The sequence below is a fragment of the Schistocerca cancellata genome, chromosome 5 (genome assembly GCF_023864275.1).
Source record: "Schistocerca cancellata isolate TAMUIC-IGC-003103 chromosome 5, iqSchCanc2.1, whole genome shotgun sequence".
Classification (NCBI taxonomy): domain Eukaryota; kingdom Metazoa; phylum Arthropoda; class Insecta; order Orthoptera; family Acrididae; genus Schistocerca; species Schistocerca cancellata.
Window position 1 is genome coordinate 370,152,416 of NC_064630.1, and position 144,179 is coordinate 370,296,594.

Sequence of the window (144,179 nt, forward strand, 5' to 3'; positions counted from 1 at the left end):
GGTCTCCGAGAATGTTCCTTATCCACAATTGGATGTGCTCTGCACTGAATTCCCTCTCATTGTTTCTTCTGGTAGGGAAAAGTGAAGAATTTCGAAGCTCAAATTTTGCTGCAACCTATGACACAGCCTCAATTTTTTCACCCTCATCAGTTCTGCTGGCACTCTGGGATCAGGCCAGGGATGAATTAGACAGGTTGCAGTGACTGGATGTGATAATACATATATCATCAAGTCAGTGGGCTAGTCCTCCGGTTCTCATTAAGAAATCATATGACAAACTCAGACTTTGCTGGGACATCAAGATCACAGTGAATGCTCAAGCCGATGTGGACATGTACACTGAGGAACTATATGCAAAGCTGGTGGGTGGACATTTATTCTCCTTAACTGACCTTGACGAGGGGTACTTACAGTTCCCATTACACAAATGTTCACAGAAGATATTAGTGATTTATACACCACATGATTTAAAAAATATAAGCTGTTGGCCTTTGGTGTCTCCAGTGGTAGTTTCCCAGAGATTCCTGGAACAGCTGCTTCACAACGTGCTGGGTGGCATTAACTACTTAGATAACATTGTCATCAAGGGAAGATCCACCTAGTAACATTAGAGGACCTGAAGTCACTCTTTTCATTTTGCAGGAGGCAGAATTAAACTCCAGCCTCAGCAAATGTGAATTTTCTCAGCACTCAGTGGAATATTTAGGCCATATCCTTTCCCACAAAGGTATATTACCAACACAGAAACACATCGAACCAATTGCATCCATACCTCATTTGGCAATCCCCAAGCAGCTCCAGGCCTTTCTGGGAAAAATTGCATATTATGGAAAACTGATTCCAGTGGCATCTCTAACAGCTGATCCATTACATGACTTGTGTATGAAGGAAGTGGTTTTCACATGGTTGGCTGCACATGAAACAGTGTTCCGGGAGCTCAAACACTGTCTACTCTCAGCATCTTGTTTAGCAATGTTCCAACCAAGGAAGCAGATACTCATTGCGACGGACGCATCGGACCATGCTGGGGCCATCCCTGTTCACTAAGATGCTGATGGTTCAGAGCATCCCATCGCTTATGATTCAAAAATCCTCACATTTACACTGTTGAAATATTCTCAAATTGACAAAGAAACACTAGCAATTATATTCGCTTTGAGGAAATTTCATATCTTTCTCTTTGGCCCAAAGTTTCATCTGGTAACAGACCATAAGCCACTGATCTTCGTTGTCCAACTCAACGTACTGCTGTCATCAGCTCCATTGTTGGGCATTGATCCTCTCAAGATATACCTATGAAATCCTTTTCAGAGACACATCCTAACACACAAATGCACTTTTCTGCTTACTCATGGGGTCTGCAAGTTTGACCAAGAGGAAATTCTTTGCTTCTTCTTGGACAACGAGGAGCAACAAGCTGTGAACAATTTTCCCACTACAGGAAACTGCATCGCCACCACCATGGACATGGACGCAGTTCTCAAGCAAGTTCACACTCTCATCTTGAGGGGGTGGCCAGAGCGATTGGCCAGGCAAAAATCTACTCCTCTCTGGCATTACTATGGGCTTTGACACTGTTTGCTTCTAGTTGATATTGTGAGCCTTTTAACCCCAGGCCACACTGCATCACATGTTGTGATTCCACCAGCCTTATGTCAACAGATCCTACAGCTGCTGCGTCAGGGGCATTGGGGTACTTCCATGACCAAGCTACTCATACAGCACCAAACTTATTGGCTAAGAAATAAAGAGCCTTGTCTGTCACTGCAACAGAAGTGCAAAACAGCAGGCAGCCCCATGTTGGGTTTTCGCCTTGGCCAACACCCAACAAATCTTGGGAGCACATGCAACTCGATTTTACAGGCCTGTTTCTGAATATGATGTCTGTCATTGTCATTGACATTTTTTTCAGGCTCACATGTATTGTTAACTGTTGTACAACCATAACAGAATACATCATGACAGCACTGTCGAAGATTTTAGCCGTCAAGGGACTGCCACAGTCACTAGTGACAGACAACGGTCCACAATTTAGAGTGGAGGTCTTTGAAAATTTCTGTGCCAAGAATAAAGTGAAGCACATCTGTTTCCCTCATTTCCAACCCCAGCTGAACGGAGAGGCTGAGAGGATCACCTCTCAAACAGCAAATGAAGAAGTACATCCAAGGTGCTTCCAAGCAAGACCCTTGACTTTTTTTTTTAAGTTCATATTGAGCAACACTGTTTGGCAGGAAGAGCCTGTTGGAGCTCTTACATGAATGTCAACCACATTCACTCGTGTTTATACTTCTGCCTGCACCCAGCCCCCCATTCCTCCAACCTCTCTGAAGTTCCAGTCTGGCATGCAGGTGTGGGCCTGGGAGTTCGGCCAACAGGCATGGTGGTTCCCAGGCACCTTTCATCAGCAATGGGGGTGATGAGTTTTTACACCTTATACCAGAGACTGGCCCATTGCCTAACACCAGAACCAGCTCCAGTTATGCAGCACTGCATCCCAGTCTTTTTCTCCCCAGTCCTTCCACTGCACCTCATTTTCTTCTCCTTCGGCAGAAGATCTCATCCTCAAGCCCAATTCACACATCCTCAAGTTCCCGCCCTCCTCTATTTCAACTGTTAGTTGTTCCAGGCAGCCATAGCCACAGGGGTGAGTCTCGTCACACTGCCAGCTTCCCTGCCCTGGAGCAGACCAACTCGTTGCCTTGAGATATTGCAGCTGGGGATGTCACTAGAGGGTGCACCAATGGAGCAGCCACCACTTTGGAGCCAGGCATGGTCATGATGCTGCCTTCAATGTCCGCCGTCTCATCCTGTTCCCACCACTGCCCACCCACTGCAGCCACCACCAGCCCGGCCACTTTCGACCTTATCTAATTCCATACTCTGCAAGCCACCTGACGATGTGTAGTGGAGGGTACCTTGAGTACCTCTATTGGTTCTCCCTTCTATTCCAGTCTCGTATTGTTCGTGGAAAGAAAGACTGTCGGTATGCCTCTATGTGGGCTCTAATCTCTCTGATTTTACCCTCATGGTCTCTTCACGAGATATACGTAGGAGGGAGCAATATACTTGCTTGACTCCTCGGTGAAGGTATGTTCTCGAAACTTCAACAAAAGCCTGTACCGAGCTACTGAGAGTCTCTCTTGCAGAGTCTTCCACTGGAGTTTATCTATCATCTTCGTAAAGCTTTCGCAATTACTAAATGATCCTCTAACGAAGCGCGCTGCTCTCCGTTGGATCTTCTCTAACTCTTCTATCAACCCTATCTGGTATGGAGCCCACATCGGTGAGCAGTATTCAAGTAGTGAGCGAACAAGTGTACTGTAACCTATTTCCTTTGTTTTCAGACTACATTTCCTTAGGATTCTTCCAATGAATCTCAGTCTGGCATCTGCTTTACCGACGATCAACATTATATGATCATTTTATTTTAAATCACTCCTAATGTGTACTCCCAGATAATTTATGGTATTAACTGCTTCCAGTTGCTGACCTGCTATATTGTAGCTAAATTATAAAGGATCTTTCTTTCTATGTATTCGAAGAACATTACACTTGTTTACATTGAGATTTGATTGCCATTCCCTGCACCATGCGTCAATTCGTTGCAGATCCTCCTGCATTTCAGTACAATTTTCTATTGTTACAGCCTCTCAATATACTACAGCATCATCCACAAAAAGCCTCAGTGAACTTCCAATGTTATCGATAAGGTCGTTTATATATATTGTGAACAGCAAAGGACCTATGACACTCCCCTGCGGCACACCTGAAATCACTCTTACTTTGGAAGACTTCTCTCCATTGAGAGTGACATGCTGTGTTCTGTTATCTAGGAACTCTTCAATCCATTCACACAATTGGTCTGATAGTCAATATGCTCTTACTTTGTTCATTACACAACTGTCAGGAACTGTATCAAACGTCTTGCGGAAGTCAAGAAACACGGCATCTATCTGGGAATCCATGTCTATGGCCCCCTGAGTCTCACGGACGAATAGTGTGAGCTGGGTTATGTCCAAATGCCTGGAGACTGGGGACTCCTGGAGCCTGAGCCAACAGGGCACAGAGTGGGGAAAGGGGGGGGGGGGGGTTCTGCAGAAGAGAGAGAGATCACACACATTGTTCTATGTGTGGTGCAGGGCTGCGCCCAGCAATGTCATCAACCTGCCCCATTACAACCCTCCAGGAGGGCAGGTGTGTGGTAAAACCACAATTACCACTACCTTTTGCTGTCCACCTCACTCCAGATCTGTATGCTGTGCTGGTCACATCAGTAACTGACTATTATTTATTATTCAATGCACTGAGCTAAGGCAAACTACCCATGCATGTGAGGATCGACACCAGAAGCTCCACCGTCGGCCTCCACAGTAAGTCTACAACACCAGCTGCATGCACAGATTCAAAACTATCACCACAGACATCAGTGATGTCTACACTTGTTTATATCTAGGCTGATGCAAGCCTCTCAGCCTCAGTCTATGCCATACTGTCAGCTGTTACTTATCATTCAGCCCTCAACATGTGGACATTGTTACATTAATACCTTGCATTGCCTTTGAGCGGTTTCATACTACTGCATGTTGTGCCATACATTGGTATACAACATGAACAGCAAGCAAGGGATCCAACATGCTTCCCTGTATTAACCGCAGCAGTTGCGTGTACCACAATTGCACTGTGTGCACATGCAGAAGAGCAGCGGGGGAAAAACAGGAAATGTACCTGGGTGAAGCTGTGGGTTTTACGACGACACAATAAAAGCATTCAACAAAACTTGTTACGTGAGCTTATAGTGGAGGACGACAAGTCGTACATCAATTACTTAAGAATGGATGAGCATACATTTCTGTATGTGCTCAGTGAATTGTATCCTCATATCACAAAGCACAATACTCACTTAAAAACTGCTATATCTGCAGAAGACAAGCTCACTGTAACACTCAGATTCCTTGCTATAGGAGAGAGTTGGGTTAGGTTAGGTCAGGGCTCCAATCTTTTTGTACTCAGGGTGCCTCACGTTGTAAAGCACCTCATAAGCTTCATACGTCTCAATTTTCTAGTTGTTGATACACACCAATTGTATTTACTGGCAATGTTTATAAAAACACTACAGATGACAGAATGCTACAGCGATGCTAGCGCTCCATGTGGTAACATGTCACATTCCAGTGAACAGAAGACAAGTGACTTCTTTGATCAAATCTACGGCGAGGCCCTAGATTTGATCAAATATTTGATGACGTTTGACAAAGTTCCCTATTACACTATCAAAGTTCTTTGACAAAGGTATTGGACAAAGAAATTTGATAGTGTAATACCGGCTTACCTAACAAGAAATCCTCAGTCCAGTCATGAATTCTGCCTGATACCCCTTATGACTGTACTGCTGATAATAAGCATAGGTGTAGTACTGAGTTAAATGAGTTTCGGAAATTGAGACATACTGCATCTCCTTGATTGCCATGACCCACAGCTTTCTGGATGTCTTCAGAGGAAAGTGCAAATTGGGGTTCACAACACATATGTTTACAAATGCTGGCTGGCAGGGAGAAGCTCATTCTGTTCAAGATATCTCATTACATTTGAGCTTAGAATGTTGTTGTTTGTTGTGGTCTTCAGTCCTGAGACTGGTTTGATGCAGCTCTCCATGCTACTCTATCCTGTGCAAGCTTCTTCATCTCCCAGTATCTACTGCAACCTACATCCTTCTGAATCTGCTTAGTGTATTCATCTCTTGGTCTCCCTCTACGATTTTTACCCTCCACACTGCCCTCCAATGCTAAATTTGTGATCCCTTGATGCCTCAAAACATGTCCTACCAACCGATCCCTTCTTCTAGTCAAGTTGTGCCACAAACTTCTCTTCTCCCCAATCCTATTCAATACCTCCTCATTAGTTACGTGATCTACCCACCTTATCTTCAGCATTCTTCTATAGCACAACATTTCGAAAGCTTCTATTCTCTTCTTGTCCAAACTAGTTATCGTCCATGTTTCACTTCCATACATGGCTACACTCCATACAAATACTTTCAGAAACGACTTCCTGACACTTAAATCTATACTCGATGTTAACAAATTCCTCTTCTTGAGAAACGCTTTCCTTGCCATTGCCAGTCTACATTTTATATCCTCTCTACTTCGACCATCATCGGTTATTTTACTCCCTAAATAGCAAAACTCCTTTACTACTTTAAGTGTCTCATTTCCTAATCTAATTCCCTCAGCATCACCCGACTTAATTTGACTACATTCCATTATCCTCGTTTTGCTTTTGTTGATGTTCATCTTATATCCTCCTTTCAAGACACTGTCCATTCCGTTCAACTGCTCTTCCAAGTCCTTTGCTGTCTCTGACAGAATTACAATGTCATCGGCGAACCTCAAAGTTTTTACTTCTTCTCCATGAATTTTAATACCTACTCTGAATTTTTCTTTTGTTTCCTTTACTGCTTGCTCAATATACAGATTGAATAACATCGGGGAGAGGCTACAACCCTGTCTTACTCCTTTCCCAACCACTGCTTCCCTTTCATGCCCCTCGACTCTTATAACTGCCATCTGGTTTCTGTACAAACTGTAAATAGCCTTTCGCTCCCTGTATTTTACCCCTGCCACCTTCAGAATTTGAAAGAGAGTATTCCAGTTAACATTGTCAAAAGCTTTCTCTAAGTCTACAAATGCTAGAAACGTAGGTTTGCCTTTTCTTAATCTTTCTTCTAAAAAAAGTCGTAAGGTCAGTATTGCCTCACGTGTTCCAACATTTCTACGGAATCCAAACTGATCTTCCCCGAGGTCGGCTTCTACCAGTTTTTCCATTCGTCTGTAAAGAATTCGCGTTAGTATTTTGCAGCTGTGACTTATTAAACTGATAGTTCGGTAATTTTCACATCTGTCAACACCTGCTTTCTTTGGGATTGGAATTATTATATTCTTCTTGAAGTCTGAGGGTATTTCGCCTGTCTCATACATCGTGCTCACCAGATGGTAGAGTTTTATCATGACTGGGTCTCCCGCGGCCATCAGCAGTTCACATGGAATGTTGTCTACTCCCGGGGCCTTGTTTCGACTCAGGTCTTTCAGTGCTCTGTCAAACTCTTCACGCAGTATCTTATCTCCCATTTCGTCTTCATCTACATCCTCTTCCATTTCCATAATATTGTTCTCAAGTACATCGCCCTTGTATAAACCCTCTATATACTCCTTCCACCTTTCTGCCTTCCCTTCTTTGCTTAGAACTGGGTTGCCATCTGAGCTCTTGATATTCATACAAGTGGTTCTCTTCTCTCCAAACGTCTCTTTAATTTTCCTGTAGGCAGTATCTATCTTACCCCTAGTGAGACAAGCCTCTACATCCTTACATTTGTCCTCTAGCCATCCCTGCTTAGCCATTTTGCACTTCCTGTCGATATCATTTTTGAGACGTTTGTATTCCTTTTTGCCTGCTTCATTTACTGCATTTTTATATTTTCTCATTTCATCAATTAAATTCAATATTTATTCTGTTACCCATGGATTTCTATTAGCCCTCATCTTTTTACCTACTTGAGCCTCTGCTGCCTTCACTACTTCATCCCTCAGAGCTACCCATTCTTCTTCTACTGTATTTCTTTCCCCCATTCCTGTCAATTGTTCCCTTATGCTCTCCCTGAAACTCTCTACAACCTCTGGTTCTTTCAGTTTATCCAGGTCCCATCTCCTTAAATTCCCACCTTTTTGCAGTTTCTTCAGTTTCAATCTGCAGTTCATAACCAATAGATTGTGGTCAGAATCCACATCTGCCCCAGGAAATGTCTTACAATTTAAAACCTGGTTCCTAAATCTCTGTCTTACCATTATATAATCTATCTGATACCTTTTAGTATCTCCAGGATTCTTCCAGGTATACAACCTTCTTTTATGATTATTGAACCAAGTGTTGGCTATGATTAAGTTATGCTCTGTGCAAAATTCTACAAGGCGGCTTCCTCTTTCATTCCTTCCCCCCAATCCATATTCACCTACTATGTTTCCTTCTCTCCCTTTTCCTACTGACGAATTCGTCACCCATGACTATTAAATTTTCGTCTCCTTTCACTACCTGAATAATTTCTTTTATCTCGTCATACATTTCATCTATTTCTTCATCATCTGCAGAGGTAGTTGGCATATAAACTTGTACTACTGTAGTAGGCATGGGCTTTGTGTCTATCTTGGCCACAATAATGCGTTCACTATGCTGTTTGTAGTAGCTAACCCGCACTCCTACTTTTTTATTCATTATTAAACCTACTCCTGCATTACCCCTATTTGATTTTGTATTTATAACCCTGTAATCACCTGACCAACAGTCTTGTTCCTCCTGCCACCGAACTTCACTAATTCCCACTATATCCAACTTTAACCTATCCATTTCCCTTTTTAAATTTTCTAACCTACCTGCCCGATTAAGGGATCTGACATTCCACGCTCCGATCCGTAGAACGCCAGTTTTCTTTCTCCTGATAACGACGTCCTCCTGAGTAGTCCCCGCCCGGAGATCCGAATGGGGAACTATTTTACCTCCGGAATATTTTACCCAAGAGGATGCCATCACCATTTAATCAGACAGTAGAGCTGCATGTCCTAGGGAAAAATTACGGCTGTAGTTTCCCCTTGATTTCAGCCGTTCACAGTACCAGCACAGCAAGGCCGTTTTGGTTAATGTTACAAGGCCAGATCAGTCAATCATCCAGACTGTTGCCCCTGCAACTACTGAAAAGGCTGCTGCCCCTCTTCAGGAACCACATGTTTGTCTGGCCTCTCAACAGATACCCCTCCATTGTGGTTGCACCTACGGTACGGCCATCTGTATCGCTGAGGCACGCAAGCCTCCCCACCAGCGGCAAGGTCCATGGTTCGTGGGGCGTAAAGTTAAAATTTTCGGTCGAGGTAAGATTTGAACCAAGGACCTCTCGTTCCGCAGCTGTTCACGCTAACCACGGGACCACAACACTTAGAATATGTTCCATAATTCTACAACAAATGGATGTCAAATTAAGAAATGGATGTCAAATTCGACAGTAGCGTTAATCCACAATAAAAGCAGACAATATACACTCCTATTAAAAGAGAGAACTAACATGACACGATATGTTACTTATTTACAGTAACTGTAAATCAAGAACTCTGATTTATTGCACAAAAAATTATGCAAAACACTTGTTATTTATAAAAATCTTTGAAAGCATCCAAAACTTCTCAAAAATATACCTTTTTCATGTAAATACATAATGAAATGTGGGAACAATTAGTTGTGGCCAAAGTTTCTGAAAAGCCCAGTTAAGTTTCTCTATGATGATATAATTCTGTATACTACATAATTCTCTGTAAAGCACAGGTTACGTTTACAACTGATGATTAAGTACTACACAATATAATACAACACCCACACTACTTTTGATAAAATCAGTACAAAGAATGTGTTTAAACTTTATGACAAGTCTTTATACCTAAGCTTTTGAAATGAATTTATGTGATGCACATGGTTTTACTCGAAGCCAAAGGAAATGCCATTTCCCTTCACACCCCCAACCTTCCCATCACCTCCAATAACCAGCCACAGAAGAGTGTCCCTTTCATCACCCAGTACCACCCCTGACTGGAACAACTGAACCACATCCTTCACCAGGGCTTTGATTACCTAATCATCATGCCCTGAAATAAGGGACATCCTACACACTATACTTCCCACACCTCCTAAAGTGGTGCTCTATCACCCACCCAACCTCCACAACACCCTAGTTCATCCCTATGCCACTCCCAATCCCAACCCCTTGTCACAAGGATCATGTCTCTGTGGAGGACCCCAATCTTTGCGAAGTTGTTTATATTGATATAGCTACCAACCAGCTGTCTACCAGGACGAAGAACAGCCACTGCCACACTGTGACCAAGACCAAAGTAGACCACTTTGTGGCACAGCATGCAGCTGAACATAAACACTGGATTCAATGGCTGCTTCACTACCTGAGCTATCTGGATCCTTCCCTCCGCCACCAGCTTTTTCTGAACTGAGCAGATGGGAGTTATCCTTACAGCACATTCTCTGTTCCTGTAATTATCCAGGCCTCAACCTATGGTAACATACCATCCCCGCACCCTCCACCCAACAGTTTCCACCCCCTCTGTCCTATCACTTCCTCCCCATTCTCATCTCGCAACCTGTTTATTTGCAGCACTCTGGTAATGCATCCGCCTGTCTTTCTGTGCTCCTCTCCTTTTTTCCCCACCTCCCTGCCCCCCAATCTCCTGACGCTGCAACTGTTGCCAGTATAGTCCGACACTCCACCAGATAGCGTTCGTCTCTCTACACCTATACACTACTATCCCTTTCCTTTCTCCTTCCCCATCTTCTCCAGATTGCTGCTTGCATCCCACGTGATGTTGCATTCCGGCCCGAGTTGCTGGAGTTGGCCCATCTGTGTGTGTGTGTGTGTGTTTTACTGACGAAGGCTGTGGCTGAAAGCTATGTTTGAGTCTCTCTTAATTGTGTGTGTCTGCAACTTGACGTGTCTTCTTTACGGTAAGTAGCAATCTGTCTTTTCCTACAATGTTGATATTCCTACCTGGAGTTTCCATTGTTTGATTTAGATATTAAATAGGCTATACAGTTAATTCAGTTATCTGATTATTCTGAAGTCTCAAGAGATACATTTAAAAGTACTGTGGAATAATATAAACGATGGTCACAACATTTAGGCATACGATTAATACAGCCCATGTACTAAAGTTTTATTTAAAATAAGAAAAGTAATTGAATTCATCTTTTTATTTCACTAATTGTGTAACTCATTTGAAGTTATATAATTCCAGTAATCAAAGAAATAAAAAAGTTAACAGAGCTTTAAAAAATAAAAAAATAAAAACACCTTTTACGGAAAATTGATATTTTTCTGCTCAGCTTCATAACAAATTATTTTCCTCGTAGCAATTGATACACTATTAGTTTTTGTTCTATATGTAATTATGGGATATGCAGAATGCCAGGTTAGCATATATACTGCAAGCTAATCAATGAGGTCACTGGCAACATTGATTACACACACCAGCGATGGAAAAATGTTTTTGCTGAAAATCTTATTCTTATGTTTTTTAGGGTGGGAAATCCAAATATGATACTTAAAAAACTGTATCACCCACCATTTCTTCACATTTTACAGTTAAATTTATTAAATTAAGCAATTTTTTAAAGAATTTAACAGCTTTTATAAGTTAAAATAATTTAAAAAGGAGGTGTAATGAATGTAGATGACATTGGTAGCACTTGTGAAAAACATTAGCTGGCAAAAAAAGGTCTATTCTATTTTTGTGTTAATAGATGGCGTTTTGTTTACTGTCAATCTAACCTCACTTTCCCATTTCCTGTACATGTGCTCAGTACAATGTCTAATTGTGGTTGTAAAAACTCTGCTGACAGTTTTTGTTATATTTGTAGTGAATTTGTGATTAAAAAACATCAAAGAAACTTTACAGACTTTGTGAAAGAGGTTTATCTATCATACTTTGAATCTAAACTTGGTGATTAAGATAAATCTTGGGCACCGCATGAGGTATGTTATGTTTGTGTGTGTTGAAGATCTGAGAAAATTGTCCAAAAAGGAGAAAAAAAGCCTTTAGATTTGCTGTTCCTGTGATATGGAGGGAGCCAAGAAATCATTCCGATGATTGCTAATTTTGCAGTGTTGATACTACTCATATTTCGAAAAACAACAGGGTATTAAGCTACCCTAACCTTCCGTCCACCAGCCAACTAGTAGGGCATGGTGTAGATTTGCCAGTTCCTGACTCACCAGATGATTTAAATTCTATTGCAACAGAAGTATTTTCTGATGTACAATGTGATTTAGATGAACCAGATGATGATGAATTCCACTGTAATACACAAAGTGTAGAGCCCAAACTGTTTACTCAGACCGAGCTTAACGATTTGGTTAGGGATCTGGGCTTACCAAAAGAAATAGCTGAATTTCTTGGCTCTAGATTAAAAGAAAAGAACTTATCAGCAGTTGGAACCAGCATATACATGTATAGAAAGAGAGAGCAGCAATTTTCCAAGTTTTTCCAACAAGAAGGTGATTTAGTGTACTGCTCAGACATTCCCAGTCTGATGAATGAGTTTGGTAGTGAATACAAAAAGGAAGACTGGAGGCTGTTTATTGATTCATCCAAAACTAGTTTAAAGGCTGTTTTATTACCAATGGTAACATGTAATTCAATTCAATTCAATTCAATTCAATTTATTAGCGTCCTTGTGGTACATCATCTATAACTGTTGGACTTTTGTTCATATGAAAGAAAGCTATAAAAACCTAAAAATAGTGCTCAATGAAATAGGCTATTCTGCTCATGGTTGGATGATATGTGGCAATCTAAAAGTAATATGCTTACTCCTTGGTCAGCAAGGTGGTTTTACCAAATTTCCATGTTTCTTGTGTGAATGGGATAGTAGGGCTAGGGATCAACACTGGTGCGGAAAGAACTGGCCTGTGGAGTCTTCAAAACCTTTAGAGACAAACATTCTACACAAAAACCTTGTAGATCCAAAAAATGTACTCCTACCACCTCTTCATATAAAGTTAGGCCTAATGAAACAGTTTGTAAAGGCTTTGCCTAAAGATGGACCATGTATTAAGTATCTCTGCCAAAAGTTTCCACATCTTTCAGAAGCTAAACTAAAAGAAGGTGTCTCTGTTGGATCAGACATTAGAAAATTGATGTTAACTTTGAATTCACAATGACCTTAAATGACAAAGAAGCATGGGTACCATTCAAGCAAGTTGTTACAAAGTTTTTAGGACATGAAAAAGACCCAGACTGTTGGTCACTTCACCGAGAAGTTCAACAAGCGACTCTTCATAGAAAAAGCTACACAAGAAGCTTCAAGAAAAAGAGAAAGAAAATACTAACCAATTCCAGCTGACAAGTGAAACCTCTATTAAAACATATCATTGTTTTAAGTAGCTAACTGTATACATGGTGGTCCATTGATCGTGACTGGCCAAATATCTCACGAAATAAGCGTCACACGAAAAAACTACAAAGAACGATGGGGCTATGGTTGGCCCGCTAGATGGCGCTACCAAAGGTCAAACGGATATCAACTGCGTTTTTTTTTTTTTTAATAGGAACCCCCATTTTTTATTACATATTTGTGTAGTATGTAAAGAAATATGAATGTTTTAGTTGGACCACTTTTTTCGCTTTGTGATAGATGGCACTGTAATAGTCACAAACGTATGGCTCACAATTTTAGATGAACAGTTGGTAACAGGTAGGTTCATTAAATTAAAATACAGAACGTAGGTACATCTGAATATTTTATTTCGGTTGTTCCCATGTGACACATGTATCTTTGTGAACTTATCATTTCTGAGAACGCATGCTGTTACAGCGTGATTACCTGTATATACCATACTAATGCAATAAATGCTCAAAATGATGTCTGTCAACCTCAATGCATTTGGCAATATGTGTAACGACATTCCTCTCAACAGCGAGTAATTCGCCACCCGTAATGTTCGCACATGCATTGACAATGCGCTGATGTATGTTGTCAGGCATTGTCGGTGGATCACAATAGCAAACATCCTTCAACTTTCCCCACAGAAAGAAATCCGGGGACGTCAGATCCGGTGAATGTGCGAGCCATGGTATGGTGCTTCGACGACCAATCCACCTGTCATGAAATATGCTATTCAATACTGCTTCAACCGCACGCAAGCTATGAGCTGGACATCCATCATGTTGGAAGTACATCGCCATCCTGTCATGCAGTGAAATATCTTGTAGTAACATCAGTAGAACATTACATAGGAAATCAGCATACATTGCACCATTTAGATTGCCATCGATAAAATGGGGGCCAATTATCCTTCCTTCCATAATGCCGCACCATACATTAACCCACTAAGGTTGCTGATGTTCCACTTGTCGCAGTCATCGTGGATTTTCTGTTGCCCAATAGTGCATATTATGCCGGTTTATGTTACCGCTGTTGGTGAATGATGCTTTGTCGCTAAATAGAACGCATGCAAAAAATCTGTCATCGTCCCGTAATTTCTCTTGTGTCCAGTGGCAGAACTGTACACGACATTCAAAGTCATTGTCATGCAATTCCTGGTGCATAGAAATATAGTACGGGTGCAGTCAATGTTTATGTAGCATTCTCAAGACCGACATTTTTGAGATTCCCAATTCTTGCGCAATTTGCCTGCTACTGATGTGCGGATTAGCCGTGACAGCAGTTAAAACACCTACTTGGTTGACATTTTACATGTGGCCGAACATTACCGGTTTTCTTAAATAATGTAACTATTCAGTGAATGGTCAGGACACTTGGATGATGTCGTCCAGGATACCGAGCAGCATACATAGCACACGCCCATTGGGCATTTTGATCACAATAGCCATACATTAACACAATATTGACCTTTTCCGCAATTGGTAAACGGTCCATTTTAACATGGGTAATCTATAAATAATTTAGACAAGAAAAGAATAGAAGCTTTCGAAATGTGGTGCTACAGAAGAATGCTGAAGATTAGATGGGTAGATCACATAACTAATGAGGAAGTATTGAATAGGATTGGGGAGAAGAGAGGCTTGTGGCACAACTTGACCAGAAGAAGGGATCGGTTGGTAGGACATGTTCTGAGGCATCAAGGGATCACCAATTTAGTATTGGAGGGCAGCGTGGAGGGTAAAAATCGTAGGGGGAGACCAAGAGATGAATACACTAAGCAGATTCAGAAGGATGTAGGTTGCAGTAGGTACTGGGAGATGAAGAAGCTTGCACAGGATAGAGTAGCATGGAGAGCTGCATCAAACCAGTCTCAGGACTGAAGACCACAACAACAACAATCTATCACGAAGCAAATACCGTCCACACTGGTGGAATGTTACGTGATACCATGTACTTATACGTTTGTGCTATTACAGCGCCATCTATCACAAAGCGATAAAAGTTGTCCAACTAAAACATTCATATTTCTTTACGTACTACACGAATATGTAATAAAAAAAGGGGGTTCCTATATAAAAACACGCAGTTGATATCCGTTTGATCTATGGCAGCGCCATCTAGCGGGCCAACCATAGCGCCATTTGGTTTCCCCCTTCAAACTAGACGAGTTTCGTTCTTTGTAGTTTTTTCATTTGATGCTTATTTCATGAGATATTTGGCCTGGTCACTATCAATGGACCACCCTGCATACAAACCACGCTTATGTTGTAACAAAGAATTCCATTAATTTCTCTGTTTACTATATAGCATAGGATTTTTATACTATATAAGCATGTTGGGTGATGTAAAAAAAAAAAAACTAAGGCTAGATTTGGATTCAGCTCATAAAAATCTATAAAGATCGAAGGAAAAAAAGTTTTTCAAAAAAAAATTTTGTTGGCCTGCTTTTGGGAAAGCACATTACAAATATCTGAAGTCAAAGATCATATTTTACTATTTTCTGCAGGAACAAATGGAATAAATTGAGCTATATGACAAGGGAGTGGTAGAGAAAGGAGGGGTGCCAGGATATAATGAGATTCAATGAAATAAAATTCCTACTAAATTTTAACATTTCATTTTATTTAGTTTCCATTTATGTTTGTTGCTATGGCTCTGAATATTTAAGAGGGAATGTAGCAGACTTGGCTTTAGTGGTGTGCACAGCTTGCTTATGCGTATTTGTATTTAATGTTCATAATAAACCACTACAACACATTTCTAAAGAGCGCACAAAATACGTATACATTAATATATTCATCAGTATTATTACAGGCAAGCTAATTAGGTACATGATTGCTGCTTTTGTTATTAAAGCTATGACAAGTTGGCTGGCAAGAAATGTACATGGTCAGAAAGTTTCTGAAGCAAGTCTAATACAAACATCCAATTAATTACAATACTACTTCTACAGTTCAATCTGATCAATGATTTTGATATAGCAACACAGTTATTGCATCCTAATTTTCCCTGTAATTTGACAACATAATATACAATTCTATTATTCGAGTGCTAAAAATAATTTATCTTGTAGAAGCTATTATAGCTACCTTTGTCACTGTTTAAACAACTGTTTGGTATCAGTTTATGTCAGGTACAGAATAATTATGTAAAACATGCATGGAACTACAGTGATCAAACTGGAATGATTTTTTTCTGCCTTCTTATTTAGCTTCACTAAGAATCAGAAGCACCATCTGAAATCAGGAAGAGGAAAATTTAATTTAACAGAACTATATAGTAGTAATGGAAAGAACAATGACGGAACCATATATTAAAGTGTAGGACTTAATACAGTGGTAATATTCCCCCCAAAAGTTTCTCCATTTTTGTTACAGTATTAACCTTTATCCAACTGCCTTCTCTATACATTCTACCCTTCTTATACTAATAAAACATTTTTGTCTTCCAATGATTTTATCAGATGATAAATATTACACCATCCCGCAAGCAGTGTGCAATCCAACACATTGGTACAAAATTCTTGCTTTCACTGCATAGGATAATGCTAAATATTTATTTAGTGTATTTTATCCTTGATATTCCCGATACCTTAACAATTTATAAGACATTTTCATAATATTAACAATAATGCAGAGATAGATAAGTTAAAAAATTTTTTTGGCTGCCTGGCTTTGGACAGCTGTAAATCTACATCTGTACTTCACAAGCCACTGTAGTTATATCCCATCCTAACTCATTTGTGAACAGTGTGTAAGAATAACTGTGTATGCGTCTCTGTATGGTAAATATATTCCAATGCGTAGTTTTCTCACATACAAGTAATAACTTTTACCAACAAAGCAATATGTGTAGAAATGAGAAACAACTGATTTGTTTCCACAAATACTAAACTCCCTCTTTAAAAACAACTCACTGACCAATGAAACTGTTCCTTCAACTTCAGTAGAGGAATATTTTCTCAAAGTTCCTCATCTTGGCAGTATCTTTTATAAGAAAACTAGCTTTTAGTCCACTTGGTTCAACTTTTTACATGTGAAAATGGAACAAGTACTTTTTACATTTATAATACAGTAGGCATTTCACTGCATTTCTTCATCTGCACTGTCATTCCTCCCTTTCTTATTTTGTTTATCACAAGAGTTTGGTTTTATCAGTCAACCACAATATTACTGCATGTGGGAATGAGGGTGCATCAGTTGGTTTATTGTGACTTTTTTATAGTGATATTTCATGAGGATATGCTGAACCACTTGATGGTGTATGCACAGTGTTATGGAGTTTCCTTACTCACACTGTACTTGTTTACTCTAAGGTTGACGCATATTTCTGATAAAGGCTGAAGAGGACAAGTGCAATAATATCGTGGGTGGGTAATAAATGAAAAGTCACGAAGTTCTGAAAGCAATGTTTATCTCAAACTTAATCCAAAAACAAATGAGCTCATTGTGTTTGTAAAATGTTCTTTGAAGGTTCAACCACATCTTTGGTCTACTTCCATTTCCAATTATTCATTTCTCATGAAGTACATTTCTAATACTTGGCATTTCATTTGATATAAGGAGAAGGGTGTTCACCCTGTGGCATATTTGACACTGAACCTCGAACACCGGAAAACTCAATTTGTTCTACAACAGACGTTCTCATAATCTTCCTCTGTCTCCCTGGGCAGTGGGGATATATAGGGTGTCTCACTTATACATGGCCCTGTATAAGTGTTATAAAAATCTTAATAAAAGAGGATATGAAACCAAATTTGTAGATGTTATAACTTTATGTTTTACAAATGCAGGAACATTACAAGAGATGCTGGAACTGATCATCTATGCTGCCCGCCCCCTCGCCCCATCCCCTTTATAGATAGTTAAACATGGTGCTACAGCTTCATGAATGTTACTATTGGAGAGTTGTATTTCATGGTGGATGTTCTCATGTAACTTGTCAGTGAGGCAGCATCTGTTAAATGTGGCAACAATGAAGTTCCATGAAGCTGACCCGAACTTATCGGAAGAAAGTGTGGCTGAGATAAAGACTTGATTATTGGTGTCACCCACAAAATCTCTTTGTGGTTTATTGTAGGAATCTGGAACTATCACCTAGAATATGTCACAGTGCTGCTAAGACAGCAGGCCTGTATCCCTACATATTTACAGTTGTTTATGAACTAATACAGACTGATCATGATAAATGCCTAACATACTGCCATTTGTTTCGCGATTTGTCACTGAAAGACCAGGAATACTGCAGTCATCATGGTATGGTGATGAAGTGTAGTTTCACTTGTCAGGATACTTGAATTCTCAGGGGTAGTGACAACCAGGCATTAAGCTATTGAGGAACACCTTTATTCACAGAAGATGCCCGTCTTCTGTGCATTACCACAGCAACGCAATGTTGGGTCAGTTTTTTTTTTTACACTACTGTCACCAGTGGAGTATACAAAGTACTGTTTCCTGAATTCGTGAACCAGCTGGATGACAAAAAACTGACACTCGGCTGGCACCAATAAGATGGGACAATAGGTCATGCATCTAAAGTGAGTAAGACTTTGGTGGAATCATTTTACGCAGACAGAGTAATTTCCAAAAGTTTATGGCTCCCAGGGTCATCTGACATGATGTCCGCTGATTTTTTTCTCTGGGCTCACCTTACGAGACAGGCGAAATACCCTCAGAATTCAAGAAGAATGTAATAATTCCAATTCCAAAGAAAGGTGTGAAAATTACCTAGCTATTAGTTTAATAAATCATGGTTGCAAAATACTAAACTGAATTCTTTACAGAAGAATGGAATAACTGGTAGAAACACAGAAGAATGGAAAAACTGGTGCAAACTGATCTCTTGGAAGATCAGTTTGAATTTTGAGAAATGTAGGAACATGCACAGCAATACTGACTCTACAACTTACCTTAGAAGATACGTTAAGGAAAGGCAAACCTATGTTTCTAGCATTTGTAGACCTACAGAAAGCTTTTGACAATGCGGACTCTGTTTGGAATTGTGAAGACAGCAGGAATAAAATATAGGGAATGAAAGGTTATTTACAACTTTTACAGAAACCAGATGGCAATTGAGGGGCCATGAAACAGAAGCAGTGGCCGAGAAGGGAGTGAGACAGCGTTGTAGCCTATCCCCAATTTTATTCAATCTGTACACTGAGCAAGCAGTAAAGGTAAAAAAAGAAAAATTTGGAGTAGGAATTAAAGTCCTGGAAGAAGAAATAAAAACTATGAGGTTTGCCGACAATAATGTCAGAGAAATCAAAGGACGTCAAAGTGCAGTTGAATGGAATGGACAGTGTCTTGAAAGGAGGATGTAAGATTCACAGAAAAAAAAAGGATAATGGAATGTAGTCAAATTAAATCAGATGATGCTGAGGAAATTAGATTAAGAAAGGAGACACTGTAATACTTTAAGTAGTAGATGAGTTTTGCTATTTGGATAGCAAAGTAACTGATAAACGCTGAAGTATCAAAAGGATCTGGATGCCTAGCTGAAAATGACTTACAAGTTCGTGGCGTCCTCCATCAGAAATGATGGAATTCAATATTGTGTTGGCCCACCCTTAATCTTGATGGCAGCTTCCACTCTGTTCAGTCAGGTTCTGGAAGATCTGGCATGAAATCGGCATTCCAAAACACCCAAAAGGTGTTCTATACGATTCAGGTCAGGGGCCTGTGCAGACCAGTCTATTAAAGGGATGTTATTGTCGTTTAACTACTCTGCCACAGGCCATGCATTATGAACAGGTGCTCAATCGCATTGAAAGTTGCAATCGTCATCCCTGAATTGCTCTTCAACAGTGGGAAGCAAGAAGGTGCTTAAAACATCAATATAGGCCTATGGTGTGATGGTGCCACACAAAACAACAAGGGGTGCAAGCCTCCTCCATGAAAAACACAACCACACAACAACAACACTGCCTCTGAATTTAATGTTGGCACTACAGCCTCTGAATTTTACTGTTGGCACTACATGTGCTGGGAGATGTTCACTGGGGCATTCACCATACCTACACCATACCATCAGATCACCACATTGTGTACCGTGATTCGTCACTCCACACAACGTTTTTCCACTGTTCAATCGTCCAATATTTATGCTCCTTACAACAAGCGAGACACGGTTTGGCATTTACCGATGCGATGTGTGGCTTATGAGCAGCCTCTTGAGCATGAAATCCAAGTTTCCTCACCTCCCACTTAACTGTCACAGGATTTGCAGTGGATCCTGATGCAGTCTGGAATTCCTGTGTGATGGTCTGGATAGATGTCTGCCTATTACACATTACGACCCCCTTCAACTGTCGGTGGTCTCTGTGAGTCAACAGACAAGGTCAGCCTGTACGCTTTTGTGCTGTATGTGTCCCTTCACGTTTCCACTTCACTATATAATCGGAAACAGTGGACCTAGTAATGTTTAGGAGTGTGGAAATCTTGCGTAGAGATGTATGACACAAGTGACACCCAATCACCTGACCACGTTTGAAGTCCACGAGTTCCTCAGAGCATACCATTCTCCTCTCTCATGATGTCTAATGACTACCAAGGTCGCTGATATGGAGTACCTGGCAGTAGATGGCTGCACAATGCACCTAATATGAAAAACTTATGTTTTTGACGGTGTCCAGATACTTTTGATCATGTAGTGTATAAAATGCAGGGCAATGGCAAGCAAAGCACTTCTGAAGAAGAGAAATTTGTTAACACTGAATATAGACATAAGTATTAAGAAGGCTTTTCTGAAGGTATTTTCCAGGAGTGTAGCCACATGTGGAAGTGAAGCTTGGATGGTAAACAGTTTAAACAAGAAGAGGATAGAAGCTTTTGAAATGTGGTGCTACAGATGAATGCCGGAGATTAGATGGGTCGATCACATAACTAATGAGGTGGTACTGAATAGAATTGGGGAGATAAAAAACTTGTGGCACAGCCGGACTGAAAGAAGGGATTGGTTGATAGGACACATCTGAGGCATCAAGGGATCACTGATTTAGTGCTGGAGGGAAGTGTGTGGGGTAAAAATCTGCTTACTGAAGACAGTATTCATATTCAGAAGGATGTAGATTGCAGTAGTTATCTGCAGATGAAGAGGCTTGCACAGGATAGGACAGCATACAGAGCTGCATCAAACCGGTCTTTGGACTGAAGACCACAACACCACTTTTAGAGATAATGTGTACAAGAACAAACCACACACCATCAATGAGTTACATGAGAAAATGCCTCATGAAATACAATAGTCTGGTGGTGACAATCACGAACTTGTAGTGCCTGCTATGTTGAACATTGTATACAGGTGAGGGGAGGCCACTTCAAGCATATCTTATAATGTACCTTCATTTCTCAAAAATAAAGGTACATCATGGACAAATTTGGTTTAATATCTTGTTTTATTAAGATTATTATACAGTTTACCTGGAACCCCTTATGAATGGGACACCCCGTATTACCTCAACAGTATTTTCATACAAATATTTACACAACTAATATCACAAGTGCAACGTGTTAATGAATGTAAGCGTATGGTAGCAAAAAATATTTTCATGCCTCTGCTCCTGTATAATCAGTTCACAGTGGAGAAGTCATCTGAAAACATAAAAGCAGAACTGTGATGAATTTTAACCCACTGACCAATGACTTCATGCTGTCTCAGGCAGGTCGATTTGTTCAGAAAGTTTTATTCTGAATTAACTCGTGTGTGTGTGTGTGTGTGTGTGTGTGTGTGTGTGTGTGTGTGTGTGGTGTGCATGTACACTTTTTTCATTTCTTGCAATGCACTGATCATTATTTTGTCTGCAGTTCATTTTAGTGCCATATACAGCATATAGATGTCTGTATCACTTTCTGAGCAATTTACAAAGCTCTCGTTTGCTACTGACTAGATGGGCCTGTTTTGATTGTACCATTACTTCATTTGCTGAAGTGGTGGAAAACATGTTGGCATTGCAAGTGTGTGACTGTCATACCTGGCCTGTTCCCTGCTACAAATGAGTGTTGTGACTGTGTTCCTGTGTGCAGCTAAGAGGTGGACAGTGAAGTAAGTTGGGACAGTGAATCTGATGTCTTGCTTCTTAGTCTGGCAGTAATTTGTCATTGTACAGTGAAACTGAGAATGATTCCAAGAATGAGTTAACTTTAGAATGTGTCAGAATATGGTATGATGTTGATCTTCACCTCTGTGATTTCCATCCACTGTCATTGCTCACATCAATGTAACCTGTGATGGAAATGTCTTGAGCATATTTGAACGCTTTTTTATAACACTTTCTTGAATGTGATCACTAGACAAGACTTTTGGTGTGCAAGTGGTTATGTTTTTCTCCCTTTGTCATAATCAAGAACTGCATATATTTTTGCAACAGGATATTTCAGTGTGTGCACAAAATAGGAATTGGAACATACCAGCCAAAGAGAGTGTCTGTTTCATGTTCCGGTTAAAGTTCCATCTGCCAAATACCTTAATGATTTCTTGGGTCACATGTATGGTTTCTATACCTTTGTTTATTATGATTAAATAGTTATCAATGATATTTTCTAAAATATGGATCATGTGTTGGCAACAAAACTTAGGATGGGTATCTGGAGCATATGTAATAATCTTATTGGTTGAAAGTAGTCAATCAGAAACAACATGATGTTTATGATGCCTTTGGTGGAGAAAATGCCAAACCTTGAAGAAACAAACACATGTGGCACCCCTACTGGAATAAGCATGAACTTGAAGAGCTTGTCATTGTTGCAGAGAGATGCAAATTTACAAAACAAAATATTTATGATTCGCCTCCAGTCCAACAACTTTACGCTTACAAAGATCCTCATCTGCTGTATTAACTAACTTTATTCCAAATGGAACAGATTTCATATTACAGATTTTTGTAGGCAATTGCCTATAGCTGTTAACTAATTTGGAAAAAAGTTACTTTTGCCATCAACTGTAACATTTTATGTTTATTCTCTACCAGTTTCGGTTGTTACAATCACCTTCATGAAGAAAAACATTATGATCAATGGGTCAACCAAACAATTCCGTCATATAAGGACCATACAAATGCAGAACACACATAATTGCCATATTAATCTGTCTTAACACACTCCATATAAACATGCTGTGCCTCGGCAGTGAAACTGCACTACTGTAATTGTGCATAGGAGCAGTGTTTTTATATGGACTGTCTTAAGCCAGACTATTATGACAGTTATATATGCTCTATATTTGTATGGTTCATATATTACAGAAATGTATGGTTGATCCATTGATGTTCAAGGTTTTTCTCCTTGAAGATTGTTGTAACACTCAAAAGGGTAGAGAATAAACAAAAACTTGTACAGCTGATAGGAAAAATATGCTTTTTCCAGATTTCATATGGTCCAGAAATTACAAAATTAGGAAGCACTTTAGTCATAATTCTAATACTGTCTTTATTACATTACACATATTTTTCAGTGGTTATTGGCATTAAAAATGATATGTTAATGAAAATGATAATTGTGTCTTAACTATTAAATTTTTTTCAGGGGTTAACTTTCATAAGTTGGAAAATATGAGAAGACTGAATGCGAGGATTGAGAAAATAGGAGCAACTGTAAACACTACCATATTGTAGTTATTTAAAATGTCATGACAGACAAATGGAAACTATCCTTACAAAGTCAATGAACAAAATTTCAAGAACTGGCTTCAAATGATGGATTTAGGAATATGAAACAACTCTCTACATATTGCTTCCACAGGAGGAGGAAATCAGATTAATTACAGAACACACAGAGGCAGTTAAACAACCATTTTTCCCATGATCAGTATGTGAATGGAACTGAAAGAAGCCCTAATAATTAGTAAAATAAGAAGTACAGTACACTCTGCCATGCTTTTCTCAGCAGTTTGCAGAGTTTGGACACAGATCTAGGTTTTCAGTCCTATGGTTGCCTCAATGACTGGCAAAGTAGCATGAAATCATAAACACAGATGGGAGTGCAAAAAAACTATCATGACAGCTTGATCTGCAGTGTAGCCCTAGGCTTATGTTACGGTGGATGCAATAGTCTGATTGTGAACTGGCAAAGCCAACCAATGTTATAGTGAAAAACCTTCCTGTGGTGACAGATTGCTCTATAGCATAGCCTAGGTTAGGTTTGAATGGAACAGTTTGGTTGTGAGATGGTGAAGCCAATGAATGTAAAAGCAAAAAACCTCTTTTTGGTGACAGACTGAGTTGTAGCATAGCCTGAGGTATAGATTAGGTTGGAATGCAACAGTGGCTAGAAATTGGTGACTGGAGATTGAGGACAGACTGTGTTGGTCTCTTCTCCTGCACCCAGTTCATAACATTAGTTCTTGGCCTCTGCCATAACTATTTTAAAATGTGCTAAATTGTAAGAGTATAGTAGAACTTGCTATTGTACACATATACACTATGTGTATCAAAAGTATCCAGACACCCTCAAAAACATATGTTTTTCTTGTTAGGTGCATTGTGCTGCCATCTACTGCCAGGTTCTCTATATCAGCGGCCTCAGTAGTCATTAGACATCATGAGAGAGCAGAATGGGGTGCTCTGCAGAACTCACAGACCTCGAATGTGGTCAGGTGATTTGGTGTCACTTGTGTCATACGTCTGTATGCGAGATTTCCACACTCCTAAACATCCCTAGGTCCACTGTTTCTGATATGATAGTGAAGTGAAAATGTCAAGGGACATGTACAACACAAAAGCGTACAGGCTGACCTCATTTTTTGTTGACTGGCACAATAGTGCCGGAAGTTGAAGGGGGTCGTAATGTGTAATAGGCAGACCATCAGATAGGGATTCCAAACTGCATCCGGATCCACTGCAAGTACTATGACAGTTAGGTGGGAGGTGAGAAAACTTGGATTTCATGGTTGAGCAGCTGCTCATCAGCCACACATCATGCCAGTAAATGCCAAACGATGCCTCGTTTGGTGTAAGGAGTGTAAACATTGGATGACTGAGCAGTGGAAAAATGTTGTGTGGAGTGACAAATCACAGTATGCAGTGTGACAATCCGGATGCAGGATGTGGGTATGGAAAATGCCCAGTGAACGTCATCTCCAAGCGTGTGTAGTGCCAACAGTAAAATTCAGAGATGCTGGAATTATGGTGTGGTGTGGTCATGTTTTTCATGGAGGGGGCTTGCACCACTTGTTGTTTCACATGGCCCTATCACAGTACAGGCCTACAATGATGTTTTAAGCACCTTCTTGCTTCCCACTGTTGAAGAGAATTTCGGGGATGGCGATTGCACCTTTCAACATGATCGATTTCATAATCGTATCAGATAGGGTTGATAGAAGAGATAGAGAAGATCCAACGGAGAGCGGCGCGCTTCGTTACAGGATCATTTAGTAATCGCAAAAGCGTTACGGAGATGATAGATAAACTCCAGTGGAAGACTCTGCAGGAGAGACGCTCAGTAGCTCGGTACGGGCTTTTGTCAAAGTTTCGAGAACATACCTTCACCGAAGAGTCAAGCAGTATATTGCTCCCTCCTACGTATATCTCGCGAAGAGACCATGAGGATAAAATCAGAGAGATTAGAGCCCACACAGAGGCATACCGACAATCCTTCTTTCCACGAACAATACGAGACTGGAATAGAAGGGAGAACCGATAGAGGTACTGAAGGTACCCTCCGCCACACACCGTCAGGTGGCTTGCGGAGTATGGATGTAGGGAAAAAAAAAAAATTGCACAGCCTGTGGCAGAATGGTTACACAACTATAATATCCTTGTAATGAACTGACCTGCACAGAGTCCTGACCTGGATCCTATTGAACACCTTTGGGAATTTTGGAATGCCAACTTCGTGCCGGTCCTCAAAGAATGGTATCGATACCTCTCCTCAGTGCAGCATTCTGTGAAGAATGGGTTGCCATTCCCCAAGAAACCTTCAAGCACCTGACTGAGCAGAGTAGTAGCTATCATCAAGGCTAAGGGTGGGCCAACACCATATTGAATTCCAGCATTATCGCTGAAGGGCACCACGAACTTGTAAGTCATTTTCAGCAAGATGTCCGAATACTTCTGATCACATAGTGTATCTACACATTTTGTATAGAGTGATGTTAATGGAAAAACAACTGACTGAAATTGTAGCAATTTGTGCTACTGTAGTTTACCAGCTTTGTATATTATTTATTTGATAAATAATCATATAAATCCATGATTTATAAAAGTAAATGAATTCCTTAGGTAGTTGGAAGACATGCACAATGCTGCAAACCAAGAAGTTTACAAAAATAAACTGATGACTTTAGAAACAGTGTCCAAATCCATGCAAATTATAAAAATGTATATCTTTATGTATGTTCTGCATCTCCTCCTAAACTACTGGACCAATTTCAACCAAACTTGATATACATAAACGTTATTATTGGGCAACAGGACCTGAGGGGGTAAAAAGTGTCTGCATATCATAGTTCAGTAGATATGATGTCATAAATAATGGGATGCATGAAAAACTGCACATTGTGCATGACATTTAAGTTTTTATTATTTAATTATTAAATTACGGCAAGCATAACAATGTTTACCAAAGAATTTGTTATACAAGAGACTGTAGCTATCTAAAAAGGGCAACAATTGTATGTCAAAAAACACAAACACTGCCTTAAAGAAAAGATTGACACACTGCAAAAGCAGTTGGCATGGCTATTAGGAAACAAGAACAATGCCCAGGCACAGTACAGGAGACAATGGTGGACCAAAACAGAATGACCCAATATGTTCATATCATTGGCATTTTGGTGAGAGGGCTAAGCGATATATGTCATCATGTATATACCGAAATGGCTTCACTGGTTGGCAATAGGCACGGCGGGCTGCAAAAACCAGCAAGAGAGCCTTATATAGAGAGGCGAGGGACACAACGAGGTGAGTTATCTAACGGGCTTATACCAACACCATCACAAAGTCAAATAGTTACTACCTCACTGATTCTGTCTGGATCAGATGTGAGCACAATGTCAGTCGGTGAATATAGAGATGCAGCTGCAACCTCACCATATGCCTAAGAGCAGCAATTAATTTACAAATATTGATGTACAGAAGTAATGAAGTGGAGATAGACATACGGTTTTGTAAGATTATACATGGCAGTTTGTGCTCACTAAGGTGGCAGAGCACATATTGGGAGCAGACTTTCTTAATCAGAAGAGGACTGAGATCAGTTTCAGCACTGCTTGTATCAGGAGGGGTGGAGAAGTCATCACAGGTTTCCTAGACCGAAACACTATAAATACCATGCCTACAAACACTGTTAGGTGGTGCGGAAGGATAGTAGTATACAAGGAATGTCACATGAAATGGTGTATGTGGGTCGTTCAATAAGTAATACCCAACATTTTTTTTCTCAGAACATGTTTATTGTTAAGAGTCAGAATTTGGTGACAATATACATCAACATGTCTTGTCCATGTCCTATTTTTCTATGCAGTCTCCAACACGTTCTATGGCCCTACGCCAACATTGTGGAAGAGCATGTATTCCCTGCTGGTAAAAGCTCTTGTCCTGGGTGCACCAATTTGTGCCAGTAACATGCATGACTGACACTCTCGTCTTCCCTGTAGAGAATCTTTAAGCAGCCCTACGAGATGGAAATTTGAGGGTGCCAGGGTGGATGAGGCAATGATGTCCTACCCAATTTGGTGATATGCTCCCGAGTTCTCAGACATTTGTGTTCATGCATTATCATGTTGGAGCAAGATTTCTGCTGGATTCTTGTCCAATCCAACATGTCGGAAACGGTTCCTGAGTTTATTCAGAGTCTTCACGCATGCCTCTGAATTGATGGTTGACCCTCTTGGCATCACATCCATGAAAATGACACCATCACAATCCCAAAAGGCTGTCACCATGACTTTTCCAGCAGAGGGAGTTGTCTTGAATTTCTTCTTTTGTGGTGAATGAGAATGGTACCACTCCATGGACTGGCTTTTTGTTTTTGGCACAGAGTGGTGTACCCAGCTTTTGTCCCCCGTAATGATCCGTGACAGAAAGGCCTCTCTGTCGGTCTCAAAACGCTCCAACAATTCATATGAAATGGCCTTTCTTTGAATCTTGTGGTCCACTGTGAGCATTCGTGGAACCCTTCATGAGCATCTCTTTGAATCTCCAAGAGTCTTGATCATTGCAGACGCACTTCCAATGCTGACCGACAACTGTAGAGCCAATTGTCAAGTTGTGATGCACCAGTCAGCATGAATAATGGCATCCACATGATCCAGAATGCCTGGAGCAGTGGCTGTGACAGGACATCCCAAGTGTGGATAATCACAGAGCTCTGCTTCTGCATTTCATGAGGCTGTAACTTTCTTTACCCATCGCCCAACTGTACTCTTATCAACTGCAGCATCGCCATACACTGCACACAAATGTTTACGGATATTCACCATGGTTTCTTTTTCTGCACACAAGAATTCAATAACTGCATGCTGCCTGTAACGTGAGTCATATGTAGATGCCATTTTGACACTGCACTATGGCCCTGCCATCTGCCAGAGTGGTTCAAAACTTCACTGGCGCACAGAACATACATCAGATGTGAAGTACCAACAAGGACGTTTGTCTACGTATATTAATGACTTTTTTTTTTTAAAAAAATGTGGGGCATTACTTATTGAATGACCCTTGTATTATATTAGGCCCACACTGGGGCAACCCGTCTCACAGTGGTCGAGAAGGTTAGTGCTTCAGCATTTTGTGTTGGTAAAGGCAGTGTGTCACAAAAAGCTGTGAATGGGCATGATATGAAGATCTGATAGCCTGTGGGTGTCACAGTTACATCTTGTTAGAAAGAAAGATGGCACATGGAGGTCCTGCACAGTTACCAAGCATTAAATGCCCGCAAGAGCACAGACTGCTACCCAGTACCAAATATCGAGGACTTTACTAATGTACTGACAGGAATAACTATTTTCAGTGTGATTGACTGCAAAAGGGCATAAAAGTGGATACCATAGCAGAATATGACATACCAAAGACCACAGTAATAACACCATTGCGATTGTTGGAATATTTACGAATGCTGTTCAGGTTGAAAAATACAGTGTAGATGGGAGGTGGTAGGAGACTGGAAAGATAAGGCATGGGAGATTTGTTTTTTGTACACGGATGGGAGGATAATTATGGTCAGTGAAGGCTTCAGTGAGACCCTCAGTATATTTAGAGAAGGACTGCTCGTCACTGCAGATGTGACATCCACGAGTGGCTAGGCTGTACAGAAAGGACTTCTTGGTATGGAATGGGTGGCAACTGTCGAAGTGGAGGTATTGCTGGTGGTTAGTAGGTTTGATATAGATGGAGGTACTGATGTAGTCATCTCTGAGGTGGAAGTCAACATCTAGGAAGGTGGCTTGTTGGGTTGAATAGGACCAGGTAAAGCAAATGGGGGAGAAGTTGTTGAGGTTCTGGAGGAATGTGAATAAGGTGTCCTCACCTTCAATCCAGATAGCAAACATGTCATCAATGAATCTGAACCAGGTGAGGGGTTTAGGATTCTGGGTTTTTAGGAAGGATTCCTCTAGATGGCCCATACATCCCCCTACCACCACCTACTCCAGTCCGGTCACTAACATCACCTATCCCATGAAAGGCAGGGCTACCTGTGAAACCAGTCATGTGACTTAAAAGCTAAGCTGCAACCACTGTGTTGCATTCTATGTAGGCATGACAACCAACAAGCTGTCTGTCCACATGAATGGCCACTGACAAACTGTGGCCAAAAAACAAGTGGACCACCCTGTTGCTGAACACGCTGCCAAACATGATACCCCTCATCTCAATGACTGCTTCACAGCCTGTGCCATATGGATCCTTCCCACAACACCAGCTTTTCTGAATTGTGCAAGTGGGAACTTTCCCTGCAATACATCCTATGTTCCCGTAACAAAAAAAAAAAAAAAAAAATGGTTCAAATGGCTCTGAGCACTATGGGACTTAACATCTATGGTCATCAGTCCCCTAGAACTTAGAACTACTTAAACCTAACTTTAAACCTAACTAACCTGAGGACAGCACACAACACCCGGCCATCACGTCCCGTAACCCTCCTGGCCTCAACCTTCATTAGTCGCTGTCCTCACCCATCCAGCCCCCTCCCTGTTCCTATTCCAGCACTACACAGCCATCATTTCACCACCACATCCAGTCTTTTAATTTATTTTTATTTCTATTTCTCTCCTTTCCGCTACTTACCCCCCCCCCCCCCCTCCCTGCACCGTCTCTCCTGCCCTCCATCTAAATTGCAAGACTTCACTCTCCACCACTCCTACCATATTATCCCTCCCCCTCTGCATCCCAGCCTCCTCCTCACACCCACCCAGTTGCCACTCCCATCATGCATTGGTGCTGCTGCTCACAGTGTAGTTTCAGCTCTCTGAGGCTGCAGATGTGTGTGCAAGTTGCGTTTGCATATGTGTGTGTGTGTGTGTGTGTGTGTGTGTCTACTGCTAACAAAGGCCTTAATGACCGAAAGCTATGAGTGTGTGAATCTTTTTATTGTGACCATCACGGCTCAGCATCTCCGCTATATGGTGAGTTGCAACTTTCCTTCACTGGTATTGTTACATTCCATCCTGGATTTTCCATTGTTTGATTCTTGTCCATGAAGTATCATTTTTCTCATCACCACCACCACCATAGTCATTCTTTAAATCTAAACAAAAATGTGTAGCCACACAATGCATTAAGATATAACTACTAACCTATGTCTTTACATCTTTGCAGTTCTTTCAATACAAATTCTCGAAGCTCAGAATAGGCCTTCTCCAGTATATCATTGACAATTATAATATCAAAATTGCCCGGCGTTTCACCTGAAAAATATTTTTAAATAAATATTAAATTCAGTTAAGTGCTAACTGCAAAATGTAGCTGCACATTGTAACTTAATCAGTGAGTTATGTGAATATACATATATTAGAACAACTTCCGCATTCCATGATTCTTAATGCAGACAAGAATCATCCATAGTGTTCGATCAAAATTACACCAATCAGAACAAAATTAATAATTTCTTAAAATACAATTATCTTGAACTATGAACTAATGTAGCAATAAACTGAACATTCTAAAAGTAGTTTCCAAAAAATGTAAATGTCAAAAACAGCAAAGTTGTAAGACCCAATTTTCTAAATTAATTATTGACTAAATTTGGGTTCCACAAACCCATTTTCAAATCATCCAAACAGATAAAATGGTATATCTCATAATACCATGTAAACCATGTTCATATAGAACATACACTTATACTGGTCAAATTTTTCAATGAACATTGGCTGGAAAAAGGTCTGCCAACTTGGCAGGTAGTACTATTGCATATGTTCATGTCTTTTTCCGCACATGTGCAGGTTTGTCCTGCCAATTTCATTAAAAAAATTTGACTTTGATGTAAGTGTATGTACAATCTTAACAAGGTTTGCATGCTATTACGGAATGTACCGTGTTGTATGCTTAGATTATTTAAAAATGGGTTCTGGGAAACTGAAACTAGTCATCTATTAAATAAAAAAAAAAAATAAATCTTGCAACTTTGGCTGTTCTCTACATCAAACTGGTTAACACAAGTTGCTATCCCATTATTAACCCAGCATACTGCAAATCCATCAAGGTGAAACAGTTCTGATTCTGTTTAAATCACACATATGTAGAGGGTGTAAAGAAACAACATGGTCAATTGGTAATATTTTCAGCAGGATGGTAGACTGATCACTTCCGAAGTAGTAATCCAATCTGACACATACTTTCATTGTATTGGTTTTGGTGTCTTAATATGAAGTTATGCAGCCTGTTAGCTACTAGTGTAAAATAACAGGACTTTAACTTTGCTGTGAATGTGCTACAGACAACAACAGGCTACAGTTCATAATTAAATGGTTAGTTTGTGTTGTGTATTTCAGCAGCAGTGTTGTTGATAGCATTATGAAATTACCACTATATAGGGATTGGAAAAAATTATGGAAATACTGTAAGAAATGCGTGCTTAAACATAAATGCAGTTGCTAGCCAAGCCTGCATGTTCTGCTGTTATATATGACCATGCGCAGCAGCTGTACAATGTCTCCAATAAGTTGCAAGAGTCAGTCATCATCAGAAGAGTGTTCTGTGTAGTTGGAGTGCATTATGTCAGAGCTAAGAGGATTCAGATGTGGTCAAATTATTGGGGCTTGTATGTGGGTGCTCCTGTAACCAAGCTAGTCAAAGTGTTTGGTGTTTCAAGAGACACCAATTGACGATTTAAATAGCATACAGGGAAAGTGGAAAAACATCATCTGTTAAGTCACAATGTGGACTAAAGTGCGTGTTGTGTGATCACTGATCGCTGAAGAGGATCATGATGAAAAATAAGGGGATGACAACTGCAAAAATCACTGCATAACTGAATGTTCCACTTACAAACCCTGTCTACATCTAAGCAATACGAAGGGAGGTCCAAAAGCAGGAAACTGCAGGTGCAGGGCGAGCCGGAATTTCCAAACCACTCATCAGTGACATAAATGCCTGTAATGGGAAAATGTGGTGTGGAAGCTATAAAATTTGGCCTGTGGATCAATGCAGGAATGTCATTTGGTTGGATGAGTCTTGTTTAACACTGTTTCTTACTTCTGGCCAAGATTATGTCCCAAGAGGAAAATATGGCGGGTGTTTGGTGACGATTTGGGCAGCCATATTGTGGCATTCCATAGACCCCATGGTTACTCTGCAAGGTCAAATTACTGCCAAGAATTGTGTGACAGTATTGGCTCATCAGGTCCATCCCATTGTACAACATTTATTGCCCAATGGACATACTGTATTTCAAGATGATAGGACTCCTGTTCACACAGCCTGCATTGTCCAGGACTGGTTTTGCATGCACGAGGAAGAACTGTTGCATCTCCCTTGGCCACCAGTTCCCAGATCTAAATATTTCTGAGCCTTTTGGTCTACTTTGGAGATAAGAGTACATGATCACTATCCACCACCATCATTATCATTATCTGAACTTGCCACTATTTTGCAGGAAGAATGGTATAAGATTCCCTTGAAACCATACAGGACCAGTATTTATCCCTTCTCAGATGACAGCCAGCTGTTTTGAATACAAACAGATTTGCTAAATCTTATTAGGCAATGTAATGTGTCGTGCATGTGGTGTTTCCACATTTTTGTTCACCCCCTCTATAAATACTGAAATGACTGATATGCTGCTTGCATATGGCAAAGTCGATGCAACAGCTGAGCTGAAATTGCACAACTGTATGGCTTGCCAACAAATGTACTCTGCATTCTTTAGTGTTGCAGCCACTGAGAGAAGACTAAGAAAAACTGAAAAGTCGCAACAAGTAAGTTCTGAATTTTCCACAGCTATATAAGTACAGTAAATATCTTCTTTCTCTCATCTTTCTTCTTCAACTTATGCACTGACAGACATCCTTGGGTTGTTACTTTTCATTTTGTACATCATATAAAAATACTTTCACTCTCTTTACTTTAGGAAAAACAAAGCAGTTCAAATTTCAAAACAATAACATCAACAATTATGAATGAGACATGGACTACTATAGTACCATATTCCAGTTCCGTAGCAGCAATGGTCAAGCGTCTCTGCAAGCTCTCCTCACTTTCAGTCCCTCGACCTCTTAGACGTTCTTCAAGTGTGCTCAAAGAAGGTGGTTTTATGAAGACATATAAAGGTTTTAAACTTGTTTGTTTTATTTGTTTCACACCTTGTATCTCTATATCAAGCACACATATCTTACCACTCTGGCTCACTTTTTCAACAGCTGCTTTGCTGCAAAACGAATAAACACATGTTATCAAATGCAATACGAGGGACAAACATCCATTCTGTGGTGAATACATTTAAAGTCAACTACACATTAAACACACATTCACATAAGTATAATCAATACAAGGTGTAAAGGCAACAACACACCATACAACTGAGGCACATAAACAAGATTGAAAATGTGATGTTTAAAGCTTTCCTGGCGTACTGATTGTTCCATAAAAACACGGGAGAACTGCCGGATATCAGTAACTTCCTGCCATGATATTTCGGCGCAGAGTTTTCTGGCCATCTTCAGGTGAATGCCATTGTAGTAGTACTGGCGAGTACACGCTGAGCTCTGCTATTTAAAGCCTTCTGAGGTGAGATTACGCATGCGCTGCTCAGCGTCGCGTTCATAACAGCTCCATGCGCTGCGCCTCGCGCCCTCCACTGTGAAAGCCTGGCGTATCGGTGTCAGGTCGATTTCCATATTTATGCAGATAACTACGTCGACTACGAAGTTTCTCTATAACAGGATTCCAAGCAGAGTTCAGCTGATAACCGCTATCTCGATTGATGAGAGTCTAGTTGTCAGACAATGTTATTTCCACAGATTCATTGATAATCGAGCTACAAAAGTTTGATGTATGGGCCAAAATTTTTGTGTCGTCGTAATTCATGGAATAGTCTGTGGAAATACAATGTTCGGCGATTGCGGACTTGGCGGATTGGAGAAGGCGAGTATGCCGTTGGTGTTCCACAATGCATTCCTGCACAGTTCGTGTTGTTTGCCCTATATATGATTTGCCACATTCACACGGAATTTTGTAAACACCTGGTTTACGCAGGCCCAGGTCGTCTTTAACGGATCCCACCAGTGATGAAATTTTGGAAGGAGGGCGAAAGATGACTCTCAATTGATACTTTCTCAATATTCTGCCTATCTGTGAAGAAATATTCCCAATAAATGGTAGATAAACAGTCGACCTGAAGGCCTCTTCCTCTTCCTTGTTCCGTCGTTTGTAGGTTTTCATCACTCTGTTCACTTGCCTAGGTGAAAAGCCATTCTTCAAAAATACTTTTTGCAGGTGTTCCAGTTCCGCTTGAAGACTGTCGGCGTCAGAGATAGTATGGGCACGGTGGACCAAGGTTTTGAGAACGCCCATTGTTTGTGCTGGATGGTGGCAACTAGTAGCTTGTAGATACAGGTCTGTATGAGTGGGCTTTCTGTACACCGAGTAACCAAGTGTGCCGTCACTCGTCCGTCGCACCAAGACGTCTAAAAATGGCAGACAACCATCTCTCTCTATCTCCATGGTAAACTTTATGTTTTCATGTATGGAGTTCATGTGACGTAAAAATTCTTGGAGACGGTCCAGACCATGAGGCCACACTATAAAAGTGTCGTCAACGTACCGCCAAAATACTGTCGGTTTAAAAGTGGCAGAGTCGAGTGCTATCTCCTCAAAATCCTCCATAAAAAGATTGGCCACCAGGGGAGACAAAGGACTCACAATTGGACGTAATGGCACATTTTCCTTGTGGATCTTGTGAGTAACATTGGAGCAGCCACCTACGACCTAGCAAAATTCTTGGCATCTTTGCTCAAACCAATGATAGGCAAGTGTGCACATCACATAAAGAATTCTGGTGATTTTATCAGTCGACTTCAGTCACTACAACTGCAAAGCAGTGATTTATTGGTCAGTTTTCATGTGGTTTCACTGTTCACAAAGGTGCCTCTGGTGGACTCACTACACCTCATTGACAATATGTTTGGTGCAGACATTACAGCGTTGTTTGAGCACACTCTTTCCTCTACATATTTTATATTTAACAACGAATCTTACGAACAATCTGATGGTGTCGCCATGGGGAGTCCTTAGTCTCCCCTGGTGGCCAATCTTTTCATGGAGGATTTTGAGGAGAGAGCACTCGACTCTGCCACTTTTAAACTGAGAGTATTTTGGCGGTACGTTGACAACACTTTTATAGTGTGGCCTCATGGTCTGGACCGTCTCCAAGAATTTTTATGTCACATGAACTCCATACATGAAAACATAAAGTTTACCATGGAGATAGAGAGAGATGGTTGTCTGCCATTTTTAGACATCTTGGTGCGACGGAAGAGTGACGGCACACTTGGTCACTCGGTGTACAGAAAGCCCACTCATACAGACCTGTATCTACAAGCTACTAGTTGCCACCATCCAGCACAAACAATGGGCGTTCTCAAAACCTTGGTCCACCGTGCCCATACTATCTCTGACGCCGACAGTCTTCAAGCGGAACTGGAACACCTGCAAAAAGTATTTTTGAAGAATGGCTTTTCACCTAGGCAAGTGAACAGAGTGATGAAAACCTACAAACGATGGAACAAGGAAGAGGAAGAGGCCTTCAGGTCGACTGTTTATCTACCATTTATTGGGAATATTTCTTCACAGATAGGCAGAATATTGAGAAAGTATCAAGTGAGAGTCATCTTTCGCCCTCCTTCCAAAATTTCATCACTGGTGGGATCCGTTAAAGACGACCTGGGCCTGCGTAAACCAGGTGTTTACAAAATTCCGTGTGAACGCGGCAAATCATATATAGGACAAACAACACGAACCGTGCAGGAACGCATTGTGGAACACCAATGGCATACTAGCCTTCTCCAATCCATCAAGTCCGCAATCGCCGAACATTGTATTTTCACAGACCATTCCATGAATTACAACGACACAAAAATTTTGGCCCATACATCAAACTTTTGGAGCTTGATTATCAATGAATCTGTGGGAATAACATTGTCTGACAATGAGACTCTCATCAATCGAGATAGCGGTTATCAGCTGAACTCTGCTTGGAATCCTGTTATAGAGAAACTTCGTAGTCGATGTAGTTATCTGCATAAATATGGAAACCGACCTGACACTGATACGCCAGGCTTTCACAGTGGAGGGCGCGAGGCACAGCGCACTGAGCCGTTATGAACGTGTTGCTGAGCAGCGCATGCGCAATCTCACCTCAGAAGGCTTTAAATAGCGGAGCTCAGCACGTACTCGCCAGTACTACTACAGTGGCATTCACCTGAAGATGGCCAGAAGACTCTGCGCCAAAATATCGTGGCAGGAAGTTACTGATATCCGGCAGTTCTCCCGTGTTTTTATGGAACAAGATTGAAAATGTTTCTAAACTTTCAGACAGTTTTCTTTTTCAAATCTAACTAATGCAGAAGAAACACACACGCACATGCCCCCCCCCCCCCCCGCTCTCTCTCTCTCGTGTGTATGTGTGGAGTGGAGGGGGGCACATGCATGTACACACAGTAAATAGTACAAGTTTCCATCAGCCTCACAAAGCCCTTTGTTAGAACTTCAAGTTTAACACATATATTTCAGAACGACACAACAACACATATAAGTCACAGAGTAAGTTGACAAGTAAGACATGTGTACACATTAGCATTCGAATGAGCACTGAGTCCCAGTCTAGCGGCCGCTGCTCGGCTGGCCGCTTAGGTGGCGCAGCTGCTGCATGGCTGGCAGACAGCGCCGTACGTAGAGGACGCGCGTAATTGCTCGGCGGCACTTTGAATGATCGGCGAGTCACAACACTTTTCCCCCCTTTGAAATTTTTGCACTGGTCTTGATGGAGGTGTCCTGGAGATGGCTAACGTCCATAGGCGTTGTTTGACTCGCTGTAAAGTCTCGAGGAGGAGGCTTCCCGTATGGATGGAAGTGTCCCCGATGATAACGGGTCGAGATGACAGGAGACGTAGGGGTCGAATCTGCTGGGGCCCCATGCACCAATCTGCCTGTTGCGGAAAGTCCAGTTGATATGACAGGAGACATGGGCGATGTGTCGGCGTCCGTTGGAGGAGGAGGTGAGTAGCTTTGCTCTGACAGAGGATGGTCCACCGGTTCCTGCAGGGGCACGTCTCCTGGTGGCATCCGTTCTGGTGCTGGCATTGCGATGACGGTGAGAGGGCTGCGTTGTGAGTATTGAGAGATGCCAAGATCCCGAGCGTCAGGTAGAGCCAAAGGTGGTGTGGTGGCATTCGGAACAGGCGTTGCTGGCACCCGAGGCTGAAGCTGGTCCGAATGACGCACTGCAACACCCGTGTCCATCTGGATTTCATACAGGCGTCTGCCACGGTGTCTTAAGATGTGGCCCGGGCTCCATTTTGGCTGCCTGCCATATCCCCGTACCCAGACGAGGTCGTCAGCGGTGAACCGGCCAAGTGAAGGCACCCACGGCCGTGAGGTGGGAGGCCGCAGAAGATGAAGTAGCGTGCGGGGCTGTAGGCCATGTAAGAGCTCAGCCGGGCTGTGGTCGCCCATGGGGATGAAACGGTAAGATACCAGAAACTGGAGAAGCGCATCATCAGCAGCAGAAGAAGTCAGAAGTTTCCGCATCTGAGCCTTAAATGTGCGGACCAGTCGTTCAGCCTCACCGTTGGATTGTGGATGGGACGGCTGGGCCGTGACATGCGTAATGCCGTGACAAGCATAAAAATCTGCAAATTCGGAAGAGGCAAATTGCAGACCATTATCAGTAACAAGAGTAGAGGGGAGGCCTTCCAAAGAAAAAATGCGGGCGAGAGCACTGGTGGTTGCCGCGGTGGTAGGTGACGTGCAACGGACAATGAAAGGAAAGTTAGAGTAGGCGTCAATTACGAGGATCCAATAAGTACCTAAAAAGGGTCCCACAAAGTCAGCATGAATGTGCTCCCAGGGCTTCTCAGGCGAAGGCCACGGTGACAAAGAGGACTTCGGAGCAGCGGCCTGTGATGCACAAGGGCTGCAGGCAGCGACCATGTGTGCTATTTCAGAGTCGATGTCAGGCCAGTACACATGACGGCGCGCCAGAGATTTTGTGTGAGACACACCCCAGTGCCCTTGGTGAAGGAGGCGCAAGACCGAAGCACACAAAGACGCAGGTACCACAACACGCGGCGAAGCATTGTCAGTGGAGAGGAGGATAACACCATCCCTAGCCGTGAGGCGGTAGCGCAAAGTGTAGTAGTTTCGCAACGGATCAGAAGTCTTAGCGGATGGGCGATCTGGCCAACCCTTCTGAATACAGCATAAAACCCGGGAGAGGGTAGGGTCAGAACCCGTAGCAGCCGCCAGCCTGTCTCCAGTGATGGGGAACCCGTCCACAACCCATTGCTCGGCAACATCCAGGTGGAAACACAAAAGTTCATCCCTATTGAATGCCTGATCAGGACCCATGGGAAGGCGAGACAGAGCATCAGCATTCACATGTTGAGCCATTGGCCGGAAATGAATCTCATAATTGAAACGGGACAAGTAAAGAGCCCAACGCTGGAGGCGGTGTGCAGCCTTGTCGGGAAGTGACGTTGATTGAAGAAACAAGGAAACAAGTGGTTTGTGATCTGTAACAAGATGGAATTTTGAGCCATAGAGAAAAACACCAAACTTATGAAGAGCATAAATGATGGCCAAAGCTTCTTTCTCAATTTGAGAATACTTTTGTTGGGCATCCGTGAGCGTTTTGGAGGCATAAGCAATGGGTTGTTCTGAACCGTCAGAAAAACGGTGCGCAAGGACTGCACCGACCCCGTATTGAGAGGTGTCTGTGGCAAGAACAAGATGTTGGCCAGGTCGATAAGTTGCCAGGCACGGGGCCTGTTTCAGCATAGTCTTCAACTTCTGGAAAGCCACTTCACATGACTCGGACCAGTGAAAAGGCACGTTTTTATGCAACAGGCGATGCAACGGCTGAGCCACCGAAGCCGCAGACAGTAAAAACTTGTGATAGTATGGTATTTTCCCCAAGAAGGCCTGCAGTTCCTTAACAGCTTAACAGACGTAGGGCGAGGAAGGGCATCGATCGCAGTGACAGTTTGTTGAAGCGGACGAATACCATCCCGAGAGAGTTGAAACACCAAGTACGTGATAGATGCCTGAAAAAATTGTGATTTCTGAAGATTACACTTAAGACCGGCAGTCTGTAAGACATGAAAAAGTGCACGGAGATTTTGAAGGTGTTCTTCAGTGGTGGAGCCAGTGACAACAATGTCGTCCATGTAATTGATACACCCAGGGACAGGGAGCAATAATTGTTCCAAGAATCGCTGAAAGAGAGCAGGGGCGCTAGCAACCCCGAATGGAAAGCGTTGATATTGATAGAGACCGAAAGGCGTGTTAAGGACCAGAAACTGCCGGGAAGCAGCGTCGAGAGGAAGTTGATGATAAGCTTCTGACAGGTCAATTTTAGAAAAATACTGGCCTCCAGCAAGTTTAGTGAACAGTTCTTCAGGACGGGGCATAGGGTAAGTGTCGATGAGACATTGAGCATTTACAGTGGCTTTGAAATCGCCACAGAGGCGAATATCACCATTTGGCTTAGCAACTACAACGACAGGAGAGGACCACTCACTGGAAGTGACAGGAAGCAAGACCCCTGAAGCATTGAGACGATCCAACTCCCGTTTTACCCGATCACGAAGGGCCACAGGAATGGGCCGAGCCCTAAAAAACTTAGGCCGAGCAGTGGGTTTGAGCGTGATATGAGCTTCAAAGTCGTTTGCACGGCCTAACCCAGGAGAAAAAAGGGACGAAAATGTCGTCAACAAGGAATCCAGTTGAGCATAAGGAATAGCATCAGAGACAATATTGACAGAGTCATCTATGGAGAACCCAAAAACGCGAAAGGCATCGAAACCAAAAAGATTTTCTGCGGTGCTCTGGTCGACCACAAATACGGGAACAGTGTGAACGACGGATTTGTAAGATACCTCAGCATTAAACTGTCCCAAGAGAGAAATCTTCTGTTTATTGTACGTCCATAATTGCCGAGTGACAGGGGACAGGAGTGGAGAACCCAGCTGAAGATATGTCTGAGAATTAATTATAGTGGCAGCAGAACCAGTATCTACATCTACATCTACATTTATACTCCGCAAGCCACCCAACGGTGTGTGGCGGAGGGAACTTTACGTCCCACTGTCATTACCTCCCTTTCCTGTTCCACTCGCGTATGGTTCGCGGGAAGAACGACTGTCTGAAAGCCTCTGTGCGCGCTCTAATCTCTCTAATTTTACATTCGTGATCTCCTCGGGAGGTATAAGTAGGGGGAAGCAATATATTCGATACCTCATCCAAAAACGCACCCTCTCGAAACCTGGCGAGCAAGCTACACTGCGATGCAGAGCGCCTCTCTTGCAGAGTCTGCCACTTGAGTTTGTTAAATATCTCCGTAATGCTATCACGGTTACCAAATAACCCTGTGACGAAACGCGCCGCTCTTCTTTGGATCTTCTCTATCTCCTCCGTCAACCCGACCTGGTACGGATCCCACACTGATGAGCAATACTCAAGTATAGGTCGAACGAGTGTTTTGTAAGCCACCTCCTTTGTTGATGGACTACATTTTCTAAGGACTCTCCCAATGAATCTCAACCTGGTACCCGCCTTACCAACAATTAATTTTATATGATCATTCCACTACAAATCGTTCCGCACGCATACTCCCAGATATTTTACAGAAGTAACTGCTACCAGTGTTTGTTCCGCTATCATATAATCATACAATAAAGGATCCTTCTTTCTATGTATTCGCAATACATTACATTTGTCTATGTTAAGGGTCAGTTGCCACTCCCTGCACCAAGTGCCTATTCGCTGCAGATCTTCCTGCATTTCGCTACAATTTTCTAATGCTGCAACTTCTCTGTATACTACAGCATCATCCGCGAAAAGCCGCATGGAACTTCCGACACTATCTACTAGGTCATTTATATATATTGTGAAAAGCAATGGTTCCATAACACTCCCCTGTGGCACGCCAGAGGTTACTTTAATGTCTGTAGACGTCTCTCCGTTGATAACAACATGCTGTGTTCTGTCTGCTAAAAACTCTTCAATCCAGCCACACAGCTGGTCTGATATTCCGTAGGCTCTTACTTTGTTTATCAGGCGACAGTGCGGAACTGTATCGAACGCCTTCCAGAAGTCAAGAAAAATAGCATCTACCTGGGAGCCTGTATCTAATATTTTCTGGGTCTCATGAACAAATAAAGCGAGTTGGGTCTCACACGATCGCTGTTTCCGGAATCCATGTTGATTCCTACATAGTAGATTCTGAGTTTCCAAAAACGACATGATACTCAAGCAAAACACATGTTCTAAAATTCTGCAACAGATCGACGTCAGAGATATAGGTCTATAGTTTTGCGCATCTGCTCGACGACCCTTCTTGAAGACTGGGACTACCTGTGCTCTTTTCCAATCATTTGGAACCTTCTGTTCCTCTAGAGACTTGCGGTACACGGCTGTTAGAAGGGGGGCAAGTTCTTTCGCGTATTCTGTGTAGAATCGAATTGGTATCCCGTCAGGTCCAGTGGACTTTCCACTTGCATGCGAACATCTCAACCAAGGATTTGGACAGTGAGGAATAACTTCCCTGAAAGGGAAGAAGTGCAATTGACAGACAACACAGAATCAGAATCAGCGTCATGTTTGTAGTGTTGGCAGAAGAGCCAACACCGTGTTGCTAGAGGAGGCCGAAATGCACGCTATAAGCTCACGCAGGATGGCGTGAGGTCTGGAACAGTTAAAGGAGATGAGTCTACTAAATAAAGTACGTAGTTGATGTAATACTTAACTTTAATCCATAATTGGTGTACATCGGTCTGATGGTTCATGCTGCATTAGCTACATAGCAAAGGATAAATGGCACCTTGCTAGGTCGTAGCAAATGACGTAGCTGAAGGCTATGCTAACTATCGTCTCGGCAAATGAGAGCGTATTTGTCAGTGTAGCTTCGCTAGCAAGTCTGCTGTACAACTGGGGCGAGTGCTAGGACGTCGCTCTAGACCTGCCGTGTGGTGGTGCTCTGTCTGCAATCACTGACAGTGGCGCCACGCAGGTCCGACGTATACTATCGGACCGCGACCGATTTAAAGGCTACCACCTAGCAAGTGTGGTGTCTGGCGGTGACACCACAATGTTCATGATCATCATGTATGCGGTCGGATTTGCAAACGGAAGACACATGACCTTTCTTTTTGCAGTTGTGACACACAATCCAACGTTGGGGACAATCCTCGCGTGAATGTTTCGTAAAACACTGCGGACATGAAGGAAGTTGCTGGGGGTTTTGCTGCAGTTTCTTAGCGGGTTGTTTACGGCTAAGCCGAGGCAGCGCGTGGGAGTGCACTGCAGCCACGTCGGCCGGCGGGGACGCGCCGCACGCGTCGTCAACAGCGCACAGAGGTTGTATTTCCCCAACATCATCCCACGCCTCTATTTGCGCCCCAGCGGCGCGAGAAATTTCAAAAGACTGCGCAATGGAGAGAACTTCATCTAGAGTCGGATTCGCCAACTGAAGGGCACGTTGCCGAACTTCTTTGTCGGGCACCGACCGGATAATAGCATCCTGTACCATGGAATCGGCATAGGATTCTTTGTGAACATCAGTAACAAATTGACACTTTCGACTGAGGCTGTGAAGTTCAGCAGCCCAAGCACAATAGGATTGATTTGGTTGTTTCTGACAATGATAAAAGGCAACATGAGAGGCTACCACATGCATTTGCTTTTGAAAATAGACAGACAGAAGTGAGCACATTTCAGCAAAGGACAAAGACGCAGGATCCTTCAAAGGAGCCAATTGCGACAACAACCGATACATTTGAGGTGAAATCCAGGAAAGGAACAGAGACTTACATGGTTGTTCATCCGTGACATGAAATGCCAAGAAGTGCTGTCGAAGACGTTTTTCATAATCAGACCAGTCTTCCGCCGTCTCGTCATAAGGAGGAAAAGGAGGTATAGCCAACGACGAGAAACGCCCCGCATTTGACGCCACGATGAAATCGCGAATCGCCGCTGTTAGAAGCGTTTGCTGTTCAAGGAGATTTTGCAATAGTTGCCCGACAGTAGCCATGGAACCCTGTGAGTCAATGGTGAAAAGGAAAAATCCACTACCTCATCGCCAATTGTTAGAACTTCAAGTTTAACAGATATATTTCGGAACGACACAACAACACATATAAGTCACAGAGTAAGTTGACAAGTAAGACATGTGTACACGTTAGCATTCGAATGAGCACTGAGTCCCACTCTAGCGGCCGCTGCTCGGCTGGCCGCTTAGGTGGCGCAGCTGCTGCATGGCTGGCAGACAGCGCCGCACGTAGAGGATGCGCAGCGGCACTTTGAATGATCGGTGAGTCACAACACCCTTAATTAGCTTTATAATTTGCTGGCACTTTATACAATGATGTGACTCAAACTGCTTTCCTTATTGTCAAACTGTGACAGAGCTGCAACTTGCCAGCAACTTCTTTAGTGAGGTAACAAATGATCAATCAACCACTGAAATTCTTTTAAGTTTAATGTCTATTTATTCAGTAATATTCTCCAACCTCTTTTGCACATTTCCAGTGGAGCGCACCACTTAAAATTTTCCAGTTTCATCAATACTCATTTTGGATGGTCACATTTATGAAGGTATATGATCACAGCTTTCATGGTGCATCACATTTAACCATACACTATAACATTCTTGTGACCTCTGAATAATTCTGAGAATCCACCATTCAGCACTACACACAGAAAAATAAGAGAAACATTTACATTACTGATCACTTCTTTTACAGTAATGGCAGCACAGTGTGGTGCATTCAATGTCTATCAATAAACCATTTCTAAGTGATCTTTCAGTGTTAACAGTTATTCAACGTGTTTAGCGTTCCTATTCAAAGGCCGCGAGAAGATTAATGCCATCATTGTTAAGTAACAGAGTCTACAAATAAACATTTGTGCTTCTCAAATCTTGAATCTTGTCAAGAAGTCCTTGCTAGCACAAACTTTTTTACTTCTTTAAAAAGTAATTATCAATGTCCAAATACACAATTTGTTCTTTCTTTAAGCATGCAGTGGCTAATCTAAAATTCTTTTCATGTTTATGTGCTCCTTGAATCTACAGTATTTTCTTTTCCTTGAGAAGTAAATCTACTAACTTAAAATGTACATCTTGCACATCCAAAACATTTATTTTTCTTGTGTGGACAGTTGGGAGGAAGAGGATCTGTGGGGCCATATCAATTTGAAAAAGTTTAGAGAGTGTGATAAACTAGAAGGACATAAAATGTAATTTATCTGAGTTCAAATGGCACAATTTTGGCACATGTTTTAAGCAGAAGTCTGTGTATTCAGAAAGGGGAAATTGGTGTCTCTGCCGCATTTGGGCAATGAAAGAATTCAATGGAAACAAAATTTGTATCAAAGCCAGGATTCAAACCTGGGCCTCCTGCTCACAATGCAGCTTAATTAACCATTTACGCCACCTTTGCACAGTGGTTAGACACAACTGCACAAACTACAAGCATCCCTCTAGCCTCAATCCAAATTCCCATTTGCTGAACACTACCAAAGAAGTATTCCCTAGCCCATTTTTTTTCTTTTTGATCATCGTATCATGCGAAGTACCACACTATGTTGGGCGAAGAGTGCTCAGTGCTCTCTTCACGAATGACCATGTTACCCTTCATGACACATATAGTGGTGTCTCTTCTTTTGGACATGTCCTGAAGATCAGACACCATTTCTGTTTTTGATCCCATGGCTGTAAATACAGAATCTTTGGAAAGGAGAAGTTCTTACCTCTGCTGCATTTAGGCAACGAAAGAATTCACTGGCAACAAATGACAATTTGTACCAAGGCCAGGATACAAATCTGGGTCTCCTGCTAACTAAGCAGGTGTCTTAACCATCCACACCACCTTGACATTTGTCACCAATGAATTCTTTCATTGCCCAAATGCAGCAGAGATTGGAATTTCTGCTTTCTGAACATATTCTATGTCCAGTCATGGGATCAAACATAGAAATGATATCTGCTCTTTCGCACATGTCCAAAAGAACAGGCACCAATCATGTAGTACCACATTTCTTATTTTAAGGAAACAGGAAGAGAGCATGACTGCAAATCAGAAGATTTTAACTGTTCAACTTATTAGAGAATTTCTATATACGGGTCACTGTTTTATTCGCAACCATGTCACAGCTTGTGTTATTAGAGAATAACACAATTTTCTCAACTTGTCCTTCTGATTACCATTTTGTAAATGGCTTTACCTCCCCCATGAACCATGGACCTTGCCGTTGGTGGGGAGGCTTGCGTGCCTCACCGATAAAGATGGCCGTACCGTAGGTGCATCCACAATGGATTAGATTAGATTACATTAGATTTACTTTCATTCCAATTGATCCGTAGTGAGGAGGTCCTCCAGGATGTGGAACATGTCAGAAAAACAACAATACATGACAAATATTTACAACTAAAACAAATAAGCTAATGTACCATTCCACAGGTCCCAAGTGGAATGATTGTCATTTTTTAATGAACACTAAGAGTCATTTTACAAATACTAATGCACTGAATTTAAAATAAAAAAGTTTTTTATTTATTTATAAGGTAATAAACATGTAATACAACTACTGTAATACTTATTTACAATGAACACATTACTGCACTGAAATGGTGCAGAAGTTATGTTGTACTTATATACAAATCAGTTGGTTTTACTAAGAAATTCATCAATGGAGTAGAAGGAGTTGGCCACCAATAAATCCTTTAGGCTTCTCTTAAACTGAATTTCATTGGTTGTTAAGCTTTTTATGGCTGATGGCAAGTTATTGAAAATGTGTGTTCCTGAATAATGCACACCTTTTTGTACAAGACTAAGTGACTTTAAATCCTTGTGAAGATTATTCTTATTTCTAGTATTGATTCCATGAATTGAGCTGTTGGTTTGAAAAAGTGATATATTTTTAATGACAAATTTCATTAAGGAATAAATATATTGGGAAGCTGTAGTTAGTATCCCTAGTTCCCTAAACAGGCTTCTGCAGGATGTTCTTGAGTTCACACCACATATAATTCTTACTGCTCGTTTTTGTGCCCGGAAAACTTTAGTTTGGCTTGATGAATTACCCCAAAAAATAATCCCATATGACATTATGGGATGAAAGTAAGCATAGTATGACAGGTTTTTCATTTTTATATCCCCTATGTCTGACAAAATTCGCACTGCAAACAGAGATTTGTTAAGACGCTTCAGCAGTTCTGTGGTGTGCTCCTCCCAGTTGAATTTATTATCAAGCTGTAATCCCAAGAATTTAACTCTGTCCACTGTTGAGAGGCCAGACAAACGTGTGGTTCCTGAAGAGGGGCAGCAGCCTTTTCAGTACTTGCAGGGGCAACAGTCTGGATGACTGACTGATCTGGCCTTGTAACACTAACCAAAACGGCCTTGCTGTGCTGGTACTGTGAACGTCTGAAAGCAAGGGGAAACTACGGCCGTAATTTTTCCCGAGGGCATGCAGCTTTACTGTATGGTTAAATGATGATGGCGTCCTCTTGGGTAAAATATTCTGGAGGTAAAATAGTCCCCCATTCGGATCTCTGAGTGGGGACTACTCAAGAGGACGTCATTATCAGGAAACAGAAAACTGGCGTTCTACGGGTCGGAGCGTGGAATTTCAGATCCCTTAATCGGGCATGTAGGTTAGAAAATTTAAAAAGGGAAATGGATAGGTTAAAGTTGGATATAGTGGGAATTAGTGAAGTTCGGTGGCAGGAGGAACAAGACTTTTGGTCAGGTGAACACAGGGTTATAAATACAAAATCAAATAGGGGTAATGCAGGAGTAAGTTTAATAATGAATAAAAAAAATAGGAGTGCGGGTAAGCTACTACAACGCATTATTGTGGCCAAGATAGATACGAAGCCCACGCCTACTACAGTAGTACAAGTTTATATGCCAACTAGCTCAGCAGATGATGAATAAATTGATGAAATGTATGATGGGATAAAATAAATAATTCAGGTTGTGAAGGGAGATGAAAATTTAATAGTCATGGGTGACTGGAATTCGAGAATAGGAAAAGGGAGAGAAGGAAACATAATAGGTGAATATGGACTGGGGCTAAGAAATGAAAGAGGAAGCCACCTGGTAGAGTTTTGCACAGAGCATAACTTAATCATAGCTAACACTTGATTCAAGAATCATGAAAGAAGGTTGTATACATGGAAAAATCCTGGAGATACTAGAAGGTATCAGATAGATTATATAATGGTAAGACAGAGATTTAGGAACCATGTTTTAAATTGTAAGACATTTCCAGCAGCAGATGTGGACTTTGACCACAATTTATTGGTTATGAACTGTAGGTTAAAACTGAAGAAACTGCAAAAAGGTGGGAATTTAAGGAGATGGTACCTGGATAAACTGACTAAACCAGAGGTTGTACAGGGTTTCAGGGAGAGCATAAGGGAACAATTGACAGGAATGGGGGAAAGAAGTACAGTAGAAGAAGAATGGTTAGCTCTGAGGGATGAAGCAGTGAAGGCAGCAGAGGATCAAGTAGGTAAAAAGACGAGGGCTAGTAGAAATCCTTGGATAACAGAAGGAATACTGAATTTAACTGATGAAACGAAAAAATATAAAAATGCAGTAAATGAAGCAGGCAAAAAGGAATACAAACCTCTCAAAAACGAGATCAACAGACAGTGCAAAATGGCTAAGCAGGGATGGCTAGAGGACAAATGTAAGGGTGTGGAGGCTTATCTCACTAGGGGTAAGATAGATACTGCCTACAGGAAAATTAGAGAGACCTTTGCAGAAAAGAGAACCACTTGTATGAATATCAAGAGCTCACATGGAAACCCAGTTCTAAGCAAAGAAGGGAAAGCAGAAAGGTGGAAGGAGTATATAGAGGGTCTATACAAGGGAGATGTACTTGAGGACAGAAATGGAAGAGGATGTAGATGAAGATGAAATAGGAGATATGATACTGCGTGAAGAATTTGACAGAGCACTGAAAGACCTGAGTCGAAACAAGACCCCGGGAGTAGACAACATTCCATTAGAACTACTGACGGCCTTGGGAGAGCCAGTCCTGACAAAACTCTACCATCTGGTGAGCAAGATGTGTGAGACAGACAAAATACCCTCAGACTTCATGAAGAATATAATAATTCCAATCCCAAAGAAAGCAGGTGGTGATAGGTGTGAAAATTACCGAACTATCAGTTTAATAAGTCACAGCTGCAAAATACTAACATGAATTCTTTACAGACGAATTGAAAAACTGGTACAAGCTGACCTCGGGGAAGATCAGTTTGGATTCTGTAGAAATATTGGAATACGTGAGGCAATACTGACCCTACGACTTATCTTAGAAGCTAGGTTAAGGAAAGGCAGACCTATGTTTCCAGCATTTGTAGACTTAGAGAAAGCTTTTGACAACGTTGACTGGAATACTCTCTTTCAAATTCTAAAGGTGGCAGGGGTAAAACAGAGGGAGCGAAAGGCTATTTACAATTTGTACAGAAACCAGATGGCAGTTATAAGAGTCGAGGGGCATGAAAGGGAAGCAGCGGTTGGGAAGGGAGTGAGACAGGGTTGTAGCCTATCCCCGATGTTATTCAATCTGTATATTGAGCAAGCAGTAAAGGAAACAAAAGTAAAGTTCGGAGTAGGTATTAAAGTCCATGGAGAAGAAATAAAAACGTTGAGGTTTGCCGATGACATTGTAATTCTGTCAGAGACTGCAAAGGACTTGGAAGAGCAGTTGAACGGAATGGACAGTGTCTTGAAAGGAGGATATAAGATGAACATCAACAAAAGCAAAACGAGGATAATGGAATGTAGTCGAATTAAGTCGGGTGATGCTGAGGGAATTAGATTAGGAAATGAGACACTTGAAGTAGTAAATGAGTTTTGCTATTTGGGGAGCAAAATAACTGATGATGGTCAACATAGAGAAGATAAAAAATGTAGACTGGCAATGGCAAGGAAAGCGTTTATGAAGAAGTGAAATTTGTTAACATCGAGTATAGATTTAAGTGTCAGGAAGTCGTTTCTGAAAGTATTTGTATGGAGTGTAGCCATGTATGGAAGTGAAACATGGACGATAAATAGTTTGGACAAGAAGAGAATAGAATCTTTCGAAATGTGGTGCTACAGAAGAATGCTGAAGATTAGATGGGTAGATCACATAACTAATGATGAAGTATTGAATAGAATTGGGGAGAAGAGGAGTTTGTGGCACAGCTTGACAAAAAGAAGTGACCGGTTAGTAGGACATGTTCTGAGGCATCAAGGGATCACAAATTTAGCATTGGAGGGCAGCGTGGAGGGTAAAAATCATAGAGGGAGACCAAGAGATCAATACACTGTCTCAGATTCAGAAGGATGTAGGTTGCAGTAAGTACTGGGAGATGAAGAAGCTTGCACAGGATAGGGTAGCATGGAGAGCTGCATCAAACCAGTTTCAGGACTGAAGACCACAACAACAACAAATGGCTTTTATAGGCAGACAAAGAAAACTGGAATCTGTTTGTGTGTGTGTGTGTTTTTTTTTTTTTTTTTTATTAAGCATGGTTTGATCCTAACAACAATACCTTCCAGATAGTAAAGAATAACGTGTTGTGAAATATCTTAACTTCTTGTTGGTGCAAGAAAGAGAAAACACATCAGACTTATATAAGATTTCAGACTAGATATCCTAATCAAACTTCACTGATTTTATTTTATTTGTGTACACTAGTAATGTTAGAAATATTGGATGACTGTTGGCTGGCAGAGACTAGACTGCTGAAATATAAAATGCTGTTCAGCATTCAGTACTGAACTATTTATTATTTGTAAAAAAGGAATGTCTTTTAATTTATTTCTTGATTTCTCTAAACATGCTGTACCTTGTTCCATACAGATTATGGTTGTATTCTGCAGACTCAAGAAACTCTCCATTGTTGATTGCAGCTTTCATTGCCTCTTTTGTTGTAAAGTTATAGTGTACACCATCCACTTCCCCACTACGAGGACTTCGTGTTGTGTGAGACACAGAAAAACCAAACTTATCTGGAAATTCATCAAATAGCTTCTTCAATAGAGTTGATTTTCCACATCCAGATGGGCCACATATCACCATGGCCTTTGGATTTTCTTTCACCATTGTGTTATAAACTGTAACAAAGAAAGGACATCTTATAATGTCTCAGCATCAGATATACTGTTTTGTATTGTAGACAGAAGACCATAACAATCAAATAAATATTCATGAGAGCAATGGTTTACATACCTAATTGCTTCGTAAATGAGATCTTGTTTTGCAAAAAATTTAAGCATATTTTTGAAAGGTTGACAAATACAACTGACATTCTTGTTTTTTAAAGAAGTGGTGCACTTTAGTTTATTAAAGCTTGACCCATACCGATGGTATACCACTAAAAAATTTATGATGAGAATACCAAGGCATCCTCTTCAGTGAGATCCCTTTAATCAAATACATACTTTTCAAAACATATCAAGTAACCAAAACATTCTCATTGACATTCCATATATATAACATTCTGTAATATAAAAAGTATGGACCTGTTTAAAGCATTTGGAAAGTGATGATGCAAATGGCAGAGGTAAGTGTTAGTTTAGTTACGTGAACATATCTGAAAGTGCACGAGTGTCATGACAAAAGCAATCATATACAGCCCTGTATACAGCAGAATACTAAATGTGATTTATAAATGGCAGCAATTTTAACGAAAAAGATGGTTTAGATAAAATAGGGGGACAAAAGGAATTACAGGGCAGGCACAGACAGACATCACCAACAGTAAAAGCAATGCAAACACCATAAAAACAGTGAGGGGGCAAGGATTAGTAAATTCACAATGTTCTTCAGAATAGTTGATACTGTAATACTTAGTGGGAAATATATACGAAACTCAGTTATATATTTATATAGGAAACTCAAACATGTCAGCTACATAGTCGTGTTATGCAGGACATTTAACTTTAGCATCTTGAACATACATAGCTTTTCGCGTGCCAAGAATTAAAATTTTGATCAATATAAGAGTATTATTCCTGGAATGAAATGAAAAAGATAACTATTATTATAAAGGGCACTCAAAATAAAATGAGATAAATAATAATAATGTCGTGTGACTAGGGTCTCCCGTCAGGTAGGCGGATTGCCTGGTGCAAGTCTTCCTAGTTGACGCCACTTCGGCCGAGATGAAGGCCACATAAACTATACTACTTTTTATTTTTCTCACACACAGGTTATACCACTGTTAACAGTTTATCAACAGTTGGTTGGTTAATTTGCAACAGACTGCTATATTATTCTTCTCCAGAAGACACCAGGACTATGCCTGTAAAGTAACTGTTTTGACAAAAGAGAGGTAACTAGATTAAGTCACTTGGCAAGATTATTATTATTATTATCTCTATATAACAAAATGGAAAAATTGGGTGAAATCAACAAGAAGAGGAAAACCAAACAACTGCAGGACACCAAGTGTGAGACTGTAGTCCGTACATGGAAACTGAGACCAGTTGTAGATTTGTCTCCAGATTTTTTTTTTATTGTCTTTCTGTGTCAGAGAAATGTCAAAAGGAAAATAAGCAATGGAAACTCCAGGTTGGAATATCAACAATATAAGGAAAAGGATAGATTGCTACTCACCATAAACATGACATGTTGAGTTGCAGAAAAGCACAATGGCATAACTGTTACACATTTAGTTTCATCCACAGCCTTCTCCAGAAAAGAAAACACACAAACATTCATTCACACAAGCAAGCACACATGACAGCCATCTCCGGCGGCTTGGATCCGAATGCAACTGTCACACTGAATGACAGCAGTAACCTGAAGAGTGTGGGGAAGGGGAAGGATAGCAGGGTACAGTTGGGGGGAGAGAAGAGTGCTGTCTCACAGTGCGTGCAGGGACTAGATGGAGGGAAGACACGATTACAAGGTACAGCATTGGGAGGCTGAGGGTTTGGGTAGTGGGGAAAGGGGGAGGAGGGAGCCAAAAAGGAGAGGAACAGGGAAGTGGAAAGACAGATGGGTGCACTGTCATAGGATGGCACACAATCGGGTTAAGTGAATGTGAACAGAGAGGAGACTATAGCAGAGAGGAGACAGAAACTTTTGGATGGATGGTGTGGGGACAATAGGTTACTGTATTTTGAGGCCAGGATATTTTCAGAAGTGGAGAATATGTTGAAAGAATAACTCCCGTCTGTACAGTTCTGAAAAGCTGGTGGTGGAGGGGAGGGTCCAGATGGCCTGGGTTGTGAAGCAGCCATTGAAATCAAGTATATTATGTCCAGCTGCATGTTGTGCCACACAGTGGTCTACTTTACCCTTGGTCACAGTTTGGCGGTGGCCAGTTATCCTGGTGGACAGCTGGTTGGTAGTCATACCAATATAAAAAGCTGTGCAATGAGTTTGCAGCAGAGCTGTTTAAGGGTGTCTACGTGGACAAGAAAAAAAAATTCCCGGATTTTTCCCGGATTTCCCGGTTAAAAACACCCGGATGAAATTACGTATAAAGCGGGTGAAAATACATCCGTGTTTAGCAACAGTATACTTTCCCTCGGAGCTGTAAAACCTATCAGTCCTTTGAATCTTAAAGGTCTTATACCGGCGGAGGACGTCCCAGCACTTTAGGAAACGAAATCCAGGAAAAACAATGCGTTTGGAAAGTTGTTTGATGCGAGACAATATGCACAGAGTTTATTTTCGTATTGCTAAAGTATATACACAAATTCCACAAATTACAGCAATATCATGACTTCCTGTGACAAATTTCAGTTCATGTTAAACAAAACTAAATGTAAAATAATGCATAAACTTAGGTGAAACCTACTACAATGTCAATAACATTATTCCTACACATGTCTGAATAATGTAGATGATATATATAATTTGCGCTTGTTTTTTTTTTTTTTTTTTAATTTTATAAGAGGATTATGCAACAACTCATATAAGATGATGATGTTATTGTTGTGGTTGTCAGTTTAAAGGATGGTCTGATGCAGTTTTCTACTGCACGAGCCTTTTCATCTCTGCATAACTACTGAAAGCTACATCCATTTGAACCCATGTACTTGGTCTCCCTCTACATTTTTACCACTGCCCCCTAACTCCTCTTAATATTCCTTGATGCCACAGGATGTGACTTATCAACCAACCCCTTCTTTTAGTCAAATTGAGCTGTATTTCCTTCCAATTTGATTCAGTACTTCCTCATTATTTACCTGATCAACCTACCTAATTTTTGGTATTCTTCTGTAGCATCAAACTGCTTATCATACAGTTTCACTATCGTACAAGGCTAAATTCCAGACAACCCCTTCAAAAAAGACTTGCCAAAACTTACATTTATTTTTTATGTTAACAAATTTCTCTTTCACAGATATGCATTTATTGTTATTACCAGGACAAATTTTATATCCTCTTGATTTCAGCCATTATTAGTTATTTTGCTACTCAAATAAGATAATTCATTGATTACTTTTAGCACCTCATTACATACTTTGATCTACCTCAGCAGTGCCAGATTTGATTTAACAACATTCTATTATCCTTGTTTCACTTTTGTTGATGTTCATCTTATAAACTATTTTCCAAACACTATCCATTCCTTTCAGCTACACTTCCAAGCCCTTTGACATGTCTGCCAGAATCACAACAACATTAGCAAACCTCAAAACTTTTTATTTCTTCTCCTTAAACTTCAATTCCCTTTTTAAATTTCACCTTGGTTTCCTTCTTAGTTTGAATAATCCTGAGGATAGGCTATAATCTTGTCTCACTCCCTAACTACAGCTTTCCATTTGTGTCCTTTGACTCTTATAACTGCAGTCTGGTTCCTCTACAAATTGTGAATAATCTTTCACTCCCTATATTTTATCTCTGTAAGCTTTAATATTTCAAAAAGAGTAGTCAACACTGTCAAAAGCTTCCTCTAAATCTATAAATGTAGGTCTGTCTTTCTTCAGCATATTATCTATGTCACAGGGTTAGTAATGCTTCTTGTGTTTTCACATTCTCTGGAACACAAAATGGTCTTCTCTTGTGTTGGCTTATACCAGTTTTCTCATTTTTCTGTAAATAATTTGTGTCAGTATTTTGTGACTATGGCTTACTAAACTGATACTTCAATAGTATTCTGCCTTCTTTGGAAATAGTAAGTATATCAAATTCTCCCACTTAATCATGTGTGCTATGTGAAATCCATGATGATAAAATTTGAAGTCTCATGGCAAGCACAGAAGTGTAAAGATGTCTCTTTCACTCCAACAAATTAAAAGACAACCAACAGCAGTATGAGGTACTTGTCACGATACATCATATATAGGAAGACCTTTAGAAAGCTCTCTCTTTAATAGGAACTGTCACTTCCTTTTAGAATATGCACATGATTGGCATTAAAGGAATTTAAGTCTGACATTATTTTCTTTCTGTAGTCAGATCCCTTCTGCATATTCACAGAGTTGAAGATTAAAGTGGAGGTTTTGTGCACTATCTGTCTACAAATTGTTTAAATTTTGTTCTGCATGATTTCATGCATTAACTGTTCCTGTGTTGTGTTTATGGAGCAAACATGAGTCCATTCAACACAAGGCATTGTACAGTGCACGACAAATGGTACATTTTATCATTAGTAGTCATGTCTTCCCTATCCCATTCATGTGAATTACAATAGACTGCATCACTATCACTCTAATCTCTCTTGTATTATTTTTGTGATCCATGAGTTAGATATAAGAAAGAAGTAACAGAAATGCTGCACAGTCTTCATCAAATACCTGTACTGTAGTCTAGCTAGCTGGAGTTCTGAGTTAAGCTATATGAATAACTATAACATAAATATTCAATGAACTGTGGTTAATTGGAACTTACAAATTTTTGTAATATCAAATCATCTGTTCAGCTTTGCTTAAATTTGTATTAAAAATAAATATTGTAATACCAAAGGTCATTACCTTATTTCGCCTCAGCACTAATACTCCCACCAAATGCAGTTAAATGATTTTCACCTGTCAACAAAAATATGTACATACAGTATTGCATTCCAATATTTATTGTGTAGCTACTCTATCCTCAGCCACTAAGTAGGTTAAGCAGTCGGAGAAATACAGGCTATAAAATCATCATCATGAAGTATAGTGTTGTACGAGATCAGAGTACATTTGTTACATATCTTTGCCAATCTGCAAAATATACTTATTTAATCTATTTTCCTTCTCTTAAATAAAGCCTGCGACTTGGAGCAAACATTTTATATATTGCCTCATTTGTTCAGATTTCTTTAAAACTGATAATTGTGTCTTTAATTTATCATTTAATGTATATGATATTTCAGATTCTAAGATATTTGTAGTCCCTCACTTAAACTGAAATATTTCTCTATTTGAACTTTCTGCTGTAGCTATTCCATCTCATCAAACCAATATCTTAATTTTCGTGTCACTTCTCAATCAGCAGAAGATTCTATAACTTTTTCCCTTCTTCAGTCTCCACTTACTTCCTAAATTATGTTTCCTGAATTGAGTATCTTACCGCATTTTATTTGTGCGTTTCAAACATTCAAAGAATTGGAACATGTTGTATGGACTATTATATTGTTGTTAGAATCCTCAGACAAACTTTCCTATCTTTATTATTGTCCTTAAAATATCAAGGTAAGCAGTTTCTCAAAATATGAGTGAGCCAGTTACCATGGAACATATTAAGTTTCACTACCAATTAAAATATACACTACGTCCCATTTCAGACTGAGAGCTGTACTCTTCTAAAGACTATAAAGTACATGTCTCTAAAAAAACATGAACACTTAAAGTAGCTTGCAAAATGCACTGTTGTAATACTAATATCAAGAAAACTATTCAGGATCAAAAGGACTATTGGTTAGCCCCATTACTGTAATCAGCTGTATGAAGTATAACACACTCTGGAATGTTACAATGTACAAATCTGAAAACGTAGCCTGGTGAGCAGAACATCATACATTTCAGAAAATACAAACTAAGTCCATCCTCACAAATAAGCAGGTAAAATTAGTCTACAACTCATTAACATATGTTGGACTGGGGGTAAAGTATCTGAAGAGTGGAATCTACCTAAAATTTTCTCCACATTTTAGAAAGGCAACAGAAGTGACCCAAACAACTATAAAGTAATTTGCCTAGTTAATACAGGCTATAAAAACTATAATACTATCTTAAGTAATAGACTGCACCCTGTCTCAGATACTATTTTATTAGAAGAAAAAATAGTTTTTAGAAAAGAACGATCCTATATTGACGCCATAACAGCTGACAGAAAAAAGGAAAGAATTTAACTTTGAGATGCACATAGCTTTTGTAGATTAAAAAAAAGCATTTGACAAAGCCAACAGACGACTAGTGTGGTGGATTAAGAAAACAAGAGGTTTCCCAACACATTTAATTAACCCTGTAAATGTTCATTATAAAGAGGCAAAAATTATAACCACAGGTAGAGATAACTTGTCTGATCAATTGACAACAACACAGGGAGTTAGGCAGACTCCAACTCTTTCCAGCATCTGCATAAAAGGCTTTGTTGGGAACAAGGCATCACCTACTGTGTTAAGATTGACAGAGAGAAATATCTTAATATTCTACTGTATGCAGATGATGAATTAATAATTCAGTAAACAGAGGATAAACTTTACAGATCTTTTTATCATCTCAGTTCGCTGGCTTCTAAATATAACATAAACATCTCCACCAACAAAAACAAAGGTTACAGAATTCGATGGAACATTCACTTTTAAGATCGAAATTTGTAATAAATAAAGTAATATTGGAACACACAACCCACTATCACAGTCTCAGCTGTGACACATGATGAAATTCTGACAATGAAGTTGATAACAAGATCCTAAAATTCAATGCAATCTGGAAGCAATTAGTAATATGGTACAAAAAATCTACAAAAGTGACACAAATGAAGTTTTACGAGGTCATGGCAATATCTACTGTGCTCCATGGCTCTCAAACCCGGGTTCCCATGCAAACAGATGTGAGCAGGATCTAGGCTGTGGAAACATTTCTTCACAGTGTTAAAGGGGAACTAGAGAAGATTGCTTCAGACATGAAGACATTAGGAATAAATTACAAGTTGATTCAGTGCACAAGAAAATAAATCCAAGCAGTAACAGATGGCAGGAACATGTAGGTACCAAGTGTTAAAATAGACTTCCAAAACAAATTCTTGTCTGCAAACCTACAGGGACAAGACAGAGGGGAAGATCATGGACGAACTGGCTGGACCTTACAGATAGGAAAAAGTGAAATCACCTAATCCATGAAGGAAGGGGAGGAGGAGGAGGAGGCTGCGGAATATGAAGGTTGTTTTGAACACCAAAGTGTGAAGTGTTTCAGGTCATCTTGGGCTGTGTGGTAGTTTGTTGTACTTCACTCCATGCACCAAACACTCAAATAAGTTGCCACATGAACGCTCCTTTTTTATAAAGTGAATGTTGCTTACTGAATATTTGGTGCCATTAAGTATTGTTAATCACAGTCCAGCTAGTCTGTACCCTGACTCCATGTGCCTTCTTCTCCAACTTGGCTAAGACTTCGCCTGCTTACAGTCTGTAGATAAAACTACAGAAAATTAACTTCTTGTTCTCATTCACTCCCCCACATAAATAAAAAGTGAGATTCAATTCATCTTCTTATATTATATTCAAAATTACAATTCAATACATGATAAATGATGACAGCCACCATCCCGTACTTAAGAGATCTGATATTCAACTTGATAATTAACAATTACAGTACATTCAGTATGTCTGACATTTTGTGTTCTTAGATTTCATGAGCCTCTTTTCTCTGCACCACCCGCTCCATAGGACCCTACCTCCAAATCAGCAGATAGGGTCATCTGACTGATATCCACTTCTGTACAGTCACTGGATTGTTATTTCTGGCATCAGCACCTACAATTTAAAGCACCTCCAACAGTAGAGTGCTCATCACTTATTGACTACTCTGTCAAAAATGGTTCAAATGGCTCTGAGCACTATGAGACTTAACTTCTGAGGTCATCAGTCCCCTAGAACTTAGAACTACTTAAACCTAACTAACCTAAGGACATCACACACATCCATGCCCGATGCAGGATTCGAACCTGCGACCATAGCGGCCGTGTGGTGACTACTCTGTCACAAACATCTTTTCTCTGACATATGTATTTAAGGACATGATACCTCTCATTCAAGGAATAGGATGTATCACTACAAGTATTTTACTAATCACATTCCCATAGGATGTGGTATGCTCTTGCCTTCATCTGGCCTTTTAACTGACTTACCCAATTAGTTATAGAAGCAACTACATTTTAATGAGGACTCCAAATCATGATGAAAGTCAGCATGTTTCACATTACTACACATTGCCAGAGATGAAAGAAGTGATAATGACAGGTAAATATACTCTGGCTAAGAACTGAATGCCGGGCATTTGGATCCACATATTGTCAATTAACCACAAAACCACCCAGCATAATCAGTGCCTATGCACAGAAAACAAACACACACACACACACACACACACACACACACACACACACACACACACAGTGAATGACATTCTATGGAAGGAACATAAACATGTGACGAAGATAGAAATAAATTATCGAGTCAACTTCATGCATAGAAAATTAGAAATGCTGCTGCTTTAAGCTATTTTGACAAAGAACAGATTGCAATAGCATATCAGCTGATGATTAGTATCATGGGAACAATGAGGCTCATGGGAAGAACACACACTGATGCCAATTATACCTATTACAATAGCATGAATGCCAATGAATTTATTAGTATATGACAAGGTGATAGATGTAAAAAAATGTGAAAATCACAGGCTTGTCTGTTACTTAAAGTAGTGTAGAGATGATTTTGTGGCACTACAATGCACAACAAAGTGCTGGGAGAGTCTCGAATGTGTTGTATGTAGCACAATGATCAATCCAAGTTTTTTTTCAAACAGAGCTCAGCAGCACACATCCCATGTATATTCCACTACTGAACTAACTTTTTCACCATTAGAATTCTAGTGGGTAGGAGAACATAGTTTCCAAACCATTGAACAATGAAGATGAGTTGTCTGATCACATGAATCTTGTTTCCAGGTCATCATGTAAAGATATGCCATCTCCTGTTTCCAGTTTATCATGCAAGGGTATGCCATCTTCCAGAAGAACATCAGATTCACAGTTACCACAAGCCAGTGGTGACAACCTGGGGGTATATTCACCAGGTCGATACCAACACCTTTGGTTACTACGGAAGAAACTGTGAAAGCTGTAAATTGCATGAATATTATTCTTTATCACCTGCATCCTTTCATGGTTGACGACCTTTGTACTGAATGTGGTATTTCCTAAGACACCTGTCAATGGCTTAGGGCAAAAAACAGGCTAATTATTTTGTGAATGATGCTGATAAATTCAGTTGATATTCTGGCTCCAGAATTTCCTCACTGTTTTTCTCTCTATATATTCCACGTGATCTATTGCATGTCATCTGCACTGACAGGTTCAGTTTCTTTGAGCTTATGTTCATTATCATGTGCTTTACCAAATATTGGACATTTCTTAGTCTTTTCCTCATACTGAATCAAAATTGGTGAAGTACCAAACAGATCAATGTATGACATTCCAGTCATGGATTGGTTGAATCATCACATGACTACACAGTAAGAGGGATGTTACTCGAACAAATGCTGAGGAACATCAAGACCTAAATATTCAACATGATTGTTGTAAGTAAATGGTAGTCTGTAGCAAATGGTGTGTATTCTCTTCCTGCACATAGGTACAATTTTCTTTGTGGATAACTCTTGTGTATGAGCACATATAATAAATTTATCAATTTAGACACTGTACTCCACTGACTGATTCAAGGGTGTGGAATGAGTCAAAACTTAACATTATTACACAAATATACCAACAGTGAACTCAATCAGTAGTGTACAGTAATAACTAACTTATCATTACTGAAATAATGCTCAGTAAGTGTGGGTCCAAGGTTTGGCTCTGTGAGAGGGGTTCACAGTTTGTTACTGTCCCCTTCCCCAAGTACATTTTGTCATTCCCCCAGTTTTAATGAGTCACTGATTTCATTAACAATATCAACAATAAAATGTTTTAATGTGATAGTAAGTACAGTGCCAATAGGGATTTGGATATGCAGAATCTAAGCATTTAGATAATATGTATTAGTTGCCAACAGGATGTACTTTAAATAATGAACATGATCTTGATGTCTTGGAAATATGAGTAAATCAAAATTGATGTAATGAAGATGTATTCCACATTCTTCCTTTCACCCACTTTAAAACATGTCTCATTTAACTTGCACACACTCCATGAATCTCTTTAAATACCAGTGTAGCACTTATACACACAAATTTTCTGCACATTTGCATATTCGTTGTATAATGGGTTCTGACTCAATAATCTTGCAACCTTTTTACATTTCACAAGAACTGTGTTGAGTTTTACATTCAATTTTTACAACAAATTTACCGATTTCAGTGCATCAAAGGGTGTTCAAGGTCTCTGACAATGAAAATGAAATAGCCTACAACAAAAAAATTTAGTTGTCAGCACTTCACTGAAAAGACAACTTATTCCTTTAATTCTGTTACTGAATTCATGTCTATCCTACAAATCATGTTTACCATTTCTTCTTATGACGTGGAATGTGTCCACTTTTTCACAAAATACCATTTTCTTTGAGTTTATATTGTTACATACTGGCTGTTTATTGCGTGTTTCATATGATTTTATATATTAAACATAATTGTAGATTTACATTTATTAGTTAAGAGTGCATAAATATGTAGTATTGTTCGATTAAGAGTTCCTGTGGCAAAGATGGGGAAGATAAATCAGAAGTGATAATAATTTAGGTATATTTAAAAATAGTTTTGTATTCTATTAACAACTTTTAACCATTGGAGAGGGGATGAAAGACCTTTACTACTGCAGTTCTCTCCTCTTCATGATGGAACAATGATACCATCAATAGTTTTCATTTTTATCATCATCATTTTCTAACGGTGTACGTAAGTGCAACAGAATATGTGAGAAACAACAAGCTGTTTCACCTTTTGGCAATGTGAAACTAGTAATGCACTGACTGAAGGAGAAAGGAGACACAACAGACAGAGCTATTGCTCACAGCAACATCCAACTTTACAGCGTAATCGGTGTAATTTCTGTTAACGGAAATGCTTTCTACAAAATTATTCACTGTCGAAAACTGAACGTGCCGAGCAGTGTATGGTTGCAAAAAAACAAATGATTTGATTAGTTGTCCTCATTACCTTGAACAGGAACTTGGAACAATGACTGTTATATGTGAATAAATCTATGATTTTACATAATTATGTTCACACATTGCTCCATGTATGACAGATTTGCTCAGTGGGTAATGACAGAATCTGTACATTGCAACTACATCTGTACTTTGCATACCCTTATAAAGCACATAGCAGAAGATATTCTTAAATATTCTTTGGGCCATATATTTCTTCCCATTCATTTACAGACAGAATGATTTCTTATATACTTCTGAGTGTGCTGCTAATATTCTAATTTTACTGCATGTTCTCTACAAGCAGATAAGTAGCAGGATGTAGCATATTCCCACAATTCCTCCCTTAAGAGAGTTTATTAATATTCTGCAGTGAACGAAATCCTGTGAATCATTTTGTTACAACTTGATCTACATGATTATACCACTTCACTGTTTCTTCCTGGTAGCCATATGACTTGAGTTTTTCTAGGTGTAGCCATTAATCATATCTACATCAACATACATTCTCCAAAAGCCATTATACTGTGTGTGGCAGAGGGTACCAAATACCACTAGTAGACATTTCCTTTCCAATTATTCACAATTGTGGCAAGGGAAAACCAACTGTCTATATGTGGCAGTATGAGCCCTAATTTCTCTTTTCTTGTCTTCGTGGTCCTTACACAAAATGTATGTAGAATCATTCTGCAGTTACCTGTAAACAACTGTTCTCTGAACTTTCTCAACAGTGTTTTCTGAAAACGATGCCATCTCCCCTCAAGGAATTCCCATTTGAGATCACAGAGTGTCTCCACAACACTTGGCTGTTGATCAAACCTACTGGTAACAGATCTAGCAGCATATTTCTGTATTGCTTCAATCTCTTCCTTCAATCCTACCTACTGGGGATCCCGAACACTTGAGCAATATTCAACAACAGGTTGCACAAGTGTTCTATATGAGGTCTCCTTTGTAGATGAGCCACACATCCCTAAAACTCTCCCAATAAACCAAAGTTGACCATTTGTTTTTGCTTTTTCTATTACCGTCCTCACACGCTTGTTCCATTTTATATTGCTTCGAACCATTATGCCTGGTTATTTAATCAACTTGGCTGTATCAAGCAGACACTATAAATACAGTATTCAAACATTACAGGACTGTTTTTCCCTGAATTAACTTACATTTTCTTATGCATTGCAATGTAAAAGGATCACTTCATCTACTTTAAGAGCTTGTAACGAGTCCTTGCACAAGATAAGACATTTTATCCTCAGGTAAGTATATGTTAACAAAATTTATATTTTTGGCAACTTCTTTATGAATGAATCATGTGCCAAGTAATTTATGTATAACAGGATCAGAATAACCCTATCACACTGCTCTTAGGTACATTTCAATTACTTTTCTGGCAGCAGATCTTAAATACTTATGTGTCACTAGACAAAAAATGGCTCTGAGCACTATGGAACTTAACATCTATGGTCATCAGTCGCCTAGAACTTAGAACTACTTAAACCTACCTAACCTAAGGACAGCACACAACACCCAGCCATCACGAGGCAGAGAAAATCCCTGACCCCGCCGGGAATCGAACCCGGGCGTCGGAAGCGAGAACGCTACCGCACGACCACAAGATGCGGGCTGTCACTAGACAACTCTCCACCAATGATAATATGCTATGTTCTGCTTATCAAGAAATAATCAATCTCATTGCAATCCTGTCACGATACTCTATAACATTCAATTTCTTTAGTGTGTGTGTCAGAGCAGTATGCTATTGAATCAAATACTTATTGAAAGTCAAGAAACACAGAAACCACTCTTCTCTGTATTTATGATGATTAAATTATTGTGTATAAAGAGTTCAGGTTGGGATCTATGTGATAAATGCTTCTGGAATCGACACTGATTTTCATTGGAAAGGTCATAATGTTTCCAGTAGATTGTTATTTTTGAATGAAGAACATAGAGGGTGATTCGAAATGAATGACCTGATTTTAAGACTACACGTTTACTGATAAAAACATGTTTTAGCTATGGTATTGCAAACTCTCTGTGTGTCAATGAGTAGCAGCATGAAAAACATCTAGACCATAACTAGATTCATTATAAACTTTACACAATATAGCTGCTTCTACAGAAGTTATGGTGCCTGTTATTCTGTTCTTCACTTCTTCCGTATGATGTGGTAAATGGGAGATGATTGTACTTTCCTTCATATATCCCCCCAAGAAAAAATCGTAAGAGTCATGTCTGGCAATCTTGGAGACCAAGAATGCAGGACAGTGTCTTGGGGTCCAGTGCACCATGTTCAGCACTGGCCTCCAAGATCACCAGACATGACCCATGTGATTTTTTCTTGTGGGGATATGTGAAGGAAAGTGTATTCATCCCCCATTTGCCTCATCACACACAAGAAGTGAAGAACAGAACAACAGCTGCCGTAACTTCTGTAAAAGCAGATACATTGTGTAAAGTTTATGATGAATTTAGCTCTTGTCTAGATGTCGAACGTGCTGCCAGTGGTAGACACACAGATCATTTGCAATAGCATAGTAGAACTTTAAGATTTTGTATTTTGCAATGTATTCGATGTTTGTAGTTCGTTTTCATATAAAAAATACAGAGTTTTTAAATCAAGTTATTCTTTTCCAAACACACTGTATTTTAGACTTGCTTTAAATGGAGGTGACACACAGAGTGGTAACTCTATGGACACAGTCTGCTTCATTTTTGTAACTGGATGTTGCTTGCATTTCATTTGTTGACAATGTTCACTGCTAAGTGGTTATACAGTAAATCATGGTGAAGAGTGAAGCTAACAACCAAATTCGGCATAAAATCTGTTGAGCTATAGCGATTTCAGTTGCTTTTCACATCACTAGCAATGATTACTATGTCGCCTATCATTATGGGGGTATGACAAATAGTAACACTTGTTGATTCTTAGTAAAGGAATATTTGAAGACAAAAAACTATGGTTAAGGCCCTATGTTAGAAGTGTTCAGATACTTATTTTTGTGCAATACATATCCTTCACAAATGGCAAAAAAAAGGTGCCTTGACAGAGTTCTGACGACAGTGGTTTATTGGTGGTTAGTGGAAGTTTCAAGAACTGCCTCTCTGGTAGCTAAGACTGTTTCAATTAATAACTGTCTACCCATGTTTTATTCTTTGCTTTGTATCTTTTGTGCAACAGATGCAATTTCTAACAAAATTTCCAATATTGTTTGTGTAACAATGAAGTTATCTATCACTCATAATCATTCTGTTAAATACCTTCATTGTAAGATCAAAAGAAGCTTTCTCCTGCAACACAAGGCAGGAGAAGAAGAAAAAAAGTACAAGCAGTTATGGTGGTGTTTCTTATCGGGAAATTAGGAAGGTTGCACATCATGCAGGAACTGGAAGGAGGACAAGGATTTTGCTAACACATTGTCCGATGGAGATTGCATGTGTCATTAGATACCACTTAGGTCAGCTGTGCATACCACATAAGTCAGCTGTGGAGCAGGAAATAAATTACCAAATGTGACTGAAATCCTAGTGCATTCTGCTTGCAATACAGATCTGCCTATTTCTTTCCAAGTTCCACTTGTTTATAAAGGGTAAGATTTAGGGGAACAGTACAAAGGAATCACAAAATGCAATTTGTGGTTCACTGGATCCTTCAAAAATCAACTGAAATAGTATGACAGATTAATTTTCAATGATGCATGTTTTTATTGATTTTCTTGCCTTAGAAAAAAATGTATACTATGGCTATCGGCATGACCTTTATATTTATGAACGTTTTGTTCTTGAATTTTTAGTTATGAATACAAACCCCATTTGGGGTACCACAGTTACGAATACAAACCCCATCTGGGGTAAACATACTTTGAGATGATTTTAAATGCACCTAGTTGTGGAAAAAGTGCACTGCAAGCTTACTACTTGTTTCTGCATAATGAATAGTTCATGGGTAAACGAATATTTGCTCAAAAATATAACAACACAGAATATTACTTCATCTGTACTCCACAAACCACCTCACAATGGGAGGAGGAGGGTATTTTTGGCACTATCATCATTTCTACTCTTCCACATTTCATTCACAAATAGTGCTTGGAAAAAATAACTATAAGTAAGCCTACATGAAAATGAACAATTAAGGCTACATTTTGATACCAGAACTAGGTGCTACACACAAAAACTGATGAACTCATATTACAGAGCTTTTCACAAATCTATGTGATTTCTAACTATAATTCTTATCAGTGTGATTGAAATTTATCCCTGTATACATTGCTTTATTACGTGATATTTCCTGTTGCTGTAACATTACTGTGATAGGCAAATCTACAGAACACCATTCAAAATCTCATTTCCACTAATATCTTCTGATCAGGTGTTTTTGGCAGACTTTATTGTGATTCTTGTATTAAAGCCAAAAATTCAGTATCATTACAATATACGAGATTTACAAAAGAACAGGCATTGGAGTGAGCCAATGGTTTGACAAGTAAACATAAATTTTCTGCTAGCTAGAAGACAACAGTTCAAATTGACAGTTGTTGAGCATGACTCTTGGTTTTCCTTGGTTAAATGCAAACTAACCTAATCAGCAACTATACGGTACATTTCAGATTTACACAATAGAGTGCATCAGACAGTTAATAACTTTTTTATCTTCAAGTTGTTTTACCTGCAGGGAGAATCTTAATGGGTGCTGAATTATTTTTCTATATAGAACACACCAGCAGCATAAGACTGGTATTTCCAGCTAATTACAAATGCTTGTCTGGGACATGACTACTCCATTTCCTTATATTTCATAACAGAATTTCAGTCCTTGTGAAACAGCTCCAACACTGCCAGGTGTTACTATCTTAAATTAATGTGTGTATTTCCTACGGTGCAATACAATTTCAAAACCTAGTGGAATAATGAAGATAATAAACTATGTTTAATATAACACTGCAAATTTCAGAAGAGAAATAACAACAATAATTTAAGCTTGAACCCATGTCATAATCAAACAAAGCGTGTGCCTGGAAATAAAGTGTTGGGTTTAAACATCCTGTTGGCAATGAGGTTATAAGTGACAGTGCACTGGTTTTGGTTGAGCAAGGATAAGGAAGGGAACTGATGATGTCCTTTCAGAAGGAATGGCCACAGGAGTTTCCCTAAAATCAATTTACAGACACCATGAAAATCCAAATTGGAATTGTAAGAGGGGCAGGGGGGAGGATTGTTTCAGCCCCATCCTTCCGATTCTGAGTCATATGCCTTAACCACTATAATCCATGGTGTCTGATGATGGGGTCATATTGTTGTTTGGAGTATAATAGACTAAACAAACAGTGAGACCAATGCAAAGTACAACACTAAATATAACATTTAGATATTTTTGCTTTCCTTTCCAGGTATGGAATTCAAAACATGGGATGAACACATAGAAAATGATGTTTGTATAGAAACTGTATAATAGTCAGGAGTTGACATGCAGACATTCGATTAGGTATGTGAATTAAGAATAACATATGGGGGAGTGTCTGATAAGATTCTTGGTTAATATTTATTGCTGTGGAGCCGAAAATATATACAAAGTATTAACTTACAAACACAGCACAAGATAAATAGCACTATCCCAAATGTAATAACAAATATTAGTTTATAACCAAATACACACTTTTTAACCTGTTTCTAGAACCTAAGAAACTAAGCACTTATGGTTCATGTAACACGAAATTTGTAATGAAAAAATTTAGAAAAGGGTTCACTATTTGTCTTACAGTATGTAAGTCTACAAACAGTGAATTAAAGTATTGTTATTTACACAAGCTTCTGTTTCACACACTGATTTCCTTTACTTCAACAGAAATTGTAGTATAAATACAGACAGTGTTCTCTATGCGTGGTGACATTTAATAGCGGAAATTAAATCAAGCAAATGAAATACTACAAAAATTGAATTCTCAGTAATTTCCATTTCATTGACAAAGGCTGAATAAAACATGCTCAATTTCCACAAACGCAGCCTTATACATTTTATCTTTATTCAATGTAGCAGTTTTTGTACAACGAACTCCAACATAGGTCAAATCAAACAACAGATAGGGTATGGCAGGGGTAGTTTGGGGAGGGAGATACATCAACATAGGCATTCCTGAGAAGAAAAATGTTAGCCAGTTATAAGTTACTGAGAAAATTTATTTACAAATATCCTTCCACATTATTGACAGCTGTGCGACATGAACACAAATGAACTAAAATAACGCCTGGTTTTGGTGCCTAAATAAATTTGGAGTAATAAGTTACTAACATTTATCGCAATAAAACACAATTTGGTAAAGCACTCTCAAAAACACATCTATTCTTCATACACGTTGAAAAATACCAAAAAATCTGGTATTTATTTACATAGGGATAAATTATGTAAACACAGACTGGTACTCTCTCCAAACTTTACTTATTCAAAATTAATTACGAAAGAGACGCCATTACATCGTAAGTGAAAACAACACACACTAGCAAGCCAGTTCTATAATTTCCAATAAACTCATTAAAATAAACGAAAAATTGTTTGAAACTGATTTAGTATGAGAACTGTCATCTACCGACTAAACAAATATCTACACGATGCGGTTGGCCTGTTATCAGCTTTCAAACTAGTAGTATACTGTGTCAGCGTCTATGAACTTTTTAGCCCATTACTGTGTGGTGTAATAGTAAAATTAGCCAAGAATTTCTATGTGATTATATGAATAATTCAACTGCAACATTTCATCAATATCAACCATACTGTCCAAAGTATATAAATCTGAGAATGTACACTTGCACGAATTCATGTGCTAATGGAGAATTAATGCTTGGCGAAGTGGAGTTACACTAATTCGCACCACAGTTGAATGCCATGTTTGGAACCGCTGATTACAAGAACACGTAACAACAGTAACGGGTGTGAAGCAACAGAGACGCGAACATACATATACGTAGTAAAAAAAAAAATTCAGTTCAAAACACTACAAACATACATGATGCTTCTTTCAGATAAGAACGTACTTAATAGAATTCCAGTTCGGTTCCCAGCGTCCCAAGGCTGGTACAGAATTTTACGCTGGAAAGTTAGTAACTATAGTTAATAGGATTGGGGTTATGTGCGGCTTCTACCGGAAACTTGACATCTTACAGTCTACGAACATCGCAAAGATAGCAATATACTTCGAATTGTCAAAAATAAAAAACTGCAGAAGATGCATCATCCCCAATCATTGACAGAAACCGAAGATGAGAATGATATAACAAACGTCTTGCATTAATATGTTAACGTTACATTGTTCGTTCACGAATTAATACTAGTTATACTAAGCGAGAGTAAATTTATGAAAACTGGCATTTTGTGTCTCTGCTCCCAGAATTTGCATGTTCACTGAAGAATGCTGTCTTCATTCCTGGAACCAACAGGTGAGTATTGGCTCCAGCGTCACTTTATATCTACGCTATGTACAGATTTATCTCCATAGCGACGACATTTATAACGAACGATTTTCTTTCTGCGTCTGACTGCAAAATAATTTGTTGCCCATTTTGGCAAGCGACACGACGTGAAAATCGGAATGTCTCGACCATGAGCACAATACCATGCCTATTGCTTTTTTATTGTGGCATCGTTTAGTTATAGTGAGATGATAATTGAAAATGGGAAAACATGTTGTCGATAGGTACTGAACAAAAGGATTCAGTAAGTATTTTGTAATGTCTTAACAATATTACGAGATACTGCGTAACACTGAAACAATATTACTTAGCTTGATACAGTATGTCGAGCTGTGCTTGGAAAATGCAAGTTTTGCAAATATTTGTAGAATTTAATGTTCACAATTATTAAACTAAGAATAGCTAAACATGGCATTCATGCAAAACTATATAACATCTTCCTCTGATAAGTATAACTTTCAATGCAATGCCTGCAGAAATACGAACATAAAACAGGATTCTGTAAGAAAGAGCCGAAAAAAATGCTACTATCTGACAAATATCTGTCTATTGCACTGAAGTATCGGCCTATACGAAGAGTAACGCAAGAATGCCACTTTGTTCGACAATGTGTTTCCTACGTCTGTCGTAAATATTTCTGTTGCTGCTCTTTTGATTGTTTCAGTGCAGATGGATACCCACTACACCTACTGAAGGGCAATAACATTGAGTGTGTGAACATTTGTTGATGGAGTGACAGCAGAAGTAAGAAGAAATGTATAGAAGTATTACACAGTAATATTTTCATTGTTTTGTACATAATAAAGACAAATCAATTTTTCACAAGGGATTATCTGCATTCTGTGTATTATATACCTTTTTAAAGTGACTTGCCCTTATAATTGTACACTTGGCCCCCAGTGGCTCACATGATGTAGAACAATGGGCATTTTCGGAGATTCTTACGGTTTTTTGTGCCCATATTACTTTTATTCTCAAAGAATGGGCTCGTTTTTGCTCATCAAGTCAAGTTTTTCCAGTCTTCTTGGGTTTCTCTGCTAATTCAGCTGACGATTATGCGCTGGCAGGTTATGTTATCCCTGCTTCTTCAGGTCCCCTTTAACAGATCCAATCCATTTTATCATTTCAGTTTAAGCTTTACTGAGATTGCTATAGAATTTCGCAACCTATGTAGTTAGTCTGGTTGGTTCTATCCTTTTAATAACCCTACAGAATTATACTCTTGTTTTTACTCCATATGTGAGTAAACATTGGTACACTTTCCATTTCTTTATTTGCTCTTAGTCACTGTGTACCTTCCCAAGTAGAATGTGGACCTAAAATTTCCTGGATTACTTTTCATTCTCGCTTTTGGGTTTCATCAGTGTTGCTATTTTTATTTAAACAAGTGTTTCAGCCCTGTACAGGCACATACTGTATCTGAATGTCTCAGTTTTATGTATTTTGAGATTATTATTATTCTCATTACAAAACATACAGACTGACGGTATCGAAGCAGTATTACACTATCAAATTTCTTTGCCAAATATCTTTGTCCAATATCTTTGTCAAAGCTATTTGATGGTGTAATAGGGAACTTTGCAAATGTCGTCCAATATTTGATCAAATCTAGGGCCTCGCTGTAGATTTGATCAAAGAAGTTGCTTGTCTTCTGTTCACTGCAATGTGACATGTTACCACATCGAGCACTAGCATCGCTGCATACTGTCGTCTGTAGTGTTTTTATAAACATTGCTGGTAAATACAATTAGTGTGTGCCGACAACTACAAAATTAATAGAGATGTATGAAGCTGATGAGGCGCTTTACAACGTGAGGCACGCTGAATACAAAAATAGATTACGAAGATTGGAGACCTGACCTAACCTAACCCTCTCCTGTAGCAAGGAATCAGAGTGTTACAATGAGCCTGGCTTATGCAGATGTAGCAGTTCTTAAGTGAATAATGTGCTTTGTGATATGAGGATACACTTCATTGAGCACATGCAGAAATGTATGCTCATCCATTCTTAAGTAATGGATGTACAACTTGACGTCCTCCACTATAAGCTCACGTAACAAGTTTTGTTGAATGCTTTTATCGTGTCGTCGTAAAACCCACGGATTCACTCAGGTGTGCTTCCATTTCCCCCCCCCCCCCCCCCGCTTCTCTTTCGCATGTGCAAACAGTGCAATTGTGGTACATGCAACTGCTGCAGTTAATAACAAGTTGTTGTTGTCAGCCATCTTGAACTTCGACGAAAAATATGATGACAGTGTAATACCCAACGAGTTAAAATTTCATAGAGTGGCTGAGATACTAGTTACAGCGCTCCTAGCGGCAACCAACGCTAACTCGGCTGCCATATTCTCCTTAGTCAAAACATTAGAAAAGCGTTACTGTTGTTTGTGTTGGAAGTGTGTCAGCTGTTGTGATATTACTGCAATATTCAACTTTTCTAGTTGACTTTTTTGTTACAAAATATAAAGTCAACATGCCTGCAGTGTGTTTCAGCGTTCAACTGCACAAATCGCAGCGATAAAACAACAAATATTTCATATTATAAGTAAGTATATTAGTACCGAAATACGACACACGTTTTTTAATGTTTATTAAAGAGTCATTTGCATTGGAACTGTAATTATGCTTAAGGCAAATATAGGAAAGTAATTTATTTATCGTTGATTACAGATTTCCTTTAAAAGATAAGGAAATTACAAAAAGATGGGTTATAAATATGAAGCGAGAAAACTGGTTTCCTACTACAGCCAGTTACCTCTGTGCAGCTCATTTTGAAGAGAAATATATGTACCACACAAATGTCGAGAGGCGCCTTTTGTCAAAAGCAGTACCTACTATCCTTAACTTTCCACCACATTTACAAAAGCAAGATAAAGTATTACGACCACAACCCAGAAAGCGATCTTTCGACAATTTGCAAGATAGTGCTGTTACAGTGACATCATTAGCACAAAGTAAGTCAATAATTTAATTTTACTCCGTGTTCTTATTACTTTGAATTATAAACTTTATATTATAATCTTATGGTGTAACTCTCTTATAAACTTATGATGTAACTGCACTCTTTCAGTGCCTGTCAGACCCACATCTGTTTCTGCTGACCACAATTACTGTCTACCAAGCCCTAAGAAGTTGAAAACACAATATAACAGAGTACAAGCAGAGAATGTGCGACTAAAGAAGCGGATAAAGCAAATGAAGCAACTTAGTGTAAGACACAAAAGAAGAATAGTGCAGTTACAGACTTTAGTTGCTGGTTTGAGAAGAAGGCTATGTAGTTCACTTTCTGATATGTTAAACTGTGAACATGTAGTTGGTTTGTTGAAGGAGCTATTGGAACTTCGGGTCTAGTTTAGCAGGGGATACAACCCGTCGGCTTTGACCAATGACGTCAGAATTGGCCAGAGAGCATCTATTACAAAGATGAAAGAGCTGAGAAGAATGTTCGGAAACAAAGGAAGGCAAGAGAGAAAAACTGTACTTCACATATATAAGGGCCAGTAGTATTTTCACGTTAACGATATTGTGTGTTTGTATCTTAGTATTTCTCCACAAAATACAATGGAAAGAAATGAATGAAATATATTACTAGCAAAGAATACATCACGTTAAATGTATGTCAGTTCTATCTAGAAATTCTTTCGAACTGTATTGCTTAAGTGCTGTACGGGATACAAGTTCAGCGAACGTCGATTTCTTCGTTTTCACTAGCAGTACTGTCCTGTTCTTCACTTGAACGATGTACCCTCCGCTTCAGTAAACCCTAAGTGGAACACGGGATACAAATTGTAGATGTGTTGTTTATTTTGTCTCCGCTATTACTAACAGTCTTTTGTTACGTACATATCAGTATTACTGATGACAGGAGGACCTACGTATGTAATACGTAATATGCATACCAGACTTCCGTTGACCTCTACATATGTACACTGGTAACGAAAAGATGTAAATAGACGTATGTTACATTTGCAACCTGTACCTCAATTGAACTACACGAAGACAAGAAAACGACACATGTACAATTTGTATCCCGTATTTCACTATGGGGTACAGTTTTCTTGTTGCCTTGGATGCTAATAGTATCCCATTCGTTACTTGAGCCATATAGCTATACGCAACATTTGTATCTTGCTCGTCAATTGACATATATAGTGTCAGTGTAAAGGCGGAGTGAAGGACGGGATGCAAATTTCAGTTGTGTCGTCAGTGTAAAGGCGAAGTGAAGGACGGGATACAAATTTTATCTTCTGGTAAACCTTCCGGGATGTAAGGTCGTGGTCCATGAAACTCTTCAGCTCCTAACGTTTCGTCCAGAGCTGCGCTGGACATCTTCAGAGGGGTGTTTCTCCTCCGGTGAGTTTTGCTGACTGACGGATCGGACGCCTGAGAGCGACTTATATATAGTAGAAAGTGGGCGTGGCCAGAGTTACACGTGATATGCAGAGATAATCTTTGTCAGATATGTCATCCGGTCGTGAAAGCCTTCATACTATGATACAAATTTTAGTTGTGTCGGGGGTTTTGCCTGTAATATAGCAAGTACACATTCGAAAATGTCGCACTGATACTAATGCTGGGAAACGAAAGAAGATCGACAGCTGAGAAATTTCTGTTACGTACTTCACAACACGAAAACACACATATTGGTGGAATAAAACAGTGAAATATGTCAAAATAGTGAAGTACAGTGAAAGAAGCAAATGGAAAAGTGAACTTACCACACGGAAATATCGAGGAATAACCGAAGCTCGCCTAGACAGCCAGTAACGAAAATTACATACCCACAAACAGACAAATCCATTCCTATAATGAAAATAAGACACTAAACATTGTTCTACAATAACAAACTAATACTCCAAGTTACCTCAATATCATTACGAATAATTATTTTAATGTACAATGATAGCGCTTATCCGGAGCACAGAACTGTTTTATTTATTATCTATGCCTCGAAGTGAAGACATTACTATCTATGACTAATGTATGACGTCATTGGTCAAAGCCGACGGGTTGTATCCCCTGCTTCACTAGACCCGGAACTTCAGTGCAGTGCTAAAGTATGCCATTATTCTCAGCAAATAAGGAAATTTGCCCTGACCCTACACTTTTATTCTGGCAAGGCATACAGCTACTTACGAAAATTTGTGAAATTACCCCACCCAAGAACGCTTCGCCGTTGGGCAATGTCAGTGGGTGGCCATCCAGGTTTTACTGACGAGGGTTTCACTAAAATTGCCTCTGAAGTTGAGAAAAGCACAACCCAAATTTTTGCAACATTGATGTTTGATGAGATGGCTATTAAGAAGTACCTTGTTTGGCATGGGGAAAAAATAAGAGGCTATGTTGATTTTGGGGAGGGTGGCATAGAAAGTGATGATAGCGAGTCAGCAAAAGAGGCTCTTGTGTTCATGGTCACAGCACTAAACAGAAATTGGAAAATTCCTGTGGGTTATTGTTTAGTTCACTCCCTATCTTCTACAGTAAAGCTAAATTTGGTACAACAGTATCTCCGAAAACTTGAAGACACTGGTGTTCCTATAGTAGCTGTGGTTTGCGATGGTACTGTCAAAAATAGAACTTTAATGGCAAATTTAGGGATCAGATGCGATGAACAGGGAGCACAGTGTTGGTTTCCCCACCCTTCAAATAATGATATGAGGGTATTTTGCATGTTTGACACAGCTCACATGCTAAAGCTGGCATGTAATTTACTTGCAGAAAAGAATTTTTTGTTAGATGGTACCATTTCAGGCAGTGATAACATAATTAAATGGGAATATTTTAAAAAGTTAGTGGACCTGCATGGAAGGGAAGGTTTGCATGCTGCAAACAAACTTAGGAGGCAGCACATTCTGTACCATACTCAAAAAATGAAAGTGGCTTTGGCAGCACAAACCCTTAGCAATTCTGTTGAAAATGCCATGTTGTTCTGCAAAGATTTAGGCATTAAAGAATTTTATGGGTGTGAGGCAACAGTTAAATATATCAAAATGTTAGACAGTGCCTTTGATTTATTAAATTCTTGTCACACAATGGGCAAGGGCACTAAGACACCAATTTTCAGAGGGAACAGAGACACAGTATGCAAAAGGATCAATGAATACATTAAGTATTTCAAGTCTTTAAAGCTTTCTGATGGAAGTCCTGTTATTCTGTTAACAGAAAAATGCCGTTGTATGGACTTATTCTGAATTTAATGAGCATAAGGCAAATTGCAGAATTGTATGTTTGGAAAGAAAATGCAGAGTTCAATTATATTTTGACCCGTAGAACAAGTCAAGATAACTTAGAATTATTTTTCTCCAGCATTCGTAGTAGAGGAGGAAACAGAAATAACCCAAATGCTGTGCATTTTAGATCAGCATACAGGAAATGCTTAATTGCACAGATAGAAGGTTCTCAAAATGGCAATTGCCAAGAATCAAATACTAGTATGCTACCTCCTGCTACCGTTCCATCACGTCCTTTTGCCAAGGTAAGCCCTGCAGCTGTAGACCATTATTATGTGCCAGATTATACCTCACTGAGTATGTACTCAGAATATGTCATTGAGTACATAGCTGGAAGTATAGTGAGACAGGTGACAAACAAAATTAACTGTACTGACTGCTTAGAAGTTATTTTTGCTTGTATTGAGGCTAAAAGAACTGGATTGGTTGCAGTGAAATATGTGAAAACCAGTTTAATCAATCCAGCTAATGATGTCGTTAAACTTTGTAATGTTTCTGAGAAGGTTTTCAGAAATAATGAGGACATAATCCTGAAATGTCAGAAAAACGTTTTGTTGAGGTTCCAGACAGAAGTGTTGCAATTGGTGAGAGGCTCCTTATTTATAAACAATGAACATCTTTTTACAGAAACTGAATCTGGTGAAGAAACCCATTATGTTAAACTGATAAAACTGCTGCTCAAACATTATTTTGTATGTCGAATAAATCACTTATGCAAATCAAAATCATCTGAGCAGAGAGGTAAAGTTGTGAGACAACTATACACGAAGCTTATTTTATTTAAAGGTCAGTGGTTCAAATGGTTCAAATGGCTCTGAGCACTATGGGACTTAACTTCTAAGGGCATCAGTCCCTTAGAACTTAGAACTACTTAAACCTAACTAACCTAAGGACAACACACACATCCATGCCCGAGGCAGGATTCGAACCTGCGACCGTAGCGGCCGCGCGGTTCCAGACTGTAGCGCCTTTAACCGCTTGGCCAAGGTCAGTGAAAAAACTGAAAAAATACGAATGTCAGTTAAAACATTGTAAAAATTAAATGTAAATAAATTATTTTACTTTTCTTGAAGATTATTATTATTATTGAATTACTATGCTTGTGTTAACTACTTGTAACACATATTTCAAATAATATTCTCGTTCACAGTGTACTGGTTTTTGAGGCTTTGCCTGTTTACTTTGAAATAGCGACAAAAATATTGCATTTCTGCGCCCGTTACTGTTTCTAATAGTTAACCACAGCATGTTTAGAAGTTTCACCACAATATTCTCGTGGTACCTGCTCTAATTTCATTAATTTATGGGCAACAAGTAACGTTATAGTGGATGGACAGACTTATTTGAGTTGTCTTGTAGTGTTATCTACATCGAAAAGTTTAGCCATATTTCGACAAAAACATCCCTTTTTGCTGCCAGTGTACACTGAAATCACTGCTGTCTATTGCTTGTTTTAGAAAAAATAAAGCTAGTATGGGCTATTTCAAGTAAGTCAAACGCAGTTACAAGGGGGCGGGACACAGCAGACGAATGCCTTGACTAAAGAAAACATGGCGGACAGAACTTCAATTTGCTTCAAACATGGCGGACCTATAGCCACTCTAATGACTCTATGAAATTTTAACTCGTTGGTAATACCCCTTCTAGCGCTACGTCAAAGATCTTTGTCAAATATATTTGACGCAATATTTGATCACATCTTTGATCAAATCTTTGACAAAGAAATTTGATAGTGTAATACCAGCCTAAGTATGTGGTAGTTTTGTACAAATAAAAGGCTAAAATATGTAAACAATGGTGATATTTCATGGAAAGTGAATAAGAAGAGTAAAAATACGATAATACCTATTAAAAGACATCTTATTACTTTCTGTTGTATAATTTCAACAATGAATTAGATGTCACGATATGGAAATCGTTTTGTGGCACATAAGCATACAATGGCTTGGATACTTTGTGTAAGGCTGATAAAGGGATAATTAAAGAGAAAAATTCCACTGTTGTTGTTTAGTATAGTGTGGTCATTAGTGCCATCACTCTAATACATCTTGCATCATAGCAGCTCATTTAAAAGCAAGTAAAACATAAACAAAAAGAACTACAAAATATAAAACATTGATACTCAAAAAGGAAGCTGCAGACAAAGAAGCTCAGAAAATACCGAAAGCTCTAAAATGAAACTTCTGTAATGGAACATGCTCGAACTAACTTCAGAAGCAAATTGTTTGTTTCTGTGGACAGTGATGAGAACAGTGAATCATCTGCTAGATATTTCATGTATGCAGTGTAAACTCTTTCTTGCTCCATGCTGCTACTGAGCTAAAAAAACAATGTATTGATATAGACACCCTCAGCAGTCTTACAGTTATGATTACACATTGTAATTAGCTGTTATGTTGAGTGTTTAAACTAATGGCATTTGCACACAACATTTGGTGACCCTGCATTTCCGAATCATGCCAGAACAATCACATTGCATGCCAGAGAAATTATGTCATCTGCTGGCATGATAAAATGCATCGTACATAAGTTTTCATGTCAGCTGTGCTGCAGAAATGACTCATGAACAACTGCATCACATAATTAATGCCTACCATGACAACACTAATGTGCTAGTGGCAAATGTGATACCTAGTCCATCTGTAGCGAAATCCCTACCCTTACAGTACTATTGATCACTCAACTCAAGAACCAGTTTGTCTTGTACCACATCACTTTGGACAAAACTAAATACAGTTATGTGGTGACTGCACCTAATGAGGAAATGGCTATGGAAATAGAAGAGATACTAGCTTCACCATCAAACACTGAAAGATATCCCTGTATCAAGTATGGACTTGTAGCAAGTTTGTTGCAGTCAGAAGCTAAGCTACTTTAAAAATTGCTCCACACTGAAGAAATTTATGACCATACACAATCTCAACTACTTTGTCGTCTTCCCATGTTGGCAGACAATCCAGTTAACGACGATATTTTGCAGAATATATGGCTGTCACACTTACATACAGATACACAGAAAATACCCACAGTAAGCACTGGTGAGCTCAACACACACGCTCAAACTGATGACCAAATAGTTGATTTGTATACAGCAAATGGTATCCCAACTGCCTCTGCCAAAAGAGAGATTTCTCTGAAAGCACTGCAAGCATAAGTAGCTGTGATGCCCCACATGTGTTGCGACGGTGACACTCTTCCAGAAGAAACAATTTTTACCTAACAGTGAGAATATCTGCTGGTACCATGAAAAATATGGAGCTGCAAGTTGGGAGTTCTACCGCTCTCTGAGAGGGGAAACATTGCCAGAAATCAGTAGCAATGGTGACTGATTTGAAACTGGTCAGCTGTTGACTGTTTAGAACAGATCACTCTAGTAAGCTGCAGTTTCTCATTCACACAGGCGCTGATCGCTCAGGTTGCTCTCCTTCTCATTTTCCACAGTGGAAATGTGACAGCAATCACCTACATATTATGGCTACACCAACTTACATCTAAACTACAATATTCGATGTGAATCCATGTGGAGGTTCATTGTTGATCATCTGCTGTACCCTACTGTTCAAGCAGCTTTTTTGTCTGTTTGTAGTCTCCTTCCACATCTTCACAATCAGTGCCTGTTTGACTCTGTAACACAGTCGTCTAATCATGGGTGCCTGAGCCAAGCTAACCATACTAGCATCTAAGTGATTGCATGCGATGTACAGTACAATGACCTACTTCGTCAGTTCCCTGAAATCACCTCTCCATCATCTGCGCCAGCATTGCTGAGACATCCAACAGTACAGTACATTATCATGTCATCAAGTCAGCCAGTTCACACATGGCCTCATTGTCTGCGTCTAGAAAAACTGAAGATTGTTAGTACAAGGGATATGTGACCCTTGAAACAGTAGCTGGAGCTCTCCACATCATACAGTTCCCAAGAAGAATAACGAGTGGCACCTATGTGGCGAGTATCATCAGTTCAATGCCAGAAAGGTACCTGATCATTATTCTGCACCACATATCAAAGGATTTGTTATGCACATTCATGGTAAGACTGTTTTCTCCATGATTGACCTCATAGATACTTTCTGTCATGTACCAATCATAGTAAAAGATATACCCAAAACTTCACGAATTTGTGTAGTTTGGACTGTGAGTGCAGCTCAGACTTTCCAGCACTTCATGGAGGAAGTAACTAGAGACTCAGAGTTCTGTTAGATCTACATTGATGACCTGGTTGTAATGTCACCTAGTGAGGCAGAGCATTGAACATTTCATCAACTATTCTCTTGACTACAGGATCATGTGTTAGTGATTAACCACAAAGTGTGTCTTTGGAGTGGCAGAAGTAAAGTTCCTTGGTGCTTTATCAATGCACACAGAATTCTGCCACCTAGGGGAGAATGGAAGCTATTTCTCAGTTGCTCAAGCCCACTACAATAAATTACACCACTGACAAACTTCTACTGACGTTTTCCATGCGGTCATGCACTACTGCCACACCTCAACGAAATGCTAAAATGTTTGCCTAAACCTGGAGACTCGCTATAGTGGATTGATGAAACAAAATCATCCTTGGTCAGAGTAAAAGCTGCTACTGCAATAGTTCATTGTTAGCACATCCTCTTCCTTATGCACCTCTCTGAGTTATGGTAGACACATTCAACTAGAGATGGAGCCGCCCTACAACAATATGTGCAAAACAATTGGCAGCCTCTGCCTTTCTTCAGCAAGAAATTATCACCTTCACAAGCGAATTGATCAATGCATGACTGTGAGCTCTATGTGGTATATGTCTCAATTTAAATGTTTAGATGTGTGCTTGAAGGTAAATATTTTACACCTTACACGCATCATAAGGCATTTGTGTCCACTTTCTGTCAGAAGTCAGACAAGGCATCTCTGTACCAGTCACAGCATGTAGACTTCACTGCGCAATCTACTACGGATATTCAGAATGTTGATGGCGAGCAAAATGTATCAACAGATGCACTATCTCGCATTGATGCCATTGTGAAGGAATTTGACTTTGTAACACTTACCAATGCCCAGGAAGGAGCCAGTGAATTGAGGGCTTGGCTTAAAGCAGCTCTGATTCGTTCAACAGTGCTATACCCTGATATATCAGTGCCACAAGCACGATCATTCATTATAGCAGTTTTTTGCAAACAGGCAGTATTGTCTCTTCACAGTCTCTTTCATCCAGGAGTAAGGGGTACTGTATGTCTAGTGAAGAAAGCATTTATTTAGACAAACGTTAGGAAGGTTTCTAAAGCATTTGTTCATCAGTGCAGTGCTTGTCAGCACAACAAAGTAACTCAGCATGTAATGACTCTGCTTGGTACCTTTGCCCCACTGAGTCAACGTTTTGAACATGTCCACATTAACATCAGTGGACCTTTGCCACTGTTTGGAGGGTACCAACATTGCCTGCTAGCAACTGACTGTTTCTCTAGTTGACCTGAAGTCTCTCCTAGGAAAGATAGAACAGTAGCAACTGTAGCAATAATCTCCTTCCATGAGTGGAACCTGTAATTCGGCATTTCTCTCCATGTCACGACTAATCAGGGCAAGCAATTAGAGTTATATCTCTTTAAAGCACTCTCAGCATTGTTTGGCATAAGACATATTCGAATCTGAGCTCGCCAACCCACCGCTAATAGTCTTGTGGAATGGCTTCATCACCAGTTAAAGACATCTCTTAGATGCCTTGCCACTGAGCACTGGACTGACAGCTAACCTATTGTTTTATTAGGCCTCTGGACAGCCTTCAAAGTAGATCTCAGTGCAACAATGGCTGAATTAATATACGAGCAGACACGTAGATTGCTAGGGCAGTTCTTTATCGACACATTAAACAGTACTATGGGAGCCCCAGATTTTGCACACCATCTTTGCTCATAGATATGCAAGCTTGGTCCTGCAATTTCCAAAGAATGGCCTACCCAGTTACCTTTCTTTTTATGTGATTTAAAGTCATGAGAACAGATTTTAATCTAACACAAAGCCATTTGAAAAGCTCTCTGGACACTATAGAGCTGTTCATAAACGATATTATGACGCTACGAAAAAATGTTCAATGCTAATATCAATGATTCTTCTGTCACATTATCAATCGACAGACTCAAACCAGCCTTCAACCCAGCTACAACTGGGATGCTTCCTATATATGTAGTTCTATGACAACACCAGTCATAACTAATCTGCTACTGCCTATGACTCCATATTAGCTGCAAGTAACAACTTGTTTTGCACATAATGTACATTTGAACGATAAATACCACTGACACATTGGTGAGAGGGAGGGAGGAAGTGTACAGTGATACAAACAGTGACTCGTCTGCTAAATAACCGTGCTTTGACTGTCTGCACTGCCTCTTAGCTAAAAAACGAAGTGTTCTTAGCAGTCTTGTGATTATGACTGTTCATTGTCATTAACTGTTATCTCGTATGCTTAAATAAATTGCATTTACACATGACATTTCTTTTTAATATTTTATATATGACCATATAGCAAAAAATATATGTATATATGAGGGACTTGACACTTTGTAGTCAGAACCCAAAACAGAAGGTAAGTACCAAACCAAAATCGCCTTTATTAGAATGCGGTTGTGCATCTTCAAATATGTGACATATTTGTATGTTATTTTTAGTACAAATGCTGCACACTAGTAATTCTCTCACTGCAGAAGCAAATTGAGCATAACAACAGGAAACAGGCCTTGTATCAATGATCGTAATGCAGTTGCAGCAGCCATGGCCACCCATGCACAAACATTTGTAAAAATAAGCAGGTCATGCACATATTTGGTAAAAATGTATACGGTTGAAGTTTCCACGTTTTTCATACTGTATCTACAGTTATTTAATTTTGGAAACAACTACGAAAAATGACATTTGTTCAAGGTCAACAAAACAGTTAATTAACAGAAAAAATTGTAGACTGCAGACTTCCCTTTTTTTGCCACAGGAGGTTTTTTTATTCCACAAAAACAGTAAAAAAATGGCTAGCTTACAATAAAATGACATAAATAAGGTAACAGATAATTGCAGTCATAAATTAGAGCATTCAAAGAATGAGTGCACATTTAGCATCTTAACTGTCACTTTCAACTGGTGGCAGTTCAGCATGCACATTTTCTTCTTCTGCAGACCGAGATTCCTCATCATCATTTCCCAGGCCCTGGTTAATCATTCAGTAAATCCTTGGTGTGTGTTCCTTCCAGGGTAAATTATGTGGACAGAAGAGGAATCCCGAACAGCGACATTGGAAAGTCCTTCACTGCTTTGTTATTTTTTGTCAGTTTCAGCCTTCTAAACGCATCCTTCAGGAGTTCAATATCCTCCTTTATAATGGATACCAGATGTTTGCTGTCATATTCTTGTATCTGCTGTACTACTGATTTCCTTTTCATGTGTGACATGCAGGTGAGGTTAGGGTTGGGGACATGACCCAACCCATCCCATCTCCATGAGGAATCCAGTGTTCCTAACTTATACCCATTCTGTTGAAGACAATTTGGAGCATGTTACCATATTTCTTATTGTGATTCTGATACTTAAGTGGTTTCTCGAATTCATTTACCAAATACACCTTATATTCAATATGTTCATCACTCCCAATACTGTTAAAAATGTAACTTGTTTATTTGCCCATTAACCAAATCATTGTGTTATTTTTTGCCTGAGGATAGTAAATTTCTTCTGGTCTGAATAAAATGGCACATTGTTTGCTGAAGTTCTTGTTATTTGACAAATATTCTCCCTGGTCCACCTCCAGTTGATAATTTGATCTCCACATGTGCAATGGTGTGGCACACTATCAACAAGGTTGCATTTGCAGCAGAGGTCAGTGTTACTTAAAGTGATGGCAAAGAGATTCTCGTTAGTGCTGATGATGTTACTGACTACCTTGTACCACGCTGTTCTTACATCAGACGAAAGAACATCACTACTGATGTTTTTCCAGACCACATTCCATACTATTGCAGCATATTTAGTTTCTATGTTATTTTTCCTTTCATGTATCCATCTTTCAACTAAAATCGCCTTTACTGTAACGTTTTTGGAGTTTAAAAGCTTTTTGCTGAGATAGCTTAGTTCAAGGTAATACTCGCTAATATGTTTTAGTTTAAATCTTATTTTTTGTATATTTATTGGTGGCTTTACACTTCCTGTATGACAATCTCGTACAGTTTTGCTGTAATGCACCCTGGATCGTTACACATTATGCTCCATGTTCGTTTGATATACAATGCCATTGCTTTAGATTTGATGTCGGCTAGTCCCATTCTTCCATTGCCTGGATCCAAAACCGCTGTCTTCACTGGCACTCAAAACAATTCCCCTTTCCACAAAAACTTTGCTAAGGTGAACATGATCGTCTTCATGACCATTGATGGAATGGGAAGAACCTATGCTATGTAGTAGGCCTTGGATAAAATATACACATTGATAAACAGTATTCTCTGGAACTGGTCTATGCTACATTGACAGTTTTCAATCAGACCTCCCTTGATTTTTCTTGCCATCTCCAATCTGTTGCTATCATTTTTAAAAGAGAAGTTGTCAATGCTATTCTAAGAGCTTTGTGTCCTCTAACATGGTTCGCCCACTCAATGCGCAAGTTGGTAAGCTGCTTTATATTTGGAAATTTGCGTTTGTTTTCTTTTACCCATGCACCTGATGCAGAAGAATTAGCATCTCTAGTTGTGTCACATCTGCTTGGTCTCTGATGATTATGCCTACATTCTCCATGTAAGCACCTACCACGGTCTTTGTTCTTTGAATTGTAATGTCTATCAGCCTGTGCTGTAGCTGTCTCAGGAAAGGTTCCAACGATATAACGAACAGGAGCATGGATAAGGGGCTTCCTTGGGTAACACCCCTTTTTATTTCAATTTGTTTTGTCAGTTGACAGTTAATGGAGATTTGTGCAGTAACACCCATTGCCATGTTCTTGATGATGTCCATGTTTTTTGGCAGGAAGTCCATTCAGCACATTGACTCTATCAGGTGTTTGTGACTAATTTGATCAAATGCCTTATGGAAGTCTATGAAAAGCAGTCCCATTTTATGTTACTTGCCTGCACTAACACAATGTCATCGCGATACAAAGCTGCAGTTTGTAAAATCGTCCTTCTAAAAGCACAAGTCTACTGTTGGCCTATGCATGGACTGCTTTTCATAGACTTCCGTAAGGCATTTGATGAAATTGGTCAAAAACACCTGATAGAGTCAATGCACCGAATAGACTTCCTGCCAAAAACCATGGACATCATCAAGAACATGGCAATGGGTGTTACTGCACAAATCTCCATTAACTGTCAACTGACAAAACAAATTGAAATAAAAAGGGGCAGCCTTAGGTGGTTTTTCGAAAAATAAGTGAACAAAATGTGATACAGGGACGAGCCCATTTCACACGAAAACATGATAAGAATTCTTAAAGGAAAGCTTCCCACAAGAAAATGTAGAGATTAGAAAATGTAGAGATTTGGTGTACACTTGCAAAGAAAACCTTGATGAGTTTAAGGCCACCCTCCATATAATTGATCTGATACACAAGGATGTGGGAGCCAACTATAATCAAAATAACATGAATAATAAGAACGGGTCCTCACAGCCAGGTCAGCTGTGATATTGGCAACAATTATGGCAGGCCGCAAGGGTGCCAGGGGCACAGACCTAGCTATGACGGTCGGCCTACCGCCCTACATCCACAGAAGAACTTTAAAAACAAAAAGAAGTTTAACAACATGTGTCGACCTGGGTATCAGGGTAACGGTAACAGTCAGTATTATGCTAACCAAAACTCACAGTACTGGAACAGGCCTAACCAGAACGTGAATAACTTTTCACCCAACAATAGTGACAATAGTCCGCAAAACAATCATATAGTGGGTACGCCAAGTGACTATGTTAACTGGGTTCCACATGCACAACAAGGACATGCCATAAATACAGTGGAGGTTATAAATGAGTAGCGGCCACCTAATGTACATTCTGCATCGACAAACGAGAACCGACCACATTAAGCCCTTGAATGCTGGTCATAACATGGTCTGGGGGCACAAAACAAGTAAAAACAGACCTACTTACATAGATACAATGATGGTATTGACATCAGGGACGAACTAACAAAGATGTCACGCACATGCCAACGTAAGGTACAAGTGGTAGTTCAAACTAAAATAAAAGGAATTGTAGGCAAAATACCTAGCACTATAGTTTTCGATACAGGTGTGACGACAAATTGTGCCTCGCAAACATTTTTCGAAAGGATAAGGGAAGCCACAAAAATCCTATACTCCTAGTAAAAGGTTGCAAAGCTCAGTTGTTATTGGTGCAAAAGCTATATTAATGCAATAGCAGATACAGGTGAAGATAATAATAGGGAATGGAGTTATATTGAGTCTGGCCCTAGTAATAAGTGGTCTAACAGCGGAATGCCTTCTCAGCATCGAATTTTTTTTAGAGAAAAGCATGCATTGATTGACTTCTCCAAATGAAAATTCTTTTTGATGTGTGAGGGTAAACAAATAAAAGGTGATTTTTTGCACATGCCTGAAAGACAATGTAAGTTTTGTCCAGGGTTAAAGGTACAGTTTCTCAAACACAGAAGTGTGCTGTGTGAATATATTATGACTCAAAATGAGAAGAGTGTAAACAATAGGGAACACATTAATACTAAGATCACAGACTCCACTTATTTGAGTGAAACATAACAGCAAATGTGCTGATTAAACATTTACACACATTTGACGAAAAACCAGGCATAATTGATATGTATGTCTTAAAAATGAGTGTCAAGCCACATGAAACATATTGTAGGAAATCATATCGCATTCTTTGGACCAAGTGAAAGGCTGTTGATCACAAATTAACAAAATGACTATATGGAAGGTTATAGAATCGTCTTTATCTCGCTAATGTAACTTACTGCATGCAGAAAACAAAGCAAATGGACAGGCAAGACTCGTTTTAGATGCAAGTGGCATTAATAAAATTGTTGTACCAGTTCATATTCAACTGGAGACCTTAGAGAAACAATTAAAAAATTCTATTATGTTCAATACCTCACTAGCCTAGATTTGAGGAATTCTTATTGGCAGGTAAAACCTCATGAAGAGTAAAGAAAATACACAGCATTTTTTTTACACCAGAAGGGGTTACCAATTTTGTGTACTGCTTTTCAGATTACATGTAGGTACAGGATTTTTTATTGCAGTGCTTCAAACAATGCTTGGTACTGATCTTTTAGATAAAGTAACTGTATATGTTTATGACATTTTCACTGCTACTGAAACATGGTCAGAACACCTTGAACTACTTGATAGAATTTTACATTGATTTTTCAAAACCAGTGTTACAGCTAACTTACAAAAATCTAAGTTTGGTGGAGAACAAATAAAATTTGTAGCACATATTGTTTTGTCAGCAGGCAGAAAATCTGATCCCACTAAGTTAGATGCTACAAGGATCTTCCCTCATCCTACAACGAAACGCCTGTTAAAAGTATTTTTGGAATTATCTTCATTTTTTCATCTTTGCGTTTCTGAACAACAATTAACTAGTCAGCCACTTTTGAAGCTCTTGAAAAAGAAAGCCATCAGGTGTTGGATGGATACATGTAAAAAAATTTTGACGGTATAAAGCATACCTTATTAAGTTCAAATATCTCATGCCATTCAAATATGAATTTAGATTTCTGTATAACAGCTGATGCTTCATTACATGGTCTTGGAGCTTGTCTGTTCCATGTAAACACAATCAACTCAAAACAAGAGATCACCATAATTCATTTTGTTAGTAGAACACTTTCAGAGGGTGAACGTTCATATTCAGCCACTGAATTAGAAGCTTAGCTATTCTATGGGCCTTCAAAAAGTTCAACTATTACATCTGGGGTAAACATGTATATGCATACTGTGGCCACCAGGCTCTAAGTTTTCTACTGCCGTGCAAATTACTACATGCGAGAATTGCTAGGGGAACTGCTACCATTCAAGAGTACTCATTTGAAATCACACATGTCCCAGAAAATGACAACATCATACCGGATGTACTCTCTAGGTTATTGCAAGGTCTCACAGACTTAAATGAATTTCAGAACAGATTACAAATCATAGAACTTTGTTAACGAAAGACACATACTACGGTCAGTATTATTTAGACATGTGCAAATACATGGCTCTACTACAAAATCTAGATGACAGATGGTAGACTGTAAAAACACAGCTTATTCAGAACACCTTTGAAAATGTAAAAGCACACTTAAAATTCATAATGGTGTATTATTTTATTCAAGAAACGCTAAGTGAAACAACTGGTGTGTGTGTGTATTCCTTATTCTTGTAAACATGCTTTAGTATGGCACACTCTTTATTTTTGGGGCGACTATGAAACAGATAAATGACTAAGAAAACCCAACAGGTGATTTTACTTTCCAAATATGTGTAGGTGCATACACAACCAGATACAAACTTAGTTGATTTGTCAGAAGCAGGTGCAGTGACGTTGTGTTACATCTAATGATACCAACCAAACACAGAGAATTACTCTGCGCTGATATCACAGGTCCAGTCACAGCTGGACATGGCAGTACAAAATATCTAGTAGTGTTTTATGATGTGTTCAGAAAATGTGTTAAGTTTATGAGTTGAAGTCACTGACAGCATCTGTCATAATATGAAGGTTCTCACAGCACTATCTGACAATGACAGGAAAATCTGACAAAATTCTTACGGACAATGCTACAGATTTCACAAGTAAAGAAGTGGAGAGATTTTCTAAAGGAGCAAGGCATTAAATACATTCTTATCTCAAGATTCCACCCACAAAGTAATTCTGCAGAGAAAATTCTACAACAATGTAACAGATGTTTATGTACTTATGCTAGTTTATTTGTTTCTTTCATTTATTTATTTCAAATTCCATGAATCCATATAGTGATGAATCACAACAATGTGGAACAAGTCAGGTTTACATCTTTATAGATATAGAAGAAAACGTGCAATGACAAGAATGTAGCAATCTGGTGATATAAGCTTAAAGGCTGAACTAAAATTAAATACATACAGTTCAAATAAACATGATGTAAATTACTGAAAATAACTTTTGATTCATACATTGATCATCTTAGGCAACGAAGATGAACATAATATAAACAGAGACTAGAATATACACAGAAAATACAATAAAAAGATACAAAGACAGTCACTGATTAGGTCTACTCTGCAGGTACACACCCAAAGAGTAGAAGGATTTATCCGTAAGGGATTTTCTTAGTTTAAATTTAAATGTAGGTGGGGAATTAATGTGGGTTTGATATCAGGTGGAAGAGAATTGAAGGTTTTTATAGCAGAATAATGAACACCTTTATTTTAATGATACTTAGCTGTTTTAGATCTCTGTGTAAATAATTTTAGACCTTGTAATGTGATCATGGTATGAATCATCATCATCATCATCATCATCATCATCATCATCATCATCATCATTTAAGACTGATTATGCCTTTCAGCGTTCAGTCTGGAGCATAGCCCCCCTTATACAGTTCCTCCATGATCCCCTATTCAGTGCTAACATTGGTGCCTCTTCTGATGTTAAACCTATTACTTCAAAATCATTCTTAACCGAATCCAGGTACCTTCTCCTCGGTCTGCCCTGACTCCTCCTACCCTCTACTGCTGAATCCATGAGTCTCTTGGGTAACCTTGCTTCTCCCATGCGTGTAACATGACCACACCATCTAAGCCTGTTCGCCCTGACAGCTACATCTATAGAGTTCATTCCCAGTTTTTCTTTGATTTCCTCATTGTGGACACCCTCCTGCCATTGTTCCCATCTACTAGTACCTGCAATCATCCTAGCTACTTTCATATCCGTAACCTCAATCTTGTTGATAAGGTAACCTGAATCCACCCAGCTTTCGCTCCCATACAACAAAGTTGGTCGAAAGATTGAACGGTGCACAGATAACTTAGTCTTGGTACTGACTTCCTTCTTGCAGAAGAGAGTAGATCGTAGCTGAGCGCTCACTGCATTAGCTTTGCTACACCTCGCTTCCAGTTCTTTCACTATGTTGCCATCCTGTGAGAATATGCATCCTAAGTACTTGAAACCGTCCACCTGTTCCAACTTTGTTCCTCCTATTTGGCACTCAATCCGTTTATATTTCTTTCCCACTGACATTACTTTCGTTTTGGAGATGCTAATCTTCATACCATAGTCCTTATATTTCTGATCTAGCTCTGAAATATTACTTTGCAAACTTTCAATCGAATCTGCCATCACAACTAAGTCATCCGCATATGCAAGACTGCTTATTTTGTGTTCACATATCAAATCTCACCCAGCCAGTCTATTGTTTTCAACATATGATCCATAAATAATATGAACAACAGTGGAGACACGTTGCAGCCTTGTCTTACCCCTGAAACTACTCTGAACCATAAACTCAATTTACCGTCAACTCTAACTGCTGCCTGACTATCCATGTAAAGACCCTTAATTGCTTGCAATAGTTTGCCTCCTATTCCATAATCTTGTAGAACAGACAATAACTTCCTCCTAGGAACCCGGTCGTATGCCTTTTCTAGATCTATAAAGCATAGATACAATTCCCTGTTCCACTCATAACATTTCTCCATTATTTGCCGTAAGCTAAAGATCTGGTCCTGACAACCTCTAAGAGGCCTAAACCCACACTGATTTTCATCCAATTGGTCCTCAACTAATACTCGCACTTTCCTTTCAACAATACCTGAGAAGATTTTACCCACAACGCTGATTAAAGAGATACCTCTGTAATTGCTACAATCTTTTCTGTTTCCATGTTTAAAGATTGGTGTGATTACTGCTTTTGTCCAGTCTGATGGAACCTGTCCCGACTCCCAGGCCATTTCAATTATCCTGTGTAGCCATTTAAGACCTGATTAAAGAGATACCTCTGTAATTGCTACAATCTTTTCTGTTTCCATGTTTAAAGATTGGTGTGATTACTGCTTTTGTCCAGTCTGATGGAACCTGTCCCGACTCCCAGGCCATTTCAATTATCCTGTGTAGCCATTTAAGACCTGACATTCCACTGTATTTGATGAGTTCCGACTTAATTTCATCCGCCCCAGCCGCTTTATTGCACTGCAATCTATTGACCATTTTTTCCACTTCCTCAAATGTGATCCTATTTCCTTCATCATTCCTATCCCATTCTACCTCGAAATCTGAAACATTACTGATCGCATTTTCACTTACATTGAGCAACTCTTCAAAATATTCCCTCCATCTGCCCAAGGCGTCCACAGGATTCACCAGCAGTTTTCCTGACCTGTCCAAAATACTTGTTATTTCCTTCTTACCTCCCTTTCGAAGACTGCTAATTGCACTCCAGAAAGGTTTTCCAGCAGCTTGACCCATAGTCTCCAACCTGTTTCCAAAGTCTTCCCACGATTTCTTCTTGGATGCTGCAATTATCTGTTTGGCTTTGTTTCTTTCTTCAACATAACTTTCTCTGTCTACCTGGGTTCTGGTATGTAGCCATTTTTGATACGCCTTCTTTTTCCTTTTACAGGCTGTCTTGACTGTATCATTCCACCAAGCTGTTTGCTTCATCCTACTTTTACACACTACTGTTCCAAGACATTCTTTAGCCACTTCTAGTACTGTGTCCCTGTACCTTGTCCATTCCTTTTCCAATGACTGTAATTGACTACATTCAACTAACTGGTACCTTTCTGAGATCGCTGTTATGTACTTGTGCCTGATTTCCTTATCCTGAAGTTTCTCCACTCTTATCCTCCTACATATGGACCTGACCTCCTGCACTTTCGGCCTCACAATCCCAATTTCACTGCAGATTAAATAATGATCAGTGTCATCAAAGAATCCCCTGAATACACGTGTGTCCCTCACAGCCTTCCTGAATTCCTGATCTGTTATTATATAGTCAATGACAGATCTGGTTCCCCTGCCTTCCCAAGTATACCGGTGAATGTTCTTATGTTTAAAAAAGGAGTTTGTGATTACTAAGCCCATACTGGCACAGAAATCCTAGAGTTGTTTCCCGTTCCTGTTGGCCTCCATATCCTCTCCAAATTTACCCATAACCTTTTCATACCCTTCTGTTCGATTTCCAACCCTGGCGTTAAAATCAGCCATGAGCAGAACACTGTCCTTGTCCTTTACTCTAACAACTACATCACTGAGTGCCTCATAAAAACTATCCATCTTATCTTGATCTGTCCCTTTACAATGCGAATATACTGACACAATCCTAATTTTCTTGCTAGACACTGTCAAATCTATCCACATCAGTCGTTCGTTTACATACCTTATTGCAACTACGCTGGGTTCCATTTCTTTCCTGATGTAAAGCCCTACACCCCATTGTGCTATTCCTGCTTTGACTCCTGACAGGTAGACCTTGTATTCTCCCACTTCCTCTTCTTTCTCACCCCTTACCCGAATGTCACTAACAGCTAAAACATCCAGCTCCATCTTACTTGCAGCCTCTGCCAGCTCTACCTTCTTCCCAGAGTAGCCCCCATTGATATTAATAGCTCCCCATCTCATTACCATTTGTTTGCCAAGTCGTATCTTAGGAGTCCCTGGTTTGTCAGTTAGAGGTGGGACTCCGTCACCTCCAAAGGTCCGAGGCATTTTGCTCTGATTGTTGCCAGCATCATATTTAAAGTACCAGGGAAGCAGGTTGCTAGCCTTACGTGCCCCGAGTCCCATTGGGTTTTACCCCTAACGGCTGAGGGACTAACCAGTGGATTTGGTAGTCTTTGCCGTATGAGCACAAAGGTGACCACAACTCAGAATATGTCCGAGATGCCCAGCCTTATTCCAAAGTACCTGGTATCCTGACTGTCGGGACCACTTACTTGGCCACTCATACGTTGCCCGTGGTTCATGAACTAGGACATGACTACAGGAACCCACACCATGCATTATTGGATGTAAAAAGAGAATGGTTATTCAAGACAAAAATCATCAAAGAGCATAAGTACTGGCATGTGGTGGTTAGTACTTGGAGCTTATGGTACAGGATCCTGCAAGAATATCTTGGATGAACACCACTCATGATTCTAATTGCCCTCTTTTGTGCAGTAAAGAACTTTTTGGCTGCAGGATGATTACCGCAAAAAATTAAACCATATGACACGGTGGAGTGAAAATAGCGAAAGTGAGCTGCTTTGATAGCATTCATGTCACCAATAGGGATAATTATATGCAGTGGCATAAGTTGCTACACTTAGTCTTTTGTGGAGATCTAGAATATGCCCAGACCAGTTTACTTGTCATCAGTTATAATGCCCAGAAACTTAGATGTGTCACACTGTAATATACAGGGTGGAGAAAAATTGTGTCACGAAATTTTAACCCTGAATAGCTGATGCCAATAGGAACCAAAATTACTAATGTTGTGTAGGTCGACAATGCACAATTTTTAAACTACGGAAACTTGGCGCCACGCGCTCCGATTGGCTGTGGGATTGCCGTTCTTCAGTTGATGGGCTGCACTATGGTTGTCAGTTCACACAAATAAACGTCCCTCGCCCTGTCACTGCAACAATGTGAGACTCACACATATCGAATAGTTTCACCCACCCAGACGAGAACCACCTATAAACGAAGAGGAATTAATGGATCACATTCAATACGCCGCCAATCACATCAAAGCAACGCCAGGAATCTTTGAAAGAGTTCGGCAAAACAACGTTCGATGTTACCAAGCCTGTGTCATGTCAGAGGGTCGCCAGTTCGAGCACCTTTTCAGGGCCGATACAATTTGTAAAATACTTTCTGTACGCGAACTAGCAGGCTGTTCATGGGTTTGTTCCCAGTACATCTTATCATGAAACTATAATGGATTCACCCCAGGCCCCGAGAATGGAAGGCTGGCACACTAGACCCAAGCGTGCGGGTCGCCTTGGATACATCGTGATCTCCGGCAGGCAAAGCATACACGATCATGCATTGTCCACAGCATCCGGCAGGAGGGGAATCCTGCGACCAATCGGAGAGCGTGGCACCAAGTTTCTGTTGTTTAAAAATGGTGCATTGTCAACCTACACAACATTAGTAATTTTGGTTCCTACTGTCATTAGATATCCTGGGCTAAAATTTCGTGACACAATTTGTCTCCAACCTGTAAAGAGTGATTATAATTGAAGTTGACTTTCAAAACGCTGTAGAAATAACACCACTCGTAGGAATGACGTGAAATTGCAACAGAATATTATCGGAGAAGGGGGAAAACGTATGGCAGAAGAAAAATAAATAGTTAAAAAATGTAGCAACAGATGGCACTGTAAGCATCATAATTTAATAGTGGTTGACTACAAATGTCAAATGAATCATACAACAATGCCTAAGTTGTATGTCTGACGTGAAACGAACTGTACTACTCAGTGTGTATTAGTGTACAGGTGTGATACTGTTAGTTATGTAATGCCATCCACCATGGCAAGATCATATGACAACGGATGGGAAAAATCGATTTTTAATTGTCCTGAGGCCAAAAGCCGCATGAAAAGCATCACATCGGTTTTTAATTGTCCTGAGACCAAAACCCGCATAAACAGCATGAACCAAAATCAAATCGGATTATTAATTTCCGTGTGATGGCGCATAACATATTCAATATGTTGTCCACTGTTTTCTGCAACGGATTGAAATCAAGAAACAGTATGTTCTGCAACTGATCGAAGTGATTCTGGGGTCACGTTCAGAATATGTTGGGCAATGCGTGCTTTCAATGCAGCTAAGTTCACATTCGGAACACTGGACACAACAGCCAGGAGTAACATGGATTAAGATCACGTGATCGGGACTGCCAGGCTGTAGGGAAATGGCGGCTGATAACTCTAGCATTTCCGAAATGGCGTTTAAGAAGTTGCTTAACTGGATTTGGAATGTGCAGAGATGCGCCATCTTGCATAAAAATGATCCCATCCACGCTGTTGGGGAACTGGAATGACGTGGTTGCGCAAAAGACACTCATAGCGCTTACCAGTGATGGTACAGGAATCAGGACCGGAAGCACATGTCTCTTCGAAAAAATATGGCCCTGTGATAAATGATGCTGTAAGCCTGCACCACACTGTGACGTTTTCAGGATGAAGTGGAACTGGTTGATTTGCGTGTGGATTTTCCGTTGCTCATATTTGACATATAACATCACATGGAAGTGGGCTTCTCCTGTCCGCAAAATCTTCCACGGCCAATCATTGTCCACTTCCATGCGAGCAAGAAACTCTAAAGCAAAGTTCTCTCTTGCTGGCAGTTCGTGCACATGGGTAATTTTGAATGGATAACAAAGAAGGATGTTTCGTAGGATTTTATGCATAGTGCTCACGGGTATGTCTAATGTCCGGTCACTTCTCCACACACTACACATTTGCACACCACCACTTGTCTCCTCCTGCATTGGGTTGGCCACTACTTCCACTGATGTAAAATCAATTCCTTTCATCCCTCTACCAATATACACACCAGAAGAACCTGTCTTTTCCAGTTTCCTAATCATTTTCTCCAGACCCACAGTAGTCATTGGACCAACGCCTTTTTTCAAACCCTTCAGTGTCCAGAACTTATGCAGAGCGACGTGTGCACAGTCATCATTCTTGTAATACCGCTTTACAAGTAGAGCGCGATCCTGCACTGAGACAGTCATGCCGAACATTGCAGATGCGAAAGGAGAAAAGACAGTGTGCCTGGCATGTTTATGCCAACTTCAATGGGTCGTGTGCATGACAGGTGTTTTCATTTACGTATTCTGACACATACAGCTTGTAATGGTCGCCTAGTCGTAGATATTCCTAATTGCTATAATCGCACAATTTCACTCCCATTTACGGAGCTTGTTAGCACTTGATGTTAGGTTGGCACCGTTAAAATGCATTGTGGTAATCGCTGCTGCTTGCTGGATCGCTGCTGTGTCTCGATGCTGATGCTGGCTCTAAATCTGGTTGTCTAGGGTTAAAAACATGAGGTCCCGTGTTTTTTATGTGCTTTTGATGATAAAGAACGAGCGAAACCAACAAATATGTAAACTTCAAATATTTATTACTTTGGTGGCCATCTTAATTCCACTGTCCACCAAAGACCATGACACAACAGAAAAAATGGCTCTGAGCACTATGGGACTCAACATCTTAGGTCATAAGTCCCCTAGAACTTAGAACTACTTAAACCTAACTAACCTAAGGACATCACACACACCCATGCCTGAGGCAGGATTCGAACCTGCGACCGTAGCAGTCCCGCGGTTCCGGACTGCAGCACCAGAACCGCACGGCCACCACGGCCGGCCACAACACAAAGTAGTACTTCCTTTACATGTTCTTTGCATTGTTTATCCACCTCAATAACACACAAACACACTTTACCAAAGTGACATTCCGACTGCGCCCCCGACCCTTCTTGCTGCTGGTATTTATAATATTGTCAAAGAACTACTAAAAAGAGATATAGATTTTAAGTCACATGTACATCTGTTATCATAATTTGTGCAGAAAAGTTATTAATTTGCATCGAGTGACATAATTTAACATGTTATTAAAATGACAGACAGATTTGTTGACTTGACAGAATAATTCTTTGTTACAAAAAGGCCGTTTTTTAGAAGTTTGTCAATTGACTTCTCTAATTTGCATAAATAAGTAAATAACATGAATTATTAAGAATTAGATTGGTTTTCGTCTAAAATAGGATTGATTAGATGAATACTGAGTGAAAACGCTCCTAGTGAACAAATAGGTTTCACTGGGTGATTTTTATTTAAGGAGATCCAAAATACCTAAGTTGGCCACTATTTTTCGTACTTCATATTAATTATTTAAGATGAACTTAGTGTTTTTACATGATGACATTTGCTGTATCAGTGATCAAGTGATATTAACTTTTGTGTGGGTCAGTTATTCAGTATAATTTAATGGGTTGACTGTTTATGGAGACATGTTATGCAATCATTGTTAACATACACAATAACTTTTCTTTAATCATAAATACTCGTTAAACTGGTTGAATTTGGAGGGTATCGCATACTTCGGTAAAGTAAAGCCTTTAATATGTTCCATTACAAGCTCCATCTATTGACCAATTTTCACACTACTTTTTTTCTTCTGTCATATGTTTTCCATCTTCTCCCATAATATTCTGTTGCAATTTGACGTCATTCTGACCAGTGGTGTTATTTCTACAACGTTTTGAAAGTTTAATCATCGTGTATATTGACTGTCACAGTATAAGCTGAATATTTCATTTTCTTCTGGTGATGCATGAAATTCCATATGTTGAGTTTTTTGAATATTTAGTGTTAATCCACTTCGCTTGAACTAGTGTAGGACATCTACAAGTACAGCAGTACATTTATTTACTAGTTCACTGATTGATTGATTTTCAAGCATAACAGTACTGTCATCAGCAAAAAGAGTACATTTGCTCTCAGTGTTGGTACAGAATGGGAGATCATCGACAAAGATAAGAAGCAGTAAAGGCCCCAAAATGGATCCTTGTGGCACTCCACACCTTAAACTGGCCAAGTCAGATGAGACAGGACAGCCATCAAGACTATTTAGTATCACCTCTGCTTCCTGCAGTGTAGATATGATTCAATCCATCTACCAGTACTTCCCTTCAAACAATAAAAATTGGCCTTCTTTAAGATAATTTTGTGGTCAACACAGTCAAAGGCCTTTGACAAGTCACAGAAAATTCCAATAGGTGACATTTTGGTGTATAGTGACTCAAGAATTTTATTTGTGAGAGAGAAAATAGCCTGCTCTGTTGATCTACCCTTTTGGAAGTAAAATTAAATTTTGTTGAGGATGTTGTGAATGGTGACATGCTCTGCAATTATTTTGTACATTACTTTCTCTAATATTTTTAGAGGCAGCTTAATAGAGATACTGGATAGTAGTTGGTTTTAATTAGTTTTGTCACCCTTCTTAAAAAGTGGTTTCACAATAGCAATCTTTATTCTCTCTAGGACGATACCTTGATGCAAAGATTCATTAAATATGCGGCACAGGAACTGACATATATAATCACTACAGTGCTTTACCACTTTCAATGAAATGCTGTCAATACCTGTGGATTTTTTTTTAAGGATTTGATTATATTTTTGACTTCACTAGTGGTGACTGGAACTATAAAAATTGGATCATATATGTTGTAGTCAGCTCTTTGTAATAAATTCATGGCCATATTTAATGAGCCCTTACAAACCATGATGATCTGCTGCAGTTAATAAACGATTGTTGAATATGTTAGAAATTGCTACAGAATTATGTACCACATTGCCATCATGACTTATCTCTATGGTGTTATCATTCTTTTTTTTGTCAGACTCCCTCTTTACAACAGTCCAGATGGTTTCAGTTTCGTTTTTAGAGTTATCTATTTCAGATTTAATATATAATCTTTTGGATTTGTTTATCATGCTTTTTAAACATTACAGTACAGTATCTAATAAGATCTTTTAAGGAGATTATTTGAGAATCTTAATGAGGCATGTAATTCCCTCTTAGTGCTGCAAGAAATTTTAATTGCTTCTGTAATCCATGGTTCACTAGGAGAAGCCTCAGTGTTCTTTCTGATAGTGCTTTTTGGAAAAGACATTTCAAACAGGGAGATAAATTCATTTAAGAAAATGTTAAATTTATCAATTACATCAGATACCCTATAAACTGGGTCCCAATCTATTTGTGATAGATGGTAATTAAAGTCTGAAAAAGTGTCAGTGTTTATACATCTAAAGGACTGGTAGGTGTGGGAGACTTTGCTGCACAAACTGATGGTATTAACCTTAAGAAGTTGGCCATTGTCATCAGCAAGGTCATTTGTGACTTGGCTGACATTTGCATTGTTGTCAATGAAAATCAGACTTTTGAAAGTTTTCTAACTCTAATAGGAAAGTTAACCACAGCAGCCAAATTGCAAGAATAACCTAAATGTACCAGATCAGTTCTATTGTTACCATTAGTTAAGAAGTTGCAGTAAAGTTCCCAGTAACTATTAAATTGCTGGCCGGAGTGGCCATGACGTTCTAGGTGCTACAGTCTGGAACCGCGTGACCGTTACGGTCGCAGGTTCGAATCCTGCCTCGGGCATGGATGTGTGCGATGTCCTTATGTTAGTTAGGTTTAAGTAGTTCTAAGTTCTAGGGGACTGATGAGCACAGCAGTTAAGTTCCATAGTGCTCAGAGCCATTTGAACCAGTTTGAACCAGTAAATTTTTAGATTTGGAAAAAAGTTTGCCCAAAAGCGTTTCTAATGTATTCAGAAAAATACAAAATTTCCCTGCTGGAGCTCTGTAAATTGTGACCACTATAGCTAAAGGTTCTTTGCAGCTTTCAATCTGACAGATGTCAAAATGTTGATCTGTAGAATATTTGTTTGAATCTAAAGGTTTAAAAATAATGTTACTGTCAATATAAATTATAGAGTCACATTTCTCTCTCCTTGTTCTATAATAGTAAGTAGCTAAATTGTACCCCTCTAGTTGCAGCCCTTCAATTCCGTTTTATTAATTTATTATTTATTTATTTACATGTCAAGTTCTGTAGGACCAAATTGAGGAGCAAATCTCCAAGGTCATGGGACGTGTCAGTACACGAACTTACAACATAAAAGTAATAACAGATAAAAATAAATGTTCATGAACCTGAAAGAAAATAGGTCCATAAGTTTAAGCAAACGCTATCAGCAATACAATGAGAATCAGCTTAATTTTTCAAGGAACTTCTCGTCAGAATAGAAGGAGTGACCCATGAGGAAACTCTTAAGTTTCGATTTGAAAGCGCGTGGATTACTGCTAAGATTTTTGAATTCGAGTGGCAGCTTATTGAAAAATGGATGCACCAGTATACTGCACACCTTTTTGCACAAGAGTTACGGAAGTCCGATCCAAATGGAGGTTTGATTTCTGCCGAGTATTAACCGAGTGAAAACTGCTTATTGTTGGAAATAAACTAATATTGGTAACAAGAAACGACAAAATACCCAGACTCGTGAACAGAGGTCGACAAGAGGTTCGTGAACTCACATCACTTATAGCCCGAACCGCCCATTTCTGAGCCAAAAATATCCTTCTAGAATGGGAAGAGTTACCCCAAAACATAATACCATACGACATAAGTGAATGAAAATAAGCAAAGTAGACTAATTTACGTGTCAAAGTATCACTCACTTTCGATACCGTTCGAATAGTGAAAATGGCAGTATTAAGTCTTTGAACAAGATCCTGAACGTGGGATTTCCACGACAGCTTACTATCAATCTGAACACCTAGGAATTTGAACTGTTCAGTTTCACTAATCATATGCCCGTTCTGTGAGATTAAAACGTCAGGTTTTGTTGAATTGTGTGTTAGAAACTGTAAAAACTGAGTCTTACTGTGATTTAACGTTAGTTTATTTTCTACAAGCCATGAACTGAGGTCATGTACTGCACTACTTGAAACCGAGTCAATGTTGCACACAACATTCTTTACTACCATGCTAGTGTAATCATCAAACAGAAATATTTTAGAGTTACCCATAATACTAGAGGGCTTATCATTTATATAAATAAGGAACAGGAGCGGCCCCAACACTGATCCCTGGGGCACCCCCCCCCCCCCCCCACTTCACAGTACCCCACTCAGATCCCACATCACAACCGTTATCAACATTTTGAATAATGACATTTTTGCTGCCTGTTGCTAAAGTAAGAGGTGAACCAATTGCGAGCTACTCCCCTTATTCCATAATGGTCCAACTTCTGGAGCAATATTATGAGATCAACACAGTCAAATGCCTTTGTTAAATCAAAAAATACGCCAAGCGTTCGAAACTTTTTCTTTAGCCCATGCAGAACCTCACAGAGAAAAGAGAATATAGCATTTTCAGTTGTCAAACGACTTCTAAAGCCAACCTGTACATTTGACAGCAAATCGTGTGATATAAAATGATCAATTAACCTTACATACACAGCCTTTTCGATAACTTTTGCAAACACTGATGGCATAGAAATAGATCTAAAATTATCTACATTATCCCTTTCTCCCTTTTTATAAAGCGGCTTTACTACTGAGTACTTTAATGGCTCAGGAAACTGACCATTCCTAAAGGAAAAATTACAAATATGGCTAAATACAAGGCTAACATGTGCAGCACAGTACTTTAATATTCTACGAGGGTTATTCCAAAAGTAAGGTCCGATCGGTCGCGAAATGGAAACGACTATGAAAAACCGATAAAGCTTTGCACAGATGTGTTGGGTAGTGTCTCTAGTATAACCCCAGTTAGCATCACGTCGCTCTTGTCATTTCTGAGCTCGCAGTGAGTGCGTAAAGATGTCTAGAAAATAGTGTCTGCCGCCAAGTACGAGGGCCTGGTGAGAAATTTCGCCTGAAGCTATGCAGCCAACATTACATAACTGTCGTGCTGTTTCGTCTTCACGACAATTCTCAGCCGCATTCTGCAGGGGCAATGAAGATGCTCCTGCATCGTTTTCAAATGGAAATGTGAGATTACCCACAATACAGTCCGCAATTGTCTCCCCCTGAGTTTCATCTCTGGTCACATTAACCGCTGTCTTTGAAGACAACATTTTGACACAGACAACGAGGTGTAGGCCAGCGTGGAGAATTGGCGGAAAGCACTGGCGGCTGCCTTCTATGATGAGGCTATTGAAAAGTTGGTACAATGCTATGACAAAAGTCTAAGTCAGTACGGCGACTACGTAGAGAAGTAGCTGAAAGGTGTAGCTAATTGTTACAAGTAAAACATTTCTGATGTTCACTGTGGTTTCAATTTGGCAATCAATCGGACCTTACTTTTGGAATAACCCTCGTACTAGACACTCCATCATAACCATGAGAGTCCTTAGTCTTCAGTGATTTAATTATTGACTCAATCTCCCTCTTGTCTGTATCACAGAGGAGTATTTCAGACGTCAATCTTGGAAAGGCATTTGCTAAGAAATTTGTATGATTTCCTGTAGAAACTAAATTTTTATTTAATTCACCAGCAATGCTCAGAAAATGGTTGTTAAATACTGTACATATATCTGATTTATCAGTAACAGAAATATTATTACTGCGAACTGACTTTATATCATCAACCTTGTGATGCTGACCAGACACTTCCTTGACAACTGACCGTATGGCTTTAATTTTATCCTGTGAATTAGCTATTCTATTTGCATACCACATACTTTTTGCCTTGCTGATAATATTTTTAAGCACCTTACAAGACTGTTTGTAATGGGCTACTGTAGCTTGATTGTGACTACTTCTAACATTTTGATATAATTCCCACTTTGTTCTACATGATATCCTCATCCCACTAGTCAGCCAACCGGGCTGTCCATTACTGCTAGTACCCCGTTAAGAATGTTCTAATGGAAAGCAACTCTCAAAGAGCATGAGAAATGTGTTATGGAAAGCATTGTATTTATCATCTATATTATCGGCACTATAAACATCTTGCCACTCTTGTTCCTTGACAAGTTTTGAAAAACTCTCTATTGCTGTTGGATTAACTTTCCTAGGTAGTTTGTAATTAAATACGAGATTGGTTTGAGCACAAAAATCTTTTAGTGCATCATGGTCTGAAAGGCCATTCACCCTTTTACTAACAGAATGCCCATCTAGTAATGAAGAATGAATAAAAATATTGTCAATGACTGTGCTACTGTTCCCCTGCACCTTAGTACAGTTTGCATCAGATCATATGAATTTAGGAGATCTACCAACATCCTTTTTCTTGCACAATCATGTACAAAATTAATATTGAAGTCACCACATATAACTACTTTCTGGTACTTCCTACAAAGTGAATCAAGAACCCTCTCTAGCTTAAGCAAAAATGCTCTGAAGTCGGAGATAGGGGACCTACACACAACAGCAATTAGAAGTTTAGTTTCACTAAATTCAACTAATGCTGCACAACTTTCAAATATCTGTTCAGTGCAGTGTCATGATACGTCTATGGACTCAAATGAAATACTGTTTTTTACGTACAGAGCCACTCCCCCACCCCGCAAGGAACTGCTTGAGAAACAGCCAGCTAATCTGTAGCCTGGTAAAGGAAGCCTCTGAATTACCAAATTATTTAAGTGGTGCTCTGATATACCAATAATTTCAGAGTTAACATCTATTAGCAGTTCACTAACTTTATCTCTAATACCTCTTATATTTTGATGGAATATGCTAATTCCTTCTCTACTTGGAAACATTACATCCTCTGGAGGTGAGCCCTTAGTTAGAGGCACTTCATTTAAGCAGGTATACCTATCAGCTGACTTCAGTCGAAAAAAGGTGCAGCTCCAACTACTACAGGAATTTTTCCATGAGCGATACCACTACCACCATCACCACCCACTACACTGTCACCTATAAGCTTAGCCAGCCTCCCCTTCCCATACCTATGTCTTATGATTCTCAGGAAGGCATAATACATGTCCTTGATTAACAAAATCCATATGACCTAGATTTAAAGATAGAAAGTCTAATTTATTTTTGAGACCTCTGACATTTTGATGAATAATAATAAGATTGTTAGGGCTACCTTCACTGTCCTATTGTGGGTCCCTTTGTATGTTCACACCATATTTCACTTCTTCGCTTAGAACTGAATTGTCCCTACTGCGACTGTGTCTTAGTGAGTGGTTTGTCCACTCGATGATGTCTCTGTGGTTGTGAGGGTATCAGCCATAAAAAAATCACTGCTTCTCTTTGGCGCTCTTCTTTCTCTTGTTGAGACTCGTGGTGCAGATTTTTCACTTCCGTATACAGCAGCATAAATACTTCCAAGCTCATTAGGCCCTTTGGATGAAGCATCGGATGACAATGATGTTTCTGCAGATGAAGTATGTGAGGAATTTATATAATTGTTGTTTTTAGCCCATGAAGAAGGCTATACATTTATAGTGGAAGCAAGCTATTATTTCTGAATTTAGCAATGTTAGGCTGAGATGCTTATATTTGTGTGTACCCTGCATTCTTATTTGTTTCCTTGATAGACTGGTATGGAGTACCTTTTGCAGCACAAGAAGTGATTTTTCTGGCAGAGCAGGTTAAAAGAGTTTTTAGTACTTCAGTCCAGTTCCATGGTTTTGTTATTATTGATGCAATGTTTTTGCATAGTTTAAACTTCCCAATGCTGTTACTAGGTATAGCCTACAGTTAGCACGAGTACTTCCTTGCAAAAACGGATTGACATCAATTACCTTCACACTAGCAAACCTTGATAATATATTCATTATACATATCTGTTAAAATTATACACTGTCCGGTTGAAAAATTTGGAAATTTGTGGTAAGGTCTTATGGGACCAAACTGCTGAGGTCATCGGTCCCTAATCTTATGCACTACTTAAACTAACTTATGCTAAGGACAACGCACACACCCATGCCCGAGGGAGGACTCTAAAGGTCCGGTTGATTTCTGGTATGTCGTAACAGTAAGGAATGGTACACATTAATAAGTTTGTGTGATCAAGTTTTGAGATCACCTTTTCTAAATCACAGAAAAAGTTGGTTTTATTACGACTGTCATTCGTTCCTGCAAAATAATAACTGCATTGTTATGTTTGAAATCGCTAATTAGTTCAAATGCCTGTTCTACTACATTCCCGAAGCACAGATTTGATTTACATACAGAAGTTGTGCGAACTTAGGTTTTACGAAGTCATTTAGCAAGGATGCACATTTTCTGCCATGACTGTTCGAAAGCAATACAATTTTTTTCGTAGGCTGACCATTTAGAGGTCTTTTTGTCGTTTTTCTTAGTATGGTTGTCTTCTTTTGCCACTGGGGGAGATATTTCTGTTTCACTAATTTCGCCCACTAAGGCACTAAATTGTTGAGTTCATGTCATTCTAAATGGATAGACTACACTGAGGCTTTTGAAGAAAAATTAAAATGGGTTATGTATGTATGTATGTGTGTGTGTGTGTGTGTGTGTGTGTGTGTGTGTGTGCATGTGTGCATGTGTGTTTGTGTGTGTATGTGTGTGTGCTAACCTTGACATGCAAGGATCGACTGAGCTAGGTCACAATACCAGCACAAGGCAATGTCCCACTCACAACCCATCGCCACCTCCCCACCCTCCCAGAAAAAAGACTCAATCTGTGCTGAAAATGAAGGATCTCACGACACGAAATTCAGATCAACACCAATAATATATTAATGCATAAACTTTATTTAATCATTTTGCAGGAGATTGGTCTCCTCTGCTTGGGTAGAGTTCATGCCTGCACCCGCGATCCCCACTACCCATGATGTAAAAACTGTAAGTACCAAGGAATGGAATGAAGTGCCGTATAGTAGCCACAGTTTGAATCTCCTACGTGTGTGTCTATCGTCCGGGCGCCCCCACAAAGGTCAAAAACTGCCCAATGTCATAATTACATATCATGACAGAAATACTACCTACCACGGACTCCTTTGATCTTGCATCCCCAAACAAAGCATCATGTCACGGCATTCTGTTGATAGGGAAATTACAGGCTCGCTTCCTGTCTCTGCCATCCCATTTAAATGGGGCTCCCAAAACCATATTTGTAAACCGATTTCCCAATACTATTTCTGGTTAGTCATGTAAACAGTTCCGCTTCTAATTTCCAGTACTCCAATTCCACAGTCAATTTTTGCTGCCATGTATAAGGGGCGTTCCAAAAGAAACGAGCTGGAGGCATAATTACAGAAACCAGTATCTGTATGTTAGAAGTATTGACCCTGGCTGTCCCACTGTGACACAAGGCGGTGAATTCCCGGGGCTGTGATGTTAACCAGTTCTGCACATACAGCTAGGTGTCCGAGGAGAATCGTTTGCCCATGAGAAACTTTCTAAGGGGAGAAAAATGGCATAATCACAGGGAGAGAGGTCTGCACCGTATGGAGGGTGGCCAACAGCTGCCCATTTGAATTTCTGTAGGAGTGCCGGAAGTGTGTTGGTTGCATGAGGCTTTGCATTGTCGTGGAGCAGAATGACCTCACAGGTGAGATTGCCTAGTCATTTTGATTTGATTGCTTTACGAAGGGTGGTCAAGGTTTGCGAGTAATTCTGGACATTCACTATTGTCCTGTGCGGCAGGAAGTGAAGCAGAAGGGGGCCATGTTGCTCAAAGAAGAACGTCAGCATAACCTTTCCTGCACTCGTGTGGATGGGCTTGGCTTTGTTTAGTGGTAGTGACCCTGGATGCTTCCACTGGAGACTTTGTCATTTTGATCCTGGTTTGAAGTGATGACACCATGACGTCTCCAGCCACCACTCGTGCCAGGAATGCTGTAACACCCCGCCCGTCACTTAGCTGGTTTTGGCGTGTGTTCACCCCAACTAATTGACTAACAGTTCAACAGAGAGTGCAAAACTGCCGCAATATCGGATAACGCAAAAAAGTTATATGGCCCTGTGACTCCTGATTGAACTGCAGTGGCAGTGTTGACATTAATTTATTCACAATTGATCACTTTTAATTAAAAAGGGTTGCACATTGATGTTATATTCAGCTATTGAACACCAGATGCAAATGTTGAACATAAAATTAATTAAGAAAGTGACTTGGGATTTCAACTACTTGATTGAAAACAGATGCAGTCGATTAGCAAAAATTTATTTTTACTCCTGACCTTCAATCATCACATTACAAGACTCTCCTATCAGGCAGTGGTAATAAATTGCGTTTGCGTGGAGTAAAGCGCAACAACTCAAAAGTAGTTTCTATCGACTGACCCAGGCGTAATGCGAAGTGCGAGAAGAATTTTACAATACACAGCCCATGAAATCCTCGTGTAAACTTTGCCGATGTGATCCAACAAATTAATCAGTGGCTGGAGCGGGCGCAATATCACCAAATACAGTGTGGCGGAGCGGCGTCGTTGTGTGGACGTCGGCCGACCTCGTGGTGCTGCAAGGCTGCGCTCGTCTATTCACTCCTAGCTATCTTGCTCAGTACATAGCTGAGCCAAAACTTTCTATCTCCAAGCTCAATCGTTCCATTTGCTAAGTCCTAAACTGCAGAGATGCTCATTCTTTCTCAGGCAAGCTGAGTACAGAACGCCACGTCCGCACTCTAGGCAAGCTGGGAATGGAAGACCTCTACGGAGACTTCTCACAGTCTGCTCTTCGCCTCGGTTTCCCCTCCAGCAAAATCCCTTACGCCAATTGCAGCGTTAATTATGTGTCGCTTCCCAGCACTGGCCAATGCCTTCTCTGAGAAGTGAACAAATTCCCACAAAATGGGTGACTATCCAGCCGCCATGCGCTATTGCCATTTTTCGGGGTGCACTCAGCTTCGTGATGCCAATTGAGGAGCTACTCGACCGAATAGTAGCGGCTTCGGTCAAGAATACCATCATAACGACCGGGAGAGCGGTGTGCTGACCACGGTCGGATGGTCCCGGTAGGCCACTCGTGGCCTGAAGACGGAGTGCTATATTTTCGAAGAGAGATCGGAGATACACGTGCTTTCACATAGCTAAAGTATCGTTACTTGTTGTGAAAATCCTGTAACAGTATGACGTAAGCTATATTTTCCTTAAGTAGTATCTCATCAGGCAAAAAATTTGTTCTAATCAGCTTAATATCTATTACGGCCCTGTATCATATGACCAGAATATTAAATTCATTTTTGGCTCGTGACAAAATGCTAAGATCTACCTTTGTCACAGGATGCCTCCTCACCTTCGAACTCTCTTACAGCTTACAGTAACCAGACGCTTCGCCACATACAAAATCTTTTAAGGTAACAGCACAGAGAAGTTGTAAATATCGGATTTATACTAGATATCACGTTATAAATTCGGTAATACAGCTAATTTAATTACAATGGTCATACATCCCTGCGAAGATGGGAGATTGAAATTTCGTTAAAAAATATCGTCGCAACGAAAAACGCCTGATTACCGCTCCAAATCCTGAATCATATCTGTGGTTGCCCAGCCCTTGCTTCCACCCGCTAGGCGGCACGTCATTTATATTAAATCGATCATGAGAGTCGCTTTGCATGGAGAATTTTTTTTCCAGCAAATGGATTACACTCGTCAGGTAGCTGAAATATTAATCCCTGGAGGGAAGACGATGTTCTTTTCGAGGAACACTATTGAGAACCGACATTTGAATCTGACCACAGTAGGATTATAGCGCTGGCAACTCACATTTCGCATAAAGACCACGAAGGTCAGATACGAGAAATTAGCGCTCATAAGGAGACATATAGAGTCTTTTTACCTCGTTCGATTTGGGAGTGGAATTAGTAAGAGAATAGTTCAAATGGCTCTGAGCACTATGGGACTTAACTTCTGAGGTCATCAGTCCCCTAGAACTTAGAACTACTTAAACCTAACTAATCTAAGGACATCACACACATCCATGACCGAGGTAGGATTCGAACCTGCGACCGTAGCGGTCGCGCGGTTCCAGACTGTAGCGCCTAGAACCGCTCGGCCACCCCGGCCAGCAGTAACAGAACGGCTAGTAGTGGTACTGAGTACACTTCGCCACACACCGCATGTTGGCTTGAAAAGTAAGAATATGGATGCAAATGTAAATTTAGTCTACCTTTTAAGATGTCACTACATGTATTTACAGGGACAGAAAATTCAAGAAAGAATATTGTCTCTTTTTTCAAGGAAGCAGGAGATGGAACTTCCGTTGCTGTTTATCTCTCAGTAAAATCTTCATATTAGCTTCCAATTTTGTCATTGCAAGCACTTCGTGAGACAAATGTGAGAGATCGTAATATGTTTGCCTACCTAGAAGAAGCGGTATAAAGCTCACCTCTCAACTCCCCTTTCTTCAGTGTATCGCCTACCTACCGTATTCTCACGAATCTTTCACTCTTCGATATGTAGCAATTGAATCCACATCATTTCCATTTCCATGACTAAGAGATGTCCCTCATCAGGTCACAGACGTCCGCTAATTCTCCCAACGCCCCATCACGTTCCAATAGCACTGTTTCATTAGTTAGAAGGATGTCTATTCTTCCACCCATCACTGACTAGGTGGAGGGCTACCACAACGAGAAATATAGCACACTGATGTACATGAGGAAATTCACAACCATGCAGAGTATACACATAATGCACAAAGGAATTCAGAGGCGTGACATCTATAATTCATCGACATCGAATGACAGTCTGATCTTCTTTATCGTATTTCTATGAATACTATGTTAGAAATACGACAGTGTAATGGTGTCAGAGACTTCTTTGACAGCACAATGTCTCTCTCTCTCCTCATTATTTTGCACCATCCAACAGAGAAAACTACGAACTACAAACACTTCCTCAGTGTCACCCGGCAGATAACTCGATAAGATATTACTGTGTCCTCCTCTTCCAATACATCGAGAACAAATACCGTCTGCCTGCTCACATCGATCATATGTGGCCATCCTATCAAATACACAGCTATTGGCTGACTGGAGTAGGTGGCCAATGATCAAAGTCGCTTGCACAGACCAGCGTAAAGTTTTGTCACATGTACTGTGGGAGGACCATATCGCATAGACTATCAATCACAAGAGAGAATTCCTGTGTTGTTCTTTCATAAACAGTTCGATACAATTTTTTTTAACACATCCAAGCAGTGTATGACTACAGGTTTGTACCCTGCCATACATTTTCCTCTACCATCATGACTTCGAAGTCTATGTCAGGTGCTAAACAGACGCTAACATGTTTCGATCCATTTGACCTCACAGAAACCTGGACATTGCTTGGTGTAAAGCATGCTGCTCCCACAACACACATGATGGTTGAAATGAAAGACAAGGGCAGTATTTCTTATTGGCAAAATGTGGAGGACACTCCTACATATGGAAACTGGAAGAGTATGCTGCCTTGTAGAGCGTTTCCAAACAGCTCTCCAAGGTTGATGACCTCTACATTAATCTCATCTTGCAGTTACAGGGCAGCAGATGTCTCAGTGTTACAATTTTCGAAGAGACCCTTAGCATTGATTCCTGATATTGGTGGTGCATTTTCACCTAGGTACATGATCGCTGTTTTAGTGTCCTAGGCAGTAGTCAGCCTGACATTAAAGTCTTTGGTCACTGTGTCTCTTATTTTTATTACTCACAGTGCATAACCACATATGGAACAAGGGAATATCCTGCAGTATTTAATCCCACACAGCATGGATAGTATGCACCATCGGTTGTCAGTCCCACCAGAGGGGGGAATGGAATGATTTTCATACACACAGGGGAGCATGTAAGTACCCTCATCCCTCTGCATACTTTGTCGTATTTTTATAAGTTTTACGCATTTTCAATCAATTTTCGTAATTTTATCAGGTTTACCGTAATTTCATCGCATTTTACTCAAATACTCAAGGTCCAACCACCACTCTCAACGAGTAGGCATGTCAACAAAACGTCTGATCACGTCGATCTCGTGATGCTATCAGCCAATGACATTGCAGCATGGTTCTCAATTTCTGTGTTGTTGCTAACCATCTTCTCCATTACTTTGTGAGCATAATATACATGTGGACATATAGCGAACCCTGTTACACAGCCTAATGTAAGAATTTGGGAGCCACCAAATCCTGGCATAATTGTCGAACGTGAAGTAAATGTGTTTTGCGCCTTTCTTTTTTGCAGAGGAAACTGCGGCGGGGATGTTATACCTTGATATGCTGCAAAATTGGTGGTTTCCTCAACTTTCCGAAGATTCCAATGATTTCATTTTTATGCATGACGGCGCCCTGCCTCACTTTCAGCTTGAGAAGTGGCTGTATCTTAACAACACCATCCCACAACGTTGGATTGGAAGAGGAGCATAACAAGATCTTCTTCATTGCTTTTGGCCTCCGAATTCAGCACACCTCACACCTGCCGATTTTTTTCTGTGGGGTATATTAAAGGCAGAGGCTTTGTGAACTGGTTTCGCACATCTTCCACAGACCTGTTCCCTGTCACAGGGTTTCAGAGAATGGCCTAGGCCCCAGCGGGTAAAACATCTCTGCATCACTACGAAATCCTTGCCGTTTAGTGCCTCGAAATGTATATACACTCACTCCGTAGCTGCAGCAGGTGGGCCATTGGGGTAACTTCCAGAACATTGTTAACAGTATGTTTTCCTCTCGGTCCTGTTTCAAATTTAGTATTTATTTCCTCATTGATTTCGTCCTTGATGGTGTGTCCATTAAGATTTATTTAATGCAGGTCTTCCAGAAACTCCTTGTCAGTAGGTACTTGATGTACTGCCAAAAATGGTCTGAATTTCCGAGGCTCCTCACATCTGATACTTTTAATTGTGCTGTATTCTCAGTCTAAATGAAGAGCTGCTCTGCATCGTTCAGTAACAAACAATATGGCATAGACCATATCACACTAAGTGAGTGCCAGTACTTCAACGGCACCGTCAACTAGCGATGTAAAACTGAGTGTTCACTGACCACTGAATATGGCAATAGAATCACTTGTGGTATTACACGATGACATCGTCAATTTCCTTCAAGAAACGAAGAAGGTTCCTGCGGCTGTAACAAATGACCTGACCCAGAAAGTGCCCAAATATGCCATATTTCAGTCCAGGTTGCTTGGTCAGATGCAGGAAGTGCGATAGGACAATGCAAAACTAAGTACAACAGCTAAAATACAGAAATCAGCAGACAAGAAAATCAATGACAAGGGTTCCAAAGATTTCAAGAAGAAATTTAGTGATTCAGTAAACCTGAGAATACACAAAATTAGGATCAAATCGATCCAGACAGACAGTAGCATTGTCATGGTGGAACGGAGAGTGATGATGACTACAAATAGTTACAGGAGAAAGCTAATCAGATATAAAGCAATAAATGTGAACCACCGAAGAAGAGTACAATGTGCCCAATGAAGTGGGCGACAGTAAACGTCTTGAAAAGATATATCTGAGCCTCACTTGCCTGAGCACATGCAAAAGAAGGAATTTGAAGAATATGTATGACTGAGACTCCGAACGGGGCCCCGAAAAAAACTTTGTCAGTCACGTAATGGAAGTCACTCCTCGTGTTCGTAAGCTTCTGCAACAAAAGCAAAAGATGTTTGTCTGTTTAGGCACTCTAGGAATGAACGATTATGTGGACGTGCTAGAAAATTATAAATGTTGTGGCTTAGGTCACAACATGAACGTTTCTAAGTGTAAGGAGCGAGTGTACTCCCACTGCGGAGCCGATGGCCACCAGAAAAGCGCAAGTACAAAAATCAACGGGAAACAATGCTGATAGAACGTGAGATACTTAGCACAGACAAAGGACCCATCTAAAATGCAAGCAAACGTAAGTGCTCAACTCCCTCTCTAGTCTATGCCAGTCAATTAGCAGAAGACACGTTACATAGGAAACAGAAATCTAGGTCTCTAGTAGCCAGTAATTGGCATCATGGCTTACCCTGGCGTCAGCAGCTTGGCATTACACTACAGGAGAGAGAACTGTCACGTTCTGACGACATTCCAGCACCATTCAATACAGAGTTTATTGAGAAGCAGAACCTTGACTTCATGAATTTCATAGATGACAAGATAGGATAGAGACAGCAGTTGCAAAGTAGCTTAGAAAACAGTCTTCCAAAAAGGTAATGATGCGGATAAACATATGTTGTATGATAAACGAAACTGAGCTATAGCAATTTTTTGCAAGTGAAGCTGAAAATTCAGGAAGATTTGACTCATAATGACCTGCCCACAAGACGAGAACGCACTTCACCATCAATTGCAGAAACCCACGAGATGAAGTTCGTCAACTTCGTTTGAGGAATGACAGTGAGGGGAATATCTACATCAATTCCTCAAACTCCGGGACCTGCTGACAGAAAAGTTGCTCCTGGTGGAACAATGCCTGCAACGGGTTGGTTCCCGACGCCTCATCTGTCCAACCCAGTGACGCATCCACACGGAGCTCCTGCCAAAGGTGGTGATGATCATCATGTCATCGCAACTGCATCTAAAACAGCAGCAGCCGTCCGTTCAGCTTCGACATTGTCTGCATATCCTCCCCTATTTCCACGTGAGAGTGGTGACCATGGTAACACAGGTGAAGTGCAAAACACAGAAGTGCAAGAGAAAATCAGATCTTCCTATCAAATACAAAAAAATATTTCTAACATTTCGAGCCCTACAAAAATGATGTTCAATTACTCGCAGAAAAACTTTATGCGGGGTGATTCTTTCCACCATCTGTAGAGTTTCATCGATGAGAGGATACGGAACAAAAAAGGTATAATGAACTTATGCCCAGAAATACATGGTTCCCATGCTAGAGAACATTTATTCATTCATACATTGTTACGGACACTGCTGTCTAATACATGCAGCCACAGTTACAGAATGTATTGAAAATGATTTCCATGTGCCTCAGTGCATGCGTGTACCCGCCATAGCATTTTCTGTCTCACACGTTCACATCGACCAGGCTGCATCTGAACAGTGTCAAAGGCGGCATGGATACGCTGCTCCAGTGTCTTCACATCTGGAATGGGCTCTGCATACACGATACTTTTGAGATGGCCCCATAACCAGAAATCACATGGGTTGAGATCCGGTGAACGAGCAGGACGTGCAACTGGACCCCCTCGCCTGATCCATCGACCAGTGAAGACACGATGGAGAAACGTCTAGACGTTAATGGCGAAGTGGGCTAGAGCACCATCATGCAGCAGCCACATAACTCTTCGAATGGCACTTCCTCCAGCAGGTGAGGCAATGTCACCTGCAACAAACATCTATAGTTCCGGCCTGTTAGATGACGTGGAAGAAAGACTGGTTCCAAAATACGGTCGTCAATTATCCTGGCCCACACATTCCGGCTGCACCGATGCTGATGATTCGATGTCATTATACCATGGGGGCTCTGCCATCCCGCAGATGACCGTTACGAAAGCGGAAGACATCACTCCACGTAAAGGTGGTCTCATGTGTGACTAGCATGGATGACAAAAATCCCGGAATCGTGGTTGCCTGGTGAAGAAACCAGTGACAAAAATGCTCCCAGTGTGGAAAGTCTGTCACTAGTAAGTCTGGCACACGCTGTAAGTGGTAAGGGTAGCAACAATGGTCATGGAGAATATTCCACACATTCGGCTGGCTTCCCTGTACTGGCGAGCCAACTGTCTGGTACTGACACGGTGGTCGCCTTAAACAGCGTTAGTCACATTTTCCTCTGTGTCTGGTGTCCGTACATTTCGGCTACGTCCTTCATGATTTCCTGCTTCCTGAAACGACCCCATCTCAGACAAACAGCGAAACACTGTTGCAAACATGGAATGCTGTGGTTGTTGTCGCTGGGGATAGGTATCCTGATACAACCATGGTGCCCACCGCCCATTGCCATTTGCCTTTCCGTAAGTTAATACCATGTCGGTAAGCTCTCCATTCGAATACGGGACCGTTGTGTAGAACACTGTATCACATCCACTACAAGGTGAGTCAGCAAGAGAAGTGAATCAGACACAACATTACCAGTTACTTTGGCAGGAGAGGGCGCTAGAACATGACGTACGAGAAACAGTACCATTTCTAGGAGGAAACCATGCATACTGTAACTATGGCTGCGTGGTACAGCGCGTATTAGAACGAAGTCTCTGTAACAAAATATGATTGAATAAATGGTCTCTAGCATGGAAACTACGCTTTTCCGGACATAAGTTCACTAGTCTTTTTTTTCCCATATCCTCTCAATGATCAATCCATAGAGTTTTACATGGTCGAAAAAAATCACACTGTATTTAGAAGTTAATGTGTAATTAAGTCGTTAATGTGTAATTCCCGTGCTCTTAGACATATTATCAGCATCCTGAATGAAAATCTGTTGCCGGCCGGAGTGGCCGAGCGGTTAAAGGCGCTACAGTCTGGAACCGCACGACCGCTACGGTCGCAGGTTCGAATCCTGCCTCGGGCATGGATGTGTGTGATGTCCTTAGGTTAGTTAGGTTTAAGTAGTTCTAAGTTCTAGGGGACTTATGACCACAGCAGTTGAGTCCCATAGTGCTCAGAGCCATTTTTTGAAAATCTGTTACGTATCCCACACCAGGGTCATCAGACAGGATTCTTTTAAGAGTGAGTAATTTTGAGAACAGTTTTTAAACCTTTATGTGACAGTTAGGCAAGTGTTCACGGGAAGAAAATAACCATTCGACATTGAACAATCATACGTGGGTTTTATAAAAGCACATGGACGCGTATACTTTGACCCGACCCTCTGCTCTACGAAGTGCTTTGTTCACACTAGATAAATATAAAAGGATAAAAGTACTACATATTAATGTTGGCTATGAGTAGAATCAACAAGCTGGATCTTGATGTAGTCTGTTTGCGAGAATCATACTGTCGAACCAATAGGCTCCCACAATTTCCTGCAAAATGTTAACAATTACTGGCTACGATGAGACAATGTCTGCCATTATCATTAAAAGCAGGAAATTCCCTATAATTATGCTGGCACAGCTATGTGACAAGCATGTGGTCACAGTAGAAGTGAAGGACGCGCAGACAAAGTGGGTTGTAGTAACAAACACATTCAGTATTCTCATCCTATCGATCGTTCTCTAGATAAACTCATGGCGGAGCTCTATATGGACTTGTTGCGTGTGGCAACAGAAGAGAATGCAAAACCCCCTCTGTTGTACGGTAGGGAAACTGATGAACGAGGCGAGATACTGAAAACGCAATACAGGAACTAGACATTGTTTTAAAGCTAGAACGCCAGCTACGTATTGAGGGGCCACCAATACAGATTTCACTGTAGAAAACCGGATGGCAGTAGCTAAGTCTAATATTTGACAAGTGCTCCAGTACCTGTCATCCAATGAACATACAGCAACTGCCATCTAAGGGGAAAGTTGCAACAATAGAGTGAGACAAGCAGAGGAAAGCATGATTGTGCTAGATATAAGGAAAAAAAATTTGTTTTTCCTTTATTGTAATTTTAATCACCTGATACAGGCGGGCTGGCAGCAGCATATTACGCTGCTATTCAGCCTTAAGTGGAACAATAACATGACACATAGGTGATACAGACTATACAGTAAAAACGGCGGGCAAAAAAAGGAGATACAAAAAACAATAAACAAGAAGCCGTTCACGCTGGACGCGAAAAAACAGTAACACTTGGGGACACGGCACACAGAACACGGATGACGGCGACGGCACACGTGAACAGTTGAGGCGTGACGGTGACAGAACACTTAACACAAATCGAGGCACACACACAACACACAGATGGCGATGATCTCCGGCGCGCGAAAGTCCACTGAACGTGTACGAGTCCGGGGACCTGCCAAGAGTGGAGGAGGAGGAGGAGGAGGAGGAGGAGGAGGGGAAAGGGAGAGGGGAGAGAAGAGATGCCATGGGCAGAGGAGAGAGGGGGAGGGAGGAAGGGGGAGGGGAAGCCCGGAGGAAGAGGGGAGGAGGAATGGGGGAGAGGAAAGAGAAGGGAAGCGAAGGGTGGGAGGGAGGGTGCCTAAAGGAAAGGACACAGGAAGTGGGGGGGAGGGTCAAAGTTGATAGGAGGGGTAGATGGAGGGGAGGAGGACATCATCAGGGAGGGGGAGTTTGCGGAAGCCACCTTGGGAGAGGGTAAGGAGGGTGGAGAGATGGAGACCGGGTGGGACGTGGGAATACAGGCGCTGCAGCGGGCGGGGGTGGGAGAGGATCGGGGAGACGAGCGGGTGAGGAGGATCAAGTTTATGGGAGGTGTACAGGATCCGTATCATTTCAAGGAAAAGGAGGAGGTGGGGGTAGGGGATGAGATCATACAGGATCCGCGTGGGGGAGGGGAGACGGATGCGATAGGCAAGGCGGAGAGCATGGCGTTCAAGGATTTGGAGGGATTTATAAAAGGTAGGGGGGGCGGAGATCCAGGCTGGATGGGCGTAACAAAGGATAGGGCGGATGAGGGATTTATAGGTGTGGAGGATTGTGGAGGGGTCCAGACCCCACGTACGGCCAGAAAGGAGCTTGAGGAGACGGAGGCGGGAACGTGCCTTGGCTTGGATTGTCCGGAGATGGGGAGTCCAGGAGAGGCGACGGTCGAGGGTGACGCCAAGGTACTTAAGGGTGGGAGTGAGGGCGATAGGACGGCCATAGACGGTGAGATAGAAATCGAGGAGGCGGAAGGAAGGGGTGGTTTTGCCTACAATGATCGCCTGGGTTTTGGAGGGATTGACCTTTAGCAACCACTGGTTGCACCAAGCAGTGAACCGGTCAAGATGGGATTGGAGAAGGTGTTGGGAGCGTTGCAGGGTGGGGGCAAGGGCAAGGAAGGCGGTGTCATCGGCAAACTGGAGAAGGTGGACGGGGGGTGATGGCGGCGGCATGTCCACCGTGTACAAAAGGTACAGTAGGGGGGAGAGAACGGAGCCTTGGGGCACACCGGCGGAGGGGAAAAAGGAGTAGGAATCTGTGTTATGGATGGTGACATAGGAAGGACGGCGGGAGAGAAAGGAACCGATCAGACGGACGTAGTTAATGGGAAGGGCGAAGGTTTGGAGCTTGAAGAGGAGACTGGAATGCCATACGCGGTCATAAGCGCGTTCGAGGTCAAGGGAGAGGAAGATTGCGGAGCGACGGGAATTTAGCTGGTCGGAAAGGAGACGAGTGAGGTGAAGGAGAAGATCGTCGGAAGAGAAGGACGGCCGAAAGGCACACTGGGTAACGGGAAGGAGGCGGTGCTGGCGGAGATGCTGGTGGATGCGTCGGGTGAGGATAGATTTCAGGACCTTGCTGAAGACCGAGGTAAGGCTGATGGGACGGTAGGAGGAGACGGCGGACGGCGGTTTGCCAGGTTTAAGGAACATGAGGATATGGGAGGTTTTCCACAGGTCGGGGTAGTAACCGGTGGACAGGACTACATTGTAGAGCCTGGCCAGGGTGGAGAGGAAAGAGACAGGAGCTTCACTATAGGTGACACGATCGTGACCAGGAGCGGTGTTGCGTTTTGTGCGAAGTGTAGCAAGGAGATCCCGTGTAGTGATAGGGGCATTGAGTTCCGTGTGTGCAATGTTGTCCAAGTACTGGAAACCAGGAGCGAGGGGAGGGACAGAGGTGTCAGTTCGATCATGGATATCCGGGAAGAGGGAGTAATCGAACTGGGGTCCATCGGGGATGGAAAATACATCGGAGAGATAGGAGGCAAAGTGACTGGCCTTACTAAGGGTGTCAGGGAAAGGGTGATCATCATGGAGAAGAGGATAATAGGGGGAGGGTATAAGGAAAACAGATTCACCTGGCTTAATACCTTACATTGCAGTATTTCGAATAGAGTTGCCTCCAGTACATGTACTACTAACTGAATCCTTGCAAAGAACACAAGAGACTTATCTCCCTATATGTATATATACAGGGTGGTCCATTGATAGTGACCGGGCCAAATATCTCACGAAATAAGCATCAAAAAAAAAAACTACAAAGAACGAAACTCGTCTAGCTTGAAGGGGGAAACCAGATGGCGCTATGGTTGGCCCGCTAGATGGCGCTGCCATAGGTCAAACGGATATCAACTGCGTTTTTTTTTTTTTTAAATAGGAACCCCAATTTTATATTACAAATTCGTGTAGTACGTAAAGAAATATGAATCTTTTAGTTGGACCACTTTTTTCGCTTTGTGATAGATGGCGCTGTAATAGTCACAAACATATAAGTACGTGGTATCACGTAACATTCCGCCAGTGCGGTCAAATGTCGATGTCGTTTTGATGTATGGCTGTTGTGATCAAAATGCCCAACGGGCGTGTGCTATGTATGCTGCTCGGTATCCTGGACGACATCATCGAAGTGTCCGGACCGTTCGCCGGCTAGGCACGTTATTTAACGAAACAGGAAGTGTTCAGCCACATGTGAAACGTCAGACATGACCTGCAACAAATGATGATGCCCAAGTGGGTGTTTTAGCTGCTGTCGCGGCTAATCCGCACATCAGTAGCAGACAAATTGCGCGAGAATCGGGAGTCTTAAAAACGTCGGTGCTGAGAATGCTACATCAACATCGATTGCACCCGTACCATATTTCTATGCACCAAGAATTGCATGGCGACGACTTTGAACGTCGTGTACAGTTTGCCACTGGGCACAAGAGAAATTACGGGGCGATGACAGATTGTTTGCACGCTTTCTATTTATCGACGAAGTGTCATTCACCAACAGAGGTAATGTAAACCGGCGTAATATGCACTACTGGGCATCGGAAAATCCACCGTGGCTGCGACAAGTGGAACATCAGCGACCTTGGCGGGTTAATGTATGGTGCGGCATTATTAGAGGAAGGATAATTGGCCCCCATATTATTGATGGCAATCTAAATGGTGCAATGTATGCTGATTTCCGACGTAATGTTCTACCGATGTTACAACAAGATGTTTCACTGCATGACAGAATGGTGAAGTACTTCCAACATGATGGATGTCCGGCACATAGCTCGCGTGCGGTTGAAGCAGTATTGAATAGCATACTTCATGACAGGTGGATTGGTCGTCGAAGCACCATATAAGGCCCGCACGTTCACCGGATCTGACGTCCCCGGATTTCTTTCTGTGGGAAAAGTTGAAGGATATTTGCTATCGTGATCCACCGACAACGCCTGACAACATGCGTCATCGCTTTGTCAATGCATGTGCGAACATTACGGAAGGCGAACTACTCGCTGTTGAGAGGAATGTCGTTACACGTATTGCCAAATGCATTGAGGTTGACGGACATCATTTTGAGCATTTATTGCATTAATGTGGTATTTACAGGTAATTACGCTGTAACAGCATGCGTTTTCAGAAATGATAAGTTCACAAAGGTACATGTATCACATTGGAACAATCGAAATAAAATGTTCAAACGTACCTACGTTCTGTATCTTAATTTAAAGAACCTACCTGTTACCAACTGTTCGTCTAAAATTGTGAGCCATATGTTTGTGACTATTACAGTGCTATCTGTCACAAAGCTAAAAAAGTGGTCCAACTAAAACATTCATATTTGTAATAAAAATGTGTGTTCCTATTTTTAAAAAACGCAGTTTATATCCGTTTGACCTATGGCAGCACCATTTAGCGGGCCAACCATAGTGCTATCTGGTTTCCCCATCCAAGCTAGACAAGTTTCGTTCTTTGTAGTTTTTTCGTTTGAGGCTTATTTCGTGAGATATTTGGCCCGGTCATGATCAATGGACCACACTGTATATATATTCACGACCTTGGAACTCGGTATTTTAATTCTGAGGCGAAGTATAAGATCAAGAAGAAGAGCTTAAAACGTGCTTTGGGGCAATCAGAGCGTACTGCACTGTGAGGTTCCATGAATACAGCACAACTGAGACGCTGTACGCAATTGCAAATAAGGACATCAGCTGTAGGATGGAATGACGACAATGAAAATTTGTGCCGGATCGGGAATCGAACGCGGATTTCCCACTTATGGCGCGCGGCCGTCTTACCATTTGGCTATCCGTCGACTCGGGGCTCGACCCAATCTTCCAAATGTTGTTAACCGTATTCGTACATTCATTATGTATATTCTCATACAGGTCAGACGTTGTACATGAAAGCCTCTTGCCCGATAGCCGCTGATGAATACGATATTGCAGTGCTTGTGTTATTGAGGAGTTCCTAGATAACAGGACGCAGCATGTCATTCTCAATGGAGAGAAGTCTTCCGAAGTAAGAGTGATTTCAGGTGTGCCGCAGGGGAGTGTCATAGGACCGTTGCTATTCACAATATACATAAATGACCTGGTGGATGACATCGGAAGTTCACTGAGGCTTTTTGCAGATGATGCTGTGGTGTATCGAGAGGTTGTAACAATGGAAAATTGTACTGAAATGCAGGAGGATCTGCAGCGAATTGACGCATTGTGCGGGGAATGGCAATTGAATCTCAATGTAGACAAGTGTAATGTGCTGCGAATACACAGAAAGATAGATCCTTTATCATTTAGCTACAAAATAGCAGGTCAGCAACTGGAAGCAGTTAATACCATAAATTATCTGGGAGTACGCATTAGGAGTATTTTAAAATGGAATGATCATATAACGTTGATCGTCGGTAAAGGAGATGCCAGACTGAGATTCATTGGAAGAATCCTAAGGAAATGCAATCCGAAAACAAAGGAAGTAGGTTACAGTACGCTTGTTCGCCCACTGCTTGAATACTGCTCAGCAGTGTGGGATCCGCACCAGATAGGGTTGATAGAAGATATAGAGAAGATCCAACGGAGAGCAGCGCGCTTCGTTACAGGATCATTTAGTAATCGCGAAAGCGTTACAGAGATGATACACTCCTGGAAATTGAAATAAGAACACCGTGAAGTCATTGTCCCAGGAAGGGGAAACTTTATTGACACATTCCTGGGGTCAGATACATCACATGATCACACTGACAGAACCACAGGCACATAGACACAGGCAACAGAGCATGCACAATGTCGGCACTAGTACAGTGTATATCCACCTTTCGCAGCAATGCAGGCTGCTATTCTCCCATGGAGACGATCGTAGAGATGCTGGATGTAGTCCTGTGGAACGGCTTGCCATGCCATTTCCACCTGGCGCCTCAGTTGGACCAGCTTTCGTGCTGGACGTGCAGACCGCGTGAGACGACGCTTCATCCAGTCCCAAACATGCTCAATGGGGGACAGATCCGGAGATCTTGCTGGCCAGGGTAGTTGACTTACACCTTCTAGAGCACGTTGGGTGGCACGGGATACATGCAGACGTGCATTGTCCTGTTGGAACAGCAAGTTCCCTTGCCGGTCTAGGAATGGTAGAGCGATGGGTTCGATGACGGTTTGGATGTACCGTGCACTATTCAGTATCCCCTCGACAATCACCAGTGGTGTACGGCCAGTGTAGGAGATCGCTCCCCACACCATGATGCCGGGTATTGGCCCTGTGTGCCTCGGTCGTATGCAGTCCTGATTGTGGCGCTCACCTGCACGGCGCCAAACACGCATACGACCATCATTGGCACCAAGGCAGAAGCGACTCTCATCGCTGAAGACGACACGTCTCCATTCGTCCCTCCATTCACGCCTGTCGCGACACCACTGGAGGCGGGCTGCACGATGTTGGGGCGTGAGCGGAAGATGGCCTAACGGTGTGCGGGACCGTAGCCCAGCTTCATGGAGACGGTTGCGAATGGTCCTCGCCGATACCCCAGGAGCAACAGTGTCCCTAATTTGCTGGGAAGTGGTGGTGCGGTCCCCTACGGCACTGCGTAGGATCCTACGGTCTTGGCGTGCATCCGTGCATCGCTGCGGTCCGGTCCCAGGTCGATAGGCACGTGCACCTTCCGCCGACCACTGGCGACAACATCGATGTACTGTGGAGACCTCATGCCCCACGTGTTGAGCAATTCGGCGGTACGTCCACCCGGCCTCCCGCATGCCCACTATACGCCCTCGCTCAAAGTCCGTCAACTGCACATATGGTTCACGTACACGCTGTCGCGGCATGCTACCAGTGTTAAAGACTGCGATGGAGCTCCGTATGCCACGGCAAACTGGCTGACACTGACGGCGGCGGTGCACAAATGCTGCGCAGCTAGCGCCATTCGACGGCCAACACCGCGGTTCCTGGTGTGTCCGCTGTGCCGTGCGTGTGATCATTGCTTGTACAGCCCTCTCGCAGTGTCCGGAGCAAGTATGGTGGGTCTGACACACCGGTGTCAATGTGTTCTTTTTTCCATTTCCAGGAGTGTAGATAAACTCCAGTGGAAGACTCTGCAGGAGAGACGCTCAGTAGCTCGGTACGGGCTTTTGTCAAAGTTTCGAGAACATACCTTCACCGAAGAGTCAAGCAGTATATTGCTCCCTCCTACGTATATCTCGCGAAGAGACCATGAGGATAAAATCAGAGAGATTAGAGCCCACACAGAGGCATACCGACAATCCTTCTTTCCACGAACAATACGAGACTGGAATAGAAGGGAGAACCGATAGAGGTACCCAAGGTACCCTCCGCCACACACCGTCAGATGGCTTGCGGAGTATGGATGTAGATGTAGATGTAGATGTAGATTCTGATTACGATTCAAAGTTCCTTTCAACACGCACACATGCATGTCCAAAGGTACAGGAAGTGCGGCGACTACAGCCGTTATGAAATACATTAAATTTATTCGCAATTGCGAGTAAGGACAACCATCAGCTGTAGAATGGAATGACGACGATGAAAAGTTGTGCCAGACTGGGACTTGAACCCGGACTTCCCGCTTATCGCGATCGGTCGCCTTATCATTCGGCTATCCATGCACGACTCACGGCCACGTAATCTGAATAACAGAGGCACTGCAATATCGTATTTATCTACCGATACCGGGCAAGCGACTTCCAAGTACAATGTCTCACCTGTAAGGGAATATATATAATAGATATAAGAATATGGGTCATAGACGTATGGTTGACAACAAATAGAAGTTTGGGTCTGGCAGTGAGTTGTGCACGGGTAGCCATATGGTAAGACGAGCGCTCGCAATAAGTGGGAAATCCGGGTTAGTGTCCCTGCCTAGCACAAATTTTCATTGCCGTCATGTATGCATGCATGCGTGTCCAAAGCAACTTTGTATTGTAATCAGAATAACACAGGCACTGTAATATCGTATTGCTACTGGAAACTAGAAGAACACACTGTGAGAAGTTTCTACGAAGACAATTGCAGTTTGGCATGTGGGGAAGACCGTAAAGCTATTGACTGAAAAGTGTAAGCGACCTAACGCCAAGTCCAGAAAAGTTATGGGCCCAATTGCCTACTAAACGTTTTGGCCGTATTCCACGAAGGCACAGGGTGTGAATCAATATCAGTATGGATTCAGAAAAGGGAAGTCTATAGATGATAGGGTTAATAGAGCTCTTCAGATTGTAAAAAATTCGACTCTGTGTATGCAGTTGCGGTCATGATTTACATTTCAGACACTTTCGGTAATGTCTGGTCCCCTGCGGTGTTCGCGCACCTCCGATATCTCGGAGCTCCCCAAATGTCTCTACAAGAACTGTGTCGATTATTGCAGTGGACTTGGCGTCCAGTGGCTTGCGGGGCACAGCAAGGTAATGAAAAGGATTACCAGAGGCCGTTCTCAAGGCTCCATAAACGGTCCGTTGTTCTAGTATCTTAGTATTTCACTCCTATTACATGGGTTAGACGGGGCAGATACTGCTGAAGCTGTTGTTGCATACGCTGATGACATCCCAGTACTTGTGTCTGCTGACTCCAGGGTGAGACCTGAGGATAAGACGAATTATGTGCTCGTTCAGATGCAGTGGTGGTGCACGGATAACAAACTGTCAATAGTTGTTCATAAAACCACGTACATACGAGAGCTGGCTGAGAAGCAATGCACACATGCTTGTAGAAAACGACTTAAGTGACCTCGAGTACGCGCTGGTGGCATGTGGAAGGTAACTTTCCCTCTATACGCATGCGCTGTTTGAATGCGTTGCGTTCATACACTGTATTTTGAGTAGCGGAAGCATCGAGGCATGTTATACAGATATGTCAACGCGGTTAAGCAGCGCGCTGTTATCAACTTTTTAACTGATGGAAAGGTGACTCCTAGTGAGATTCATCGTCGTTAATGCCGGTTTATGGTGACGATGCTGTTGACAGGTCTACTGTGAAATGATAGGGTAAAAAATTTCGTGGTTATGAGCCTGGGAAAGCCATAATTGTTGACGAAACACGCTGCGGACGTCCGATCTCTGGTGCAGACGATAAACATCGCAAACTCGTAGACGATTTTATTCAATATGAGCGAGTTAATGTGACCGATTATCTGATTCTTCTTAATATATAGAGACTCTAGAACATCACCGACATGGTGTTTATCGTGTTAGAGGCAGTCTGGTGCCAATAATCCTGCAACATGACAACGTCGTCCACACACCTCGCACGCAACAGAAGAGGCTCTGCGAAACCTGAAGTTTGAACCAATTCCACACCCTTCTTATTCCCTCTATCTTGCACCTTGCGATTTTTATTTTCTTCCTCTACTCAAGAGGGTTGGTTGTTTCGGGGAAGGAGACCAGACAGCGAGGTCATCGGTCTCATCGGATTAGGGAAGGACGGGGAAGGAAGTCGGCCGTGCCCTTTGAAAGGAACCATCCCGGCATTTGCCTGGAGCGATTTAGGGAAATCACGGAAAACCTAAATCAGGATGGCCGGACGCGGGATTGAACCGTCGTCCTCCCGAATGCGAGTCCAGTGTCTAACCACTGCGCCACCTCGCTCGGTTATACTCAAGAGGGACCTCAAGCATAGTCATTACGCCTCGAACGATGAGGTGAAGGCAGCTGCCAAGTCCTGGATTCGAGAACAGTCGGTAGAATTTTTCAGTGACGAAATGGAAAAAAAAAGTTACACGTTGGGAGGCATGCGTTGTTCTTAACGATGACTGAGTTAAAAAATAAATATATGATTTTGAAGCTTAAGAATTGTACCTTAAACTTCCTAATTACGGGGGTGAGTCAAATGAAAACCTTAGATTTGTAATAACAAATCGAAATTTCGCCCCGTTATCCTGTAAGTTGGTGAGCGTGCTACAAACAGCGTGCAGAATGGCCTGTAGATGGCAGCATAGTGCAGATGCACACATACCATCGCAGTATCAGTATAATGATGGGCGCCCTACTTGTGACTTGCATCAGGGTTTTTGCGTAGTGAAGGTGTGAAACCTACTGAAATTCATCGACGACTGAAGGTTCAGTACGGCGATGCATGTTTGTCACAGCAGCAAGTCTACGAATGGAGTAGGAAGTTCGCAAATGGTGTGACTTCAGTGGAAGATGTTCCTCGTCCAGGTCAGGCACAACGATTTGTGACTCCACAGAACACTGCAGCAGTTGGGACCATAGTGAAGGAAAACCGTCGTGTGACACTGAATGACATTGCAGGATTTTTACAGATTAGTCATAGGTCAGCACATCACATTGTGCATGATGTGCTCCAGTTTCAAAAGTGTCTACCAGATGGGTGCCACAACAGCTGACTCCTGAAATGGGAGACGACGTGTTGATGCTTGTGAAGAACTTCTTCGACGCTTTGAACGAGAAGGTGATGGCTTCCTTGCAAGAATCGTTACTGGGGACAAAACCTGGGTTCACTTCCACCAACCGGAAACGAAGAGAGCGAGCGAGGAATGGCGCCATTCCTCATCACCAAAACCAAAGAAGTTTCGAACAGAACCATCAGCAGGGAAAGTTATGCTGACTCTCTTTTGGGACGAAAAAGGCGTCATTTTGGAGCATTACATGCCTAGAGGGACCACTGTCACCTGTGCATCATACACAGATATCCTGAAAAATCATCTGCGGCCTGCAATCAAATCAAAGCAACGTGGATTGCTGTCAGCAGGTGTCCTTTTGCAACATGACAATGCAAGGCCCCACACTGACCGTACAGCAGTTGCAACAATCACAGGCCTGCACTCCTCATCCACCATACTCACCAGACCTTGCCCCATGTGATTTCCCTATGTTTGGACCACTCAGAGACGCAGTGGGCGGAAAGAAGTTCCATTCTGATGAAGAGGTACGCCACGCGGTGCATGAGTGGTTGCGCGGACTACCAAAAGAATTTTTTTTTCTAAAGGAATTTATGCACTTTGTAAGCGCTGGAGGACTTGCATTGACCGTGGAGCAGATTATGTTGAAAAGTGATACAGCTTTGTACCACTTCTGCACAATAAATAATGTTTAAGGTTTTCATTTGACTCACCCTCGTATTTTGTTCGTCTTCTACAAGCATGAGTGCATTACTTTTCAGCCTGTCCTCGTACTTCTGAAGGGAATACCTTCTCTGCCACCAATGATTCCTTAAAGTTTGACGGTATCCCTGTAAAACACAGCACTATTTGCAGGTATGCAGGCATTATTCTAGACGGGCAACAAGTTTTTTAGAACATATCAGATCCCTTACTCCGAAAGTAGCTAAAGTTATGCATAAGATTGCCGTGCTGATAATCCCTAGCCGGCCGGAGTGGCCGTGCGGTTCTGGGCGCTACAGTCTGGAACCGAGCGACCGCTACGGTCGCAGGTTCGAATCCTGCTTCGGGCATGGATGTGTGTGATGTCCTTAGGTTAGTTAGGTTTAATTAGTTCTAAGTTCTAGGCAACTGATGACCTCAGAAGATAAGTCGCATAGTGCTCAGAACCATTGAACCATTTTGATAATCCCTACTATAAATTACCATTGCATGTGGTGAGGTCATATCACGAAACTATCTTCAGCCTTATTGTGCGTTTCGCTGCCAGCGTCTAGTCTCGTCGCCTTTGACTTGAGAGCTACAGAGCAATACATCCTTTCTAGGAATTCACCAGAGCGTACTTCTGAGGCTCACTCGTGCCTTTCGCACTGTATCTGTCGAGGGTTTACTGGTGATTCTCGGGATGTGTCCGATGTAAATAACGGTACGTTATAGGGTAGCTTTCCACTGATTGGGGCGAGAAGTATATGACTGTGTGTATCGCAGTAGCTCATATTACTGATAAAACACACTTAAGAGCCTGGAAGTCAGATGAATGGCAGTCTGGCTTGGACACTGGGAGCACTGTAAGGCGGGTATACAGCGTGTTCCCAAGCACTAGGAACAAACTCACGTGATGTTGCCCCTACTCGAGATTTGATGCATGTGTTTTACAGGTCATGGCCCGTTTCCCAAACATCTGCAGCGAGTGGTGTGGAGGTAGTAACACACCAGTGTGTCAATGTGGAGAAGATCGTTCTGCTGATCACGTCGTTTTCAGTAGACCCAGTTTCCAGATAGAAAGAGCATGCAGACAATTAGACAGCGATTCGCAAACAGTTGTCAGTGACCGGAACTTATGGGCAGCAGAATATGATTACACCTCAAATATCTAAAAGCAACTGCTCAACTGTCAGTGTATAAGATTAAGTAGGCGTTTCAGAAGAAGTGTTTCCTCTAATATAGAGAATAATCATAGCGAATAAATATATCTCAGAGTAACTTGAAAAAGACCGCCCGGTTAGCCGAGCGGTCCAACGCACGGGTTTCCGGAGCGGGAGGGTGCGCGTGGTCCCCAATACGAATCCGGCTGGCGGACTTGTGTAGAGGTCCAGTGAGCCGGCCAGTCTGTGGTTGGTTTTTAGGCGGTTTTCCATCTGCCTCGGCGAATGCGGGCTAGTTCCCCTTATTCCGCCTCAGCTACACTATGTCGACGATTGCTGCGCAAACAAGTTCTCCACATACTCGTACACGGCCATTACCACGCAAACATAGGGGTTACACTCGTCTGGTGTGAGACATCCCCTGGGGGGGGGGGGGGGGCACCGGGGGCTGAACTGCACAATAACCCTGGGTTCTGTATGGGGCGGCGGGGGGGGGGGGGGGTGAAGTGATGTTGACTGCGGTAGTCGTCGTGGAGTTGTGGACCACTGCAGCTGGGTCGGGGACAGAGCCTCTCCGTCGTTTCTTGGTCCCCGTTTAACGTACAACTTGAAATATATATATATATATATATATATATATATATATATATATATATATATACTGACAAAAAAAGTCGCAGTAACAAGAAGGAGTTGTGCGACATAAATGGAAATTGGTAGGTGTATTTCTACATCTGAAAGATGATGTCTATTGCACTTTCACGCCAGTCGCATTAGAGTGGCGCTAGTCTACGTCTACATAGATATTCTGCAAATCACACTTAAGTGCCTGGCAGAGGGTTCAGTGAACTACCTTCACAATAATTCTCTATTATTCTACTCCCGAACAGCGCGCGGAGAAAACGAGCACCTATATCTTTCCTTGCGAGCTCTGATTTCCCTTATTTCGCGTTTCCGTATGGAGGTCGACGTCAACAAAATATTTTCGCATTGGAGGGAAAAAATTGCTGATTGAAATTTGGTGAGAAGGTTTCGCCGTAACGAGACACGCCTTTGTTTTAATGAAGTCCATCCCAAATCCTGTGTTGCTGCCTCTGGATCACGGCCGGGTTGGGGATTTTCTCTGTTCGGGGACTGGTTGTTTGTGTTGTCCTCATCATTTCATCTTCATCATCATTCGTAACAGTGGCTAGACTGCATTGTGTCAAAAAATTGGACTGTGTAAAAGTTGGGACTCTGTATGGGCGCTGATGGCCGCGCAGTTGAGCGTCCCACAGACCAAACATCGTCGTCAAACCCCAAATCCTGAATAATGTCTGTGGCACTCTCTCCCCTATTTCTTGATTATACAAAACGTGTTGCCCTTCTTTGAAGTTTCTCAATGTACTCCGTTAATCCCATCTGGTAAGGATCCCCCACCACGCAGCAGTACTCCAAAAGAGGACGGACAAGCGTAGTGCAAACAGTTTCTTTAGTAGATCTGCTGAACCTTCTAAGCGTTCTGTCATTAAAACGCAGTCTGTGGTTCGTCTTCATCACATTTTCTACGACGAGACGTTAAACCTCCAAAACATTTTCTATGTGTTCTTTCCAAATTATGTTGTTCGTAATTCTAATTACTAGGTATTTTGTTGAATTTACGGCATATACATTTGATTGATTTATCGTGTAACGGAAGTTTAACGGATTCCTTTTAGCACTCGTGTGAATAACCTCACACTTTTCGTTATTTAGCGTCAACTGCCAATTTCTCACCATACTGATATATTTGCTAAATCGTTTTGCAATTTGTTTTGATCTTCTGATGATTTTACTAAATGATAAACGACAGCATCATCTGCAAACAACCTAAGACGGCTGCTCAGATTGTCTCCTAAATCGATAATATGGACAACGAAAGGCAGAGGGCCTATAATACTACCTTCGGGAACGCCAGAAATCATTTCTGTTCTGCTCGACGACTTTCCGACTACTACATATTGTGACATCTTTGACCTGAAGTCACGAATCCAGTCGCATAACTGAGAAGATATTCCATAACAACGCAAACTGATTACAAGCCGCTTGTGAGCTACGGTGTCCAAAACAATCTGGAAATCTAGAAATGCGGAATCAATTTGAAATCATTTGTCGATAGCATTCAACACTCTGTGTGAGTAAAGAGCGATGTTTTCCAAATCTGGGTAGACTATGTATCATCTCACGTTGCCAAATTCATTCAAGATGGCGGATCCAACCTAGACATGACAATATCGCGGGAAGTTCAAATTTTGGCGGAAAAACAGGTCAATTGGGCTACCTCCACTAACCTAACCTCCTCCCCTCCCCTCCCCAAGAAAATGGCGGGAAGTTCAAATTTTGGTGCGAAAAAGGTCACGCGGGCTACCTCCACTAACCTAAGAAAATGGTGGGAAAAAAGGTCATCTCGGCTACTTCCACTAACCTAAGTCATCAAACCACTACCTATCCCCTGGAATTGGCGCGAAAACGACTCAGCCTGTGCGGGGCTGCTGGATAGGATGGACATAAGACTTTATTTTACATGCAGCGCTTATTTAAACAATTTGGGTTTTCATAGGCAGTAGCTCCATCCAGTGTGTTCGCCAGGCAGTAAGGAGTCCAACTGACCTAATACATAGTACTGCAACCAGAGGGCGCTATTGTCCCATGGTGGTCTGGGAAAAAATGGCGGGAAAAGGACTCAATCTGTGTCCAGCTGCTGGAGAGAGGAAGCAGTGTACTTTTATTAATTTTTTCACTGGGAACTTACAACAATTTATTTAGGGATGGATTTCATGTCGTTTATTTATTATGTTGATGTAAAACATTTGCCATGAGTGCTTGGGATCAGAGTAAATAGCCTACAAACCTGCAAACTACTCGTAAATTACTGAAATAATGCAGTACACTGATGTACAGACACGCAAACAACTCGTAAAATGTCAAAATAATGCATGTAAAACACATTGCAAACAGCTCTCTAATTATAAACTGTAGAAATAATGCATTGCACAGCCTGCAAACCTGTTCACAAAATAATGCAGTACACTGATGCACAGACCCATTGATTATACATAAAACTGTCAAACAATAAGGCATGTATAATGCTCGGCAAACACGCTCACGACACTTAAACAGCCGAAAAAATGCAGTGCACAAACACACATTGCACATGAAAAAGCTTTTGATCCATCGTTAAGAAATTCGACTGCGACATATTAGTGCACTGTTCCCTAAAGGCACTCACTCTGGGGTGGCATGCTGATGCCAGTCCAATCGAGACGCCTCTGACTGCACGCACGTGTTTACCTAGGCATCGTCGCTGGCGCGATGATGTGTAGCCATGAGATGACTTCCTAGTGCCTCACCTGCACAGCCACAGCTAAAAGGTTGTCAGTGCTATACTAACATCGCCAAGACGCCTCTGACCACATACACGTTTACCTAGTGACTGTGACTGATGTGGCTTTTATAGGTGTGGGTCCAGTGCCAAGTGAGATGTTTGCACAGCAGCTCTCCCTCACAGGACCAGCTAAAAGGTTGTCGGTGTTACACTGACGTCATATGACAATGTAAACAAGAGCCAAATCTCCCTCTCTGAAACCTTAAAGTGTCGCAGAAATAGTTAATGGTTGCTTTTCTTGTTGTAGGAGCTTTCATGATGTCTCAGCTTGTCTGCATGGAAACTCTTGACCTAAGAGTCATCTATTCACGCAAATAGCGCAGAATAACACCAAATGTATTCTTCATGATAGTTCTAACGAGACATCCCATCCGCCCCATGTTGACCTTCCTAGAAATCGTGCCGTCATGCTTTCAACAAACATCTCCGAAACAGTAAACATTCTCACGGCTATGCACAGGCTGCTATGTCCTAGTATAAAGGATGTCTTGTGAATCAGTGGAGCATTCTGAATGGCTCTGACTGAATTTAACCACCAAATTACTGATGCGGCTGGTGTGGAAGCGTTGTCTGCCTTTGTTTACTGCAGATGGCCGGCCGGAGTGGCCGAGCGGTTCTAGGCGCTACAGTCTGGAACCGCGAGACCGCTACGGTCGCAGGTTCGAATCCTGCCTCGGGAATGGATGTGTGTGATGTCCTTAGGTTAGTTAGGTTTAAGTTGTTCTAAGTTTTAGGGGATTGATGACCTCAGAAGTTAAGTCCCATAGTGCTCAGAGCCATTTGAACCATTTTTTTCTACAGATGAGATTTTCAGCGGCAAAACTATTTTGTCCAGATCGGCATATTGCACTGACAGTTAAACCTTCCAAATGTAGTCTACAGATCGTCAAATATGGAAAGACACTTCCTCAATTACACCACTCAGCTGATGACGACAAAAGCTTGAATCTGTCAGCGTGAAACCAATCAACAACTTGGCTATATATCACCATATACTCTTTCGATGTAGTAAACACACAATTCATATCCTGCGCCATACAGAATCACCACCTCTGCATCTTGCATATAGCTATCGACCATCAGTCAGTAGTACATAATCCACGAAGACAAAAATGGTTCAAATGGCTCTGAGCACTATGGGACTCAACTGCTGTGGTCATAAGTCCCCTAGAACTTAGAACTACTTAAACCTAACTAACCTAAGGATAGCACACAACACCCAGCCATCACGAGGTAGAGAAAATCCCTGACCCCGCCGGGAATCGAACCCGGGAACCCGGGCGTGGGAAGCGAGAACGCTACCGCACGACCACGAGACGCGGGCCACGAAGACAGATAGCATGAGTAAATGAACCATATATAGTCCTCACAGAACTAGGTATTTCCCACGAGCTCGATATGTCATCCACGGCAGCCGACAGTCACAAGTCATCTGCCCCCGCACACACACTGGCCCAACATGTGACCAGAGCACCCTCAGCAGACTGAGGTCACTCTCCAAACTGTTGTACTAAGACTGGGTCAGTTTCCCTCGTCACAAAGGCGTTACTGTTTCTGGCGCCGACCTGCTTGCTTTGCTTGCTTGCTTGCTTTCTACACCCATCTCCAGACTCTGGCATTACAAGACCATATGCATTTTCACATGGTTTACTAGAATATCATACCATTTTCGCGGTACTTCCCGATATCAAGCACATAGCAATATCGCTTCCATAGAAGTATTGCTTGTGCAGTATAATTTCGAAGATATAGACTAGAAATTATTTCTCTAGGAGACCAAAACTTTAGCGAGGTGGAGAGTGTTGTAACCCACTAACTAACTAGACACATATGTCATCTGTGAAGACATTTACGTGAAAATTAAAAAAAAATAGAGGAAACTGATATTTCCAGTCGCGAATATCATGTCGGTGATATAACAAATTCTTATAATTCACAAAGTCAGCTGAGGTGTTTCTCATGTCTAGAAAACGAGCAAACGTTCTTCCACCCGTCTTTCACCTGCTAGATGCACACAACACACACCACAATGGATGTTCTCTCAACCAAATAAAGATGGGAAATGTGCAGAAGCAGTCAACCAGAGAATTTACATTGGAGGGAATAATGGTCCACCGCAAACACACGTCCATATTGAATCTTCTCAGATTTCCTCAGGGAACACACGTGATTATGAAGGCTGTCCAACACATACTGATTACTAGTTCGCTATTCGACCATCTAAAGGATGACACGGTTAGATCAAGTACAGTCCTGTACCCCAACGGGGTTTTCCACTTGAACAGCTCCTGCTGTTAGCTGGAAACTAGAATCATTCCCACCATAGGCCATCGCCGCCAGGCGCCCTGGACCCCCCGGAGATACTCGTCCTAGGAAACCTCTTCCTTCTCCGATAACTGATTGCTGGCGATACGAAACTATAGCGAACGAAAACCAGCGATGGGTGGACATGTCTCATAAGGTTTTCCTGGGAGTGGTGTCACTGTGTCTTAGAGAGAGAGGTGTAATCGTCTTAAGAACTGCCATATGTTTTAAACACGATCTCAACGACCATGTTACTATTATAATAGGTCTTGTTTATCCAGGTGCTCACAGGTATCACTAACGTTATCCAAGTTAAAAACTATACAAGCCTTATAAATCGAGGTCTGTCATTACCTCTGAATGAAGTGGTTTTTCCAGACAAATACCTTGACACTGAATATAGACGGTGACCGTCGGAGTGTATATTATCAGACCAACAGTGCGGTTACAAGTCGCCGACGGGTTTAAGCTCGTAATAGAACCGCCGAATTTAGAAAGTGATTCGACTAAGGAACGCGTATGAAGCCTGTACTTGTAACTCCCTCATGCTGCTGCCAGATATTTCTCCAGTATTTGTAATGCATTCTGTCTTGATCCCATGTCAGATGTTCTGCAATATATCCTCCACTGGGTTATAGGCTATGGTTGATTGAGAAGGAAGACGGTGTGCTGATTGAGGTAGTAAGAAATGTACACAGGCTTTTCAGATCTGTAGTGCTACACTTTCTGGTGGAAATACTGTCTGCGATTTGGAATAAAGTCTTTCAATTCAACCACATACCTGTGTTGGCTCATATGGAGAGTCAAGTGTGCTACCCACTGCGCCATCTCGCACGGCCTCTGGATTTTCTGCCGGATTTCTAGATAAAATTTCGTTTGGGAAACTATTATAAGCATCTCGCAATGAAGTCCGCGCTAAATTTCGAGCTTCTGTAAAAGATCGCATGTCTTCCGGATTTTGCGATCGTTTAAATTTGGCATGCGTTTTCCGTTGTTTCTGCAACAGTGTTCCGACCTGCTTTGTCTACCATGTGGGATCAGCTACGTTGTTTGTTAATTTATTTGGTATAAATCTCTCAATTGTTGTCGATACTGTTTCTATGAATCCAACACATCTGTTCTACACTTACATTGTCCATTTCGAAGGAGTGGTGATAGTCTCTCATCAAGCCACCAGGCGAATTTTTATCAGATTTTTTTGAATACATATGTTCTCCATTTATTTTAGGTTATGAGCTACGGTATTCAATCTGCCTACGACAACCCTATGTTCACTGATCTCTGTATCCGTTTTGATGCTCGTTTTCAACTCAGGATTATTCGTTGCCTCTATTGTGTTCTGCCCACTCGTCAATTATAGGGTGCCTAGTAAGCTATTTTCCCGGCTCGCTCGACAACCATTCAAGTAAATCGTATTAATGGAGTTTATTACAGTAGGTTAAATTGACATTTCGAGTCTCGATCCAGCACACAGTTTTAATCTGCCACAAAGTTTCATATCAGCGCACACTCCGCTGCAGATTGAGAATTTCATATTTGGCATTCATCTGTCCAAACAAAGGGGGCATTCTTGCGAAGCAGGCGATGCAGTGGAGCTGCGATTTGTACAGCATTTGGTATGAACCGAATATAATAGTTCATTTTCCCTAATTCTGACTGCAATTCTATGACGTTGCTAGGAACTGGCTAACAAATGTGTCTGAAGAGGACACATACCTTGACTGTTTATGACATGACCAAGATACTGTAACTGAGGTTTTAAAAAATCACACTTGTCCAGTATTCACTTTAGTCCTGTATCAGATAACACATGAAACAAAGCACGCAAATTTGCAATATGATCTTCAGGTGTACGACCTACTACTGCAATATCGTCCAAATAGTTTGAACAGTTTGGCACTTGAGAAGTCAGCTATTCCAAATACCGTTGGAAAATGGTGTGTGTGCAAGCACTGCTAAAAGGCAAACGCAAATATTCAAACAAGCCCAAATGAGTATTCATTACAGAAACTTTTTGAGATTCTTCATCTAGCGGTATTTGAAGATACGTGTCGCGCAAATCAATTTTTGAAAAGTAGCGACCAACGCCTAATCTGTCCATGAGATCCTCTGGGCGTGGCAAGGGGTAAATATCAATCACAGTTTGTAGGTTGACTGTAGACTTAAAGTCAACACAGAGGCGAATGTGAGCTGGAGGTTTGGGGAGGAAAATCAGTGGACTTGCCCACTGACCAGCTTGTATGGGTGCAATAGCTCCGCTATCTGCAATTCTTTAAGTTCAGCATCGACGTTGGCCTGTAATGCAATGGGAACAGTTCTGGCCCGGCAAAATTTCGTCTGAGCATTGTCTTTCAGCGTAACATGTGAAACAACATTGTTAGCTTTGCCAAAACCTTCAGAAAGGAGTTCTGGGTATTCTTTTAGCAAGCTAGCTACACTGTCTTTTGCATTGAATGCAGACACTGACAACAAGTTTTCCTGAATGTTAAAGCCAAACAAATCAAATGAATCAAGAGCAAATGTGTTCTCACAATCGCGTGATTGCAGCACCATAAAAGTCACTGTTCATGTATGCGAGTGATACACGGCAGACAAAGTACATTTTCTGAGAATGGAATGTCTTGTCCATTATAAGTCGGCAGGTGGGTGCTAGTTTTGACAGGCATGGGGTGCCTATAATGTCATGTGTGTGACGATTCAGCAGTGTAACAGAGGCACCCATGCCCAACTGAAATTTCACACGTTTCCCACAAAGAAAGAATTGAACAAAAAGTTTGGTGGACTGGTATAGCACTGAAGAGACTGCTCACTTGCTAGTTTTGCTAATGCCTGTTGCAGGCTTTGAATAGACTGCATTAATGGCACGGGCCTTGTGACTAGATTTTTGTGAGTGGACCAAATTCTTCTGTTTGTTCCGTTGCAAACATACAGATTGTGCATGTCATTTCTTGCCACAAGCATAGCACTGTGGTTGTCGGGAGGGGCAGTCTTGGCATTTGTGCTGTGAATAACACTGAGGGCATGACTTAATTCTGTTCGCCTACGTAGGTGCCTGTTTAGGGAGCTGCTTATGTGGCATGGAGAGTTGTTTACGTGGTGTGGCGAGCGCATGCTGCCGCTGCTGGATGGGCCAGTTGCAAACAAGTGACTCAGCCTGACAAATTGCCGGTTGCTCAGATTTATTGGCCGACAGGGCACCTAAATCGTACTGATCTAGTATTTGCAGTACTTGCTGAAATGATAGATCTGACTGTTACAAAATCTGTTCTCTAAGTTTGACATCAGTTTCATTGTACATGATCGCATCAGGCAACATAACATCTGAATATGAAGCACCACAAGCACATTTGAATCTGTTACCCACTCACGATAAGTTTGTTCTGACCGTTTTTTACAATGAAAGAATTGATACCTAGCTGCTACCACATTCACTTGTTGATCATAATAGTTAGTTAGAAAATCTACAACCTATTGATACGCAAGTTCACTCGGAGGGGCGTTGATTTCCTACTGTGGACAAAAAATGAGGCAGTTTCACAGTACCTAGTACACTGTGTGGAATTACATGGGCTTCAAACTGTGGCAACCACTCGAGCCATTCCTCTTCTTATTCATAAAACTGGCAGCACTTGGAGCTGCTGTAGGTGTTGCTTGCGCTGTATTGGTAGTTTGGTTCACAAGGAGCTGCTGTATCGTGTTTAGCAGCGAGGATATTTGCTGGCTCTGCAACTGAAAAATCTGCATTAGCTGCATTGCATCTAGCGCTGGAAGCTGTGGCGCCTGAGCAGGGTGTGGGATAGGTGGGGTGGGCATGTTGGAAGAGACAAATGCAATAAACAGACAAGGCAAGCAAAGAAAATATTCGCAACGCCCACTTGAAAACACAGATTAGCAAAAACACGATAAGAGATGTTAAAGCAGGTAAACATTCCTGCGAAGAGAAGACAAGAGAGAATTAAGGCGCCAGAAAAACACAAAAGAAAATTCCGTGGCCGCGAGGCGCAGTTTTTTTTATCCTGATCGTCAATATTGTGTTCTGCCCACAGGGTGGCTAGGAAACTGTTTTCTCAGATCGCTAGACAACAGCTCAACCAAGTCGTATTAATGGAGTTTATTACAGTAAGCTAAATTGACAGTACTTAATTTTACGTATTCACAAAGGTGCTTCACAAGCAAATGGTGATATGAAAATAACCAATGTCCTTCGGTATATACAGATTCAATGCAAGCAAAACAATACAGCTCATAAATCACTGCTGTAGCGTTTGTATGACGGCTCGTCTTCCACTCTGGCCGCGGCTAGGCGGCGCGGCGCTTATATTCTCTTTGTGTAGAGACCGCTCCTGTCTTGGTGTCGACCTAGACTGGGGTTCGCAGCTTACTATTGGCTGACGTTGTCTCACAGCCCTCTCTGCTCTTCCGTTGTTGATCGTCGTGCCAGCAGTTGTCGTTACGCTAGAACAGCCTCTACGAGGATACAAGTTTGCTTTAAATACACGTTGTAACTGTCAGGAGCGTTAATTACCTTTGAGAATGAGCATGATGACTGATGCTAGTCAAGAACGCCTTTAAGGGGACGAAGACGCTATTGTTAACACCCGACTGAGTTTGAAAGAGGTCATATAACATGGCTACGAGAAACTGGATGTACCTTCTGTGATATTGTGAAAAGACTTGACAAGAATGCACCCAGTGTACTTGATCATTGGCAGCGATGTACACGAGAATGTACGGTCGCAAGAAGACCGGGCTTCAGAGGGCCACGTGACTCTACCGAGAGGGAAGATCATCACGTTTGGCTAATCACTACAGTGATACAAGGAACTGTTACAAATCGGTTATTTCAAGGATGGCTTCGAGCCATAAGCCGTGTAACATGAGTAGAGGGACAACCTTCGCGTCAAGACACGCTGCATTGTTGCCAAATTTATTCAAGATGGCGGCGATGACTTTATCCAAGATGGCGGCATGTAGACTTGGCAACATCATATGACGTCATCCAAGATGGCGGCTTTTGGCGGGAGTATCGTCCAATTGTGCTATGTCCACTAACCTAACCTCAAGAAAATAGACGGGAAGTTTGAATTTTGGCAGGAAAATAGCCCAATTGTGCTATGTCCACTAACCCAAGCTTCCAGAAGAAAAAATGGCGGGAAGTTTGAATTCCAACTGGATAATGCATGCAAAGATTGTACTTGTCTTTATTATTATTCATTATAATTTATTAACATTCATTATCATTTATTATTATTTATTATCATTTATTATTATTTATTATCATTTATTATTATTTATTATCATTTATTATTATTTATTATTATTGACCTGCCTCCACTAGAAAATTCCATCCAAATTCAAATTCCAATACGATAATGGCTGCAAAACCTTACTTTTGTTTATTATTATTCATTATTATTCATTATCATTTATTAACATTCATTATCATTCATTATCATTTATTATCATTCATTATCATTTATTACCATTCATTATCATTTATTATTATAGGCCTACCTCCACTAGAAAAATGCGCCAAATTCAAATTCCAACACGATATTGTCTCGAAAACTGTACTTCTATTTATTGTTATCATTTATTATGGGGTAATAGTACTATTTCTGACTCGTGATCTGGTGTGATCATTGGGCACTAGACGTGTCCGCAGGGCTATATTGGGCTCGTATCATAGAAAGTTTTACGATTTGGGTAGAGATAGCTCAGCTTAGGGTGACCGGGAAGAAGGATGTATGTCTGACAGGACGGAAAAGTAGGAGATCTAAGTTTATTGCCCGTTTTTAAGTGCTGAACGTTCTAGTCTTAGGAGTGTGTGTGTGTTTATGTTCTCTCTCTCTCTCTCTCTCTCCCTCTCTCTCCTACTGGAACCATCGATGCTCCGATCATGGACTCTAGAACAATACTTTACACATGATAGATTGGATGATTTGCTTAAAAATCTATCGAACTACGTTGTGTATAAATATCACTCCGTTCTTGTTCTTCTTAACTGTATGCTATTAAATTAAGGCACGTTGAGATCTGTTACTGTAAATCGCTATGGTGTGCTAAGCTCCAAGACTTGGTTACATGTCGAGAAATGTGGTGCACTTGGATGGGTTAAGACTAGGAAAGGTCTATTCAGTCAAGAGAGGTGGAGTGTAGCTGTATTTGTCTGCTCGGTTGAGGAATAATTGGGTAGTGATGTTCCAGGGCAGGTAGGTCAATGCCAAGGTGAGGATGGTCTTTTAACGTAAGAGGACTAGATAGCTCTGTGACCGCCATATGCAGAGAGATTGATCGAGTACTATGCCCGAGGTCTTAGAAATATGTATAGCGTTGTCTGGTATAATTTGATCGTCTTTAGGTGTTCGAGAATTAAGTGTGAATGGACGTGCTCAACAGTCATCTATGAATGGTCGCAATGATACTTGCAAAGTAGAGGATGTATGGTTTAGCTATGATACTGAAATTAAGAAAACAAGCTGTCACATGATTGTCCAGTGTTGGAACTACCGTGAAATTTTTCGCGATATCAGCTGTGATGGATAATATTACAGTAGATCGGTGGTGTCTTATCCATCGCATCTGTGCATTGGGTACGACATAATGATTGACTGACAATGCTTGCTTGAGTCAGGGGACAAATTTTGGTTGATGGACCACAACTACCGGGGTTGCTGGCACCGAAAACGGTGATCCCGCACTTGTGTGCAAAGATAACCAATCACTAGAAATGGAATGCAGAGTTATAAACTATTCGGTCACTGCGACATATGAGTTTAAATGTAGAGGTGGTCAATCACTTTCGAGGGAAGTCGCTACAATGCCAGCAGGCTCTTCTATTTTCCTTGTGTTGTGGCTGTCCTTTATTTAAAATCATTCAATGTTATGCTATCGACTGTAAAAATATGATTTACAAGGTGCAAGGTATAGTTTCCTGTGAGAGGCCGTGCATCAGTCCATGTTAATGTCTGTTTAGAATCAAACAATGGCTTCGATGTCGCGGCAGAAAGATGAAATGCTCGGCAGTGTGCAAAAGCGTGTTAGAAAACACTGTTTGAACAAGGGCCAGAGGCAGCTTCTCATTCGCTTAGAGTATGGGTGATCAAACTTTAAAGGGGTCTCTGCAGCATGTGTGTATATTTAATATGATTTTGTTCATATAGGCATCTGTAGTTTGAGGTGTTGGATTTGGCGAGCTGTTAGGAATTCTTGGATGGTTGCACTCTGAGTTATCCGGGGGAGTATTGTGAATTCCGTTTGTCCACGCTGGAGGTGGATCGCATTGGTGCCTTCATGACTTTTTCACTGTTTGATGGTAGAGGATAAAGATGTTAGGGTGTTGAGGATCTGTTGTACTTGTACCTAGTTTGAGGCATACAACATTGCGCGCATTTCTGGCGAATGGACAAAACAAGGTCCTGTTGTAGTAACTGAGATTGTTCTGTTTATAGACAGGTTGCAGAAGGTAACAGATATGTCTTTCTCCGACTTAACTTGCAGAGATCAGTTGGGTGACGATAAATGCATACTCATCTATGCTTAGAAAGGGAGAATGCTTTTTCATTATTAAGTGAGTTTTGGCAGGAGTGAGTATGGTTTTATATATGCGAGTGGAATTTGTCAGCGAAGAGTGAATGACGTGGGGTTTGCTGGCTGGGAGAGACACTGTTTACATGTCCTGTTGGATATGCAAGGGGGAGATAGAGATCTGCGCTATTCTTAATCTATTTGTGCACTGAATGTCGTTAGACAATAGCTGGTGAGCAGGTATAGCGAGAGCCCACTTCAGCATTCTGGTCCTGGGGCTGAGTGGACGGCTGTTTAGATGGACAGCTATGTGGCTTCGACATGCCGCCGGCGGCGCTCGGACACTCGCTTTGTAAGGCGCTATGGGTTTAGTTTGAGCATTTAGTACTTGTTTCGGTTGTTATTGGATTAAGGACTGTAATGTTGAAGGTCATGTCCTCAGCAGGACCCCTGTGTAATTGAGTAAGTGTGTTTACGTATTTGAAGATATGTTTCTTGAATGGTGATGATAAGTTGATGGCGCAGTTTAGCTACCACTGTAAAAAAAATAGCTGCCTGCTGCTGAAAGAAAGAAAGAAAGAAAGAAAGGGATGACCCTGCCCTCAGACCTGATGGATGAGTAATTAGATAAGAGCAAGTGATAGTTGAATGATGCTATGTGTTCGGATATAGGAGTCTCTAAACGGGGGGGGGGGGGGGGGGCAAGATTTTGATTATGTGGAAATTTATGCAATCTATAGATAGTGATATTCGACCGCTAGTGATAACAGTTAAGACCGGAAAAATAGGTACAAATCGAGCGCTGGCAGAATGTTGTGGCAATGGTAATAATATTTAATTGAAGGTGGAGGTGGTAAATATGGACCTGGCTTTGAATATTGGTGTGAGTGTCATATGTGCTTGATGCTCTGAATAAAAGTTTGACTCTTTAATTGCATTTGGTATTTCTGGGTGTGTGTGTAAAATTAATTTTACTGTTGAAAGTGCGAGAAAAATGAGTTGATTGGTGTTTAGGTAGAGGCTACGTTTGTAATTCGAAAAGAGGGGATGAGAATGGTAAATTGATTGATGGGCATGGTTTGTGGGGTGATATATGAGTGTCATGATAGGGTTGAGATCGTTTGCATATGTTGATGGTGGATCGGGTGTGAGGTTAGGTGCGGTGGGAAGTGTAAAATAGATCTAATTTTTTTTTTTTAAATGTTGTAAAGTAAGAATAATATTGAGAAGGTTTTTAGATGGCTGGACACGCTACGAGGCGAGAGCAGGCATGTGTAGTTATGTTTAGTTAAAGGGCCGTGTAATCTCATGTGAGGAGCAATGCGCAGCGTGCTACAGTGTCATAGGAGTTAAAGACATGTGCTGGTATGATGTGTCTAGCGTATAGAGGCTGAGCTTTGGAATTATGCTACGTTGATATAAAGTTGACTTTCAGTGGTCGCGGCTCGGGATCGTGGTCCTGGACGGACGTATGTGTGTGCTTTGATAGCTGACGAGCACATTGACCGCGCCAACTCACGCTTGCGGAAGCCGAGCAGGTGCTGTGCGAGGTCAGAAATCAGATGGATGGGTGACTTCACGATCCTGTGGGCAGGGTGCAGAGTGGGGGTACCTGCGCACGTCTGCTGAGTTATTTTGCGAGTGGATCTGCAAGCTCTGCTATGCGTTATTAGGATAGTTTACGAGTGCTGAGCGTATCTACACATCTGTGTGATGTAGTATTTAGTGTGATAGCGTGATACATATACTGTATGGTTAAATACGTTGTTCGAAAAAAATAAAGAGAGTGTTCTCAATGATTACATGCGCCTGCAGCATAGATCAGAGTGATTGGTTTTCCATCACCATCTCGGTTGCATGCGAATAGTAAATGTTTTCCCGGACGCGTTAATCGTGTGTGTCAACGAGCTACGAGCCATTCTGACAATAGACGTGAAGGCAGGTCCAGACATGAGATGCCGGCGGTATACATGAGAAGAACAATGCAGCTTTCACATGTGTAGGCTGTCATGAGCGCTCGGAAGCTTAACTTGGCTGGAGACTCTGGAAGCACCTTCCCCACCGACCGCACACACGCGCGGCCTGCCTTGGAGCGTAATCTAAGGAGCAAAGGCGATATCAAATTCTCCGGTGATATGTGCGATTGCGTCTGTGTTTGTGGGAGGCCGAGCAGAGACTTTTGCTCGGTTTGGCAGCTGGTGGTGTTTGGGCGCATCTGTTGCACTATTTTGCGAGCATGTCTGTGCACTGTGCGGTGCTTTATTTGGAGAGTTTAAGAGTACAGAGCTCGTCTGCTGATATTGTGTACTGCATTATTTAAGAGCTGTTAGCTATTGTGTGGAGAAATTAGGAGTTGTTTACGTTTTTGATGCCTGTGTCAGATGACCACAGTCGGATCAGTGCGGGTGACTAAATAAAGGGCTAAATAAAAGGGCTCCAAATAAATAGAGTACAGCCCTTCCTTACTTCCCCAAGCAGCACAGCGCAGTCTGAGATGTTTTTGGGCAATAACGGCAATCTGGTCAGAATGTGAGTGAGTAGACAAATAACTGGACAAATTTATCTATACAGGAGTTAAAGGTCTGGATTGGAATGAATATCTTGATGGGTGTGGTTGTGTTGCCAAGTGTAGTGCACTACTGGAGTTCAGAAACTGCGTTATGTCAGCCTTACATATCGAAACCTATGAGAAGTAAAAGTTTCAAAAAGATATGTCGCAAACAAATAAAGTGCACTCGTTTCTCCTTCCATCAGCCTATGCACTGAAATTATTTCCGAAAATTAGCAGTTGTTGGGCTATTTGGAGGTAAATATTTTGCATTATTTACGAGCGGTCGCATGCCTGTAGGCTGTGCTATGAGTTATTTTTAACTGTTTGCAATTAGCAAGCGTGTGTCTAGAACATTATAAATGAGTTATGTAGGAGTGTTTTGCAGGTCTGTATGGTGTGGGACATGTCGGTGTGATTCATATACTGCATTCCTAAATAAATGAAATTCGTTCCACCATCAATGGACCTAGTGCAGGGTGAGTCCATTTACCAGACACGTGTAGGAAGAGGTTGAGTGCTGGTGGCTTAGATTGAAACAATTTTCTTAGGTTGGTGGCGGAAGCGCAAGTGAGCTTTGTTTATTGGCAGATTTCAAACTTGGCGCTGGTTCCTACGAGGAGGAGGTGGCGGTCTGGTCCTCGAAAAGTAGTTGAAATTAGGGAGTTGAACACGTTTGCATACGTATATGAAACTGTAAATTCAATTATTTAATATAGCGGTGTGGTGAGAGTGAATTAGCGAGCGCTCTCGCGACGAGCAAACGCGCTGTTATATGGTCATGGTGGATTCCACTGTCGGTCAAACTCTGACGCCAAACGTATCCGTTGTCCGGCACGCGGGCGACAGTTTCCATCCTGTACAGCATTAATTGCTCGCGGGCGCGGAAAGATGTTTACGTAGTCGGACTCTGAGGCGATCGCGGCTGCTCGTTTGTGGCTGGACCCTGAGGCGCCGTTCGCCGACTACCTGGCGCGT

General features: G+C 41.1%; 2 protein-coding genes across 5 annotated transcripts; one reads left to right on the plus strand and one right to left on the minus strand.

Moving 5' to 3' along the window:
* Nucleotides 1-15,585: 15,585 nt before the first annotated feature.
* On the minus strand, nucleotides 15,586-69,456 carry LOC126187624 (guanylate kinase). Of its 4 annotated transcripts, none has more exons than XM_049928818.1 (7): nucleotides 68,961-69,456; nucleotides 55,561-55,614; nucleotides 50,858-51,051; nucleotides 50,475-50,742; nucleotides 33,550-33,773; nucleotides 30,706-30,816; nucleotides 15,586-16,220 (listed from the first exon to the last, which is right to left on the minus strand). In XM_049928818.1, the coding sequence occupies exons 3-7, from the start codon at nucleotides 50,934-50,936 to the stop codon at nucleotides 16,201-16,203; spliced, it is 702 nt and encodes a 233-aa protein (XP_049784775.1). In that variant the 5' UTR covers nucleotides 50,937-51,051; nucleotides 55,561-55,614; nucleotides 68,961-69,456; the 3' UTR covers nucleotides 15,586-16,200. The 4 variants fall into 4 exon arrangements, with proteins under 4 accessions (XP_049784775.1, XP_049784776.1, XP_049784778.1 ...); XM_049928819.1 differs by having other exon boundaries at nucleotides 68,933-69,456; XM_049928821.1 differs by lacking the exon at nucleotides 50,858-51,051 and having other exon boundaries at nucleotides 68,933-69,439.
* A 2,435-nt stretch (nucleotides 69,457-71,891) lies between these two features.
* Nucleotides 71,892-72,969, plus strand: LOC126187626 (THAP domain-containing protein 2-like). The gene is made up of 3 exons (XM_049928822.1): nucleotides 71,892-71,940; nucleotides 72,066-72,349; nucleotides 72,466-72,969. Exons 2-3 carry the CDS (start codon nucleotides 72,112-72,114, stop codon nucleotides 72,744-72,746), a joined length of 519 nt encoding a protein of 172 aa, XP_049784779.1. The 5' UTR covers nucleotides 71,892-71,940; nucleotides 72,066-72,111; the 3' UTR covers nucleotides 72,747-72,969.
* The last annotated feature ends 71,210 nt before the right edge of the window (nucleotides 72,970-144,179 follow it).

What these genes read in the sequence shown, in the direction of transcription:
- LOC126187624 (XM_049928818.1), bottom strand. Translation starts at nt 50,936, where the DNA reads ATGTCAGTTGTATTTGTCAACCTTTCAAAAATATGCTTAAATTTTTTG. An exon ending in CTCATTTACGAAGCAATTAG is followed by an intron (nt 50,743 to 50,857) that starts GTATGTAAACCA and finishes TCTTTGTTACAG; the next exon opens with TTTATAACACAATGGTGAAA. An exon ending in GCAAAGATGTAAAGACATAG is followed by an intron (nt 16,221 to 30,705) that starts GTTAGTAGTTAT and finishes TCCTGATTTCAG; the next exon opens with ATGGTGCTTCTGATTCTTAG.
- LOC126187626 (XM_049928822.1), top strand. Translation starts at nt 72,112, where the DNA reads ATGAAGCGAGAAAACTGGTTTCCTACTACAGCCAGTTACCTCTGTGCA. An exon ending in AGTGACATCATTAGCACAAA is followed by an intron (nt 72,350 to 72,465) that starts GTAAGTCAATAA and finishes GCACTCTTTCAG; the next exon opens with TGCCTGTCAGACCCACATCT.